The 121,896-nt window shown below is 39.7% G+C and overlaps 6 protein-coding genes and 1 long non-coding RNA gene across 14 annotated transcripts in view; 3 read left to right on the top strand and 4 right to left on the bottom strand.

Annotated features, from left to right (window-relative positions):
* Positions 1–3,109: 3,109 nt before the first annotated feature.
* Positions 3,110–6,949, bottom strand: LOC147318692 (uncharacterized). 2 transcript variants are annotated; one of them, XR_015131394.1, is made up of 5 exons: positions 6,761–6,949; positions 5,526–5,602; positions 4,828–4,922; positions 3,611–3,772; positions 3,110–3,343 (listed from the first exon to the last, which is right to left on the bottom strand). It is a non-coding gene; the product is annotated as an uncharacterized LOC147318692 (long non-coding RNA). The 2 variants fall into 2 exon arrangements; XR_015131393.1 differs by having other exon boundaries at positions 3,110–3,772; positions 6,761–6,946.
* A 2,249-nt stretch (positions 6,950–9,198) lies between these two features.
* azi2 (5-azacytidine induced 2) lies at positions 9,199–19,902 on the top strand. 2 transcript variants are annotated; one of them, XM_086310765.1, is made up of 8 exons: positions 9,199–9,356; positions 10,826–11,080; positions 11,801–11,917; positions 12,158–12,257; positions 13,571–13,704; positions 14,053–14,117; positions 15,235–15,359; positions 17,867–19,902. In XM_086310765.1, exons 2-8 carry the CDS (start codon positions 10,847–10,849, stop codon positions 18,307–18,309), a joined length of 1,218 nt encoding a protein of 405 aa, XP_086166891.1. In that variant the 5' UTR covers positions 9,199–9,356; positions 10,826–10,846; the 3' UTR covers positions 18,310–19,902. The 2 variants fall into 2 exon arrangements, with proteins under 2 accessions (XP_086166891.1, XP_086166890.1); XM_086310764.1 differs by having other exon boundaries at positions 12,158–12,263.
* Positions 19,903–20,697: 795 nt separating this feature from the next.
* Positions 20,698–27,974, bottom strand: cmc1 (C-x(9)-C motif containing 1). Its single transcript, XM_086310763.1, has 4 exons — positions 27,817–27,974; positions 27,306–27,398; positions 21,604–21,694; positions 20,698–21,410 (listed from the first exon to the last, which is right to left on the bottom strand). The coding sequence occupies exons 1-4, from the start codon at positions 27,833–27,835 to the stop codon at positions 21,290–21,292; spliced, it is 324 nt and encodes a 107-aa protein (XP_086166889.1). The 5' UTR covers positions 27,836–27,974; the 3' UTR covers positions 20,698–21,289.
* Positions 27,975–41,890: 13,916 nt separating this feature from the next.
* LOC147318689 (eomesodermin-like) lies at positions 41,891–47,625 on the top strand. The gene is made up of 7 exons (XM_086310762.1): positions 41,891–42,142; positions 43,395–44,056; positions 44,224–44,378; positions 44,766–44,887; positions 45,398–45,556; positions 45,909–45,970; positions 46,126–47,625. The coding sequence occupies exons 2-7, from the start codon at positions 43,527–43,529 to the stop codon at positions 46,907–46,909; spliced, it is 1,812 nt and encodes a 603-aa protein (XP_086166888.1). The 5' UTR covers positions 41,891–42,142; positions 43,395–43,526; the 3' UTR covers positions 46,910–47,625.
* Positions 47,626–48,060: 435 nt separating this feature from the next.
* Positions 48,061–80,466, top strand: ankib1b (ankyrin repeat and IBR domain containing 1b). 4 transcript variants are annotated; one of them, XM_086310757.1, is made up of 20 exons: positions 48,061–48,228; positions 50,183–50,468; positions 51,259–51,559; positions 52,832–53,014; positions 53,755–53,872; positions 57,674–57,882; positions 60,561–60,649; positions 60,785–60,929; positions 62,142–62,308; positions 62,819–62,907; positions 64,765–64,895; positions 67,443–67,577; positions 68,898–68,984; positions 69,275–69,341; positions 70,271–70,416; positions 70,824–71,002; positions 71,133–71,184; positions 74,268–74,379; positions 76,599–76,642; positions 77,199–80,466. In XM_086310757.1, the coding sequence occupies exons 2-20, from the start codon at positions 50,281–50,283 to the stop codon at positions 78,108–78,110; spliced, it is 3,354 nt and encodes a 1,117-aa protein (XP_086166883.1). In that variant the 5' UTR covers positions 48,061–48,228; positions 50,183–50,280; the 3' UTR covers positions 78,111–80,466. The 4 variants fall into 4 exon arrangements, with proteins under 4 accessions (XP_086166883.1, XP_086166885.1, XP_086166886.1 ...); XM_086310759.1 differs by lacking the exon at positions 48,061–48,228 and adding an exon at positions 48,266–48,485; XM_086310760.1 differs by lacking the exon at positions 48,061–48,228 and adding an exon at positions 48,494–50,043.
* Positions 80,467–80,510: 44 nt separating this feature from the next.
* On the bottom strand, positions 80,511–87,654 carry LOC147318687 (protein lifeguard 1). 2 transcript variants are annotated; one of them, XM_086309896.1, is made up of 11 exons: positions 87,575–87,654; positions 86,564–86,701; positions 86,052–86,220; positions 85,584–85,662; positions 85,043–85,096; positions 84,770–84,860; positions 84,563–84,600; positions 83,839–83,926; positions 82,227–82,316; positions 81,751–81,798; positions 80,511–81,191 (listed from the first exon to the last, which is right to left on the bottom strand). In XM_086309896.1, the coding sequence occupies exons 2-11, from the start codon at positions 86,663–86,665 to the stop codon at positions 81,039–81,041; spliced, it is 912 nt and encodes a 303-aa protein (XP_086166022.1). In that variant the 5' UTR covers positions 86,666–86,701; positions 87,575–87,654; the 3' UTR covers positions 80,511–81,038. The 2 variants fall into 2 exon arrangements, with proteins under 2 accessions (XP_086166022.1, XP_086166023.1); XM_086309897.1 differs by lacking the exon at positions 87,575–87,654 and adding an exon at positions 87,422–87,495.
* A 15,969-nt stretch (positions 87,655–103,623) lies between these two features.
* LOC147318685 (CUB and sushi domain-containing protein 3-like) overlaps positions 103,624–121,896 on the bottom strand; it is a 255,640-nt gene continuing 237,367 nt past the window's right edge. For both annotated transcript variants that reach the window (XM_086310755.1, XM_086310756.1), the window contains exons 61-70: positions 121,133–121,306; positions 120,648–120,721; positions 119,440–119,551; positions 111,470–111,649; positions 111,080–111,145; positions 109,079–109,237; positions 108,585–108,697; positions 107,753–107,840; positions 106,748–106,889; positions 103,624–106,058 (exon numbers count right to left, since the gene is read on the bottom strand). In XM_086310755.1, coding sequence (XP_086166881.1) covers positions 105,899–106,058; positions 106,748–106,889; positions 107,753–107,840; positions 108,585–108,697; positions 109,079–109,237; positions 111,080–111,145; positions 111,470–111,649; positions 119,440–119,551; positions 120,648–120,721; positions 121,133–121,306 — 1,268 coding nt within the window. In that variant the 3' untranslated portion in view covers positions 103,624–105,898. The remainder of the gene's footprint in view (positions 106,059–106,747; positions 106,890–107,752; positions 107,841–108,584; positions 108,698–109,078; positions 109,238–111,079; positions 111,146–111,469; positions 111,650–119,439; positions 119,552–120,647; positions 120,722–121,132; positions 121,307–121,896) is intronic.

Here is a 121,896-nt window from a genome sequence, read left to right as displayed (position 1 = left end):
AGCTAAACACGCACACATTCACACATCCTCAAATATCTCGCTTGTTAATCCGTACCTAGAATTGAAGAGCCATCAAACTGCATAACTCAAGATAGCAGCAGGTAGGGGTTAAGGACCTCTAGGCTCTTTGGATAGATGGGGGTGTTACGGCCGACTGTGAAATCATCACCGCACTTCCTGTCAAAAAGTTTTACAGAAATTCGAGCGAGGACACAAACTGACTGCGCGTGAGGCAGACTGTCACTCAGCAGCAGTGACTTTTTAATTACAAGCATTGTATGTGCCTCACTCATAAATGCAGGAAGTCTTCTCAATTTATATGTGCTTCTCTGGTGATTTGCTGTGTGTGTGTGTGTGTGTGTGTGTGTGTGTGTGTGTGTGTGTGTGTGTGTGTGTGTGTGTGTGTGTGTGTGTGTGTGTTAACTGAATCAAAGTAGATGAAGCCATATGCTGTCTGTCATACTTTGTAGGCAGTCACTTTCTTGTTTCCTCTCGTCTGCTGTATACAATACTCCTCTCTCATTACTATTCAGCACGCCACATGCTCATATAGTGTAGCTACACAAACACACACACGCACTAACTAGCCTACAGATACACCCACACAAACTTTATTCACACACATAAACTCAAACACAGTGAACAAGCCATTGTTCTCCTTTCACAGCAGATGCTATCTCTCTCTAATTGGCTCAGCAAAAACAAAGGAAGGGCCTTGGATGCCCCGCTGCAGCTATGCTCTTCCAGTCTACAGGGATGTCCTCTGCAGGACCAACACACATACAGGGTCCTTGGATATGGCTGACCTCTGCGCTGTGTAAAGAAGGCCAGTTTCTGATTACATGGCACAGTTTCAGGGTCTGTGATGAATCAGTAAGCAGGCAAGTACACTTCAGTTCAGTGCACTTTTGAAACACAATATGAAAACACCCTGTGGGTTGCCAAGAATGCTCCAAACAATCGAGGTCCCCTGAACGCTACATGCAAATGGCGATTTGGAGGCTGAGCATCACATCACAGAATACGCAATGTTTGGTCAAGCCATTTTCTCATCAAGTGTGTTTGTCAAAATCCAGAACTCCTGCTCAGATCTCGCCCCCAAAAAGTTTACACCAGTTCTGCCAGTGCAGCTTCACACATAGCTGATGGGCGATAAGCCTTCACTGCATGCAATCCACAGCTGTCAAACTTCCTCAGTGTTGTGAAACACAGAGAGAGAAAAGAATAAGCGGGGTAAGTGTTGGTGCAGTTTAGTTCAGCACTGTGAAATATGACTGTACTGCTGGTATCATAGATCTTAACTTTAACTGCAGTAGTGCAGTGGTACTTGATGGGGTGTTATATAGCAGAGAAAAAGATCAGAGAGAGTCTACTGTGACCTACCATCCACACGCGTTTCACTGGTGATTAATAATAGGTGAAATTGTTCTTTTTTGCCAAGGGACAAAGATGAATGTATTCTGCATACCTTACTCTCTACTATTTCTATATCAGGCATAAAGACTGTAAAAGACAACTGATTAAGGGCCCAGCCTTCAGGCGCATTACCTCCACAGATGCTGCCATTCGCTGTAATCACTCGAGTGCCTAACACACGGGGACAAATGACATAAAATCACAAGAAACGGCATCCCCTTCTGGCAGAAAGTGTGCATAGCAGGCAACTGCTGTTGGTTCAGACCTCGTGGTTTCATCAGTGCAGATTTATTGAGAGCAGATGTTTATATGAAAAACAGACATGAGGAGATCAGCCGACAACAAACCGCAACTGCAATCAAAAAGACACGGAGCAATAAAGCACCATGGCTCCTTTACAAGACGTTTTAAAGAGGGGGCTGCAGCAGCTGCAGCAACAGTTTGAAGAGGTTCAAAGTCCCGAGAGTTAGAAAAATTTATTAAGGACCACACAACTGATTAATACTTGTGTTCTCCTGGTCTGGTATTTTTTCCCCATTCTTTCTGTTGTTGTTGTTTGTTTTCCCACCAATTACGTGGGCTGAAACATAAATAATTCATGCAGCACTTAAGGATGAAAACACAAGACTGATAAACAACAAAGTAACTTCAGTCATCACTAATTCAGCATCTGCTAAATGCTTTTTCACCACTTCTTATGCCACTCAGTCTGATTACAGGATGCTTTCGTCAGCATGTCTGCGCATCGCATGTCCAAACAATCCACGATTAGCTTCAGTTGCTAATTTTAATTCAAGCTTTCTTCATGTTCCAGTGACTAATACAGCTTACAATCAAATGTAGAGCTAATTAGATTTTTCAAGTGACCATTATTTCTATAACATGTTGTCATAGAGCTGGTGCTTGCAAACATATCCCGAGTGCTCCAAAAGAGGACTTAATTTGGGCACTGAACTAGCACATGCATAATAATGACCTTATTTGCATATATTATGTCAGTCTGTTTAGTATGTTAATGCTTGGTAAACTTCTGGGCTTAATCGTTCATCTGACATTCTAATTGGGAGTTTGTGAATTGGTTACATTGATGCTCTGACACTTTTTATTCTTCTGCCAGGTCTTGTTGGTTCACGTCGCAGCCAAACAGCCTCTAGTCCTTCTCGACCACGAACAGAGCAATGGATTCACCAGCTTCAGAATATATTTGACAAACTGCAGATTTTCATGTTTAATTCAATGTCAGCATAGTGATGGTGCTTCTTTTGAAAGAAGTTACGAGGCCGGACTGCAATCCTAAAGCCCTCGACATTTTAGGGGATTTGACAAGATAATAAATGGCTGAAGCGTATTGTTCTGCAGGACACTGCGCTCTGGTTTGTCCGACGCAGTACAGTCAAACAATATATAATGACCTGAGCTGTAACCTCATTTGCTTCTGCAAGAATACTAAGGTAACTGTAAGGTAAAACATAGATAACACAAATATTTAAGAATAACCAAGTGAATAAACTAATTTTAACAATTATCTTTACAGCCCTTTCCCTTTTGAAATGAATACAATGATGTTAATATATATTTTAAATTACAGACAAAAAGTAGTAAAACAAGTTTATAAACTCATCATAAAGGTTTGTAAATACTAGTTTCACCATGGATTAAAAACACACAAAAATATGACTCTTAGATGTCCAAGAAAGGCAATGTAATATTTTATTTATAATACAGTACTTTGTTAAGCCAGCTGTACTAGTAAGCACAGTGAGCTATGAAACTTCACTATAATAAAAGCACTCACAAGCTACACTATAGTATAAACAGGAAAGACACTGAACAGCCTAAAAGCTCCGTGTAATCAGAGAGCAGACCATGTCCTCCCCTCAGCTCTCATTCACAGCGTGTTGTTGCATACCGGGGAAAATGTCCAGCACTATAATTAAATGCACCACAGTTGAATACAACAAGCAGACAAACTACTAATAAAAGATATTTTTCTAAAAACCAACAATAAATGGAAATTTATAGTCTTACAGAAAATATTTAGAAACACTTTTCCTTAAAATAGTAAGTATTCTTTATACTAGATCATATATATGGCTTCAGAGATATATATAAGAGTAAACATGTGTTATGTTGGTTTTTTTTCCTCTACCGCTGTCAGTCATGCGACCTTGATCAGCCTGCATAATGGACTCACAAAGTTGGAAGTCAGTCACGTGTCACCCTGGCATCCTCCTGCAGCAGCCTGTGAACTCAGCCTCTTCAGCTCCTGCCTGCTTGCTGCACTCTCAAACCTGAAGCCCTCTATGACCAAGGTCTCTCCGTCCTCCTCTATGCTGGCCCGACACTCCTGCTGATTCTGTCACAACAACAACAACATGCACACAAGGCTGTGCTGTGCACACTATGCCTCAGCACATAAAATAATAACAAGGTCATTTGTGCATCCTTTGTGCTTTGTTAACAGCTGCAAGAGACAGAAGCTGCGCATTCATTTATGTGTTTTCTAGTGTGTGTGTGCGTGCGTACACACACTATTATATCTGTCCTGTGAGAAAAATTATTTATAGGGAGTCCTCACTCCTGCTAATTAGGTTCTAGAGGTAGAAACCTGGAGCTCAAATTTTATTTTTGTGAGACTGAACAGTCTCTCATGGATCGCTGGTCGTCTTGTTTCCTGAAACGATTGGGCCAATCGTTACATTTGTAGGTGGGGCTGAGGCTGGCAACACGTGCGGATGAAATTGATGCAGCTGTCAAGGCTGCTGTAAATCTACTCACTGAAATAACAGCTCCTAAATCAGAACGACATGCATTAAAGATATTATGGTTTAGCAAATAGAATTCTTTTTCTGATTCTGCCCAGTGGTTCTGGCAAAAAGTTTTATTTATCCGTCACCCCCTGTGGCACTTTGGGAAAGAGGTCAGGAGGGTCCTAGTCTAGTGCTTAGAGTGCATGGAAGGAATGGAAGACAATGTAAGAGATGTCCAGAGGCTAAGCCTAAAGTGAAACTAAATGGACTGAAACGGTTAACGTCTGTGTCAAATATATTTTATATTAATGGCAATTCAGATTTACTTTGCATATCCTTTTCTTGCAGCTAAGAAGAGAAATTAACTGGGTTGCTATGCAACTATAGGGAACTCATAACCTGACCACTTGTGACCTTGTTATAACAGAAGTATAGTATCAGCTTCATTAAGTATGATAGAGACAGGATTAAATTAATTAAACAAATAAACCCATTTAAAAACAGAAAGACAGTGGGTTAGAAACAAAGAAGACAAACATTATGTAAACTCAGCCGGGTAAGTTTCCTCAAAGGAATATGGTTGAGATTTGACAAATAAAAATACTTGATTCTGGGCTGACTGTGGTCTGCAGCACAGTCACGTGGTTCACTGTAAACATACCATTCTTTGCTGTCTCTGGTTGGAGAGATCTAACGATGCACACCAATTCATCATCTCTTCAATGTCTCTCATAAGTAACTGAGCTTCTGACAACACTGTAATGACATTGATGCAAATACTCAATAATAGATACCACTACTAATACCCACAATGCTTTTACTAGTTGATTTTTAACAATTTCACTTCGGAAGTCTTTCTAGTCTTACTGACCACTCAGAGCACTTTAGACTACAAGCCACATTTAATCATACAATCATGCAATGCTCTCTGTTCTGTACACTTTAAGCATATTATCTGCCATTCATCTCTGTCTAATTTAGGCTCATCAATTAACCTTGAACTGTGGGAGCAAGTTGGAGTATGTGAGGAAACCCACTCAGGAATAGGGATAACATTCAAACGCCACAAAGAAAAAAATATGTAACTGTGTTAGCCTCAAATAAATCCTGATCTCATGGACAGCAAAGAAATCTTTATTTCAATCTAGTGGCCTGTAATAAAGAGAACTCTAATTGTGAGATGTATTTATGATACCACCTCCACTCACGCAGTTACAAACAACACTTGTGTTGCATTATGACAGTTAAATGAATCTTGAGAACATTTTCTTCTTCAAATCACAAAAAAACAAATCTAAACAAATGTTTTTCTGAAAGCGAGTAAAAAATACTGCTAATATATGCAATTGCTGGGCTTACGCTGACGTGTCTTTGCCATGGAGATCTCAGATTTCTCTTCACATGTCATGTCAGTGATCTTTGCAGCTTCTCTTACACTGCAAAAGACAACATAGCACTTTTAGGATATCTGTGATACAACTGAGCTGATACAGTGAACAGAGAAAAATATACACCTTAATAGTTAATAGGATAATGCACAGTGGAGTATGCCCAACTTCAGAAATCATGAAAACAATTCAGTTAGAAATAAATAAATAAATGGACTGGTACTTAAAAAGCACCTTTCTACTCAACACTTCAAGTACTACTGCAAGTCTCATCCACCTAATCACTCACACATTCGTACAGCAATTTTATATATGCCTAAGCACTTTATAACATTCACAAACACACTCTGATCATGAATCAGAGGTAACTTGGGGTTCAGTATCTTGCCCAAGGATACTTCAGCATGTGGGCTACAGAAATCAGGAATTGAGCAATCAGCTTTCCAACTGATAGATGGTGCGCTCTACCATCTGAGCCACAGCTGCCCATACAATATGTTGATCAAATTCTTATTTTAATCAAACACGCTTCCATATTGCAGCCTACACATATACTGCTACTAGCTTTAGATAAAACTCATGAGGGCTAAAACCAATGCTTCTCTCACTTTCCATAAAGCAATTTCAATGTTTACTATGGACCTATTTAAGGTTAAAACCTCTTGATCAGCTTGGCTTAGTCTTTCGGTATGCAGACTGACTAGATCTACTGCTTTAAAAGTATCATGTGAAGGGATTATGAATATCAACCTGTTAAGCCTTGTTATGTAAAACTTTTAATTAGCTGCACTAAACCTATAGAGAATGACTAATATTTAAGATACCTTCAGGACTACACCATCAACTTACCATCAAGTTACCATCAACTGCACTGACAAAATACAAACATCAGTAAGGACGGGCTGCTAGGCATTAGGGAATTGCTTTTTACTAGGTTAACTGCTTGTAAAGGCATCACTTTATAAAGAAGTAAATATCGCTATAATTAAAAGAAACACCCACATATAAAAAACATGATGTATGTCACAAACGAAAACTTAACAAAAGGTTATCAAGAACCTGAGCAATAAGCTAATGGTAAGTGCTACATTAGCGCTAGCAGCTAATCAGTTTTAGGTACTGTGACAAAAAATGAACCAAACCTGTGTTTTTGTTAACATTAAATATTTATTATTAGTATTATAACTATTTGATTTTCTTGCTTACCCGTTATATTTGGGAATTGTCACTGGAAGATAATCCTAATTTAGGCAAGTGGCAACTAAGGGATACCACAGTATAATGCGCAAAACTGATTTCTATACTGTCATTGGTTTGTCCCTTACTCGACCTTAAATGCCCCGGACCGTTACTGCAATGTCACTTTCTGACCAACAGATGGCACTCTTACAAATACCAAATCTGATTTGACCGCAATCGTACTTCGCGTTCCATATAGTGACGGCCTGTCCCGCATACAAGTGTGGAGTAATACGTGATTAGTGAAAAGAAGGGGTCGTTTGTTTGGTCTGCGTAGTAGAATAAGCTGGGTAAATGAAGACTGTATTTACAGTATTTGTTTCCTTTTTGCTTATTTTTCAAAGGAAATGCCCTTGTGACTTCTGTTATAATTTACTGTATTTGTCTTTATTGTTTTACATGAGGTATTGATTAAACTGAAAACCAACATTTTACAGTATTTTTGTTATAAGATTATGGATGGACATTGCATATTTACGCTATGCCCAGCTGACTGTGCATTGTGCTATTTGATAGTTAAAGATTCGGCAACCCTAGCTATAACACTCGTGCTACTCGTGAAATAATTGCCTGTTCACTATTACCTTTAAACATGGTTCAGGGCATTACTTGTTTTCTTGCCTGTTTCTTAAGTCATTCTTTAGCTTAACAAGTAGTCCCTGTACTCTTTTGTCCTTTTAACACAAAAACACACACACAATAGAGAGCTAATTTTTAATCAATATAAGGACCACAAGTAAAAATATGTGCCAAGTTTTAGCTTTATCTATTAATATAGTGCCATGAAAAATATACACACACTACCTGATTTCTTTCTTTCCTTTTTTGACATATCTGTGACACTTACCTGTTTCAGATTGTATATATTGCATATTACAACAAAAGGTACCTGGAGCAAATACAAACCACATTTTTTAAAGAGTGATTTTAGAAGAAGAAGAAGAAGAAGAAGTAGAAGAGCCACTGGGGGGGGAAAGTCGGCAGGTCTTTTTTTCTTCTTTTCCAGACTTCTGCGCGGGAAAAAAGTCAGAATTCTAAGAAAAAGGTTAAAATTCTGAGATTAAAGTCAGAGTTCCATCAGAATTCTGAGTTTTTTTTTCTCAGAATTCTGAGGTTTAAGTCAGAATTCTGAGAAAAACTAATTCTGGGGGAAAAGTCAGCATTCTGAGAAAGCTTCTGACTTTAATTTCAGCAAATTTTTTAGATTAAAATGTGTGTGTACATGCACAGACCACATGTGCATACTGTTGTACACATAAACTCACAGATGTATATGACAACTCAAGTTTGTGGCATTAAATTTGTATTCAACTTTTAAACACGTAATACATTTGTACTTGAGCATCAGCACATGAACTGATGGACAGACATTCTTCTTCGGGATTTTCTGGTAGAGAACAGAATTCATGCTTCCATTAATTACAGCAAGATGCCCAGGTCCTGAAGCGGCAAAGCACCTTCTAGACCAAGCCCTAAATCTCAGTTTTTCAGATACTTGCAGCAAATACTTCATCATTTGCTGCTGGAGATTTTAGGAGGGGAGAGGAAGTGCCTTCTGCCCTCGACTGTGACATGTGATATGTTTAGACTCAGCAGTCCATCTGCATCTTAAGGATAAAGGACACTCTTTCGAGGATGCCAATGTTCACATTTTGGACAGAGAGGACAGATGGTTTGAAAGAGGAGTGAAAGAATCCATCTATGTCCACTGTGAGCGACCATCTTTGAACAGAGGCGGCGGTTTACGACACCAACTCTCTGCCATCTATAATCCAGTTTTGAGATCCCTTCCCAGACGCCTTAACGCCCACTCACATCCTGGGCCATCTGACCTCAGGAATTCGCATGATAAGGTGGGGCCAGGTTTCACAATGAACACACCCGAAACTCTGGCTGATTGGGACCCACGCCTAGTTTCCCACCTTGGCTCAGGCGATTAGAGGATCATCAGGGGGTCCTTTTGTCCCTCTGTGGGGGGTCACTCCCACTAGGTTTATATCTGGGACTCTCCACCATTTGACCTTAGAACTGAAGAAGCTTCTCGGATGAGAGGTGAAACGTCTTCAAGCAACTTAAAGAAGTCCAGACGCTTTTCTTTGCAAGCTCCTTTGACTACGATGACCTGGATGACTGAGAACCTTCACAGGTTCATATGTTTAGAGTTGCAGCATTTGGGGGGGGGGGGGTGGGGGGAGTCATATGAGAAACATAAAAGGTTGGAAGTATAGAACATGGAGCAAATATTTATATTTTTATGGCAGAATTCATGAAGCGTGTGGTATGCATATACCGAGGAAAGGATAATGGGAGCTATGGTGATCGTAACAGTGTGTGAGAAAGTGCACACGCTCTTTAAGACTGTGCTTTTACTTTGAAAGGACTTGAGCAGCGGAGTGACTCCCGGAAGTTTTTGTTTTTCTCACCTGTCAGTTCGGTCGAGACACGGCACCAGTGCCGAGCCTTGTCTCTTTGTTTTCTCCTTGAACCAGCTCTTGTTTTTTCCAAATTAAATGACAGTCCTATGTGGTCAGTCGATACCTAACTGAGGACAGCGTTTAACACGGTAACTGAAAGTCGAGAATAAAAAATAATCGTATCCTTTTTCTGCACCTAGCCAGAAGACGTTAGCCAAGCATAGCTAGCCGTTATCATCATAATAGATCAATCATTTTGATGCGCGGAGCTGTCGATATGTATTTATGTTTCTCTAAAGACCGTTGCTTAATTGTTGTGTTATTCTTATTGTTGGCTGTTTCACAACCGGACGTCAGGGTTGTTTGGTGTTTGTCAGCACTGTTCGCGGAAGCTAACGGCGTAACGTTAGCTTTGTATACACGCGAAATTCATTGATTGTTTTCAGAACGATTATAGATGTTTTCTGCTGTCGCTTTGTGTGGAAGATTGTGTTTTTTCAGCTGAGATAAGATTTTTAGCTGTTAGCTTTCCTGTTTTAAGTGGAGAAGTCTTAACGGAATTACGTCGCTCTTCTTGCCTTGTTTTGGATTCACGTCCACTTTCGTTTTTAAGTACTTGTTGTGGGTCGCTTTCGCTTTCATGCCGACTGTCGTCAAAGTCAGCAGTTTTCCTTTTTCTCTCTATTTCTCCGTTTCTATTCATCTCCGCGGGTCTATCAACCTATTCGGTAACTCTGCTTAAACTTATTTTTCTAAAGGCTTAGGCCTTTAGTGATAAAAACTTGGCTCCTGTGTGTTTGCTGCATCATTGCATGCTGACATCATCAAGAAGCTGCACCGTCTCTGAAACCGAGCTACTCCGAGCAGAAATTATCCAGGAGGGTGTGGGGGAAATGTCAAGTAGCTTTACTGAAACACTCATATCGTTCCTGGAAGTCAGCTCTGCTGGCACTTCCTTTAACAAAGGCATTCAAGTCAGTGTGAGATATTTCTTTGTAAATGTGCAGAGTTAAAGTTTCTTTTTGATAAATTCTTTTTCAGCCTCTCATTCAAAGCCATAGGCCAGAAACTTAGTGTACACAATGTTATGTACATGTTATGGAAATCACACATTGCAAATTGCCTTTTTTGGGGGGTAGATCTTTTGTAGACTATTACAGATCTGACTCCTTTATTGTTCAGTGTTGGTAATTGAAGAGGACCTACCTTCCAAGTACATTCATCCCTGGTGTTAAATCAAAATCATGTAATTCCAGTGTTAAGTGCCCAAGGGTAATAGGAAGCACCAGCACAAAATTGCATGCAATATGTGAACAAACTGATTTTGCATGCTAAAAACCTCTCGTTGTCTTTAGGGCTTTTCTGATGTCAACCTCTGGCGGGGCTTTCTTCTTTTGTGAAACTGTGGTTTAAAAAGACCATTGACTGTTAGGAGAATTCTACTTACAGACATTAAATGCCTTATGAATGAATAGAACAAGTTGACAGTGTAGACTGTTTGTTGGATAATATAGAAAATATTTATTTCTTAATATGATAATAAATCTAATATAGTTTGACTTTGTTTTTCTTCACACAAATATAGGATATTTAAAGAAGTTCTTCATGTATCCCCCAGGTCTTCTATCTGCCTCAGAATATGGCCTGTGTAGGTATGGATTCCCCAGCAGTGGATGATGACATTTGCATCCTTAAACATGAGACAGCCTACACCACTGCTGCTGAGAGTCCTGTGTCGGTGTGTGCCGGTGACGAATCGGTCGCCTCCCACTTTGCCCTGGTCACGGCATACGAGGACATCAAAAAGAGGCTGAGAGAGACAGAGCGAGACAATGCCCTGCTGAAGAAGAGAGTGAAGCAGCTTGAAGACAAGGTATAGATGGAAGAATAGAGTAGGAAAGAGTAGGAGGATGGCACAACAAAGGGAAGATGGGGATAGAAAAGAGAGAGAGAGACAAAATTTAAGAACATAGAGCTTATCATGCTGTCTAAACAACCAGAGAGCAATGTTTACAAAGGGTGACCTATGAACAAAGATGAATGATTTTTCTATTGTGCACGACTTCAGAATGATGGACAAACACAAAATACTAATATCTCACTGCAAAAAAAAAAAAAATAATAACCTCTTGGAGTGTATGCATGTCAGCATCATTAATATTGTTTGTCTGTTGTCAAAACAGAAAAAACCCAACAATGAGAAATAAATGTGCTCTGTTTAAAAAAGAAAGGCGGTCTGGAGAAGTATGTCTTTGGCAAACACTGTGCTCATATTCAGCAGAGAAGAATGCTCTTGAAATTGGAATTAAGAACAAAGGATCCAGTAAACGGATATAGTGAGAGAGTGAGTTATTTGAACAGCAAAGGTCTTAATACCGATTGCACACCGAAGCGAAAGTTGGGCACAACATGTGGGCAGAGCACGAGCTTGTTTGTTTAAAATCTGTCAGTTTTAGTTTTATGTGCTGCAGCACTTGGTCCATCAAGATAGGATGTGGTGGGAGGAAAGTGACTTCCTACCGCAACATTTTAAATTGAACATTTTTTTTCTCCTCTACTTTCTTCTCTGTTATTTCTTCTTTCACCACTGTAGCTTTTCAGGCCAGATGCTCATTCATCAGAGGGGCCCCAGTACGTGAACAAGGCCTTCAGTGCTTACCGAGGTATCTATATAGAGAAGGAGGACCTGCAGATGGAGCTTAACAAACTGGTGCGTTTTACTGATTAATCTGAACATCTCATAAACTAACAGTGCAGCCAAGCTTAAAGGCTTAATGTCTTCCAAACCTGACAGTAGCTTATTTTCAAGTATAAGGATAATAAAGAGAGTTTGGTTTTTTTGCCCACCTGGGACTGCAAAAGTAAGAGTTTGAAACATTGTTTTAAATACACTGACTCTACCTTCATGCTCTTTGGCTCACTGTCTGTTTTGTTTTTTTTCCTCTGTCAGAAAAGGGAGACGAGTGAGAGAGAAAGGATTCTGATGGAGCAGCTTCACACCAAAGAGGTGGAGCTGCTTCAGCTGAGGACAGAAATGGACACCAGCCAAGGTACAGGTAGAGTACACAGGCCTGCTGTCTCTGAACTGTTCAGTGGAAATGGTTCTGTCCTCTGATGAAACAGATAGTGGACATTTAGAGCACATGAGATTTGGATGAAATACAAGGAAAAGAATCCTGTTCCTGAATTTTAATCATATTAAATTCAAGGACTGAAATTGTTTGATAATTAGCTATGTCGGACAATCGAAGTAATAATCTACTCTTTAAAATATCTCCATCCATCCATTTTCATGAGTTAAACCATGGTAGCAGTAGAGTATTTGAGCTAGTTCAGACGTCCCTCTCTCCCACATGTTTTCAGACCATAGAAGCTATATAATGTCTTCTATGAGCTCTTGGTCTACCTTGGGATCACCTACTAGTTGGGTGTGCCCATTATACCTCGAAGCGACAACCTGATGAGAAGTTTGAAAAATCTCAGCTGGCACCTGTTTGGAGTAGAGTTGCAGATACTCCAGTCTGTTCTCGATCTGGATGTCCCACCTGCTTAACCAGCCACCCTTCAGAGGAAAGTAACTTCTCTTATTCTGTAACGGAAGCTTGCGGCCATTAGAGCGCGTTAACAGTCATTCATATTCCAGCATCCCCTGCATTACATCTGACACAGCACCAGCCCTTCTGTCAATCCATTTTATGCTCAGTCATGAACATGGCACGGTTCTCAGATTCTTTACTCAAACACCAGTTGTTTTGGTAGCCTCTTATCCTACCCACTTCACACTGAAAACCATTGCAGGCAATGTCGAAGGTCTGACGAAACCAGCAAAATCGTATCATTTTCAAATAATGAGAACTAATTGTAATATCCCAAAGGGTACACTTACATCCTCCTAAAGCTGAGAGGAACCCTTGACATCCAGAATGTGATTAGTAACAGAGTAACAATTACATTTATTTCAACACTTTTATCTAATACAGTACTAGAAGAATAAATAGTGTCATATAGTCAGTAGGGGAAAAAATCCAGCAACCTGATTTATATGATATGATAACATTTTTATGTTGCAATACTCTTAAGTACATTTGGTTTTTTTGTGGTTATATATAACATATATGTTGATTCAAGTACAATTTAAATACAGGACAGGCTCGAGTATTTTGACTCATGTGCCATTCTCCTTTACTTCCATACTACCTATGATTTTCTATGAAAATGTAAATGTAAAATGTTGCTCTATGATTAAACTGATGTTAAAATATTTGGTTGCTAAAAGTGTAAAAGTCAGTGTCTTTAATTAATTATGCCTTTTGTACCATTTGTAACACAAATTCCATCTGTTTTTCTGCGTGCTTGTCCACAGTGATGAAGAGCCTGAACAGCTCTCAGGACTCCTGGCAGGTGGAAAGGATCAACACTGAGCTAAAGATCCACAAACTGCAGGAAGAGCTGGAGAGGGTGACACTGGAGAACAATCGGCTACTAGAGAGAAGTGCGGTGAGTGAAACAGGGAAGAAGGAGTTTCAGAGAACAGGATAGAGGGGGCGCTTGAGATGAGAGACGCTCTTGTCGCATAACAAAAGGAGGAGAAATCGGTAGAGGTGTTAGGGCAGAGAGAGACAGGGTGACACTGGGAAACACAGTAGTGAAGACAAAGCCAGGGTGGGTATGCTACATCTTTAACAGTTGGGAGATGAACTCTTAAAAGACAGACGGACATAAGTGTGAGTTGTTGTGGAGTGGAGGATGCAGATTTGTTTGGTTTTTTTGGGGGGGAGGGTTGTCCGAAACAACCAAGAGACTGCACCTCCACTCTCTGTTTTGCATAACTTAACTCTGTTTTAGGGGGAGCCGCATGGCCTTAACGGACCAGACTTGGACCAGACCTGTGATGCAAAGTATAATGCAAGGTATAGTGTTTTATGAATATCATTAAAAAGTGCCCAACCATAATTTCTGTAACCTGTAGTTACGAAGCAACTGTAAATAGATGGGAAGTCTTGCCTAAAGCACAGTCTTAAGCAAAAAAATCAGTTTTAAATGATCCGCCCTGATGAAACTACAGAGAATCAGGTAGGAACACTGTTTACACGAAACTACAGAATATACTGTTTTTATGTCTTTGCTTTGAAAGCTAAAGCTTGTGAATGCAGTGCTCTGTATGGCCACAGTTTCAATTGTACTTGTCCTGTTTGGCCACTAGAGGAGGGTGCAGCGTTATGAATCTGCTCATCATAGACTGCATGCATGTCTGCAGCATGATGTGGAGGTAACCTCAAAAGTATATGAAGAGCTAGACCCTAAACTTGGGTGCTCAACACAAGTCAAATTTAAGTCCAGAATTTTGACATGCATAACGTCTGTATGGAATTTATTTATTAACATTTATTAAGAAAGAAAATGTTATAATTTGTCTACCTTTTTAATTATTTTAAGCACCACAAAAACCTAGTTTTTCCACCATAGGCTTTCTGTTCATGTTTTTTGCTGTGTGAGGCAGGTGTTAGGACTCAAAACAAGTGCTGATACATTTTGCATCTTTATAAGAGTGTTTTGTAGGTGTTGCCATCCTTAAATACATCACTGTTTTTATTTATTTTGTCTTCTTGTTTGTAATACAGATAATGTTATTGGCTGATTAAGCATCAAATCAACCAGTACTTGTTGTTGTTTTTCCTCTTAAGTATTGTCTGACTGTAGTCACTGATATTAATTGTGTCAGCAAAGAAGCACATGATCACCTTGGTATGTCTATAATTTATTTAATAGATTAATCTTATATGTACATTTAATCCACTAATTTTTGACTAAAATTGACATAATGGGTGGCATTTTGGCATTGTGAAATTTCAGTGAACAGGTGAATTTGACTTCAGAATAAGATTGTTCTAAAATATTTCCTTTTCCTGAGCGTACTCTATAGCTGCTCATGATATTTACCACAAGATCCTGTCTGACAGTTGGGTGTTTCTAACACCAGCTTTGAGGAAACTTGCATTTAAGTGAAATGCTTTGTTTATTGTGTAGGGAGAAGAGCATGCAGCAGACATACAAAGCTCTGTGTTCTGAGGTCGGCCGTCTCCATTCAGAGCTGAAGCACCAAACAGGCCTGATTAGGAAACTCAGGCCACTGATCAGTGAGACGCGACAAGGTGAGGCACATCTGCAGAAATGTGAGTGAGCTCAGGATTGCGCCACAGTTGGTGTCTGAATACAAATCATCCCATGCTTAATGTTTGTTTTAGTGCGTGTGATAATCAACTGTGCTCCACTGTGTCCTTTTCACACCACCTCAGCTCCTGTACAGTGAGGAGTCTCCTTTATAGCATTAATGCATTGTTGTGTAGGTCGCCACCTAAATGAACCTCCTAAAAGCAACCATACAAAATGTATTCAGTCTCTTCATGTCTTTACCCTAAAAATAATTGACATTTATATCATTCCCTTTAGGAACCAGGTAATATTTTTGTTTGTTTTATTTGACATTTTCTTGAATGTTTATCCTGTTCTTATCATATTTCATTTTTTCCCAATATTTATATATTTTATTTAATCTTTTACATTTGATCTGCTTTACATCTGATTTAACCTCAGTGTGTTTTTCATTCTTTTCCCCATGCCATTATATTAGCAAAGCAGAGTCCACCTCCCATAGAGGGCTCTTAAAAAGAAAAACTCAAACCCTACGTTGTTGTTGTTGTTGTACGTCACATCTGCACACACATGCAGTTCTTACCCAAGCCCCTGAAAAAAGCTTGCAACTTATTAAAGAAGTGAGGACAAATGATGAAAGATTAAGAAAACAAATTGCAACAATTGTATGTAGATGTAACTACAGAGTTAATTAATAGAGAGACAAACACATTTAGCTGATCTAACACTGTTAATGAGTACTTGAAGTAATTACAACAGGGAAACTAATGAACTGCTTCTGTTCAGTAACGGGAGTGTTTTTTTTCCCCCTCCCAAGAAGTTTTCTCCTCCTGCTTCTTTTTGCAGTTTGTATAAGAGTGTGATAAGACTGTGGATATTATCAAAGTCCTCCAACACTTTGATAAAGGACATCATGAAATGGTCTATCCTTCCATTCCCCTCCCTCTGTGATGATGTATGCTACCCTAGGAGGGATTACCTCTGTTGTCGATTCCCTCGGAGTGTCAGAAGAGGAGACCAGGAGGTGAAAATTAGAACGAAATATGGCAAGAAAATAAATCTTGCCCTATTTATTCCACTGAATAAGAGGGTAATCCTGTAACTTAGATGAAGCAGATGGAGTGAAATGAGGAAAGCAGGAGCGGCAAAAGAAATGGAGCGGGGCAGAGGGAGGAGGGGGGTGTGCTATGTATTTATTCAGTCATACTGTGTATCTGTATTCTTCTAATGTTCCTCCTTTGGAATCACTTTTATTCAAATCCTAGACTCAGGAGACCATCTCATGGAAGCATAGCAGGGAGGGATGGATGGATAGATGTGTGGATGGAGAGAGGTATGGAAAAAAAAAAAGCAGGAGCAGATACTCTCATTTAAACTTTATTATTCGCTCAAGATGATGATTTGAAAGCAAAGCAATGATGTGTCTGTGTGAGATTAGGACATGTGATTTGTGTAAGGATATGCTTTGTATGAAATGAAAGAAAATGTGTTTGTGCGTTCAGGTCTGATTAGGTTTTGTTCTCGAGGACAAAATCTAATTATTGCTTTTGTTATTTACTGATTCCCAAGCGGTGACTTTTACATGGTGCAAAGGTTTCATTGTGGAACTCGCCGCCCGCTGCACAGGGTGCGATTTTTACTCCGGTTCTGTTTTTACACTGAGGTCTATTATACAGTTAGAGATCAGAGCTTAGATTTTTTTTTTTTTAACCGCTTTAGAAACCAAAGTTTAATCCACTTGTTAAAAAAAAGAAAAGAAATACAGAGTTGTTATCTCAGTGCTAAATAAAAAAAGAAAAGAAAAAAAGACGTGTTTAGCTGGGTGAGGAAAGAGCATTTCATTTGTGCTGCCGACATCATTTAGTTAAAATGACAGAAAACACGCTATTTTTATTTGCTAGAGAAATTCATTAAAACAAACACCTTTACTGTCTAGTAAAACACTGCTAATAAGTGCAATAAAATTATTATTCTTTTTAAAGTTTCCAGATTTACTAAAAAAAACCATCTTGGAGTCGTGCAGGGTTTTGCAAAGTTATAGCATTCAGCCAAAAATCACCACTTAAGATCTGTCAGATTGATCAATCTTTATTTAATATTTCCAACGTCATGAAAGGCTCACCATTCTAAATATTAAGAACCATTGGTCTAAGTGACATATCGCTTGTAAACATGTCTAACGTGAAGGCAGGCAGCATTTGTTTATTCGTTATGTAAGGCTTTCAGTACTTGGCAGTGATGACTGAAAGCTAGTAGTGTCACTAAATCAACAGTGAAATTTGTCACTGAAGTATCACCAAAATGATAGAAAAGGTAATTGAACAATTGCCTCTAATATTTGTGCTTGTTTTACGGACATTGCCACAGTCCATGCAGTGATTGTCTGTGCAGGTCTCACTAGAAAAATGCAGTTTTGTGCAACCACATCTAACATTTGATTATCTTTTACCCTCGTTTTTCCTCATCCTTTTTTTTTTCTTGCACTCACCCTCCTCTCTTCCTGCAGCTGCCTCAACAGTTCCCGTCCAGTGTCTGGACGACGTGGAAAAGAACAACCACCCCCCAGTTCCTCGGCCATCAGTGCCTCGTCCCCCCAGTGCCCCCCCACTGCCCTCATGCTCTGGCCGCCCCTGCCCCCCCACCGGCTGTCCGTCAGGCACCCTGCTGCCAGATAGTCTGAGGGAGGACTGCTGGTACAACGGCCCATGGCCCCCCCAGAGTTGTTCGGGAGAGGGTCTGGTTGGGAGCGACGCCTGCTCCGTTGTACTTCCCCCGCCTCCCCTGAACCAGGCCTCTCTGGATGACAGTTCACGATCCTTCCCCAGTCCCCCAAAACCCAGTGACGCCATGTTCTGGGAGGGACACTCCGCTGCGTCCAACTCCTCGTCCTCAATGGGTAACTGCAGCCCCAGGAGCCCTCCCCATACAGATTGGGCCAAGCCTTATTAAGTTACAGTGGGAGAACAGATGATTAATAATTTATTGGAAGATAAATAAATGTTAGAAATTTGATGGAACATAAACAAATGGAACAATGAATAAACTCTCCAACCCTGCCACATAGCTACCACCTTACCTGCCTTAATGTGATAAGACCACTTTTGTGGGGCGGATGAGACTGGACCTCCTGGTTGTGGGAACTAAACGAGGCCAGATGAGGCCTTTTTCTTTTTTTTCTGAGGTAAAGACTTTAAACTCATTAATCTGCCATCTCTGCTCACCGCATCGGTGAACATTTCTGACTTTGCAGAGAAAAAGTTGATGAGAAATCCTCAACAGAATAGTTTGTCCATGTTTGTGTCCTTGTATGCGCATGCATAACTGTGTGCAAGTATGCATACAAGCAGTTTAATTTGTGTGTGAGCACATGCACGTGCGTGCATGTGTGTGTGTATATTCACATCCAACAGTGTGCCTGTATCTGTATCTCATCATAGGGCCTCTTCCACCATAAACTGTGGCTGTTGATCACTGGAGCCACAGCATAGTGCTAGAATTTGTATAACTGTACTTCCTCCAATGCAAGTCTTTTTACATTTGATCACTGTAAATTACAGAGGGTATGTAGTTCCATGTTTGTCTAATGGTCATGTGAAGGAGATGTGTTGGTAGGAGGAGTTGATGTGTTTGTTTTTGTACGGTGAAGACAGACATACATACACTGACTGTAGGATAATTACAGGTTTTGGCTCCAAATTTGAAATGCTAATTAAGTTTTCTTTTTACTGAGGTGGATTAATATCAAAGTAAAGAGAGAGAAGGCAGAGAAGGTTCAATGATTTCTCATAACCTTCACAACTCAAGTCTGTCTGGTATCTGACAACACCATCTATTGTGTTGCTTTCTTTTTTCACCTCTGAAGTGACATGTAGATGTAAGGCTGTGAATTGCTGGTTTCTTAGCACGGCATTTATTTTGAAGGACTCGCAGAATGCACCGCATACACTTGGCACATCATTTTGAACATTAGAAAATGTGAACTATGCACTGTGCTGATTGTTAATCCTGCTGTTTAGGACTGAGGGTAGTCTCTCTCTGGTCTCCCAGTAGTGAAAAAGTATAAACTAAGGGCACTGAAGAATCTTAGACCAAATAAACAGAAGAAACTGAAAGAAATGTGCATATCTGTATAAATGTATATGGTGGGCTTCAGTACTCTGCCAAACATGGTTATACACTCCAAAACTTAGCTTTTGCTTTTTCTCCCCCAAGATGCCTGATATGTCTAAGAGCTACCTGTGCTGGGGGCAACACAATAATGTAATAACCTGATTAAATATGAGATGTGACTTAACAAATAGGTGCACAAAGCACAAGGCCCATGGGTAAGTTTCTTTGTTTTAGTTTTTTCTTATCTGTATCATGATTGTGGTCTTTTGTTCTTAATTTCTAAGAAATGTTATTTTACAGCAGTAGTTTCATACTTCTGTAAACAATTTGCAAACCAAAATGCAATGTACAGTAGATATGGATTATATTTTAGATTTACTGCACTTCCGGCTGTTTGTAAATATGATCGAATAAATGAATGAAAGGAATCAACACCGTGAGGTTGCGCTGTTTTCACTTCAAGCATGATGTTATGTGGTTTGTTAAAACTGAACACAAAGCCACGATGATTAAATCATTTTTTTAAAGCTAAATATCTGCAAAGGGGACAGCAAGCCCTTCTCTGTACCACAAAGCCTAAATGATGAATTGAAACATCCATGTTAAAAAAAAAAAGAAAAAAAAAAAGTTGTTTTTCCTAAATTATCTTAAATTTTAAATCCTGTTTCACAATTTCAAACAAAATTTTAGTTTCTAGAAACAAAATTGTAGAGGGGGAAAATTGTTTAAAAAAAAATTATAGAAAATTTTACACTATCAACCTTAATCCCAGGCTATTGTCATGTTAAACATGCTAATGTTTGTAATGATCTAATTTTATAATTTGTAATTTTGTAGCTTATTATTTAAAGCAGTAGTAATATAGGACCTCTATAGCAACTCTTTCCATCGGTGCCATTAGTACATAAGCAGTTGTAGATTATATACAATACATACTTATGCTGGTTGCTAATGGTAAATTGGTTCTTATTATAACCATAACAAAAAAAATTATTAATGCAAAAAAAGTATGCATTTAGCTCAATTTAGCCACTGGAGGTAAAAGTCCTGAACATGTAAAAGAACAAACTGAGTCAGCTGTAGCTTTTTTTCTTTTTACAATTTTTATAGTTCTGTTGATCCTGCTTTCGAATACACTAAACAGAAAGGAAATTTTCACCGTGCGACTCTTTAGTCCCACTGCTGAAAAATGCAAACCATCATAAAAAACACATCTTTTAAGTCTGATGGAGTTAAACAGATATTAAACCTTTATTCAGAAACATTTCATGTTGACTGCCCTTAAAATTTTCTAATATTTGCAACAATCACATGATCACACAGGGTTTTATTATTACCTCCAAGTTATAGTGTACAAATCTCCATCTCTGATTTCCATTACTTTTTTTTCTCTTCTTTTTTAAAATCAATTCCTTTGTAAGTTATTACACAACAACTTCTGCAGGTGAATTTCAAAGCTGTGGGTCCAGCCAAAGGCAACTGAGCAGATTCGTCACTCGTGCCGTCACTGCAGGAGCAATAGACACATGTTCAAGTGGTTCAACAGGTGCAAAGCATCCCTCAGTTTACAGCTGCGCACCATGTGCTGCCCTGCACTGAAACTCTTCCAGGTGGCTGCTATATCACAGTACAATCACATATTTGTGACATTCTGATCACTCTTTATGATCCAAATAATTTCACTCACCTTTCACGCATAAGCATGTAGCTTTACAAGAAATACAACCACTTGTCCATAGCACTGCCACGTAATCCTGCAGTTCTGGGCAGAGTGTAAGTCTGTGTACACTTTAAAAATAAAGCTTGTTGTGTTGTTATTTTACATGCTAGTCGGAAGTTTTTGTTTCATGTTCTTGGCTGGAATCCCCGTCCTCTCAAATTCCAGCTTCTCTCGAATGTACTCCTGCTTGCACTCTTCAAAAAACGCGGGGTCCTGGTAGCTGGTGGAACACAAAAGGTAGACCTTCATCACTCTGATAGGTTTTGAGATTACTAAGACTTTACAGGCGGCAATTCAGAGAGTCAACAGGAGTGGGAGAGAGTAGGCAAGCGTGTGTAAAAGCTACTGGCGTGATTCTGTTATAACACATGGGGAGCCACCTTTCTATATGAGTGTTGTCGCACAATACTCACTGTCGTGTCAGACATTCCTTCAGGGCTGCGTTCTCCCCTCGACACTTAAACACCATGAAGAAACCAGACTCTTTACAGCAGTGGCTGAAGGCTGGAGGGAGGGAGAGAGAGGAGTGTAGAAGTCAGAAAGGACAAATCAACAACAAAAGAAAAAGGGAAACTGGCTCAATGCGTACAGTAACCTCAAAGCAAAAATCACAATTAAGAGCCTACCTTTTTTTACCGCAAACAAGAAAACGAATAGCTACGAGCAAACCGAGACGGGCCCCATCTCCACGAGAAGGAACCCAGTCGGAAGTCACCCTGCCAAGCCTCTTATCAAACCGAAACCCATGTTTCCTTGTTCATATGAGGACTGAACTTAACCGTACTATCCACAGAGTGGTTATATCTGTGGTCGCACTGCTCCCACATTAGTCCTGTAACAGTCATCCCACCATCCTCAAATATACACACGTCTATGCCCCCAAGAATTAAATATAGGTAATGCTACACTGAACACGGTGCCCAGTGAGGCCTGGAGATAGAGGAGGTTATTTACAATAACTGAACAAGTAAGTGGAGCTTTTCCAGAAATCAGACTAGATATTATCAGAAATGTTAAACTTAAGAATTGCTGCTAATGGTTGCAGTTTTACTAGATATGTTCAACCTTTGCTGCCTTCCTTCTTCTCTGGCCAACATCAATTGCTGGTGCCTGTGCCCGGAAAATAAAACTGGAGCCCAAAACGAGAAGCCCTTCTTCTATAAAGATGCAACAGTGACTTCATGCCCCTGTTAGTGGTATTTTCCACATTAAAGGCACTGAACAAGGTGTCGACGAGTGAGTCTTCACCTTGTTAGCAAGCTCTTTCTCGAGGCTTTAATTAAAACCGCTGCCCCTGTGTCCCCTTCAAACAGCTGACATCGTAATTACCTTCATCTGCGGCATCAGTATGGTTATCACACACTCTTTCACGAGGATGCAGACTAACTGCAAAACCAATTTAGAGAAGCAGAACTGTGCGACTAATCTAATCAAAGAGCGCCTCATCCCTGTCCCACGGCACTAATAGAGGCTGCGTTTCTGATCGCACATGAATAGTTAGGATAAGGAGACGAATCTACGAGACTGGTTTCATGCGAAAAGAGGCCCTTCTGAAGAAAAGTGCGATGCCACCTTCGCTTTGAGGTCGTTCGGTTTGCCATTTTTACCGACGCAGAAGTGGCAGTTAGTGGAAAGCAGAAGCATGAGGCTTGAACATTTCGGGAGATTTGGTACTTTAGAGGAAGATGTGGTGTAAAAAGACCTTATACATAATTAGTTATGGTAGAAAATAAATGTTAGGATCTTGAGCAGGATTTATTCATTTCTAACCGACAAACTGAAAAATCCATTCATTCATTCATTCTTGTTTCCCCACCTTTTGTCCACATTTTTGATTTTGTGATCCGGACCTTAAATTTAAGGAATTCAATTAGCAGCCAATCACTTTTCTGCAAAAACACAACAGTAATCAAAATGAACGTGTGGGGGTTGTTCAAAAACTTAAGACTCTGAAAGGCATGTGAGTCCTGACATGAATCATCAGCGTAGTAGGAAAACTCATCAGGTGAAACTACAAAAGGAGTTCTGTACAGGTCAGTGCTACATATCTGCGTGAACAACAAAGCCTACAATACACAACTGTGGGGTGTGCAGAGGCATATATGCAGATACCAATAACACAGGAAAACATACTTGTAGATTGTGTTGGTTCTTTTTTTTTTGGCACTGTCTTTGTAAAACACAATCACAGACGCACACACACACACAGGAGCCCAGTAGTGCAGACACAAACAGACAGAATAGATGATTGAGGGCGGAGGATGAAGGTGTGAAAATGAGTGGGACGAGAAACTTGTAATGTGAGGGGGGTTTCCACTACCCACAGCCCAGCCATGTATGTCCCATCACCTCTGTCTGCCTCCTCGTGTGAGCAGTACACCCTAGCTCATAGAAGCTGTCATCAGATTTCTAAAAACCACATAAAACCGTGACTGTCGGGCTGATGTGTTGCTGCAGTAAACGGGGCACACTGGAGCAGAGGTGTAGCCAAGTGCGTGCGTGCGTCTGTGTAGATAAAGAGGCAACTGCTGTAATGCCAATTAGCCTGCTACTCAATACCGGAAAGAAGAAGAAGTAGAAGGGTCTGATTCAAGAAGGTCAAGAGTAAAGTAAATTCCTGAGGAAGGAAAGATGCAATGTTGCAATATGACACAAAAATGGGGGCAGCAACATGCAGCGCCACATGCAGTCCCCATTTTGAAGAACAACGTTTTAATAACGCTTTAAGTTTATGCTTCCATTCCTGAAGCCTCTCTTAGACTCTTCTATCAGTCTGATGGCGTCTAATTATTTTGCTGTCATGTTTCAATGAGCTCCCCAAGGCCTGAAATATAAAGCAACATACCCCTCTCATCTGGCTTTACTTAACATAAGCAACAAGGCTAAGTGGTCACGCAAAGGTGATTATTCTCCAAAAGTTGATTCTGTTCATTGGGACGGAGCGTTTTCAGTGCGAGAAACGTTTCGTCACTCATCCAAGTGACTTCTTCAGTCTCAGCTGACTGCAGGTTTCCCCAATCTTATAAACAGTACATTTGCATAATGACTGAAACCAGCCCACTGAAGGAACAATGCGCTAGGAAGTCAGCGAAACGTTTCTCCCACTGAAGCCAAGGCAAGTTTATTTATATAGCACAATTCAACAACAAGGTGATTCAAAGTGCTTTACAGAGACATTAAAGAACAAAAACAAATAAAAAGCATGACCAATAAAAATGGAGAGCCTGACTAGCAGGTGAATAGCTGACTTGTGGGTGTAGAAGAATTTTGACCCACTCTTCTTTGGAGAAATTTGAATTGAACTTAAGAGCCTTTAAGATTTGTTAGAGAGCACAATTCATGACTCCATCAATCGCAGTAACTCATCCAGGTGCTAAAACAGCAGCAGGCGCAGACCATGTTCGATGGCTGGTACTTTTTATGAAACGATGTGTTCATTTTTACACCAAATATAACAGGGCTCAAAAAATTAAAAGTTTAATTATGTTTCGCACAGGGCCAGGTAGGTTTGGATAGATTCCCTAACCATGTTACCACGGTGATGCACCCAAGTAAGGAATGATCGCCTTCATAAAACAGAAAACCCAATGTTAACCTTGAAGTTACTTGAACCAGCCCAAATCATGCTTCATACAGATCAATTCTGTGTAAACAATGAAACACCAATGCCCCGGCATGTCTCCTGTGCATACTGCTGAGTTGCTAAGCTAACCACTGTATAACATGAACAGCATTAACTACAACATTTTACCTCACCCTCAGTGTCTGCAATGACATCAAGTCATTTCTCTAAAAGATTGATAGATTGACACCCCTGCTTTAATGTGAACACAAACTCATTTTACACGAGGGCCACATATAGCTCACTTTGATCTTAAGTGGACCGGACAGGTGAAACTCCCTTTTCTATCAGTGCAAAGAAACTACATATTTAAATGTTTTTCTACATGATAAAGAAAAGGCTGCTGTGACATGCTGTCAGCATGAGTCTTTGGACTTAAATTGTAGGAGGAGTTGGGCTTTCTTGTCAGGGGTCATTTTTTTTGGGGGGGGGGGGGGGGGGCAAAACAATGGCCAACAGCGCTGTACGCAATGGCAGACTGGTGCCTTATTAGCAAGGAAATAAAGCAGAAAGTAGAGACTTCTGATGGGAAACTAGTCTTGAAGCACACAGGGAGATAGAGCTGTGCAGGAAGTGCGATTTTATCGTGGTGGAAGCAAGACGGCAAAAGTAAGTGAGGATTCATTAAAGTGTTTCTTTAAACATAAAGCAGGATTTTGGTCTGTTTTGCTGCCGTTCAGCTGAATTTTGTTTGGAGAGTGATGAGACCTGCGGGTTCTGGAATCTGGGAGATGTTGGCTTTCAGCACCTGACGGCATGTCCATGTACATGTCGTCGGGTGAACGGGGGGATTCACCCTTTGGTTTTACATCTTTTTTCCGAATCTATTTACCTGCTGTTTAATCGTTTAATATTTTAGCTGTTTGGTGATTGTTGAAATTGTTTTGTAAGCTTTTAGCTGAGATTTTAACATTTCTGTGGATACCACACGGGTCTATATTAAAATAACAGATCTGGTGGCAAATCCCATTAAAGCAGATGCTCTCCTTCTTGCCTCTGTTACTGGGAGCATTGCGGTTTAAGAGGTTAATTGTTTATTGCCTATTACTTTGTGTAGTATGAATGGCCATAAGGGAGGTTTTTATCAGTATGAAAAGCTGTAAAACTTTTGAAAATACAGTTAAAAGTCCAAAATTCCTGCTTGTGCTTGATTGTGGTGAGCAGCAGATCAAACAAGTTAAGAATTATAAATGGCTTCAAGCGCACATTCAGGCCTGTGAAACCCAAGATCGTTGAAATGCAGCCAGATGCTGCTCACTTCACGTTTTCACTCATTTCTTCACTTTTTCCTGACATGCTTGCATTTAAATCCAGCTTCCCTGTGTCTCTGTGTACCTGGCCTGAACCACTACACTTGCTGTCTTCAGAACTTGCCCTCCTCCTTTCTTTCATTTAACGCTATGATCCCAATCTGCCTTTGCGTGTGACTGGCTGCATGGTTTGTCCAACAAAATAAAGTCTCTCTTGACATATAAAATTGTGTTGTGGGCCACATTTTTGACAACCCTGCATTAAAAGACAAATTAAGAACAGCAATGTTACACCCTTCCCTCTTTCCAAGTATTGTAAATTTGCCATTGGTGTGAATGTATCTCTCTGTGCTAACCATCTAAAAGACTGGTGACCTACACATGGTATAACTGGGCTCTCACGCAGGGACAGCTGGGATAGGCTCCAGCCTTAAAAAAAAAGAAGAAAAAACAGAAAAAGTTTGTTGACGTGATGGATGTACAGGACACTAAGCTAATTAGCCTGTCAATGGCATATACTCAAGTCAGTGGTCAGTTATCATTGTGTTTTGTTTTTTTTTACTTTGGTTTTGATAGAACTTGAGATATTTTAGGTACCTATGATCACTGTGCAGCTGAATCACTGTAGTGTCACCATGAACCAGGATATACCCAGGGCCTGAAGATAAAGCAGCTACCAGTACATCCATTGGTTACAATACATTTCTATTTTTAACCTATACCTTTCCAACTGTGGCAAATCAAAAATAATTTAGAAAAAAAAACAAACAAAGTAGACAAGTTAGACTGAATTACTTCCATTTCCATCTTACTGCCAATTGTGAAATTAGGCAAATGTTGATGTTCGCCCTCGTTTTGTTGACTAGCATCACAGTGTTATAGTTAGCAACTTGAATTTTCAAACTTTTCTAGTCAATCCCAATCAAAGCTCTGGGTACTCTGGTTCTTACTGAAGACCAAAGAAAAGTCTCTTTGAGGCACAGATTTAACCAAGATCTCTGCTTTTTTAAAACTAAAAGCTGTTTGACATAAGGCAGTGCACAAACACACGTTTTAATGATGGCTGCTTTCTATTTGGGTTCAGTTGTATGCTGGTTGACTCTAATGGCTTACTGGAACAATTAGGTGAACTGGCATATGTTTCTTGACTGTGACAGTTCAAAACGGCCTCCTTAAAAAGTGACCCTGCTGTGTAAAGTCGATTCCTGAGCGACACTTTAGTGTGGACAGGAGAAAATCCCACCTTCAACCTTGTCAGCACAGAGCTCCTTGGCTTTCTCCCTCATCTTCTTGGGGATCAGCACATCCTTCTCCACATGCCTCAGATGGGCTTCCTCTGACACGGCAGAGCAAAGCAAAGCAAATGTGAGTATCACAAGTAAGCATCACAATAAGCATCAACCGCATCAAGCCTACTGAATATGATTTCCCTTAATTATCATAGGTGTACGTGGGAGACATGCGTGCTTGTGCTCAACTGTCGTTAAACGCGGGTTACCGCACACAGCTAAAGGCGAGGCATGTTTAGGACCATTAACTGAGACGCTGGGCACAGAAGTTCTCCTTTATGAGTAATTAACTCAGCATTTTCCTTTAGAGTGGCGACAGCCTCTTTAAGTGCATTTAGCTAACGTTATTATAGCGTCTCAGGTCCATTACAGTTCAATACAGCCAATAAAGAACGAGCTAACTCGGACAGCTTTGATTAAAAGTATGCCACGAAAAGCATTTGAGAGCATTACGGACTTTAATACCTGTATTTGTTGCCTCCATTGCGATGATGTTTCTTAAAACATTACCCCCACTGAATCAATGTGACCTAGCTCGCGAACGCTCAAAACACTTCCGCTGACGTAGTATGGTGGCCTGAAAAACTGCAATTCCCAGAGTCACTCTGGGCGGAGAAGCAGGAGGCTACAGGTGACCGAGTGATGCTTACTGGTTTAGCTCCACGCTCATTTCTGTGGAAGACTGAGGAAAAGGATTTCTTATGTTTTATCATATTAAAGAGACAGTCTCAGTTACAACCTTTATTATTAGAAATATCTCTTATTCACTAATGCGATTCAGGGAATACTAGTAATGCTAATAATATTAATTGTGATTAATTGTGATTGCACCAGCCACAGTAAGTTGCCGGTCTAGATGGGAGGTGGAATCAAAACCCTTAAACAAGAAGAAAACAGAACTATATACATTTAGAGCTTCAAAACACTTATTTTTCTGTTTTATTTTCTTTCTTTTCGTTATAAATGATGAAACGAAAGCTTTTACGTTCTCTGTTTTTTCACAAATTGAAGTTATTGGGAGTGTGAAGCTCCATGTAAGTGCTCTTTGTAAACAACGGTGTGCAAGTTATATCATGCAGAAAAAACATTTATTTATGTAATGTGCTGGTTTTTAGGAATTAATCATATGATGATATTAAATGTTTACATTTTACAACTAATTACGTAATTAACATTTTGCACTGTAAAAATAAATTTCACTTTCTTTTAGACCCTAATGCGACCACAGATCATAAACATTAAAACTCCATAAGCCTGTCAAAAAGCCATATACAGTTATGGTAAAAAATACAGTAAGTTTTTACATTTCTAAACATATTAAATATAATTCGGTCCTTAACAGGTCTTAAATGAGGTAAATGCAACCCCAAATGAACTACAACACGTAGCATATTACACTGTGTCATTATTTATTTAACAAAAATTGAAACAAAATTAAGATGCAGTCGCTTCTTTTTTCCTGTGAAACCCTTACTGCCTCCATGGAGGGTAATTAAATGCACTTCACTAACTGATCATAAACAAGTGCAAGCACCTCTTTTAACAGCAGTTTTGGCAGTTTTTTTCGCCAGGTGTGTTTTCACACATTAGAAAGGAGAAAAGATATCGGTAATGATTTTAGTAACAGTTACTGCTCATAAATCTGGGAAGGGTTATAAGGCTGTTTCTAATCATCTGTCCTTCACTCTGCAGTGAGAAAGATTACTCACAAGTGGAAAACACTATCTTCTCAGATACAGATGTCCCAGCAAATTCATCCCAAGATCACACAATGCAATGCTGAGAGAAACTGCAAAAAAACCCAAACCCCAAGAGCTATATCTCAGACTCTATAGTCCTCAGTCAGCATGCTAAATGTTAAAGTTCATGACAGCACAATTAAAAAAAGACTGAACAAGTGTGGTTTGTTTTGAAGGCTTGCCAGGAGAAAGCCTCTTCTCTCTAAAAATAACATGGCAGCGCAGTTTGGCTTTTCAAAATTGCATCTGAACAAACCACAACAATGGCCTTTGGACAGAAAAAGTGGAGTTGTTTGGCCGTAATGCACAGTACCATGTTTGGTGAAAACCAAATACAGCACAACAGCACTAACACCTCATACCAACTGTCAGCATGGTGGTGGAGGGTGATGATTTAAGCTTGTTTTGTAGTCACCCGGGCACCTTGCAGTCACTGAGTCAAGCAGGAACTCCTCTGCATACCAAAGTATACCAAAAACTCAAATCTGAGGTCATCTGCCTGACAGTGAAAACTTAGCCAAAATTAATTCATGCAACAGAAAAATGATTGCAAGCACATCAGCAAATCTATTACAGACTAGTTGAAAAAGAAAAGAATCAAGATGTTGCCAGATTGAAATGCTGTACATAAGCAAATGCTGGCAAACTTCAGTGAACTGCAGCAAAAAATGGACCAAAATTTCCCCGCAGTGAAGTGAGAGACAGAGAAAGTCATATAGAAAACATATTTCCAGTTATTCCTGCTGAAAGTGTTACTACGCGAATTTGAATCATGGAGTGTGTTTAGTTTTTTTTACACACTGATTCTACAGTTTTGCTTACTTTTTGTTGAAAAAGCAATGGCACTGTGCAATATGTATAAAAATGGCCTAGTTTCTTTTAACCTGCCTGTATAGTGGTGTCTTTTTTTCATGTGTCTAATCTCCTTTTTTGGATCACACAAACAAAAGACTTTTACAGGGATGTCATTGCAATGACTATTTTCAGAGTAACACCTGTACTTCCCCTTGTGTCAACTTTGAAAAGGGCGTATTCAGGTTTAAAAAATGATTATGAAATAACTGTAGAAACACCTTCGGATAAACGTCCCAGTTTGTCTGATGACTGTCTTCCAAATAAAGTAGGTTAAGAGGCTGAAGCTGTAAAAACCGTACTATTATGTAAGCTATGTTGCATCAAATACAATTACATTGTTAGTTTTGTGTGTTTTAACTGCCAGGGCTTTTTTCTGTACTCTCAAACTATGTACAGTGGCTACACATTTTTAATGCAAGCAGTAAGACTTGTTTTTAAAACAATATTTGTACCATGTGGCAATTGTGAAATAAAATCATAGCAAAATCATTGAAAAACGACTCCTGAAAGTCAGCATCCAACCACAGTGTATCTGTACCTGAACCACTTACTGCGCACAGTAAGCCTGACCACAGTCAGCTGTGCGGCGCTTCGGCTGTCTGGATCCCATGCAAAGAAGGCCCACCTGTTCAATCAAAGAAACAGGTACCCAGCTCACAGACATATACACACCTTTAAGAAAAAGACAGTCTTCACACATACAGACTACGATAAGAAACAGGTGTGAACTACCCACCTCCACATCCAAACCACACAGACACACACCCAGTGCACCTTTACAGCTCACACTCACCCACACACCACCACCGCCAGAGGCGATATAGTGAATCTCTAGCCCGTCTGCCTGTAGTTCTCACGACTCTCTGACCTTACACCGGTAAAGCTGTCGCTTTCCTCTGTGGAGAAAAACAGCCTTTTCATCTGAAAATCAAAGACCAGAAAGAGCAAATCTATGATTTCTACAAGCACCAAAAACCCACTCCTTTAACAAAAAGAGACCACAGGCCATCACCTGTATGCACACGTGTACATGCTTTTTATTTCATTTTCTTGAACCTTGAACTTAAACGAACAGATGGATATACACACCTCCAAGTCCAGACAGCACACTCTTCTGTTTCTACCCCTTCTCACACCAGGTGGGCATCTGCAGATTTTAATATCAGCAGAGCTCCTCCAATATGCAACATTCGCCAAATTTCCACAGCAGGGCCAAATGGGCCTCATACGAATGATTGCACAACCACTGAAGCAAATATGATAAAAATGATATTTTAATATCGCTTGAATTCTTGACAAATACAAGAGCTTTATGTGGTGCGTGTCATCCTGCAAAACTGTTTTGAAAAAAAAAGTAATGTAAGTCTACAATATACAAATATTTGATATTTATGAGCACTCAACAGCTTTCTGCCCAAAATCTTTTTTTTCCCGTGATAAATCAGATATCTCTATGAAAGCTTGATTTTCACTGTAGAAACAAATATAAAACAATGCTTGTTTTTCATCTCTATACAGTGTGTGGCTGTTTTACTATGATCCTAGTGCTGGCTGTACCTAAACGGGCCAAGACCACGTATGGTGCATACTTTGAATTTTTCAGGTTGAGTGGTTTCCTTCTGACTCCATGTTTTTTTTGTTTGTTTTTTAATGTTACCAATAGTGGTTTGGCTGCATTCACTATTTAATACAAGGAAGGGAAAAGACAGCTAATGCAGAGGTGCTTAACGATATTTCTTTTTCTTATAGGCTGTATTTAAAAAAAGAAAAGTGGTATTGTGCCAAAAGTACCTACATACTTTTACAAATCTACTTCCTAATTTACTTTGTGAAAGAGTCCCTGGTTCCCCTTTTCTATCAGTGGGTTTTATTTTTTTTCTTGTGAAAAAAGCGGTTGTGGTAAAACACAGTACATATAATGTACTGTTTGTGGACTGGTTACACACTGGAACATTAACTTTAAGAGAACTCCTAATTACATGAAAAATATTTGTTGTCCTGGCTTCTAATTAACTCACTGCTATGGGCCCACATGTTTTTGTTCTGTTATGTGAGAGAGTATTTGTTGTCGGAGATGTCAACAAATCTTTCTTGATGTGGCTTAAACGCATATGAAATTCTACGTTCGAGGAATTTCAAAAACATGAAATATAAAAAAAACATAGAAATTGAATCCTGAACAAGTCCAGTTGGCTCCATAGAGGAAAGCGCTACTACCCCAAGTAGCGTGCTGACTGATATGGCAGGGACATGGCCTCCCAACACTGATCCAATATTACCCAAACAGCAGGGCCCCATGAACCTGGCAGAAGGAGGTTAGCAAAGTTAAACCCTCTTACGACATGCCTCACTGCTCAGGGCCAACCACCAGCTCCTCCAACTGTCCACTGACGGCCACAAAACAAGGCCCCTGTCAGAGAATGTTAAAGGGTCATTGATCTGTAGAAAAGCAATTATTGTAGTGTTTGAACTTTTTTTATTTGTGAAATGGAGCCATTTAACACACGGATATTAATGGAGTGTAATGGCAACAAAGAATTTAATACTTTGACAGCAACAACAATCAGGAACGGTTCCAAATTCATTTAAGGGAGAATATAAATAATAACAATATAAACGTGAATACAATCACAAACCTATAACTAACTGTTATAGGAATTTTGATGTGCATATTTAAAAATCTGTACTGTACATATATAGCGTGTTTTCCTAAAGTCTGCTCTTCTCTGCGGTGCAGAGCCACAGCAAGGAGTAGGAGGCGTGTTCTCATTTCCTCCGTCTGCTCGCCTGCTCCCATCTCCACTCCTTCGACTTCCAAGACATCGCTCAGCCGGCAGATGGGGTGTGGAGATGAGATTTTAGAGAGTGTTTAAGCCCAAGCCGCGGGGAGCCTCTTCAGGGTCGATAGAGAGCACATAATCCAACGGCTCGGGTGAGGGGATTACAAACCTACAGGCAGACTTCTGCTGTTGAGTCCTGCTGTGGGGCACCTTCCACAGGTCACCCCTGTGACATTTGGCTCCAGCAATTATTGTCAATGTCAACTAAACATCATTATATTAGGATGACTCCCTCCAGGATAGCTTCACCTTTCCTGACTTCTAGTCATTGCTGCTAATATATTGGACTCAGTATTTTTGCAGAAATAAAGACTGAGAAACAAATTGATTAATTGAGTAATTTGTAAACTGTCCATGCCTGTTATCCAGACTATATGTATGTATGTATGCCTGGATAACAGGTTAATGCATATCAGGCCTACAGGTATGGAGAATTACTAGCATATTGTTTGTAAATGAACGTTCACATAACTTACACAATCCAATACAGTGTCCAATCAAATTGAAACAAAAAAGTAAAAGAAAAGATCCACGATTCTTTTCCTGCAGCATAACAATATTTAAGTAAAACAGAAAGCCTTTTTATTTTACCTTGGCTCTAGTTGTGTTGGCACCACCCGAGCAATGTCAGGATGCATTTCCTCTCAAGCAAGTGAAGGGGTCTGCCACTGTGCCACAATCTGCACCCGCTTCTCAGGCAGGCTAAACCCTTTGACACCACAGTTTTTAATTAAAATTACATTAGGAGTAATCAGCCAGAAGAGTTGGGGATGGAGGTTAGAGGGACTGAGGGAGGGGCAGGTGAGCGGAGGAAGGGCTACAGATGGATGGTGAAGGAGCAGAGTGTCATCCTAAACCAGCGATCTCTGCCGCCAGGTCAGCAAAGGCGTCGCTGTTGCCCTGTCTGCTTCATCTCTCTTATACTTCTAATAAACACTTTAAACAAAAGAGGTGACGATGGGAGAAAAAAAGACCCGTCGGCCCTTGTTTTGCATAACAGTGCTGTAGTGAAGCACATCACATGTGGTGAATACAACATTTGATAGCTGATACTTCAGTCCTGTCCATTTGTAAAGTGAAATTGTTGAAAGTTTTTTCCCCCCCTTTTCTTTTCCATTACAGGAGACACATCTGGCTTTTTCACTGCATCTGTAAAGGGGGAAGACCGAATGTTAATATGGCTTCCAGGAGAGGGCTGAAGAGAGAAGGGTACAAAGACCCCATTCGTTCTCGCTTGAGGACCTCTCACCAAGATAATTATAAGCTTTATAAAAGTACACAGCAAAAAATAGAAGAAACTCACCAAAAGAATGGATAGACGGGAAAAAGAAAATTACTTTTCCCCTCTGCCTTCGCATGCCCCTTTTAACAAGAGACGAGACGGCAATGGATGAAGGAGGCCTTCTTCAGGAGGCATCCTGTGGCTTTTTGCGGCGAGGCAAAGAGGAACGAGGGAAAGCTCTTCTCTTGTTTCTTCCATTCATTAAGCCAGCACACCTTTGACCATTCTACAATGACCAAAGTTTTCCCTCATCTCACGGTCCATCTTGATAAAAAAGACGGAGAGGACAGACATGAGGACGAGGAGGGGAGCAGAAAAGCAGACCACACTATTTGAATAGGAGTTTGGTATAGAATCCACTAGCACTAAACAACACCAAAGAGAACATCTTGTCTTTTGATGAAGTTTTTTTTTTTTTTTTTTCCTCTATCTCCCTTTCCTTTCTCTGTTCCTTTTTCCCCCTCAAATATGATCCTCTCTGGGCTTCTGCACCCACATTGCCTACACTGCGCTGAGTGTCTGAATGCAGTTAATTATCTAAAAGGAAAAGTTTGTACCTGTTGAAAAGCTATCCTTGGCTGCTCGGCTTGTTAATGCCAACAAAAAGCAGCCATAACGGATGGTCAGAGGACACCACATGCTGCGGAGAGCCTTTCAGACATGTCCCTAATAAGAATGCAGTGGTGAGAGCTCCTTTGAATGCACGCAGGGGAGAGAAAGATAGGCAAGAAGGAGAAAAGAAAAGAGAGGGGGGAGGAAAAAAACATCTTTTACCTCTCCATCTATAATTACTCCAAATGAAGAATAGGCTGAAGAAATGGCCAGGGAGACTTTCCATTATGATGGGGGAAAAAAAAACATCAAGCAGAGAAGCCAAAGCAAAAGATCGATAGTTTTTTAATGGAGAGAAGAAAGAGAAGTTTTTGTAACATCTCATAAGTAAGCATGTATGTGTGCTAGCGTGTGTGCGTGCGTGCAAGCAAGTGTGTTTGTGTGTACGCTCGAGGTAAAAAAGAAAAAGAAAAATCCCATTTGTGACTTCTAAATGCACAAAAGCACCGTCTGGACTCTTAAAAAGAGAAGCATTATGTCATCACGCTATCAGCCCCATAGTTAATATTCCTCAGTATCCTGCAGATCCAGTCTTAATCTTTGTATGCATGCACGGACTGGAAACTTACGGAAATGAATACTTGAGGGTGAGTCGTCAACATCAGAGAGAGACGTTGCCTGTCGGGGCTGACAGCTGCCTTTGATCTGCTGACCTGGGAGGAAGTATCATCTTGTGCTGTTAATGGCCTCTAAATGTTTTCACACTTTCACAGGGAGACTCGATTAGTGGTGAAAGTGGGGCCACAGTATTCGTCCCGTCATCGGGACCTCATCTTTGCACTTTATATTAATACACAAATATGCACAGTAGTGACACAATGAAGCGGACATGGTGTTGCATAAAGCAGAAGTATGTACGGAAAAAGGAGGGGTTAAAACATGGGCCAGGTTTTAGAAGTATTGGCGATTTTGGATCCGGGTCCAAATTACTGTGATTTTTAAAAGAAACCCTTTTTTTCTTCTTTTTTTTACTTTTAACTCTTTTGACTTGACTTGTTAGTCAGTGACAGTTAAAACTTGCTTAATCCTCAGAAGATCCAAATGCACTGCCTCTCTGGTAGCCTAATTTTCTCAGCTGCTTTGCCACCAGCAGAGTATGAGTGGGCTATTTTTGAGATTTTTGTTTGTCGATGATCTGCTGTAAGAGGGTGACTAGCACTGAAGGTTTGGGAGCAATTGACAGTGCTTTTATAGGATCAGAAGGTGTGTGTAAGTCTGTAATAAATTACACCAAAATTGGTGAAAAACACACTTCGCAAAGGATGATGCAAATTAGGAACCTATCTAAAAACAGTATGTTTATTCAATATAGGCTCGTTGTTTCCACGCCGTGCGTGCACGCATTAGAAGGGGACGAGAGTGGGGGTTTAGAAGCACACAGGCCTCATGCGGGGTAGGTGCTAAAATATACAGTGAGAAAAACTCAGAAATTGTGACAGCTGAACAGCAGAGAGGAAAGGGGAGGGCGGACAAAACCAATCTAGTTTTACTTTCAGTATTGATACGTAGAATATTATCATTGGGGAAACAAATATATGTACTGAGATAAAGAAAATGTGAAAAGTTCTTTGCTGATTTTTATTTCAGCCGGTGTTTTTCATCATTTTTCATCATCATCATTTTTACTTCTGAAATAATCAGAGCAAAAATATAAGGATGTGGCAAAATATGTACAGCAAGTGTTTGTCTTTTATGGTGCCGTGAAAAATTTTACTGACATCACCAACGGGAAGCTTTTTCCTCTAAAATACAGCTGAAGTAAGCACACACTCACACATACACACACACAGCACGGGGAGCAAGGAAGCAGCCTCTCAATTATCAACCTCTCCTTGACGCTCTCGACACCTCATGTTTCTCTGTTAATGACTGGATTAAAGCTCTGATTAAGATGCACTTAACCCATAAACAGCAGCTCCCATTCACAAATCATTAAAAAGCCAATTAAAGCAAGCCCAAACCTCAATTAAGACTGACGAAGGCCAGATAATATTAGAGGGGTAAGCCCCTTTCCACTGTATTGAACAGGGGCTAGGAATGTGTGTTACTTTAGGTCGTGGTAAAAATTTGGTTTAGAACATAACTCCATTATGTGATCCTTGGTTTATAATGCTCCTGTTCAGCTAAGAGGAGCAATGCTTGCTGCCCCCCCCCCCCCCCCCCCCCCCGTGGACAGAGAAGGCTGATTAAAGTGAAGAATATTGCTCTAGAAGTAAGAACATGCTGTACAAACGCCGCTTTCTGCATATATTTGAACATATTTTGTGAATTTCAGTGCTTTCAATTTTGAATTGTGTTTCAATTTCATGAATAATTTACACTGATTTGTCATTAAACTGTCTAGTGCTAGTGATTCTTTATTGTGTGCTAAAGTCCGTAACAAGTGGTTTTAATTAAAAATCTGGAGATTTCCAAGATATGGCAAATTTCCAACTTTGGATTTGTCAAGTTGAAAAAAAAAACGGATAAAGAGGGCTGAAGGTAAATGCAAAAGATCTACAAATCACCCCCAATCTAATTATTACCTTCTTAGTTTTGATCCTTTGTGGTGGTAAACAAGGAATTCTAAGTCACACATGCAGTTTTGTTCCTAGCTGTTACCAATTCCGAGGTTCATTTCTACTTCCAAACTTCTAAACAAAGCCGATTAATTAACTCTCAGGATTATACCTCTGAACCATAAAGAGCTCACAAATTACCTTGGGGGAAGTGATTACAACCATGGAAAACAATAAATCAATCAATGAATCTAATGAAGCCTGCGTGCCGTCGCTGGCATTTCGCCCTTACTCCCAGTCATCTGTGGAATAACAATGGGAAAGACGGGGATCATAGTTAAATTGTTAATCATAATGTGATACCACAGTCAGCAGATTCCCCATATGAGGAAAAAACACGCTCTGGGTCCTGTTTGTCTGTTATGAGAGGGGACTTAATGCAGAAAATATTCTTTCCACCTCGCTGGAGAGGGCCACTTTTCTAAAAAATACAGAGGTTTTTATTTATTTATTTATTTTAACTGTTATTATGTCGATAAATATGGAGATCTCGATGTGCACTCTGTGTACAGATTGAGTTTGATGAGAGAATTTGTACATAACAGCTGATCGTTAAACCCAATCTTTTCCTGCAGCGCTGCTACGCTCAGTTCGACCTATCGTTGTCTTAATGACACAGATGAGAGATCCGCTACCTTTAAGTGGTTAGTGTGCAATCTTTCGTTCAGCAGCACCCAAGCAGCAAGAACAGTTGTCGCTTTAATATGTGCGGTAAAGACTTAGTCATTCTAACCACTTTCCCTCAAAAACGAAACAAAGAGTGCACTCATCAGTAAAGGCTTCTTTGAGGCCATTTTAATTTCCCTTGTTACTTTTGCTTATGATCTTAAATGCATCAGCCTCTGAGGATTCAGCTCTCGATTGTGACCCAGGACCAAATGTGCTTATCTTTTGGGGCTGCTGACACTGGCAGATTGGTGGGCAGAAATTCTTAACAGTACAGATTGGGTGATAATAACGTTGCACTCTAAACAGGGCTTAATTGCTTTTGGCCTGCGACTTTAAGAACGTCCCATCAGATAGGTGATTTTGGAAGTCATGGGTCTTGGCTGAGGAAAGCTTCTGGGAAGATGAAGCACGCGTGGGAAGTTGTGAATGGGGCGGACTGGCAAGGGCAGAGACTCGGAGCCCTCTTATTCTCTGCTGTTGTAAATGCCAGCGATAAAAGTCAAGAAATAACAGGTGTTTAACTTTTGGTTTGGACACATTTCGCAGACTAGGATAGCTTAGCACTACATGTTCATGGAGACATAACCTTTGTTGACAGACAGCACAAAAGCATTAATAGTATCACCGTGAAGCTGTTACAACCGTTACTTCACTGACTCAAAGTGAAGGTGATAGATTACAACATGGTTCCTGAGAAACACCCGCTTTTAGAAACCAAAAGTAAAAGCACGTCCACTCACATATTAAGATGGTGTGATTTGTCAAATAATTTGTCTCCACTACTTTACCATGCCGGTGTTTTGCCCCCCAAAAAAGACTTCCCAATGGGACTAATTGGTAAATAAAGGTTAAATAAACAGGACTTCATCCACCTCCTGTATTTGTAAAGAGATATTCAGAGAGATAGCCTCCCAGTATAAAGTCATGCAAACGGGATCTCATTAGCAAATGCAAATGAGAACCCACCAAATCTTCACAGAGAGGCAGAAGTGCATCTCCGTGGGATAGCTGGAACATGACAGTTCCCCCAACTGCCCCCACGCTGAGCACCAAATGTGATGGTCCACTCCTGCTGCTGCTCTTAACAGGATGTAGGACCAAACCATAAATGTAAGCAAAGGGGAGGAAAGAGGAAACGTGTAGCTAGATGCCCAATTAAACCCTGCTATAACAATCCTTACTGGTGACTGTATTAGAGAGGACTATCCTCTAGGAAATAGCTACATCAGCCATCTATCTAGTCATCATTGTGCTCAGTATAGCTGTGTCTGCAATATCTACTGTTAAGATATATAAATATTTTTGTTACAGATGGATTTAGATATGTATGTAAAAGTTTACTTTGGATCTGGTGAAAAAAAACTTTTCATGCAGTACTAACTCCCCATCCAATATGCAAATTACATCCCATATGTGCGCGGAGAACATATTTCTGGTTTCCTGTATGATCTGGGAATGCAGCTGATCAGCTATAGAGGACAGAAAGCTGAGATTACATTCAATTAAAGTGATAATTAATTTGATTTCTATGTCTGTGAAGTGCCGAGAGGGCAGTTCCCAGAAAGTGAGAAATACAAACCCTCTCAGCCAATCAGAGCTTTTGTCTGAGACAGAATCTGTCGTGACATCACAAGCCATGGTGGGCAGGGTTCCTGGCATGGCCTCAGACCAGCAGACGTTCTGCTGCCAGCAGGGTGGCAGTGGCCTAGGGCAAGGCAGCAATGGCCAGGTCACCAGCTTTTTTCCTCCCGCATGCACGAGCGCTGCAGGGAGGGGGAACCAGCAGAATGGCAAGATGTCAGAAACAGCCCTTTAGACGTGTCAAACAGGAGGCACAGCTAGGGGAAGGTGTTCACTGAGCGTGACAGAGAGTGAGGCTATTCCACAGACGATCGGCCCAGTGACACATAACAATAAGGTAGCTGCATGGTGTAATAAAATCATTGAAGTATGTTTTTGCAATGAGATAAACTCATTTGATTAAAAATACACAAGTAATCTACTTTGAACAACATTTTTAGTCAGTATTTTAACAGTTCTTTAAAATATTCAGAATTTCACTTTATGCTCACTGGCTCGAAATTCATGATGCCACAAAACCGCATTTTTAATTATTAGATTTTTTTTAAAATGCATTATGTTGAACTGATGGTTAATCTGAATGCTGACATGCATTCCTCCTTCAGCGCATGAGTGTGAAAACACCCTCTGAGTATCAAACACTGCACATACACATCGCCCTCCATAAGGTTAAACATCCAACTATATAAAATACATAGAGGCACATTTTTCTTGCCAGAAGGAGAAGATTTTAAAGGCAGGTAATGCCTTTTTCTCTCTCTTCTTTTACTGTTCCTCACACGTCAATGTGCAAGTCCCTGCACTCCTGGGAAAAATAGAAGTATATTTAGAAACTTTTCGAGAATCTGCTTTCTCACTTGTGACTCATAGATTTTACCATCAAAACAGGTGATCACATGTGTTGCTGTGTCAGATTGATAGTATGCTAAATTGAGAAAGAGAAAGTAAATGGGAAGAAAGTTCAATTAAGTTTTCTTTTAATTTTAAATCACTACAAAGCGGCACTACAAAGAGAGTGGCCTTTTTAAAAAATACCTTAGAAAATGATCTATTTGGGGAGTAATATATACTAACAATTATAAAAAAATAAGTTCAATCAAGCCTGTTGTATGGCTGGTGAAGATGGAAACAGTTAGCCGGGTGGAAATACTTTAAGTTCAGAGGAAGTTTAGCGCCACAGAAACCCAAGACCAAAAAAACTGTGAATTCTACCTCCATATTCATCGGTTCCGTGAAACAATCAAAACAAATCAATCCGTTTATCAGCACAAACAACAGAAGCGTATTCCACTGTTTGCAGTTAAGATAGTTTTCATTTGTCCTGTTTGATGTGTGGTGAGTTCAGCCGCTTCACTAATCCTCTCACTTTGTCTTTGTCATGTTAACTTCCAACCAAGTGTTGTCTACTGAGGAGAAACGAGTGGGCATTTAAGATGTTGAAAAGGTGTGCCATTGAAAGGGTAACTCAGCATGAGTCAAGGTCTGGATTGGATTTTTTCCTTTGAACTTAAAAGTGGAAAGACAAAAAAAAAAAAGTCAAAGAGAGGAAACAATCTTACACGAGCCTCCTCTGAGTTTTATGGCCTTTTACTTTTACAAAGGAGACAGTCAAGAGGTAGATTTGTATGTGAATTCCACGGTAAACGTCTCCTTCTGCAGATATGTGGAATAAAATTACCTTTGGCTCCAGCGTCACTTAGGTTGAAAGACATGAATGTCTTTCTATCTCATATATTTATTTAGCTCAGTTATGACTAAATCTCAAAGCAGCAATATGACCCTCTTCACTTGGTTGCTCTTATAGGTGGGGCTCCTCACTCTCCATCCTCATTAGCACATTAGCGCTGAGCAAATAGAGTATCTGTAACCTCTGCAGAAGTGCTTTTCATACATGCTGTTATCCAGGAGAAAAAACCCCCAAACCAAAACAAAAAAATTTATCATGTTCATAGTGGTAAACAGCTTCTTTATACTCTGACATGTTTCATATACCACTGCTGGTTAAAACGTGGACTGCCCGGTTTCCTGAGTTTACTTTTACTCACTTTTCTTGGGTGTTGCTAATTTCATGTATCTCTCATCTAAAACTTCAGTGTGGTATGTTGACAAAGACTCCAAATCCCTCATCTCTTTTCTTCATAGACAACAACTTTCACAATCAGTCACCTTATTACCTATATGACTGTCTAACACACTCAGGTTGCCATAAGCCCAGCACAACTGACTTTGCCCTGTTATTTTATTCTGCTGATGTCTTTGTTTAAGATTAGAAGATGGGAGCAATTCACGGCTGGATTTGGAAGCAGCTTCGCTTTTACACACCTTGGCTGTGATGCTGAGGATCCCCTGCCCCTCCCCTGGTGATCGGAGGGAGATCTGATAAAAGAGGCTGCTGTCTGCGCGTCATGGCCACAAGGAGAGCAGCGGTGAAAGCGGGACTGCGTCTCTGCGCTCCGATCAGTCCGCCTCCGCATGGCTCCGGTTTTATTATAAACTCTGCTGCCTTATTATTATTTTTCCGGACACAAACGCAGCATGATGCCGTTTGCTGTTTACAGCTTCACCGGTTATCTGTGCTGATTTTGTCTTAAGTTTTTAATACTTTCTTGTCTTGAAGCTTTTTAATTAGAAACACCGGAGGACCCTGGAGGCTTGGTAAGTTTGCAAATACAATTATATATATTTTCAAATGCAACTAATACATTTGCAGAATTTATTATTATTTATTATGATGATAAAGCTTTATTTTACATTTAAATGTGCAATAAATGCAACAAACAACTTATTTATTCAGCCTGCAACGAATTAACCCACAGTAAATAAGTTTCTAGTGTCTGGTTTATTTGCATTTCTTCTCCCACCCACCTCTGTATTAATATCGTTTAATTCCGGTTCTTTTGGTTTCTCACATCCGACTGTCTGATCCAAGAAGCATCACAGGTTTCTTCAAACGGAAAAATAATTGGCTATTTTTCTTTTTCACGTCGGCCATCCCGTTGGGACACAACCTCATTCGAACTGAATGCATGCAAATCCATTACCTCTGAATACTGATAGTATTATTTATTTACACGTAAAATGAATCTTCACGATTTAACTGCTATTATTAGTGTTATTACTCCTCTGAGAAGTAGGCCTACATTAAAAACAATAAAATAAACATGCATACATTTTTGTTCAAATTATTTGTTTTTGTTGGACAGGATTAAATTGAATAAATATTCGTTTCCATCGGAATATATTTAGGTCGGACAAATCTGCAATTTTATTTAGTTTTGATACTGAAAACGCTACGACTTTCAAAACTCGCGGGCGAGTTTCACGTCTACCCCCGTAAATCTGTGCATTGCTTCACGTTTGTCATATGATTTACAAGAAATTGGCTCTTACCTCGAAGCGAGTCCCAGCGAGCTTGTTAATATCGCTCCAGTATTTCCAATAACTGTAAATCCTGAGCTACTCAGTTGCACTTATATCATTTTCTTTTAATTATTATAGGCGAACTATTGAACTTGTGAATACAGTATATCATCAAAGAGCAAATAAAATCTAATAAAACGTGTAGTATATGAGCCGCACTGGAACGCATTTAGGGCTAATTGATTAGCTAATCGTGTTTTTAAAACAGCGGAGGAAAAAGTAAGAGGGGGGAAATGGCAACAAAAAAGAGCCTTGTTTTCAGTAAAGTTACTATTTTTGGGGAGACCACGACAACTGAAATCCAGCACTTTAAGACTGACTTCACATACTTCACAACCACACCCTGGTACGCCCACAAATATCTCCGGTGATATGGAGGTCATTTCCTGCAACCGTCTCACTGTGTATGCGACTTGACAGCTTGAGATGTGTATTAGGGACAACTTCAGGTCTTTTTGTAACCACTGTTTGCTTCTGTCTGTCTCAGTCATTCAGAATCCAGTGGATGTTTGCAGGGGAGCCTGTTTTTAGGAGCAGACACCTGAAAGGAAAAGAAGGGAAGGTGACATCCCTGATAGAGAGCAACATCAGCTGAGCCCAAACCAAGAGAAAAGCAAAGATGCTCGGGAGTGAAGGGGAGAGCAGTTCATATTCTTCTTCCAAAGACACGGCAGATGAGAGGCGCAAGTCTCCGGCTGTGGAGGGGGATGATCCGGTTGTTAGCAACAGGTACACGGAGCACGGGATGAGTGCTGACCGGTACTATATCCCATCCGCTATTTCTAAGCAAAGTCCCGAAGCAGCCAGTCATTGCTCTTTTATCCCCTACACCCCCAGCGGGGCGGTTTACACCCCGTCCAGTGCTGGAAGGTATCCCTCATCACTGCACCTGGGCTCCGTGTTGCAACCGGCCGGATTCCCTTCCTCAGCCCCCGGGCGCAGTCACATTAGTCCCACTTACCAGCTCGGACAGAGTCCCGGCTGCATCTACCCTCCATACACCAGCTCGGGCTCCGCTCTCGGTAACATGGCTCTACCCCCCGCCACCACCGGCCCGGGGGTGAGGTCCCAGGTTTATCTCTGCAACCGACCTCTATGGCTCAAGTTCCACCGACACCAGACAGAGATGATCATCACCAAGCAGGGCAGGTGAGATGGCAGGAAAAGTGTGCAAAGTTAGAGCCGAAGCTTTTCCCTTTAATTTCCTTTAACTGTCTGTCACTTTCTCTTATGTTCTTTTTCTTCTTCTTCTTTATTAGCAAAATATTTATTTTAATGTTCTGTTTCTTTGAATCCTCCCTCTCTGTTTTTTGCAGACGGATGTTCCCTTTCCTCAGCTTTAACATAGCTGGTCTCAGTGTGACAGCGCATTATAACGTGTTTGTGGAAGTGGTGCTTGCGGATCCAAACCACTGGAGATTTCAGGGGGGAAAGTGGGTCACCTGTGGGAAAGCGGACAACAGCAGCCAAGGTACCGAAAAGGGTACATAGTGCCTATTTTCTTTCTTTCTTTTTTTCTTTTTTTTTTTTTTTAAAGAAATATATTTTAAACTGAGTTGAATTCAACATTTCCCCTGCGATTTAAAAGCAAAATTCACCCGGATTTAAGACAATTTCATCCCCCAAAAGACTTTTTTTTTCTGTTTAAAAACAAACAACAACAAAAAAAGACAAACAAAGAAAAAGAAATTCGCTTATTTTATAGCCTAAGCCTAACTTCTCAACTAGGCCATGGAGCAAAAAATGGGTTCCCCAGCTTTTCCTAATGGAAAGTCCCATGTTTTCAGTAGAATTTTGTGTAATTTGTTTTGGAAATCTTGAGTTTAAATATTGGAAAATGTATTTCTCTTTATTTAAGGGAACAAAATCTATATCCACCCGGAGTCCCCAAACACAGGGGCTCACTGGATGAGACAAGAAATCTCCTTCAGTAAACTGAAACTCACAAACAACAAAGGGACGAGCCACAATACTTCACAGGTACTAAACTCAAAGCTGAAAATAACTAAAGGCCTGTAACCCTCAAAATAGGTTGCAAATGGCAAAACATTTTCCATTACACCAAACCTTCATTCAGTTGTTGTTTTCAATATAGATTAGTCTGTTTAATATAAACTGTAGTGATGTACTTTTACTATATTTTGTTTATTGGCACCTTGATAATTAATGTGGCACAATGAAAGCGTTTTGTATTCGGACTAATTCAGACTTGAAGAGCTAACTATATTGTTTGTTTTATTTTTTTAATTTGTGCTAGGAAGGAAATTAGTTTAGATATTTTTGTGTCTATGCAAAGATGATGTGATGAAATTAAACTACAGTAGTGCAAAAATAATGCTTAAGTCATATAATTGCAGGACACAAAGTTATTCACTGAAGCTTTTATAGATTAGAATTTTTTTTGTGAATAGCGGTGACGTTGGAAATTATAGAGTGCTTTAATTTTTTTTTCAAAATTAGCATTATTATTTATTTTTTTTTACGCAATAGATGATTGTTCTGCAATCCCTGCATAAGTACCAGCCAAGGCTGCACATTGTGGAGGTGACAGAGGATGGAGTGGAAGACCTTAACAGTGACCTTAAGACCCAGTGCTTTACTTTTCCAGAGACTCAGTTTATAGCAGTGACTGCCTACCAGAACACGGATGTAAGTGTGGAAAAACTCCGGCCTCCCTTGGTGGTTGTTGTTTTTTGTTTTTGTTTTTTTTTTTTTTTTTTATTTTAGATATAAGCTCCCATTAATAGGTCCTCAGAGCCGTATGCATGCATTATATTTAATTATTTACATACTGCATATTATAGCTTTTTAATCAGTTTAGAATTCCCATTTATTAAAACTTGTTCAGTTGGCATGGGAAGCCATTTCTAACTTTAATCAGCCACAGTTTTCCAAAGCAAGCTAAACATGAGGTCTATAGCTACACAAGCATGATGCTCCTTTATTCTTTGCTTTTCCAAATCTAAAATGCAGCTTAACCTTCGGCTGTGCCTTGTTTTAGATCACGCAGCTGAAAATTGATCACAACCCTTTTGCCAAAGGATTCAGAGACAATTATGATTCGTGAGTATTTTCTATGCGCTTACATTGCTGTGCATCTCTTTCAAAGCAAACAAATACATCATACTGTGGCTACACCAACTAATTGTGAAAGAACTTTCACATTGAACTGTCTTGACCTCATGTCTTATAAGTACATTTATTTATTTAATTTTTAGGATGTACACAGCTCCAGAGAATGACCGCCTTACACCGTCTCCTACGGACTCTCCCCGTGCCCACCAGATTGTCCCTGGCACCCGCTACGCGATGCAGCCCCTCTTCCAGGATCAGTTTGTCAACAACCTTCCTCAGAATCGCTTCTACAACAGTGAGAGAGCTGTACCGCAGACTAACAGCCTCCTCTCGCCTCAGTCAGAAGACGCAGCTTCGCAGAGGTGGTTTGTCACCTCAGTGCAGCAAGGGGGAAGTAGCAGTGGCACCACCAACAAGCTAGATCTGACACCCTATGAGGGAGAATATTCAAGTTCCCTGCTTCCTTATGGTATCAAATCACTGCCCATGCCTACTTCTCACGCTCTTAGCTACTACCCAGACTCCCCATTTACTACAATGTCTGCAGGGTGGGGGTCTAGAGCAGCATACCAAAGAAAAGTCACATCCAGTCTGCCTTGGTCCCCCAGACCCAGCCCCACTGCCAGTTTCCCAGAAGACTCAGAAAAGGTTAAAGCACAGATGGAAGAGGAGGTGAATGGTAGCGGAGCCCTGATCAGCTCCTGGACAGACCCACAACCATCAGCTCTTTCCTTAGACAAGACCAATTCCTATTCTCTGGGCTGCAAAAGAAGGCGTGTGTCTCTCAATGGTCCAAGCACGGAGGACTCCTCCAGCAACACCAAGTGTGAGGACTTGGTCTCTGTTCCCACCAACAATGGCTACAGCAAGGAAGCCCCCCCATCCAAAAGCATGGCAGCTTACTATCCATTTTACACAAACCCTTAAACGTTTGTTTGGTCTTCATCTGCTACCATGAATGAGAAATATTGTTTTAGCATTTTTTTTGTTGTTGTTGTTTTTGTTATATGAAGACCCTTATTTTGTGTTGGCAGTGATAAATGTCTTTTTGTTTCTTTTGTGGCAAGACAGAAAATGATGAAGAAAAATTATGGCATTACAAGAAATGCACGTGGTACGATGAGCGTCTCCGTCTTAAGGCTTTTTGTTTGTTCCCAAACCATATATATATATTTTTAACTCCCCTTTTATTGAACTGAAATTTACAAAGTGCCAAAGCATTCGTTTAAGGTGCCCTGTTTTTTTTTTTTTTTTTTTTTTGTTTTTTAAAGTGTGTTACATTTCATTGTTGCATACATTTATGTATCTACCCTTACACTGAGATTAAGCTATGTGTTTACAGATTATATATTGAAGGCCTGTTCATATGAAATGTGTGCATTCTTAAATATATGAGAACAATATGCTGTATATACCTTAAATGCAAAGTTCAACTATTTGATAATAAAAGGCACACATGTTATGTTGAGTTTCGATGTGGTTATTTCAAGTGAGTGGAGACTGCTAAGCCTCTGCTTAAATACAGTGTACTGTGCATTTAGTATTTGTTTGGTGTAGGTTGTGAATGCAACTGAGAAATACTTTCTGCAATTACTCACGAGGCGTGTGTAGGAGATGAAAAATGAAGAACGGCGCCACTCAGCAGTGTGATTTTTCTGTGGACTTTGGCGCACTCTAGTGGTCTTTTTCTGTAATGGCGGCTATTACAAATGATTAGCCTGTTGAGTTGAACGTCTACTCCATCCCATGTTCACTCCAGAGAAGCCTAAAGCAGAAGTGTTTATAGATTTACCCGTTTTAGAAAGATTTCAGGTATTTTTCCGTTAGTGTAAGCGCGTACGCCGTACTTATCTTACCTATTTCCGCTTCAGATATGATGCCCGGCTTTATGAAGGTGTAAATAGCTGTAGTTTCTAAGGGTAAAAAAAACAAAAACAAACTAAACTAAAAAAAAAACATGCACTTGGTTGAAATTAATGTTAAAGCAAAGCTTAGGCTTTGAAAAATAAGCCGGCCACGTCTTTCTCGCCTGTTTTAGGGGGTTGTTTTGAAACCTGGCAACCCGACTAGTATCCAGCAGGAGCCACCAGAGTCAACGGAGAGTTGACTGGGGCAACAGCACAGCGCATAGCTCACATTGTTTATACAGGTTTGCCCCACATAACGAGAAAACTCTTTGCTTTACCCTTTGCGACTGACAATTCACTCACAAGGCCAGGTGTACAACAGCAAGATGTACAATCAGTGTAAGTCGAAATACTTGTTATTCATTGTTTACGGAGTTTTTCAACTGTACTTGCTACCGTCAAGTTGGCTAGCATCGAGATTAGCACGCTAGCTCAGCCAGCCTCTAGCGTGTACACTGACGTTGGTCAACGCAGATGCTAGCGTCATGAGGTTTTTTGTTTTTGAATATTATATAGCTAGCAAAGCAGCAGAGTGTTTTGTCAGTACCAGTGGCATTATCGACAAAAGGAATGGTTTGCAGCTAACGTTTTCTAAGGTTGGTTGTCGGCAGATTGGTTTTATTTTTAACCAGCAGTGGAACAAAGCGTTATCGGGGTCTGTTCATTAACACAACATGACACGCTGTCGTCGATTTTCTGCTAGCGAAAATGGTAAACACCGCACGACGTGGATACAGGCCTGCATGAAGTAGTTTAGTGACAAGTGGCGGCTACGTGGAATAACGTTTTTATTTTTCTCATGTTAACGCTAGCTGTTGCTGTGAGCTTTAGTTAGATGTGGTTGGTTGAAGCTGTAACGGGGGAGTGTCGTTGACTGTTGTAAGATAGGTTAATGCTGTAGTTATTCATTTAGAGAGCAAGCTCGTTGAGTAATATGTGTTACAAACTATGAGATTATATAACTGTTCAAAGATCAGGTGTTTTTCTTTCTTGCTTTTTTTGTATGCCAAGGTGGTATACTGTTTGTCTTGCTTTGTGATGGTGTCTGGCCACTGGGGTAATCACATGGCACACGCCTGATCTAAGGTGGTGTTCACTTCCACTGGCTGGTCTGTTTACATGATGGATAGCGTTATTTAAATGTACGACAATGATCGCAGGGGATGATTTCACATGTTAAAATGGTCGATATTAGCACACGTAAATGTAGACAGTATTTACCAACTGAATAAATGATAAATCATTCATATATGTAATACTTGTTTATTTTCCACCTGCCTCCATTCTACCAATCTTACTAAAGAGTGAAAACACGTCTGTGCCATATTGCTATTCTAATTGATGAATAGATAACCACGTCATAACTTTGGTATTCGTTTTGTTACAGTTAATAACACACTTTCCCAGAAGACTACCAAAGGTCTCACTCTTATCTTCCTTACTTAGTTTAAAGATTGACTGATTAGAACAGTGTGTCAGACCTGTCCACGGTCTTGACTCTGTTTATATAACAGCGCAAATAGTTAGCTGTCTTCAGTTACTTACTAACCTATGGAATGCTTGGTATTAATGGGAGATGGGGATTTTCGGTGAGTATTCATTCCTTCCATTGCACACATAACTTGTCTCCACCAGTGAGAATTTTGTTATTGGGAAATTGAATGCGTGTTATTATAAAAACAAATTATGCTGTGTCCTGTGTTCGGTCTGCTGCCGCTTACTAAAAATACATAAAGGTATCACATTGCCCTGACGGTCGTGACCATATGGTGCCCTGGTGGAAGCGGAAAGCGGACTTGCTGTGTGCTATTCTTCAGTTGAGGATATCTTGCTTCATAATGAGCCCTGGCCTCAGTGGGATGAGTAGCTTTGGCACAGTGAAGCGGAAACTCCTGGTGATGCCAGAGGAAGCCTTGTCCATCTCTGTGTGGGCTTTGTCCTCACTATGTTTAGGTATTCAAAAAAAATATATAAATAAATTCAAAAAAATAAAAAGAGAAACAGGGAGCTGGTTTACAGTGCAGTGGTGATGCTGACGCAGGAGCTTGTGGCAGAGCGGCCCGAGCACCCTTGAAGACTGAATTCTTGTTTTGTGACCAGAGGGAGTGGAAGTCAGCTGTACAAAACGAGGCAAAGTTGCTTTTCCTGAAACTGGTGAAAATATTTTTGATTTATTGGGATGATGTGGAAACTTGTATGACCGACAAACCTCTTGACCATTTTCTCGCTTGAAGAGCCTTGTTGGGCTCAGGCATAAAGACGTTTTACTCCCAATTTTTTGTCTTTTTATTAGGACATGCAGTATGCTGGCTTATTGGACTTGAACAGGTGGAAGACGACTTAAGAGGCTGCTGTCCCAGTCAGACCTTTGGACCCACGGTAGGGGACGAAATGGGGAACACAGCGACCAAGTTCCGTAAGGCTCTCATCAATGGAGATGAACTGCTGGCTTGCCAACTGTATGAGAGCAACCCACAGTTCAAGGAGGCTCTAGATCCCAACTCTACATATGGAGAGTCCTATCAGCACAACACTCCACTGCACTATGCTGCCCGGCACGCCATGACACGCCTACTCAGGTTAGGATATGGCCCAAATAAAAACAAATACGCAAGCAGACAGAATGTATACTTCATATTTTTGAGTGTTGTCAGTGAGGAAAAATTGTTATTCTGACAGGGCCTGATAATGATTGGGTCATAGATGGTTCTCAAGCTTTATGTCTAGTAACCCTTAACCTGACTTCTTCTCTTTTTTTATCACTCAATGGCAGCTTATTCCATCTTTTCACTTTTGCTGTATTTTAAAATTCAGTTTTTCTTTTTTCATGTTTTTTTTTTTCTCTATATGTCTCTGTCCCATCTGTGTCTCTACATAGCCATCTGTTAGCAGCTCTCAGGAATGCAACATGCTGAGCTGGAATAGAATGACGTTCCAAGAGCTTCCTATCTGACAAGCTAACAGTGCAGACTGTGCTTGTTTTTATCCCACTCTGGCCTTACTCTTAAAAAAACAAGAACAGTAGTTTAAGTCATATAACTGGTTGTATAGCTATAATTCTAGTTTATGGTTTTCACAAAAGCAATGAAATGTTGAAATCTAAACTATTTTGGGAAGGAATTGACCTGCGTTGCAGTATACAGCTCTCCTTTTTTAGAATATTGTGCAGTTAAAATGCTGTAAAATATTCAGTTACACAAAAAGCTACATGCACTATGCATAACTCGTGTTTTTTTATCTTAAAAAAAAATCATGTTTACGTTCTGAATCAGCACTGATGTCATAAGAATTTGCAGTCTGTTGACAGTATCCCACAAAAGACAACGCATTACAATTTAACCATCTTGTCATGTTGTTATTCTCTTTTAGGTCTTTTCTCCTAAGCAAAGATGGCAATCCTAACAAGCGCAACGTGCACAATGAGACATCTCTGCACCTTCTCTGCATGGGGCCTCAGATCCTGACTTCAGAGGGAGCTTTGCATCCCCGCATCTCAAGGCCATACGAAGACGAACAGCGACGAGGGGAATGCCTTCAGATCGTGCTAGCATGGACAGGAGCTAAGCTGGATCATGGAGAGTATGAAAGGGCTGATGTCAATGCCACTGACAACAAGAAAAACACTTGCCTACACTATGCTGCTGCCTCAGGCATGAAGACTTGTGTTGAGGTGAGATTATAATAAAAAGATATTGCAGATATTTTCTCTGGGCTAGTGTAAAATTTTCTTAAGTGTGAAATTTTTGGGGGGTTATGATCAAAGCCTCTGTAGCTGTAAACTGACCAGTTTCACTAAGACAAGGGCAGAGAGTATATGAGGGGAAGGATAATAAATGAGACCAGAGTAACTCTGATGCTCACACACATCATTCAGTGTCTGCTCTTTTGTGTAATGAATATTTGTAGAATAGATCCTCACGTGTGGCCTTGTCCTAGAGTCAATCTTGACCTTCGGTAGGGAACTGTAATTTGCATCTTCTCATTCGCCCTCGCTGGTGAGTTTTTGGAAGATGCTGTGGAACACGGTACAACTTAATTAATCTCCTGGACAGCTCACACCAGATATAACAGTCAAATAGATTACGCGTGACTTTATTGTTATTGCATGTAATAGAACAAAATTACAAATGCTGCTCTTAAAATGTGCTTCAGGAAAGGCAAGCAGCCAATAGTTGGGAAATCCCCAGAAAGAACTGCTGTACAGCTGGTACTAATTTTAAATGATCGCATTTCTGCACACTGTCATTTATTTAGATGACTCTTCATTATAGAAATATTATTGTTGCCTTCACTCTAATTTCCCCCCAGAATCCATGCAGTTTATTACAAAATGCAATTTGCACCATGTGCAGAACATAATGTCGAGGCTGGCGATGCAGACAGGTATGCTGTGACAGAAAAAGAGACACCCTACTTCCAGGGTGTCAAGAAATGCCATTCACAGACAGTTTAAAAAAGTAGACTCAAGCACAGAAATGACAGTTACCAACAGAAGCCACCACCCCCCAAAAGACACATTATTAACGTGTGTGTTTTTCTTGTACTGCTCTCAATATTACCTGAGCTCCTTTAATTGGCACTTGATCATCAAGACTTAGTGTGCCATACTCTACAAAGAACTTTGAAGTAAAGTGGATATAAGTGAACTCTTTTTCAGTTTTCTCGAGGTGGGTAAGTTGTTGCTATTTTTTTTTTTTTTTTTTTTTTTTTACTGAAGTCATAATTGCAGTCTATATCAAAATAACTGTAATTACTGTTTCATGCCTTAATTGTGGATACTTTCCTCTGATTACTGTTACAGGGTGAGTGGTACTCCACTGTGCAAGTAATCACAGGTGTTTGGAACTACATATATAGTCAGCGAGCTTTAGTATCTGTTCTTGAATGCACGATGTGTGCCATTGTTCAATGCCAGATATTCCTCTTGTTTCTTCGTGCTCAGATGCTGGTGCAGAGAGAAGCGGACTTGTTTGCGGAGAATGAAAACCGCGAGACTCCATGTGACTCTGCAGAGAAGCAGCACCACAAGGAGTTGGCCCTGCGCCTGGAGTCGCAGATGGTCTTCTCTCTTGCCCCTGAGGCAGAGGGTATTGAGGCAGAATATGCAGCCCTAGATCGAAGAGAGGTACAGTATAACACACCAACAAGGAGTGGGTGTATAGCTTTCAGTTTATCACCCTCAGCTGGTGTGACTTAAAATGTTATTAGAACCAAACTTTAGTCCACAGCATGCTGTTTAAAAAAATCCCCCCAAAAAGTAATTTCACTGTTGTTGCTGTATTAGGTCAAACTGTTTTAAATGAGCTACCCTGGTCATCCTAGCCTGGCTGATCCCACACAGCTTCTGTATTGTTACACTTGATTCGTCCTTATAACCCTTTAGCTACATAAGTAAGGAATAGAAGCAACATATGATGGTAACTTTGCTCTTGGAAAAATCCACTAGTTGACTGTATTTCAGTGTTTACATTTTTGCAGGAGTTAGTCACATTCTTTACTTGAACTTGTTTTGGTTGGACACAAACAGACTCACAAATTACTCACACAAAACAGTCTAGCTTAAAACATGTGATCATCATCATCAGTTTTAGTTCTCTGGGTCTGGCTAAGTCCTGTGTCAGCAATCATTTATGTTTCAGGTGGTTGTAGTACTTATTTTCTCTTTATTTTCTCTTCCCCTTTTTTCACAATCTTTCTTTCCTACCATTATTTCACCCATCACCCTTTTCCCCAATCTCACCCACTGTTGTCCTCTTGTCTCTTTCTTTACCTTTCTCTGACAACCTGTCTTTTTTTTCCTTTTACTTCTTATCTTTGTCCTTACATTTCCTCTCTTATTATGTTCTTGTCAACCCTTTACTCTAGTTGTACGAGGGCCTGCGGCCACAGGATCTTCGGAAGCTGAAGGACATGCTGATAGTGGAGACAGCTGACATGCTACAAGCCCCTCTTTTCACTGCAGAAGCACTGCTACGTGCCCATGGTACTATTAAACAAACACAGTACTGGTTGTCCTTTCAATTATTTGGACTAGTAATATCCTGACAGCTTAATGGGTAAACATAGTAACATAGTAGTTAAACAAATGACATACATAGTTAAAGTATATGGACAAGGAAGCATTTGATACACTGGTTAGATTTAATTTAACACCACATAAAACACTTTTCAACACTTTTCAATATATATACACACACATCCATACATACACTTTAGTGGACGATTTGCATAATTGTTCACCTGTCTCAGATATTGGCTTATTAAAGTCTTTGACCGCTCTTCCATACAAATCCTGTCAGTTACAGAATGTTTAATCTAAGGTTTCTCTTACACACTGCCTGTTTTAAATCCACACGACATTTCAGTGGGATTCAGACCAATAAGCAGGATCCTCTCAATAAGCAAGGCACGTCTGCATTGCAGTTCAGATTTTCCCTGCATCTTATTGTAAATGAACGCCTTTTGACACCAGTAGTAAGAAATGGCTGAAGACCCTTTGATGAAATGTTGTGGTATTTTTATTATACTTTTTATGTTGTTCTGTTTGGGTTTAATTTGCTGGAGCAAGGAGTCTGGTACAAATTGGCAGCTGTTTAATACAGTGGAATGACCGATCTTGAGAATAACTTCAAGACTTTTTTATGTCTTAGCAGACTTAGATATCTCCAGCCTTTTGCTGCAGACCTCAGACCTAAACATGACACCACACAATTTAATAGCTTGTAAGACCAAACCAAACAAGCTTAAAATAAGAAAAGCTTCTCCTGGTCACTCTCTAAGGAGGTTCTGTGTATCGGCACCTAATGTGAAACCCTGATTCTAATCTTGTGGCTGTGATGCTGTGAAAATGTGTAACGGTGCATTTTACATGGGGTTACCATGCTTTTTAAATGTAGAAATGACTACAAAATAGAAAATACAGAAAGTGTTTTTTGTATTTGGATAAGGGATTTATTTTCTATAAATATGCAGTACGCTGAAAGAATTGGACTTGTTCTGTTGTCACTGGAGAGAGCTTTTACATGATCTAAATGTAGTTTTAGTGAGCGTATTCATTTCAACAAACAATTTGAGAACAAACACTGCTTAATTAGGTTACTTAGGCTCGCGCCTGATTTACTGTAAATAAGATTAAATAATCCACAGCGTGAACCATGGATTTTTATGTAAAATCCTTGGCACGTCTAATTTATTTTTATTACATTCTGTTATGTTTTTCCTAGAAATAGTAGTGTGCTGCAGAGAAAATATGCTTTCCTGAATTTGTCTTAATTACTTCACTCTTAACTTAGGCCTGGCCAAGTACTGAGTAAATATATCAGATTTTATTAGACTTGCAGTCTTAACCCACCAGTTTTCAAACTTGCTTCATTTACAGCTGGACACAAGATAGTGTGTTCAAGTGTTTCTGAAAGTTTTACTGATTTGAGGCTTTTGTAAATCGTTACTTCAGACAACTTGGCAAAAATGTTTGTGTATGACTTCACCACCTCATTTTTTAATTAAATGGGCTTAAGGGCTGTCTGTTGAGCTGTGTGCTACATATGAGACACACTTTTAAGAGCTCAGAGGCGGGAGATTGACCCCAGAATGGTGCTATATTTATTCAGTTTTATCATGGGACTGCTGAAACATTTCAGCATTTTGCATGTCCTGGAGAAGGGTTTTTGTACTCGCATGTCATTTCATTTCGAAAAAGCCTCATTTCCACAATTTGTAACAATCTCTTATTGTCTCCTCATTGCTCGTCTGCTGAACTGCTTGCTTTTCCATCTTTCTTTGTTCCTGACTATTTGTATTTCCCAACTAATTTTTGATATTTAAGACTAAATGTGAAGACTTCACTTTCAGACTCTATATAATGGCTAAAGGCTTTAAGATAGGGCCATACACATTGATTAGTTTTAATTGAATGGAGCTAGATTGGGATGGGGGTTGTTACGACATTCATTATCTAAAGGAGGCCATTTAGAGCGTTAGTCATTTGATTGGTGGCAAACCTGTCTTGAGGCTGATAATGGCCTAATTGCACAATTGACCTGGTCGTGTTCCTTATTTTAGGAGGGTAGACTATTTGGACTCGGGCACAGTCCACAAGTCATCCAATATTTATACTGAGAGCCTCTCAAATCTGTCCGTGTCCTGATGCGAGATTAAACAGCTATTCTAAAACAGAAAACCAGATGGCAGCAGGTCTTTGTTGTTGGCAGTTTAAAAGGCTTAAATGCTGGTGGCTACTGGACTATTTCTATTGAGAATCCACACAAATGTAAAATGAGATTCACTGAAATGCATTTTTTGTCCATGAAATTCAAACTTAAGTCTTGTTTTGACAGGTTAAATGGGAATTCATATATTCAGTATGTTATGTCTGTTTTAGGCCTAATCATAAAGTATTGTAAAACAAATGTAATCTTCAAACAGTCAGAAAATGTTTTTAATTGGCCCTGCTACATTGCGTACTTCTTATTTGTGTCTTGACAATAACTTGCGTGTTTATAGTTGCTAGTGAAAGGAAAAAAGTCTTTTCTTTATCTTCCATTTTGTGCTTCACAGAAAGTAGGTTCTGTGAATTGATATTGGACTCTGCGCTGTAGCTGGCAGGCTTTGAGCTCTTCAGAGCAGATCACCACATTTTTGGCAAGAGGAAAGGTTGTAGAATCTGTTTTCACACTAACAACAGCCGGCGCGATGATTAAACATCACTGTTCCCCTGATCTGGAATCGTTCTTCCCATTCTGTAAACCCGTCTACTTCCACCGTGAGTTTGCCTCATATTTTCTTGGGTGGTTTTTTAAAATTGTCAGCATTCACATTTCACTGCCACCAGCAACTGTGCAGGAGACACAACAATGCTGTGTATGGAGTGGAAAAACCTGAATTCTGCTGATAATGTCCTTAGTAACTTAAATAAAGATAGTAAACTAACTGCCTTCCCAAAGGGCAGGACATTCTGGATCACTATCATACTATAGTGAGCAGTTCCTGTCCCATCACCACTTGTGCTTTCAGTTGTTACTCTGGTCATGACACACCTGATTCCTGCATAAAGAAATACTCTTTCTGAAGCTTCTTTTTTCCTTAGATCGTCATTTTGTCTCTTTTACATCAACTTTATTTTATTCAAGCATCCCATCAGCACTTACTAAATGAACCAATACTGTATGTGCTATACTGGAAATTAGACATTACATAAAGTGACGTATAATGCACTGGCAGTCAGTTATCGTAACTTTCTAAATTGTAGGTTATAAACTGTGAGCCTGTGGGACATCTCACCTTTCTGAAAAGAAACAATGTAATTTGCTCTTAGATCCTGAGCTATCCTGTGTCAGTGTCAGGAATAATTTATTACAAGTAATTAAGTTATCTCTGTTGTGTCACATGCATAAATGCACACAGCTTTTAGGAAGCTTGTGCATTGATTCTGCTGCTGTCTGATGCTTCAGTTATTTAAATAAACTCATGAAAAAAACTTTAAGAAATACGGCAGCAACCAATTAACTTCAGCACCTTGTTACAATTTTTTTTAAGCCACACACAAGGATCATCGTAAACTTTTTGTTAGACAACAGGTATCAAGTTATCTTATAAAAATGTGTGTCTGACTTCCAGTCCATCAGCACCTATTGCACTGCGTTGTTTCCCCTTTAAAAATTCTCTGCATACCGACATCTGCACCTCCAGTCACTGGTCTGATCGTTCGGATCAAAACATCATGCCACAAGCAGAGTTTCATTCTCTAGGTAGTATATACTAAAATAAGATGTCTTTTTTGTGTCAGATTGGGACCGAGAGAAGCTCTTAGAAGCCTGGATGGCCAATGCGGCGGAGTGCTGCCAACGCTCAGGTGTGCAAATGCCCAACCCACCCCCAAGTGGTTGCAATGCTTGGGACACCTTACCTTCTCCCCGGACGCCTAGGACCACCCGCTCCTCCATCACTTCACCAGACCAAATCAGCCTCATGCCTGCTGATGAGGAGTCTTCTCTGGTAAGACAAGATGGCTCTTGTTTACTGCTACATCCTGAACTGATAAAGCTAGACAAATTAATTTATAAGGTGGATGTAACTAAATACGCTTTTTAAATCACTACATTAGGGTTGAAATCCACTTGCCATTTTTTTTCTTTTTTTGCTGAAAACACTGTGACAGCTCTAGATTGATAAATGTAGGTCAGTAAATGGAGAAAAAAGTTTTAGCCATTGTTTAACTGTACTTATTGATAAAGAACGATCAAATGAAAAAGGATCACAGTCGGCCACAGCATGTTTTCCTGACTGATGCTCCTATAGCAGCAGGGGATAGCTTTAGGCACGGAGGTGCATAGATTAACTGGCAGCATTCCCATAAAATGTGTATAGCAGTGCATATTTGAATAAAATTCATGGAGTCCCAAGATTTTCTGAAGTGTTTCAGCTGAATTCTTTAAAATTTTATGATCACAGATGTCTTTCTGCATAATGATTCACTCTTTCCCAGTAAATATATGTTGCTAGAAGTCATTAGTATTCATGCCAGTGGTCTACCTTGCAAACATAAACAGAAGCAGGGCTTCCTTTTCTCATTTGTCATCCAGTGTTTTGTCAGTTATCATGTAGGCAAGTCCTGAACAGTGTTGAGTTTTGTTATGCTATATAAAATATGCTAATTTAAGATACGACATCCTTCATGTTGCGCTTTCCTTCTTTATCAAACATGATTGACGGCTGCACATGTCGTATGTTATATTATGTTATATTACTGCTGTATGTTTGGGCACGTCTCACTAAAGATGTCATGTTATTGTTTTCACAGTTTTAACATTGTTACACGTAAGGGAGAGTGTTGACTCTCGTGCGACTGTTTTGTGGGGGTGGGTAGTCCGCAGTGATGCCACCACCAGGGGTTAGTTTTAAACTAATTAAAAATACTGGAAAGTTTTTTAAGCACTTACAGAAGGTGAGTGAATTGTGATCAACTGTAGCTGCTAGACACTTACAGTCTGCACTGAGATATAATGGGGGTGCATACATTTCGTAAGTAAAATAGTTTTGGTTTTCCCTCCTTTGGCCTTTTGGGTGAAAGGTTGAGGGAGGTAGTGGTAGTTCAGTCACTGTAGATAATTATTTTTTCAGCTTTCAACAACTACACCTCCCACAGCATTAAAGTGTGCTCTCTAAGCTTCATGAAAGGTGTATTTTCCACCAGTGTTTTTACAAAGCCTGCAGTGAGGGAAAGGAACCTTATTGCCCTCTTGCTGTGAAAGGAGCTGTAAACTCCCTGTTTAATTGCCCACCTGTTATCCTGATCTAGTCTGGCATTTCCCGTAATTATAAAAAGTGTTTGGAAATTGACTTTTTTGTGAGCAAAAAGTAATATGTCCTGGACCAAAACAAAGTTTACTAGGCATCTAGCCTTTATCTCATTTATTGCTGACAGCAACTCATTTTGTTTACTGCTCGCTATTGGAGACTGACAATGCTTTATAAAAATCAGGGTTTGTGAGGTCAGCAAGGTCGATTAGCTTGGGTTTAGACTTTATTCTGGAATAGTTTGCAAAATTGGGAATTGAGATGGCAGTGCAGTGTGAGAAATGCATACTGCAGACTTTTTTTTAAATATATAACTTTATGAAGCTTCTTTGGAAGAAAATGCTGTTTTCTTGGTTGTTAAATTTATTTCAAATTTGTAGTAATGATTTTTAAACCAAAATGATGGTACCTGGAGGGAGAATCAGATAGTTTTTGACAGTTTCTGAAAAGTATAAAGACATATCTTTTTGGATGAATGAATATATCCATTGGCGATGTGTGTTGATGGATAATAGCTAAAGCTGACACACTTTATTAATCTATAAATCAAGGCTGTCAGCTTCAGTTGCTCTCTATCAGGGGTTTACTTAAAACACCAAAACACTCTGGATTGAAACATCAAAGATATGAACATGTCAGACAAATGTCTGAGGGTATCTTAAGTTGTGCATCTGAAAAGGCGTAATTGAACTGCCCTGTGTCAATCGACTGAGTGTACTCAAAGGCCCGTTTAAAGGTTAGAGTTGATTATCACATTCTGCTCTTTCACAGATCAATACCTGCTTTGTTGAAGTACACTGCCTTCTTTATGTCTTGTGAGGATCAGTCTTTCACTGTAACAAGGCCTGTGTATTTGACTGTGTGTCAAATACACTCTTTGTTTGTGATTCAACTTTCTGTGGGTATCTGAAAAATAAATCTAATAATAGAAATGGGAATGAGCCACATGCTTAGCAGAGGTCATAACATTGGCACAGTGGCTTTTCATAAACTACTTCGGGCTACTGTTGTGTATAATTGTACACATTGACATATCAACTCAATAACTTCTCCACCTCTGACATGTCGTCTCACATTAAAATCGCCCTCACATCACAATATTTGGAGAACATTCCCAAGCCAGGACATTCTCAAACTCTGGCATTTCAAGCAAAAAATAGAAAAACTCAGTGACTTTTTCAAAGACTGTAAACAGTGGCACGGTTATGTAACAGAACAAAACAGGACTATAACACAAGGACCTTTTGAAGTTATACCAGATTTACTTATTTTTTTATTGATTAAAACTGACTTAATTTGTTCAAAAAATTAAAAGAGTTTAAATAGAGTGTATCTTGTTGATGCTAATATTGTGGTTTGATATTTACGTCTCACAGTGTGGTATCTGCATCTCTTCCCTCTCCGTCTTTGAAGAACCTGTTGACATGCCCTGTGGCCACGACTTTTGTAGATCATGTTGGGAAGGGTAAGTCGTATTTTGGTATGGCCTGAGGATTCTGCAGATTGCTTGGGGTGTCTGTACTATGCATGCACAGATCTTATTCAGTGTTTTTGTTCTTTGCATATCTCATTTCTGACTATTATTTGAATGCTTTCAAAGTTTTCTGAATTTAAAAATCCAAGAAGGAGAAGCCCACAACATTTTCTGCCCAGCCTTTGATTGCTACCAGCTAGTACCAGTGGAAGTCATAGAGGGTGTGGTCTCCAGAGAGATGGACAAGCGCTACCTCCAGTTTGACATCAAGGTAGTGATGAAAACAAAAAAGGAAGGAATTGAAATGAACTGAGCTGTGAGCCTCCAGCACAAAATATTCAAATAATTTTGTCGGGAATAAAAGATGATTCTGGCGTTGCCGTATTGTGTTATGATAATACCATTACTCACTTAAATGGAAGGGTATAACTAATAAAGGTAGAGGAATTAAATCGGTTATGTGTGAAATAATCTTTACTTGAAACAATGACATTTTTTGTTGTCAAAGTGCCACAAGCAACAATGAATATTATTCATTTTTCTTTCAACATATTTTTATGTCTTCTTCATTCAGTTTAGAGTTGTAATTACACATTAGCAGTTTGTAAAATAAGTAATTTAGGGGCACTTAACAGAAAGAGTTCAACTTTGCAATGTTCTAGTGAGAAATGTCAACTTTTCTCTGTGACAAGTGGAGGACAGAGTGAGACTAGCAGCCACTAACCAAGTTATGATGCTTTGGTGCCGGGGATACATGGTTAATGCAGAGCAAGGAAAACAGAAAGGTGAGGGCACAAAGTATGGTAAGGTTTAACAAAAGGCATAACCATATATATATATATATATATATATATATATATATATATATATATATATATATATATATATATATATATATATATATACATATAGAGAGAGAGAGAGAGAGAGAGAGAGAGAGAGAGTTTATTACAGAGAAATGGCTCTTTCCAAAATAAAAGCTATACTATACGATTCTTCTGGGGTATATTCTCAGCAGCATATTAAACATATCAGGTCCCCATAAGGAGAATCATGTGCTAACGGCTATGTATGTATGTGTGTGTATGTGTATATATATATATATATATCTATATATATATATATATATATATATATATATATATATATATATATATATATATATATATATATATATAATTATTATTATTTATTCATTTTTTTAATTTAATTTAATTTTTTTTAAGAGCCTTTTTAGTTGAATTATGTTCAGGCTGTTATATTTATTTTGTGTTCAAGAATCTATTCCTTAAATATCGAGCTGTTGTAGATGGTCTCAGAACGCATACAGAGGGAACAATTTTATACTTAAACATCTTTAACAGATTTGAAAATGACTTTTAAATTAAATTATTTCAAGCTTTATTAGTGTCATCTACACTAAAAGGAATACAGCTTAATAAAAGATTGTTAAACTTCTGACTGACTTTTGCTTTTATTGAAGGCATTTGTAGAAAACAATCCGGCAATCCGATGGTGTCCAGAGGCAGGGTGCGAAAGAGCGGTACGCCTGAACACCCAGGGCCCTGGAGCCTCCACCTCAGATCACCTAAGCTTTCCCCTCCTTCGGGCCCCTGCTGTAGATTGTGGCAAAGGCCACCTCTTCTGCTGGTCAGTATTGTTTTTGCTTTTCAAAACTCCAGTTGTCCAAAAGAAACAGTAATGATGGAGTTAATGCGAAGAAATATTGTTAGGCAAATATTTGGGGTGGTTTTTCTGTTTATTTTTGTTCACCAATTGTTTTTTTGTTTGTTCACCATGCCTGACCTCATCATGTCCTTAATCAGGGCAGGGTAAGCTAGTTGAAGTAAAGAGATGAAATGGCAACTATAAGTTTTGGAGGTGCTTTGTATAGATAAAAGTGTACAAAATGTGATTACTGACAGTGTCTGCTTAAGAAATTTTTTATTTGTGAAAGGTCCCTCATACAAAGGAAAGTAACAAACAGAGAAAATTTAGGACTGCTGCTACTTTCCAAACCACAAAGATATAAGGTGCTATCCTAAAAGCGGTGAAATAGAACTAACAGTTAACAGTTAATTTATTTCACTAAAATGTTTTTCACTAGGTTCTAATTTTTAGTTTAGTATTAGTAACAACCTTGGTCTGTATGTGTTGCAGGGAGTGTCAAGGTGAAGCCCATGAGCCCTGTGACTGTGAAACGTGGAAGATGTGGCTACAGAAAGTCAGTGAGATGAAGCCTGAGGAATGTGAGTGTTTGTTGTTGTTTTTTAAATTGTGGATTTGTTATCTAAAACTATACAGGAATCGGTAACAAACTTACAGTATGTGGTTTTGTATTGAGACCTAATGTGAAATGGCATTTTTATCTGTTGAACCACAGTAGAGCTGGGCGATAGAACGATAACAATATGTATTGCGAAATAACTTTTTCTCGACAGAAAAATGAAACTATTGTGATAGACCTCATCTCTCTCTCTCTCTTCCTTTCTTATAAAAAAAATGAATAGCCAATACAAATTAAGTAGCGCAGAGCCGAACCAATCACAGCCGCAGTGTCACGTCACGTAACTTGTTACATACAGCTCAAGTGCCAAGCCGCACGTGTATTTGTTTGGGAAGCAGCCAGCCGCCGTGCCGGCCGGGTAATGGAGAAAATGAGTGTTCCAACTAGAGAAAAATCAACCGAGAGCTTGGGTGACCAGGTTACCGAAGAGAACACAGATGACGGTTCCAATGCTGGAGAGATTGTCGAAAGGAAAGGCCAGAGAAGTTCCGTAGTGTGAAGGTATTTCGGCTATTTGAAGTCTGACAAAAAAACAGAGTAACGCGCACTGAAATTGTGCCAAAAGCATGTTCCCACAAAGTCTAGAAATACAACAAACCTTTTTTATCACCTGAAGCAGTGCCACCCACTAGAGCACGCTCAATCTCTAAAAGCGCTAATTCGTCATTGAAAACAACAAGGGGAATCCCTGTGAAGCAGCAACAGTCAATTGAGTCGGCTTTCTCCAGCATCTTACCAAAAGCTAAGAGACATATCAACATAACGAATGCCTTAGCTTACTGTCTTGCTAAAGACATGCTACCAATAAAGAATTAAAGAATTAATATTTTGTTTCTAAGTGGAACTGACAATTTAGTAGTCTGTTTTGTTTGTTTTATTTTGAAACTTAAATGCTTTAGCGGCTACCTTTTGTGTAAGTTTGTAATATTTGCCTTTATTTTGCCTAAACTGAAGCCTCATTTTAAGTACATCTACCCTGTTGAACTTATTATGGGAAATAAATATTTAAATCAAAACAAGCTGCTGATTATTTCACATTTTACTTGTGAGCAACAGCACATTTAAATCTTACATATATAGTTATTTGGCTTATATCGTGATATATATCGTTATCGCCTGAAATGAAAAAAACATATCGTGATATGAAAAAATCTTATATCGCCCAGCTCTAAACCACAGAGTAGAATTGTGTTGTTACCTGGAGGTTACGGATCATAAAGAAGTTTATTAGCCAGTGTCTTTATTTGCCCAGATTTTTCAGGGTGCACAGAAGTGACTGATTTGGAGTTAAATTGCCTGGAACTCAACCACAGTAATTACAAACTATTTAGCATTAGGCCAATTAAAATCCACCACGTCGATGATAAATTATTAATTAAGACGAGCAACCCGCTCACTAAAAGTTTGTGGTGTTTAGAAACATTAATTGGACTCTGGGCAATCTAATAGATGATTTAAGATACCCCAGCTGCTCTTGAGTGCCACTTGGTTGATGTGACAGTCGGAAGATAAAGCAATTATTTGGTTTCGGAACTATCTTCCACTTCGATTTCCCCCAGATTCTGTTTTATCTTGGCATTTCAGCAGCACATCAAAGGTGCTTTGATAATAGCCAATTATTCTCTTTGTGTGTGTGTAGGTGGGTGCATGAGCATCTTGGGAGATGTTAGCAAAATATATTAGCAATAAACATTAATCAGGCAGGACGATTTCCCACTCAGTGCATTGGTCTGTTTTGATGCTCTGGTAATAGCCATTCTCATTCTGTCTCATTATGCCTTTATTTGTTCTGTTTACCTCCCCCTCCTCCATGTTGAAGTGGCTGGTGTGAGCGAAGCTTATGAGGATGCAGCCAACTGCTTATGGTTGCTCAGTAACTCCAAACCCTGCGCCAACTGTAAGTCTCCTATACAGAAAAACGAGGGCTGCAATCACATGCAGTGCGCCAAGGTAGGCAGTCAGGCCTCTCATATTTTTCTTACCTAGACAGTAATCAGGTGATCAGTTTATCTGGTTGTTCTAGAAAGATATATGAATCAGTCGTTTTCTGTTGGAGAAAACAAACCTAAGAAGTTTAAATGAGCAACATGTGTGCAATGAACACGGTATACTTCTGTTTATGTTTTAAATGGACTTCAGAATCATCTTCTTTGACATACTGCACATAAAAATTAAAAAAAAAATAGTGCAAAATGCAGATTTTGGCATCTCATAGAAATAATTAGAATTAATTATGTGTAACTACCTTATTTATCAAATTTCAGTAAAGTTATCTAGAGCAAGTGTGGGTTTTGGAGGTCCATAAAGTGGTACAGCAAAGCTCCATCATACAGTGCAATGATATAATAACTCAAGGCTTTTATGCAAAGTACTGTTCTCAGTGCAAACAAACTGTCAGGTGGGAGATAAAGTTTATTTGCACACAGTATGTGTATAAATGTCAAAATCTCATTTTTAGTTGTACAGATGGCTCTTTAAACACTAGAATGAGCCATTTTTACTCCTGATTCTCCACAAGCCTTTCTCTTTCTTACACCACGCTCAAGACAAGCTGTAGTATTTATACACAATGGTATTACATGATCTGTCTAGCAGATGACTACAACTTTCTGAGTTCTGTCAGATCAGACTATTAGAATAGCTCTGTTTTATACTGTTCTGTTCTCACTTAACACCTTTTTAAAGGAAATGCAGTGTGCATAGCAAAGGGGCAACTAAGGTACCTGTTGATGTTGTGAAATGTATGTGTAATTACAGTATGAATGCATGCTGTCATGTTTACATGTTAGCAGATAGCTTCTGTATTGGTCCACCAGTGTAAATAATACAGGGTTAAATTGGGTGAAATTACAAAAAAAGGTTTGCATAGCTGTAGGAAGTAAAAGAGAATTATATTATAGATTTAAGTGATGAAAATCAGCTTCCTCCAAGGGTCATCTGGGCTTTCTTTTAAAGATAATTTGAAGAGCTTGGTCAATCGGGAAAATATCAAAGTAGAGCTGCTACTTCTCCACATTAAAAGGAAGCCATTTGAGGTGGGCATCTAACTAGAATGCCTCCCGGACATCTCCTGAGGTGTTTCAGGCATGTGCAACTGGGAGGAAGCCCCAGGGTAAAACCAGGGTCTGAAAGAGAGATTATGTCTCTCGGCTCAGCTGGCTTGGGAATGTCTTGGTATCCTACCAGATGAGCTGGAGGTATCTGGGGAGATGGAGGTCTGGGCATCTCTGCTTAGACTGCTGTCCCTGTGACCTGGACCTGGATAAGTGGAAGAGGATGGATGGATGGTCAAGGGAGAGAGTGAGACCAGCAATCAGACATAGTCATGTTGCTTGACTTTGTCTCTGTTACTACCACTGTTGCTGTAGGGGAGGCAGTGCAGTCATACAGCAAAGATCTTTTTGTCTCTCTGACACCCCTGTCACTGTTTGCACTGGTTAAATAGACTGACTAGAGATGGACATTAGTTTTGGGTGAATGGAGTGGCTTTCACAAGCTGAGAGGCCACAGAGGGCTCAGCCTCTTGACCTGTTATTACCTGGTAAGAAACGTCTTTACCCCTGTTGCCTGGAAACACGGGACTCAGTGTTGCTAAGGAACCTTTTGTCTTTTTGCTGCCATTTCCTTCTCTCTGGTGTGGCTTCACACTTTTTTCTTGTCTCAGGATTCTCTTTCACATGTCTTTTTGTGTCTCTCCATCCACCCATTCATGTCCCCTCACTCTTCTTGATTTTGTATTGATTTTTCTGATGTGTCATATAAGCAGAGAGTTTCCAGGACAACTGATGCCTCAGCCTTAAGGTTTTGTGATACTCCAGCTAACCTGTCACCCACAGAAGTGCTTGTAGCATGGAGAAATCACTTATACCCAAATAGGCTCCAGATTGGAGAGGCTGTAGTGTTTTGCTGTGTTTTGTTGTTCTTTCTCCATCGGGACTTGCTGCTCTCAAATGCAGTCTGAGTGCCTTCTAGTGGCAGCAGGCTACAAGGATTCACGACTCTGTTCAAACACCTGCTACTTGTACACTGTAGAAAAAGAAATGGATGAGAAGACAAAAGAGATAAAATGGATACAGGTGATTACATTAGTTTAATGAGCCTTAGAAGTCCTTGACCCTTAATTATAATTCAGTTATGATTTTTACAAAGATGTGTTTTTGAAAAAAAAAGTGCCTTTCTGTCCTGGTAGATCTGTGCTTGATAACTCAAAGAGGTTACAGCACATCAACTGAGCTCTGATGTTGGGTCAGTCTGATATTCTCACCTTTGGATGGGTATATTAATGAAAACATGTCTGTAGATGGGGAAAGGTATCGTTTTGGCTGTCATTTCATATACCAGGATAATTGTTTTTCTCTGACAGCAATTATAAAAAAATGTGTCTTTTTCATTTTGTCATTAAATGTAAATTACCCCAGTAAAGCAGGAGTAGCATTAGTAATTGGCTTTCCATTTTTTGATGTGACAGCTGACCAGAGCTGTTCTCTCTCCCTGTAGTGTAAGTACGATTTCTGCTGGATCTGTCTGGAGGAATGGAAAAAGCATAGCTCATCTACAGGGGGCTACTATCGCTGCACTCGCTATGAGGTCATCCAGCAGGTGGAGGAGCAGTCAAAGGAGATGACTGAAGAGGTACATGCATACACTCTAGATGTTAACACGATATTATTACATTCTCTGTGTTTTCATATTTTAAACGCTTTCGGCCCAGTTAACCGAACACTTTGTAAAATATGACTCAACAGTGGTATAATGTAACAACAGGGGACCAGAGCTGAGTGATGGCAGTTGTTACTGGGGGAGCCCTCTGTTATGATGATGTAGAGTGAATGTCCTAAAGGAGCGGGGCTGGGGTTGTTTCATATTGTATTTTATTCCTAAACGTCATGACTCTTTTAGCAACTTGTCATCGTACTCCTACACCATTATCAGACTCACAACAAAAAAGCAGAAAGCTTGGTGCATTATAAACTCGTGTCTGTTTTAAGTTCACTAATTCTTCCTCTGATTCAAGCCATGCATACATTAACCAGAATGTGCTTCCACTTGTCCTAGTAGCCAGTAATATAGCCTTCAAGCTCCTCAGCTAAATTTAAAACGAGCAACCGTCTACAGAGCTGTAGTAAGCTTGCTTTCTGGTTCTGTTTTCTCAAACTCAGACATTGACCTAAGTGACATTACTTATAGCAATTTATCAGATTTTGTGCAAGTCCCTGTGGAACCAGAGAAGAAATGATATAACTGTTTACTCATCTGCAGTAGTACTCTCCAAGGCCTGGAGAATGGCAATACATAAAATTGGTGGAATTTTCCTTGAATCGCATGATGGAATAGTTAATTATTTACAGATTTTCTGTGCAGAGTTGATAAATATATTTTGCTGCACAACCCAGTCTTACTGTAATACACCAAGTCTCTGTCTGTCTGCAAACTCCTACACGATCAGGAGTTGAGCAGCTGAAGTATATAACACACAGGTATATAGTAATGTAGGCCTTGACACCAGTTGGAAACTACCTGGCAACTGCTGGTTGCTAGGGAAAAATATTTCCTGCTTGTTGCCAATGGTTGCTCGAGGTTAATAGCAGTTACTGTGAAATCATTTGCTAAAACCACAGTCATGTACGTCAAGAGTCACTGACCTCCTGGTAACCAGTCGTTACTATTGAAAGATGTATATTCTCTGACTGGCTGGGAACTCGTTGGAAGGGTTTGCTTGCTGGTACTAAGTGAAACTGCTTGCAAAGAGGTAAACAATGTTGCACTTGTTTGCATTTGGTTGCCAGAGGGTTACTGACCAGTCTCTCGTGTACTCTCTAGTCACACATAAATAGTATCATTTGGTGGACTTACTTTTGCTCCTTACAGTTAAAGTATTTCGGCTTTCTCTGTGAGAAGAAACACCATGCTCAGGAGATTGACTGTGGCTGGTGTCTCATCACTGTTTTGCAGGCTGAGAAAAAACACAAGAGCTTTCAGGAACTCGACCGCTTTATGCACTACTACACACGCTTCAAGAACCACGAGCACAGCTATCAGGTAAACAGACCAGACTTTGTCTTCCAGTGATGTTGCATTTGCAGCTGTTATGCAATGAATGCAGACAGTGAGCATTTGTGTAAAACTGGTGCATGACCCATAGTTTGGATACTCTCCAGTGCTCTAACTTTAACATAACTAACATACGGTATATTTGCATTCTGTTCATCACAAATAAATCTGTTGTTAATTTATTTGGTCTCACGTGGCATTCTCTCTATTGCTTGGTTTAGCAGGAACCTCAAGATCATTTTTGTTATTGAGTAAAATTTCTGTTTTTCTCCCATTAGCTAGAGCAGCGTCTATTAAAAACAGCCAAAGAGAAGATGGAGCAGCTTAGTCGAGCACTAAGTGGAAGTGAGTATGCAGTCTGCCGTAACGGCGTCAACCTTTATTATCCCAATCCTAATTCAGTTCTTTAATATTGAGCTTTTGGAAGTAGAGGAGAAGGGATAGAAAACTGAGGTGTTTTAATATTATTTTAACAACAGCATTCAGTTTAAGCATTCAGTAGTGTGAGGTTACAAGAAAGATAACATTTTAACTTGACTTTTTCAAAACCATGTCAGTAAAGGGAGTTTCTGCCTGACTAGTTAGCTGAGTGATGCTGATGTACATCAGGTAAAGCAGTAGATTCTGATTGCAGTGGAGTTAGCTCACATAGTGGCGGTGGCTGTCAGCTGGCAGAAATGGAAAAGGTTCCAAGTCGGTCTTCATGAGTTTGGCTTAACTGAAAGTTTGCACAGTTTATCCTACATAATACGACTGCCGACAGCTTTGAGTCTCCAATAATCCGTTTTGGCCATCACTATTGTGTTTTCTGACGCAGTTCAGAATCTGAGATGCAGATAAAAATTCTATTTCAGATATAAATTTGTCTTCTATTCAGCATGTCTGGATTGCTAATTTACACATTTAGTGAAAAGATTTATTCAAATGAGAAGAAAATGATTTTCCCTTAGGTTCCAATTTTTTTTTTTTTAAATCTCAGTAGCTGTTAAAAAGTGAATTATAAGTCACTATTCATCAAAGGCCAGCAGTGTTCTTGGCCCAGACTTCCCATCATACTAGACACCTCAGTTATAACTTAAAAGTGCAGTCTCTTCATGTGCTTTAGTACAGTCAAGGAGTTCTTTCATATGCTTTGTTTCAGGATTTCTTGTCATGTAATACTAATCGGCTCAAAAGCAAAGTGAAGTAATTGAGGCAGAGTAATGAGTGTCCTGTACAAAAGCATATCCCATATTCATGTTTGTTATCTGACTCTCCCGCCTTCTCTTTCCCAGGGGAAGGAGGCCCACCTGACACTACATTCATTGAAGATGCAGTCCTAGAACTACTAAAGACTCGCCGCATCCTCAAGTGCTCTTATCCTTATGGGTTCTTTCTGGAGCCCAAAAGCACAAAGAAAGAGATCTACGAGCTTATGCAGGTTTCAGGCTTACTTAGTGAGAGGAAAGACAAATGTTCACAGTGGTCTAGGCCATTAGATATGTGAGACTAAAGCTTTCTACTGCATGATTCTCACAATCTTCCCCAGTTATATCTGCACATCTCAGCTTTTAGTTAAACATCTAGTGCTGTATAATTTATGATCACCCATATAGATACAGGATGTACTTTCCTGCTAGTTTTTATAATGTGGCCTTTCAGATGCTGGAGAATGAATCGGCACGGCTCCCATAGGTCTTACAATTCCTTAAACACCTGTAAAAGTAATAGTTTTTTTTTTAAGTAGATACATAAACAGCTGCCCCACAAGTACATTTGTTAAATTGAAACTTCAAATCCTGCATTTGTACACTGTGATTGCTAAGTCACCTGTCTTTCTGCCCCCAGACGGACTTGGAGATGGTGACTGAGGACTTGGCACAAAAGGTTAACAGGCCTTATCTACGAACACCACGCCACAAGATCATCCGTGCGGCTTGTATGGTACAACAGAAGAGGCAAGAGTTTTTGGCCTCAGTAGCCAGGGGAGTGGCCCCTAATGACTCACCTGAAGCCCCAAGGCGAAGGTAGCATACAGACCAGTACCTAACTTTGTTAAAATAACACATTTTACTTCTTTTTTTATTTTATTTTGAGAGCCAATTCCTGTGTGATTTCAGCTATCACAAGTTTGCCATTAATTTCTGTCTTTGGCAGTTTTGCTGGTGGAACGTGGGACTGGGAGTATTTAGGCTTTGCATCACCTGAGGTAAAAGCTGATTGGTTGGACTGTAAACTTGAACAAAATGCATTTGTCTTTTTGTGAGTGGTTTAGCCAATGATGGGTTTTTCCTTGTCAGATGATTGGGTTATTTAAACAGATTAGAGGTACATAGTAAGAGTTGGTGATTCCCATTTGTTTTAGCGAAAATTAATTCACTTAAAGCTAACAAATGTAGCCAGATAATTGTATTGGTCCAGGTTTACTTGCAGCTGCCCTTTACACTCACACCCACATGTCATAATTGGTGCCACTGTTTCTAAACAAAACCGGCTTCTGGCTTGTTCAGGTTGTTGCTGTGTGCTCTGAAGTGCTTTGAAACCACATTTGGACTCATTATTAAACTTACTGGTACAAATTAGGAAGAAAAAGATATGTTAATCCTAAAATGTTAATTTTTCTCAAAGGCACAGACTTCCTCTCTTGGTCACAAATTATTTTTGGATAACAAAGGTTTGTTTGTTTTTTGTTTTCTCCCTGTCGTTACTGTTCTTGAATGTAATAGTGGAGCCACTCCCAGATTTCAGCATGCCATTGGAAGTTTAATTTTGTTAATGTGGAATTTTTAATATCATGAACTGTCAGTGTTATTGATGCCGTGATGTTTGCCCTATACAGTATAGTACAGTATTACATATTTGTAAAACATATATTATACATAATATTAATTTAATCAGTGCCCTTTCAGCAAGTGCCTGTTATTTGTAATGACACTTATTTCTGCTAATAGAGAGTACTTATTGTTTCAAGAAATTACTTTATTTATTGCAGAAATATAAATCATAATTAGATATAATTATGTTGTGTAATTAATTATACAGTGTCATATGACATCTTTTAATAAAGTCAGTATGTATATTTAAATCATTTTAACGTTTCTGGTGACCCAGAGATCGGATTGTGATTTAACACACTGGAGCAAGCCAGATGGTTCAGTGTTCCCTATGCAACCGTCAGGAATGATTAAAAGCACAGTATGCTGGCGAACACCTAAGTAGGTTGCGCCTGATCATTACACATTAGTAACAGGTGTTTGTAGTTAACACTTAGAGTCATAAAAGTGTCGACCACATAATGGTTTGATTACTGACCTGTCTTCTTTTTCTGCCCAGCGTGATGTATGCACTTGGTAATGGTGCATATGTCAGTACATTGCAGATACTACTACAGGTCTGTTATTGATTTTTCTAGACTGTGGCAGTTCTTAAACATACAGTTCTTTTTTCAGAAGAATTTGCTCAGCTTAAGAGCGCCATCACTCTTTTGGCTTAGGCTCGTGTAGCTTCTATCTGAAAATTCTAATCTCACACCAAAATAAGCCTCTGGGGTTTCTGTGCAAATCCTATAACATTTCAAAGCTGGCAATGGCCAATAGACATTTTAAGGGGGGATGTTTTGACTTGTATCAGTAAATAAAGCACAAAATGAATTAAAGATGACTCAGTTACATTAAATATACCAGTAAGCCCTGTAAGTCACTTAGCGGCATGCAGTACAGTAGGACCCTTCGTAAATGGAATGTAAACACATTTATACATTTGCACTTCATTTACAATGACTAGTCAAAATATGTGTGCTAAAAAAGATCTGTTGTCAGGAAAGCACCACAGAAAATATTATTATTATTCAAATCAGCCAAGAAACTAAGCCAACAGATCTAAAACAGTAACTTGTCTTCTGACATGATAACAAAACTACGTACAGCGGCTCTTGTTTTTCTATTTAGCATTTTGCTTCTTCTAAAATGTGCCATTATTTTGTAGGAAGTCAGGTGCCACATGCCGTGATACTTATCTTGTCTCTCATTGGTTGACATTCTTAACAAGCTGGAGATCCCTGCATGCATTGATTTTGCTAACTACTAATTATCTCTATCTTTAATATGCATCGATACTGTGCAATAACATTAATGATTATAATACATAGGCCAGCTGATGCAAGTATTTATGTTGCAAAAACGATTAAATTTAGCTTGGAACATACTAATATAGACATACAGTAGATACTGATGGCAGATGCTGAACACCAAGCTTTTATTTGTTATTGTTTTTTGCCTGCTGGTTAAAAGCTTCTTTCTCAGTCACTGTCAGTAGTTGGTAACCCCATAGTAACAAAGCCAGATGACACTGCCTCACACACTTCCATATGTCTCCTCCATGCTTCTTATAAAACCTGCATCACTTCATAGTGGGTTATATTTAGCACGGTGGAAGCATGAAAGAGCTTTTGCTTTTGATGATATTTGCATGTTACTCAGTGAGTTTGGCAGTTGAGATGATTGAATAAAGAGTGCAGAGGTACCGATATGTTGATTTGGTGTATGTAGCCTTTTTCATGAAGAGCGGTCATGCATTTATCAGTACTTTAAGAGGGATAACAGCACTGGAGTTTTCATTCGTTTGGCACTTGACTACGGATGAGTGCCATCTCATAGTTTTACATCTATGACTTTGACTTTACAGGAATTCCATTTCAAAAATGTTAGCTTGAGTTGATTTAGATAACAGACAAATTCACTGCTTTTCCCTTTGAAGAGCTACACACCAATGAGCCAAACTGTTAAGACCACCCATCTTTCTGTGCAGTCAAAGTAGCTGCCAACCAGAAAAGCATAAACTCCATATGACCTCAAAATAAGACCTGTGTGCTGGGATAAACAGGAACTATTTTCCTTTGCCACGTTTTTTTCCATGCTAATCTGACCAAAGTTTCAAGTAGTGAGGTCAGCTGATGTGCAAATAATCCCTGTTAACCAAAGGTTCAGGCATCAGACTGCTCTACACCCTGCTTATCAGATATTTTCTCATGAGTGTAGAGGCACACCCACATAATGTTCGTCTTGTGTTTGTAAGACATAGCTAATCAAGAAGGTCGGTTTAAAGGGAAGGTAAGTGGTTTCAGTTAGTGAATGAATCAAAGACCTGCATATAGTCCCCTCAACCCCCCCCCACACACACACACACACACACACACACACACAGAGTTATTAACTCAAACCTGCTAGAATCAGTTTCCTTGTAAAAATCTCCTTCATTGCATTTTTATAGTAATGATTGTTCTTATATTTTAAGGAGTACGCAGAGTTCCAGTACAGACGGCGGCATAGGCAGAGGCGGCGAGGCGACATGTCCAGTCTCCGTAGCAACACACCTGACCCTGACGACCTCAGCGACAGCACTTTAGGTACTTTACTTTATACAGGGTTTTATCCTGTGATGGCTATTTCACATCGTGATATTCAGTTTTTCTCCCTTGTCACAGCTTGTTATTTGCATAGCTTAAGTTACCACGTGAATTTATCGTGTGATCCATCTGAATGCAAAATCTCTGGGTTCTAGTTGGCCTGATTTTTAGATTGGGTCCAAACGCCTGAGACTATAACAACTACCTGGTGCACAGACAGTGCGCAGATTTAGACACCTCAAGGTTTGCAATGTTTACAAAAGATTTTGATTGTTTGTGTATAAAAGATAAAAGAAGTTTTCTTGTAAAGTTTAGAAAGTTCCCTTGAGTTGTATTTCTTTCATTAAAGCAGGGTTCGATGGCCCTCAGGTAGATTTGATCGACTGTTCAGCTAAATTAACTTAAATTGGTCATCTCTTATAATCACAGCTGCTTCAGGCTCTCAGCAAAAAAATTGCTTAGAGAATAATAGATCAGAATAATAGATCAAAACTGCATCTTAATTAAAAAAGAACGTCAAAATTCTATTCTATATTCTTGGGAAAAAATGAGACCTTCTCTGTTTCTAATCATGGATACATTTTTCTAATAGTGCAGTGTGACTGTGAAACACTTAGTGAAAAGAATATTTTTATATTCATTAAAAGTGTGATTAATTAAGATCAGGCCTACATTTGTTATCAGTCCAATTGGTATACATCCTGGAATGGCACACTGACTGCAGCATGGAAAAAACAAAAACCCAGCAGATGGATGGAATGGGTCAAAGTGCAATTTGTAATGGCTGATACAAAGCATTTAAGGTGGAATGATCTTTTGAGTAGAAAACTATTTAAAGATAGATATAGGGAAGTACTGTGTACATGTGATAGGAAGTTTTATAGAAGTCAGTTCTAGAAATGAGAGTTATAAGAATTATTCTAATCTGAAACTGTTCTGGTAGGACATTAATAAACTGAGAACTAGAGACTGCAGAAAAGACCTATTGAAGTTCATCTTAGTGATGGTGTGGTTTGAAAGTATAGAATGAGATTAAATGAGAGCTAGATTTTCTTGATTTGTTCTCAGGAAATCACATTGTGATGAACTTTGATTTTTGTTTCTTTTATTAGTGACGCATGTAATTCAAAGGATGAGTTGAATAGAAGCATGACTCATGATGTTTGTTTCCATGTTTGAATTGTGATGTTACAAAGAAGTGAAAAACGCTGTAGACAAGTTACAGTTAAATTACTTGGGTGTAGAAGAAATGCCAAAGAAAGTATTAAAGTCTCTGTTACTATTAAACACACATTTCTGTTGCTTTATAATTTGTTTTAAAGGCACAGTCTTATTAACTTTGAATGAATCCATCAGAATTGCATAAGTGCAGGTGCAGGTTTGCGAAGCCCCACCATCTTGAATACAGTGGCTGATGTTTTCGTTATCTCTTTCTCGTCCTTCACTACTGCTTTCTCTCCCCTGTCATTTGCACCTTATCATCATCCTCCTTACCTCAAGCCTCATTTTCTTGCACTCAAGTTAAGGCTCTAGCTCTGTGTGGATTAAGAATGTCTAACTTTAAAGAACTGTCTGTTTAAACAGACAATTAAATGGTAACGTTTCAAAGCTCTTCGGTGAATTCAGGCCTTACAATCTGTTCCAGATCAGTTTATTTTTTCATGTTGTTGGAGTCATGGTTAATGCGCCAAAAATATTAAGATCCAGTCAGATGCTTCCCTGGCAGTATTGTGTCAAGTGGAGAAGAGTCTTAGTATCCACCGGTACCTAAACAAGCACAGGTGCACTGCAATGATTCAGTTACATTATTTGTTTAGAAATATTGATTTTTACTAATTAGTTTTTCCAAAATAGAGCTTCTGGAAAAATGACACTTGCTTGAATTCAGTAAGCATTTCTAATCTTTTGTGTTTCTCCATCATCGTGGTACTTTTATCTAGGCTGTATGGACTGAAAACAATAGATAAAACTGGAGGGTAGCTAATAGGTTTTGTTTTGTGAGCAAAGAGGAATTGCTCACAGATACAGATACAGTTAGTGCAGTTCCTGGGGTTGTGACGGGTTGCTGGTCCTTCATCAGTGTGTTGACTAAACTCAAGATGATGTTACTAAATTGAATACTTAGCAGTAGATTAAACTGAGTAAATTGATTTATCCTGCATTGATTTAGTTCAATAACCAGGTTTGACTTTTTCTTTGTTCCTTTTTTTCCTATAAAGACACACAGGATGCTGGAAGTGGACGCAGACAAGGTCCTATGATGGTGAGTAAACATTTATCTCGAGCTCAAACGGTAATGTAGTTGAAATTATTCCTGAAGGCATTTTTGTCTTAGTACTGTGAATTATTAATGTCGTCTTGATTCTTAGCGGTTTCATATTCACTAGTTCACCAAATGTTCAGTTAATAAAAGAGTAATATTTGAAACTGAAACCTACAGGGTTTTCTTTTTCTTTTTTTTTTGGACTGGGGTTGGGGCATGAATGACTTGAAACATACTGAGTGATGCAGCGATGTTGTGTGCTGGGACTTTATATATAAACACAGAGTGAGTGGTAATGATAGTTTTGAAAATGTAAAACCTTAAAACCCACTGTGAGCTGACTGCAACAAAGCAGCTATAAAGAAAAACTGTCTTTGCTTTCAGGTTTGTGTGTCAAAGTGTCAAAACTGCAGCAGCTGCTATTTTCCTTGCCTTGTCACTATCTCCATCTGCTGCTACTGTTAACTTTTTTAACAATAGGTGCTGCAGGTTATACTTAAAGTTAAGTTTGAAAACTGCTGATGCTCTACGACACTGGATCCTTTTATTCTTGCAGGGTCTGGGTTCGCTGGATGACGATGACCCCAACATTCTTCTGGCTATTCAGCTGTCACTCCAGGACTCAGGGATGGTCGGGAGTGTGTCCAGTCATGAAGTACTTGCCAACGAAGCCTCACTCGGCGCTATTGGCACCTCCCTGCCTTCGAGGCTTGAGCAAAGTGCTCCAGGCATCGAGGTCCCCCCCAGAGCTTCTCTAAGCAGCTCAGAACTGCTGGAGTTGGGAGATAACTTGGTGAAACTTGGCAACATCAGCAGCCAGTACTCTGCTGCCACCGGTGTTGCTATCCCTGTACAGCACGGTGACAGTCATCATCGGGCATACGGTGCTTCTGTGCCCATACCAGTGGCTCCTGGTTGCAGCAGCTCTTCAACAGGCCTCTTCTCTTCCACCGACACAACAGACTCAACCACATGTGGCAGCCACGACCCATCCTCATCCTCTGCATTAGCAGCAAACGCTAACCTGCTGGGCAATATCATGGCTTGGTTTCATGACATGAATCCTCAAGGTATCACTCTGGTACCCCCAACCTCCTGTGACAGCGACTCAGTCCCGGGTTCACTCCATAGGGGCGAAGGAGAAGACGATGACAATGTCGGGGTGGTCGTCTTCCCTGAAAACAGGAAGCCTCAGGAGGTGATGGCAGATGTGGGGTTCTGCTCTCAGAGGCTGAGTGAGATGGAGGAGAAGGAGTGCACTGTCGCTGAGAGACCGACCCAGTTAGATCTAGTGGGGCTGGACACCATGCCGCTACCTTACATGGGAGCCCATGACGCAAGCGGAGGCCATGCCGAGCGCAGAGGCTCAAAGGTGTGCCACGTCGACACTCCGCGATGTGACTCTGTGTCTGATCAGCTGCCAAGCACCAGCTCATCTGAGTGGGAAGATCAAGTGCACTTGGTATGATCTCTCTAACTGAGATGGCAAAGAGCTTTTAAGGAAGGCCAAAAACCACTACAGATTGCAAAATGAATAAAGAGGAGGAACGTCTGTGCTAGCTATTCAGGTGGGATGTAAACAGAGTGGGGAATGTGTCATACTTGACCAGAAAGTGGGGAAGACACAGATTCAGATTTAAGTGCAACAAGATGTGTTTACTGTATTGTCAGCCTTCTGCAAAGAAAGTACTAAATAGAAGAGATCACAGTTAGTTACCAGTTTCAAGGGTGACTTATAAAACAAGTCTTGTACTAGTAAAAATACAAATAAGTAGCGTTTTTTGTTTTTGTTTTTTAAATATCAGATTTAGAGACTTAGGAGCTTTAGAAACTTTAACCTACATAGTTATTTTCCACTGGACTAAAAGCCTACTGTATCAGTCTGGATCAGGTCTGATGTAATTCAGCTGTACTTAGTGAGCAGATTAACAGTTTGCTCCAATATTCAATCGAAACAAAGCCGGCTGAGATGGTTCTCACTCCTGTCCAATTCTACCTACTTCATGGGTGCCAAACACTGACTAGCAAAATTACAGTTTGCAGTCACCAAGTGGATTCTCTAAAGCAAATTGTGCCTGCTTTTTACAATCTCAACCACTCAGCTAAACTTTAATGTGAAAGTGTTGAGCCATAATTTTCTTTGAGATTGCAGCTGATTGATACTCTGAAAATGTCACTGGCTAAAAGCTGCCGTGAGCCGTGTAGAACTGAGGCTTCAGGCCCTAATGGATTTGTACTTTATGTAAAATATTCACATTGGCAAAATTTTGATTAATTATTCAACTGAAAAGTAGTTGGCCTCCTCAAAAACATTTCAAAATGGACTTGACAGTGGTTATTACTCCCCAACACAGGCTGAATCAAAAAACAACGAATGCTGACGGGCCCAGAGGGAGTGCTCGTGATTCAGTTTGCACCTTTGTCACAGCATGTTCTGAATTCCATTGTAGCTTGTCTTAAATTAATGTTTTGAGTATTGCAGCCGAACGTGGAGCGCGACAGACTAAGTAGACAGTGAGAAGCCTGCTTCATACGCCGCAGGGAAGGCCATTGAAATCAGGCAGTCGTATTCAGACTCTGGTAAATTAATTACTCACGCCCAAGTCACTGTAATTTATCTCTGGGTCCTGTTTTAAAAGTAATAAGCAAAGCCTTTCAGATCTTTGCAGATTTTCCGGACTGCAGGGTAATGCATGGGGGGAAAAAAATTAAAAATCATGAATGTGTACAGCATCTCATCCTCATGGGAAGTCCATGTCTTTGAAACGGTTCTCTCTCTGGAGTTGAGACACACAGTGCCTTTGTGTAAATCACCATGATTCACTTTTTCCTTTTTTCACACTTTTTTTTTCTGAGTGCTAATTTTAAAAAAAATGACAGTGTAAACAAAAACAGAAACACCTGTTACCTTAAAGTCTCTCACATTGCCGTTGATAGTGTTCAGACGTGCTCATCAGAAATGTTTGTAGCAAGAGGCTTTTTTGTTGGCTCTTGTGGTGATATGTTAATAGATGACACTGACTCTTTTTTCTTTTTTTTTTAGCGATTTGGTGAAATACGTTGTAACGACGAAGTCACACTTTAAAGAAAAAATCTTATTCCCAGATATTTTGAAGAAAGGTTTTATTTCTCTGGGTTTGTGCAGTAAGGCTTCTTGCCCTACACTGAAGTGGTTCCCGGGGTTTAGCATCTAAAAATCACTGCGCTGATTTCAGAATAGGTTAACCTACTGTTCTGTATCGCTTGTGTGTGAGGAAAGTTATAAAGTAGGTATTTATTTGGAATAAAGATAATTCATTTAAATAATGGATTGTGAGTAACCCATGTGAACTAAAACACACTAGTCAGTGTCTTACCTTTAAGACGTGATTATGTTCTTGTACAGACTGATGTCTGGCTGAAGTAAATGACCTTTTTCTCTCTCTCTCTGTCCCCTTGCAGATGTATAGAGCAACATTAAGTCTAAAGATAGTGATTGCTTTGATAAGTGTCTGGGTGCCATATGGTTAATGGAACTAACTTTGTCGGACTTGGTTAATGGAAGTGCTTTTATCAGAGGAGATAACATGCGTTGCCCTTTTTCTTTAGTAGTATGCTGTGCATGTAACGGGCACACTTTATACTGTCACCTCATATGTTCAGGTGATTTATTAAAAAAAATTAAAAAAGGTATATAACATTTTGTAACTCATTGAGATTTTCTATTGTAAAGCAACTAATCCTTGAAATGCTATTTGCACTTTCATAGTTTATACTTGATACATTCCCTCTTTATATGAAAAGTGTTTGATGTGTGATGCCAATAAACTATGTGTTGAGTTTTACTTTGCGGTTGTCTCATTTGTAATAGTCATTTATGACAAAGAAATATTGCAGATGGTTTTATTTTCATAACACTGACCAATTCTTTTATTGGGTTTTCATTCAAAATTAAACACTTTTATATAATCTTTGATTTAACAAGTACCTAAGTGACTAGTTTGTGAGTTAAAGAGTAATTTTTAGAAACAAATATTCAGTATATGTAGTTCTATGTAAGAATTGCAACAGGGCAGTATGTAAATCTGAACTCCTAAAGGAAAAAAAAATAAACAAGTAAACATCCATAAAGCAGACTGCAGTGCGTAACACATGACAATCATAGGCAAACTTGAATATACTGACAGATGTCTGGAGACGTATTCAATATGAATCATGGGCTCAGTTTCCCAGACATGGCTTAAGCCTAGACTTGGACCAAAAAAAGTTTTTCTGTGGAGATCTTCAGTGTTTTTGCTTTGGGGGGCTTAAGCCATGTCTGGGAGACTGGCTGTCTGTGTTTACCAAACTCAACGAATTGATTGCATGTGTGCAAGAAGAGTATCTTAAGGGGAAATCCTGCCATGGAGTTTAAGTGTCAGCGGCAGAGGCCGATGAGCTGCAGCAAGAAGAGGAACAGGGTGACGACGTCCAAATAGAGGTTGAGCGCAGCAAAGATGTACTCCTCGGGAGAGACTTGATACTTCCTGTGTTTTCCACCCAGGATCATCTGAGTGTCAAACACCAAGTACTGCGGAGAGATGGACAGAAAATGAGATGCTTCAGCACTGATCTGTGAATCGAGAACGCGAACTGGTCTGCGAGCAAGCGCAGGCACTATTAACTATTTCTGAGAGATGGGACGGTGCAGATAAACAGGCCACACAAATAATCCGGGAGTCAGACTTGTGCAGCTGAAAATAAGTTGTGACTTGCTGCTGACAGCCTGTTCAGCTCTGTGTGCAGCTGCAGTTTGTTCCACCGGCTGACGAGATGGGTCACAACATTTGCTGCGAATGCCAAAGGCACACAGAGAGGTGGCTGTGAAAAGGAAGCCCACTACTGTTAAGTGGTGCATAATTGAAATTAAAGGGCACAGGGGCATCAAAGTCGCTCTCTTTTCACTAACAACTGGTATCAGGCTGCTTCGCCCTGGGATCGCGTGTTGCATCATATACACTCACTTGACAATAAGCCCTCTTTGATGGTGGTTTCGTTTTATTTCCATTGGGGATTTTAATTCTGTTTTTCATAGCAAAAAGAAAAAAAGTGCTGCGGAAAAGAACTTTCTGTTACCAAAGTGTACTTACTAAAGAAAACAGCAGTGTTCCCAGGCAGGCATATACGATGTAAACATACTGCAAAAGAATCACACACACTCAGGAGAGGCATTCAGTAACACAAATTTAAAACAAAACATTTTTATTCTAGTGTGCTGTGCTGCTTGTTTGCTGTAGGTAGTAATTAAGCCAGAAACTTTTTTTTTGGTCATTCTGGCTGTTTTGTTTGGTTTACAGGCAGTCAGAGTCCAACTACAACCTAAAATCTGCAGAATGCTTATTTATACCCGCTGGCAACACTAACAGCCGACACAGTGAACGCCAGTGTACATTTAAATCCTAAGAGGTTTGAGTTTACGCTCTCTGCTGTATAGTCTGCTCAGCACACGGGCCTGTGCTTTCTAGGGCCAAAGACTCTGAGGCTGTACATCCGGTCTGTCAGCAATTCATTCAAAACCTGTTCCCACTGCAAACACACTGGTTAACAAAGAAGCTCTTTAATTTACCTGTGATCGGAGGATTGCACAGAGGAGGGCGAATGAAAAGAGGGTCCAGATAAGCACCCACAGGCACCCACTTGCTGTGGTGAAGTCCCACTGATGCCGCAAAGGAGGGATAGGAAATGAGAAAGACAGTTAATGTGACAAGCCCCAACATCTCTCATTTGTACTCATCATTCTCGTAAAATCCAGGACACTGAAGGCTGTTCTCATTGCAGCTGTGCTCTGTGATAGCTACAGATTGCAGTCGAGACTCAAGAAAATCAAGACAGTTCTGGTTATAACAAGTGAGGATAAATAATCAACAAGCACTGAGCAGGGGGATTGAAGGTGGCCTTTTCGCCTGCATGCCCTTTATTTATTTTTTCCACACTGGCATAAAAAAAAAAGATGGCAGTTGCTACAGGAGAATCACTAGCACTGATCACCTGAGGAGCTATGGGCTGCAGACGCAGTGTCAATGCATCACAGTGACAGAGATTAAAAAGCTCTGTGAACATTGTGAACTGCAGAGCAAGAGGTGCTGGAAATGGCAAGATGAAAGCGAAGTCATAAAAAATAAACTACAAGTGTTTGCGGACGCTCACTCAGCCCATAAAACTATATTACGGGCTTAGGGGTACGCTTCCCTCTATATGTCAGCTATTTAAACCTGACCTGCGTACCTTCCTCCCGCTGATTAATAACGAGCAGAGAGAATTAAGCACCAGATATATTCTTAGTATGATTATCAGACAGCTGCTTGCTTGTTCCATCCACTGTGAGCGAAAATATAAATGTCTCCAGCTCCTTCAGATACAATAAGTGGCAAAGTGTGTGAAATGCCAACCACCATTTAGCAGCAATTAAAAGAGGCTCTAAATGCAATCTGAATGTGGTTGACATCTTCCCCACTGGCTGTGTGATTGCTTTTGTTCAGAACATGAGGCGTTTATTGAAGAAGCATGCCGAGCTATCAATGAAGTGATTCTCAAAAGGTCTCCTAACTTGCTCCAGCTAATAAAACGCTGCAAGTTGTAATGAAACTTTAAAATGCCATGTGCACAAGCATAAGCTATTATATATATTTTGAGAGCGGCATCTCAGAAGAAGATGAGCATGATCAAATAAAGAATAAAAAATCCTCAGCGAGCGAGACTTATTTGGGATTCGTTGGGATGCTTATTATAGAATTTTAGGTGAAGTTTTTGGTCATTTTTTTAGGGTTTCAATCACAAAGTTGAGAAGTTTTGCTTGATAAAAAGCTTATTTTTTTTCACAATTCATGAAAGGAGGCAGACTGAAAAGGACGAGGGCTGACTTATATAAAGAATTCTATATGGCGAGAGTTATCTCAGCCACACGGGGGCTTAACCCTCTGGATGCAGGGAATTAACCCAACTTACAAATACACTGATCTCAGCAGGAATCTTAGTTTTGCCAGGACAGCAAACTCATCTGACTTTGAAAACTCTGCAGGTGAAAACCTGTCCAGCAGCTGAGCTTTACATGTTCCCTCTGACTGCACAGGAAACACAGCTGAGTGTATGGACATTTACCATTGACTGTATAGTTAAGGCGCCGTGTTTCACTTTTGGCTGCAGTGCAAACTGAGCTCAGAGTGTGTGACAGATCTTACCTTTGACTGCATGGCGAACAGGCTCAGGGAAAGGGACACAAATGCTGTTGCCCCAACAGCCCACATGACTGCTTCAGCATTAAAATACCTGCAGACAGAAATATCAAACAGTGCAGTAAGAGCTGAATCATGTCTATCTTGGGGTGGATGAGCAGCGGGGTTTGGTCTATCCTAAAGGGAAGTATTATTTTCTTATAAGAATTTTTTTTTCTCGAAATATGCATTTAACTTTGAGCACTGGACCCCCCCCAACCCCACCCCACTGGACAAGTATTGAATAATCCATTGCCTGCATGCATTTCCTATCAGCTATAGCTTCAGTTATAGCAATATCCTATAAATATGGTAATTTTAATGCATTATTGATAGTCAGGTCTCATCTGATGCCTTTTTCTGACAGAGTGACGTGCTGCTAAAAAAGAACCGTCAGAAAGATGGAGGGGAAAAAAGGGTAACTCGTGTTTACACAGGCACCGAGAAATACAGAGAAATTGGTTTTGAACTATTTGTGATGTGCTCAGATTTATCTTCAGCTGAAAAAAAATCAGAGAATGTGATCCCATGTGCCTTTTAATTTGGTAAACCAGCGCTGATAACATCTTATCTGGCATGATGGCTTCATTGCTGGCATCGAACACGCTATCAGATATGGATCAAATAGGATTATTATTGTGCAAATGAGTCTGCATCAGGTGGGGACTCATCTTTGTAAACAAACACTCACGCCGCCACAGATGCAAGCATCAGGCCCTCTGCAACAGTCTGAGGAAGACAGGGAGAAAGGCACACAGGCAGGGAGAGGGAGGGAGAGAGGGGAAGGAAAGGGGGAGACAAATGGAAAGTAAATACATGACAAAAAAAAAAAACTGTGAAATAGAGCAGGTGTGGTGGTGGTTTAATTTGATGCCTGGCTGGTACTGCCTCTACTCACAAACAGGCCCAGGGCAATAAAATTGAGGGGGACTCGACGCCGGAGACTGTCACAGCATGACAGGGCCACAATGAGGACGAGTACCACCGCCCTGTTTCACACACGACACAGAGTTTACCGGCATTAGCATATAATAGGAGAAACATTATGGATTCACTGAGCGCATTATTTATATTAAGATGAGCTTGTGATTTACTTCCGTGGACTCACATGAAGCCCTTTCTCCAAACACGAAATCCAGAAAATCTAAGAGAACGTTTTTGAACAACTTACATCATGGTGTAGGTGAACCAGTAGTTGTTCCATGCCCATTTCCTAAGTGTGTCCCTGTTTTTTTGTTTGTTTGTTTTTTTTTTTTTTTTGGGGGGGGGGGGGGGGGGGGGGTGATAAGAAAAGGGAAGGGAGAAAGAGAGAAGTGTTTAATAGAGCTGCCATTTATCTGATAGAAGCAGTGGAATGATTTTATTAAATATTAACAGAGAGCAGTGCATTGTGCACATGGGAGCTGAATACAATTTATGAAAAGAAATGACTGTTGCAGTCTTCCACCACATCCATTATACCAAACACAGGGAGCTTTCAAACTACTGCAAGCACAAACATTAGGCGGACTATATACCACCTTGTTTCACCTCACTATGGTGATTTGAGAAGGGCCCCAGTGCATGTTTAAATTTGTGCAGGGACGACTTTATGCACTTGTTCTGCCTCGTGTTGGTGGGCGATGACACAATTAAAAGCCAGCAGATTACAATAAAGGACATTTCTTCTTTTCTCTTTGGAACAAGAATGGCCTCGTGTGATTGTGTCTCACCAGTAAAGAAAAGCGCAGATGATCCCCACAGTCACTAGCAGCTGAATCATCAAGGTCAAGTAGACTTTCCTTATAAAACCTGTTCAGAAAAAAAGAAAAACAGATGCAGAAACACAGAGAGGTGAGACAGACAGGAGAAAGACATGCGACAACAACAATCTGTCAGAGTGAAGCATTGAGGCAGGTAAGGCTGCACGCTGTTGCCAAAAATGACTGTTTTCACCAAACTTGCATTCCTGCCTCTCATTAAAAATGATTTGTGTTGTGTGGGAGGTGAAGAGCTGCGACAGGCTGCGAGCAGAGATCACAGAACAATTTTCAATTCCAAATCAATTTTCAAGAAAACACTGCAAAGCAAATGAGCAATTGCTGATCCTCGTTCGGCTCTGACCACGCAAACAGAAACGCTCATTTCTCTCGCCTCCTGTTTCTCCCTCTCTTTATTGATCTACTTCCTTCGACCCTCACCTCTCCGTATGGCAGCGTCACTGAAGGCGCTATCCTCTAAGCCGGGAGAGTAGACGGGTGGAGATTGGTCACATTGCTGGTTGTCTCCACCTGCTCCCGGGCCCACAGGATGGACCATGTTATCATAGGTTCCAGGAGGGGAGACCACTGCAACGCTGCCCTTCTCCACCTGGATCATTCACACAACACCCGAAGTTTAGATTCAAAACTTTTTTCTTGCAAATCATAAAAAAGGCAGAATGATGTGATTAGAGGCTTTAGTGTTCATTTTGAAGTAACTTCATGGAATTAAACCAATAATCCATGTGTAATTAAATGTGTAAGCACACATTTAATTACACATCCCAACGATAGCATGATCAAAGGCTAGTTGTGTGTTGGATTTGGGCTCATTCTTTACGATAGCGGCATATTAAACCCTAAAATCAATGTGCAAAATGGTTTCTCTCACTGCTTAATTTAATTTTTTTTCCCTTTGAGGCTAACAAAAATGATTGTGAATTGCTACTAACGTCATAGCTCATCCCAGTATACGAACTCTGTCCATGGTCCCCGGGGCTGTACGGAGGGGGCTGAGGATATCCACCGTTTCTGTTGTCATAAGTGTGGTCCATTTGCCCAAAAGTCAGCAAATTTTATCAGACACAAAACTGCCAAGGTAAAGAGAATTATTAGACAGACAAGGTAGTTAAGGTCACAAAGACATTCCTCTGGACAGTGTCAGTGCTTTCATCAGTGATGTTAAATTGGCACACGGGGCTATGTCAAATGGGTGATTATGAAACCATGCATCACACAAATACAAGGCCCTCCATGACTGGCATCCATAAAAATGGCCCTAAAACTTAATCTATTTTCAGTGTATGTATATTTAATGGCCAAATAGATTGCATTTAATTGATCTCAGAGGAAATTTAGTTGTCATCCACAGACAGACAATAAATGCAAGGATTTTTTTAAATGTATATATGTATAGTGAACACAAGGGAATAATAAATCCCCCCCCCAAGTTCCCTAGTTCTGCATTAATCATGGAAGAAATGAAGTCATAACCAGCTGCTCAAAGATCAATGCTGCATGATGTACAACTGCAGTAAAGCAGTGACTACACATAGCAGTTTGACAGAAACAGCCGCTCCCTGTACACATCCGTCTATTCATTATGGTTTAATGAATAACAGTTTCCACTTCCTGTAATATCTGTAATTAGTAATGGCTTTTGCACTCGTGGCAGCAATAAATCATTTGCTAGATAAAAATCACATTTTGACTTTTCGTCTTTTTCAGCTCATCTCTCCAAACTGGAACAAAACAAAGCCTAAAACTGTGTTTTCTAAGGTACGAAGTGGACTTTGTTTTTGTTGGCTTACGCGGGCTGAAAGTTTGGAACATTAAATCCAAGTTCTGACAAGATGACAACAGTTTTAAAGTCTATAAAAAAGTATCCAGCTGCTGTTTGACTCAGGTCTGTTCACAGAAATCAATCCGTACAACTCCAGCGAAGCTATTAAAATATGCCTTACCTCTGCTGTGACGACTGAGACCACGCTCGGCTGCTCTTCCTGTAGCTTCAGTTTCCTTCAGGGCAAAGTCTACTTGCTATCAGCTGGTTCCCACAGAAACAGGACTTTTGCTGCAGGGGGAAAGGATGTATTCCTCATTAGTCCTAATGGGATATTAAGATGAAGTTCTGAAAGTGACATTAAAGCAATAAGGCTGGCACTTTGACAGAGTAAATTGGGATTTTACCTTCTGTGTTCCACCTGCACTGATCCACACTGGAATGAGTTTATACTGCTTGATTTCACATGTTTAATAAAGGTTTTCCCTCATATTTCAGTATCCTGGAATGATAAGCTGCTGCATATGAAAAGCCTGTAACATTTCAACCTGTATCACACAAAAAAGGCAAATGCAGGACAATGACACAGTGTGAGATCCGGCGAGGCGTATGGTCTTTCTGGTTTACCTTGGTTACTCATTGATAGCACCCTGCACACACAAACCATCCAGTGACAAAGAGAGGACTGGACGATGTAGGACATCAATCCAGCCTATACAAAGGGATTATGGGTACTGAGTCACACTGAGAAAGAAGAGCTAAAGGCATACTGTGTGAAAATACAGAAAGCAATGTAGGTCAATACCATTTTTATGCTTTCCCATGAAGAACTGGCTCTCAAAGAGTTACATTTAACACCATCTATTAATCAGAAAGCAATCCAGGATGAGTCCATTTTTATATATACATGTATGTGCATGTGTATGTATGAAAAAAACAACAACAAAACAGTAAAATATAATTTCCACTACTTAGCCTCGATTGGATTTGATTACAGCAAATTACTGTATTGATGTGATGTTTAAAGCGATCACATACATGATGATCATAATTCAAATCTTAAAGAAAGCAAAAACTATTTTGCAGTCCTGTAGCTTTATTTGGATTTTAAACACAATTACCTAACATAACTGTATAATTAAAGGTGTGTCTCTGAGTGACTATAGTTGTGTATACATAAAAAACAAAGCAAGAGCAAAATACACAGAATTCGATGCGAGTTTTTTCTTTTTCTCTTTTTAAGCCAGATAGTCTCCCCCTGATGTACAGAAATTATTTATACATTAAGCAAACACTGGGGGGCACTAGTCTCCCGTGCTTCTGCTAATTGCAGTGATTTGGATGTGACTCTCCTCCTCTCCTCCCCCGCCCCGAAAACCCTTCTCACTCTGCCGCCTCACCCACCCAACCAGCAACATGAAATCCTCCAGAGAGCTTCCTTAAACCGGCTGCCTCGTCATTTTAACAACTCAGATCAAATCCTTCATTTCTTTCATCTACATGTGATCTTTCTGTTCCTTATTACTAAAAGAAAAGAAAACATTGTCCTTCCTGTGCAGCGACAAATAAAGAATAACATAAAAAAGGAACAAAATAAATCATGTCTGAAAGCAAAGTGACCCCCCCCCCAAGCAAACACAAACTCTCGCTCTGTTCTCCACTGATTGGTGTGTCAGTCAACACAGACTAGGTTTACACTGCCTGCTCAAATCTGATGAGCTTGTTCTCACCTATTCATCAGATCTCGGTCGGATTTGAATGGGCGACACAACAAACACAGTCACATTTGAGCAGGCAGTTGAAATCCAGCCTGTGTTGACGCACCAATCAGTGTGGAGCCCAGTGTGAGGCCACATTTAACACAGATCTGACTGCCTCAGCGCTGTCCAAACACAAGCAACACATGAGGCGGGAGCCACATGGATCAGAATGTGTGCAGAGCAGAGAGCTGTATCCAGATCGTGATATGCAGAATGGAAGAAGAAATCTATCAATCTAAACATCCATCCATCCATCCATCCTTTAAGACAGAAAAATAGAAAAAACTTAAAAAATATCGGAAAGAATAGAAAACAAAAGAAGAAAAGGCAGGCAGGAAGCGAGACATAACTTTGATGCAGACAGATTGTGACAGCTCTGTTTTGTAAGACTGCTACGATGCTCTTTGGGGCTTTAGGGGCCGAGGACCACAGAGAGGAGTGTTCTGGTGTCACTGGAGAAGGGGAGATGTAGCCATCATATGAGTCTCTCTTTCTTCCGTGTGCAGCGGTGAAATACTACTTCTCGCCCGCTCTGGCCACAGATGGATTTATTTGGAGAATTGAAATTGTGGTTTGTGTTGCCTCAGAGAGCCCCGGCACGGGTCGCAGGGTCTGAACCACTAGATGCCTCTTCATTTCTAATTTACAACCCTTCTGAAGCTGCTAATGTAGACTTTCAGCAGAATGTATGGCTGATGGGAGAGTTGTGCAGCGGCTCACGCTGCACAGTGGGAATGCATGTGTTACTCTAAATTATGAGACGCCCTGCACTGTGCTACACTTAATAATATGAGCTAGTCTGGCTGTGCCTAGTAAGAAATATTATTTCAATGAAATGCACAATTCTGACAGCGTTTTGACTTATTATCAGGGCCAAATCAGCATTGCATTGAGTTTTAGAATGACTTACATTATCTTGTTAAGCAAATGAGTGTAATACAAAAGGCACAGCTGCAGTCAAACTAACTCAATGGACATAATTAAGTGAATAAATGACTGTTATCCACAGTTGATTTAATATATTACAGTACTGTAGCAGAGAGCACAATTCCACATGAATTTATCCTTGTTAGAGTCAGAGTTTACATTAGCTGTGCCTACAATGAGCACTCCATTACTGAATTATAAATAATCTTCAGGAAGTCTATCAAAACATATTCAATGAGAAACTTCACTTTTTAGGTGTCGTCAGCGGTTGTGCCGACATACCCAACTTACATTAACTGCAATAGTCCGCGAGAAGTCACTTTCATCTGTCCTAATTTGTCGTGAACATAAACATATTAAAGGGCTGCTAGACTATCTAATGCAGGGTTTTTGCTAATGCCCTTTATTGTCTGCTACTTGCTGCCAAAAAGTTAACGCTAAATAAGTTGGCTAAAAGAGCTGAAGCTGGATGGCTGATTCAACTTTGTAACAAATGATCAGATGAAATAATTGGATAAGGTGAAAAGAACTCTCACTTAAACCTCTATTACTGCCTTTGGGATTTTACTTTAAAAACCCCATTTCTAAATGACTAAATTGGGTTAGACAGATTGAAATGTGTGTAAATCCATTTCAGACAGGAGCCTTCATCCATTTATCTGAGAACGAGACAGGTCCTGGCTTCCAAAATGCCTCAAGAGCAGTCAACCAATCAGAAATATAGCTATAAACAGTTTCAGAGCTAATCAGCCATTTAGAATGACCTGCGTGCCAAATCTGTTAGGACTCACCAAGTGACACTAATGGCAAAAACTCCACTAACTGAAATATTAATTAGATATTTCCAGTTATAACTAATGTGAACAAGATGAAAAAGAAAGTTTTAATAGAAACTAAACTAGAAAAACTAAGTGCACCCCAATGATTCAGTAGCATGTAGATCCGCCTTTAGCGGGAATAGCTCAACGTAATCTTGTGTGTATGACTTCATTAGTCTCCCACTAAAGAGCAAAGAGCAAACTGATAAACTTGTAAAGAGGTGGTTACACTCGCTGATGATAAATTAATCAAGTACATTTGATTATAGCAGCACCTGGCTGCTCCTTTCCCTCTTAATTCCTATTGAAGCAATAAGGGTGCACTTGGTTTTCCACAAGACTGCAAAGAGCGAAAACTTTCTTTTTCACATGACTGTGTTATTCCCAAAGTTTTGTATATGTTGTGCATCAGCGTGTATCAACACTGTGAAGTGCCAGTCAAGTCTGTGCATACAGCTCAAACTGCTAATTACTAATGTCTGTCAGCTGTATGAGTGGCCAGCTTGTTATGGAGAGGAGTGCTCTCCGTGAAAGACACAAAAATGACTGATTCTGCTCACTGCAGCCTCTCAGACAAATAAATATAAATGGAAGGTGATACCTCCAATCACTGTTTTTCGAACTTCGAGAGAATACACATCGGTGATTTGTTTTATGCAGTTCTGGTGTCAAAAATGTGGTCTTTGGAGAGGGCTCTCGTTTTCTTTTGTCTGAAAATACCAATCAATTTTTCAGTGGGACTGTGGAGCAGTTTAATGGTGCCCCTGTTACTCTAAGGCCTCTAAAGCAAACACCGCAAGTCAGTTGACCCTAAGAAAAGGAAAGTTTTCCTACACTTTGGTGAAAAAAATAATGCCACATTGCACTATTTAAATATTATTTTGGTTATAACAGTGCGTCTAAAACGCTGATCTTCTAGCTCTGACACAGCTGTAACTCTGGCTGTAGCCATGGCTGTGCTTTGCTTGTTACAATTCTTGGCGGGACGTGTTGCTCTTAATGGGTCCAACACCGATTCCACGCAGCCGTCGTGCGTGCACGTTTAGGACTACTCTGGTCTTTGGGGAAGACACGTATCACGGGACGTTCAAATGGTAGCAGTAGGACATTTTCCGCAGCAGCGCAGCAACGGCTGAAGTCTGAACACCAACCGCACCCAGGCACAACATTCCCACAGTGACAGCCAGATTCCGAGCAACATCCAACCACAACATCACAAACCAGCAGAGGAGCTGCAGCTGTGCTCACAACCAGCAGCTGTACTGTCAGAGACTGGCCTTTTACGCGTCATGTAAAGTGTCACATCACCTCTTCTTTCTGAAGCAGTTTCCCAGATCTGGCAGCGTACTATAAATGAGCTGGACTGATAAAGCAGCGTGCGAGTCCGCTCAGAAAGAAAAAATTCAATATCAGAATCATCACTTTGACCATTTCTGGGCTCTGATGCTAGTCATGTCTAATTGTATCCTCTAATCTTACAGGTTAAAGGTATGCAGGAGGAGGCAATAATGAAAAAAAAACCCACACAGTGTATGCAAACATCTCTCCCACACTAAACAAATTCTGTTGGATTTTTTGGCTTTGGCAATCTTTTCTCTCCAGCTCCTCTCTGACTCAGTCTCACTTTTTAAAGAATGCACCAAATTAACTTCTTCTTTTTTCTATGTTTTCTTTTTTTGTATTTAGCTCAGAGCTCAGTCACACATTGTGTTACTTTGCTGATAATGAAAGTCATTATTGCATTAATCAGTCACAAATAGCTCCCTGGTAATTTTCATGTGTTTCAACAATTCTCGCACAGCTGTGTCACCAAATTGAATTTCCAAATGGTTTCAGGTTAATAACCGCGCTGCTGACCGACAACCACATTTGCGAGAGTGCTAAAGATGTCACGGGCGTGTTTCGTCTACCTTCAAATGATTTACACTTATTTGCACGTGGACAGTTGTGGAAACGCTCCCATTTTTGCGCGCGAATCGTCCTCATTTTTAACCTCAGTCAGTTGTTCGAGACGTTAAAAGGCCTCTCATGCGACCAGCTGAGGGCATTCCGACTGCTTTCTAATGGCATTAAGACGCCACATGAGTTTGGGACGATTGGGACGATTGGGAGTAGAGTGGGGTGTCGTGATGGTGTGAAAACATTGAGGGAAAGTTCCTTCAAAGCCATGGCAGTGTCTGACAGGCTGGCTACAAGCTGCCAGGTCAAATACTGGTTGGAGCTCTGTGAAATCCCTCCGGGTTAAGAGCAGTCGTCATCATGGATAAGTCTCCTCGTCCTTACGTATTCCTGCAGCACACATATCTAATAATGCAGAGATTTTTGTTGTGGAAAGCGTGTGACAAAACAGGGATCAAATTACTGATGTTTATGATTGACAGCTATTGTTGCCGTATATGCAAAACAGCAACAGAAAAACATCAATCACAGTTTCTCTCTCACAGTCATACGAGGCAGGCGCAGCCCTGTTTATGACTATATGAGCAGAAATCTAATGGGACACAAATAGATTTCCTTTTATTGTTTAACCAGAGTTATTTTATAACGTGCAATATGCATAAAAAACATTCTTACTATATGAACGGATGACTCAACGGATGACTGTGAAAGTCTCCTTCAGCAGGGCAGATAATCAAGTCCAGAGGAGTAAAGTAAGTGCAAACCAGTATAAAGAAAATGAAGCCATTGTGAAAGACAGCAGGCAGTCCAGGACAGATGGATGTCGCTCGGCTGTGAAGAGGCCAGGCAGCCATTTGCTGTCAGATGCTCCCTGTCAAAAACTGGGCAGAGAAGATTTTAGTTTGGATCTTTTCTTCCCTGACAGAGTGTATTCAAACAGAGAAAATGGATTTCACATGAGCAATGACAACCATAGAGCAATAACTGACAGTGGCATCTCATTGCCGCTATGGCTCTGACAAGAGGAACAACTGCTGCCACCACCCAGTGGTCAAATGTCAGCTGGTTTAATGACACAGTTCGCTTGGTTAATAATCTTACATGGTATTTTGAGAGTTTCTTTAACTGGGGAGGGAAACGGGGTTTATCTGAGCAATCTTTCTGCATGAAATCCTGAGTGTATAGCTCCTTATTTGTTTACTAAATACCTTAGAAATGATCTGAAAGTTCCATAAAGGATTTTACATTAAGTTGTCTTATGGAAAGCTGATGTGAAAAACCTTGCTGCAAGTGAATTTATAGATCATGACGCTCTATTTTTCAGTCTCTTTCCCAAAAGTAACGGAGGCTATTATAAACAGAGTTTTAGAAATTTTACAAGAGGGAACATAGGCTACTTTTTTAATGTTGTTAGAACACTGTCAACATAAAACCATCCACTTTTTGATTATTGAGCTTCTAATAAATACCCACAAAAGATCTTGTTTCCCATCTGAAACAGTATTCTTCACAAGCACTTGATACTATAGAGAAACACTGAATAAAAAGAAAAGTGTTAGTGGCTTTAACCGTGTATTCAATAACTACTGAAAAGACTTTAAAGGGTTTTGAAGCTTTAATAATAATAATAATAATAATAACTTTATTTATAAAGCGCTTTCAAACAAAGTGCTGTACAACTATTTAAAACTAAAAAGATAAAAAAAATAATAAAAGCGATACATAGCAATACAGGTAAAAGACACAATGCAAGTTAAAAACAGTAAAAATGTAAAAACTAAAAGCCATAGAATTAAGACTTCTAAGATAAGGTGAACAAATGTGTCTTCAGCTTAGTTTTAAAAACCTCCACAGAGCATGCCTGCCTAACATCTTGAGGGAGGTTGTTCCACAGAAACGGGGCACGAAAAGAAAAAGCATGCTCTCCAATTGTCTTTTTTCTGGCTCTAGGGACCTTTAGAAGGCCAGAGTCCCGAGATCGGAGAGCACGGGATGGAACGTAAAGATGTAAAAGGTCGGAGAGGTATGAAGGTGCCAGTCCGTTTAAAGCCTTGTAGGTGAGCAGCAGGACCTTAAAATCTGCTCGAACCTGACAAGGTAGCCAATGCAGAGATCTCAGAACAGGGCTAATGTGCTCAAATTTCCCAGTTCTTGTTAAAATGCAAGCAGCTGCATTTTGCACCATCTGTAGACCTCTAAAACTTTTCTTTGGTAGCCCAGAAAGAAGAGCATTACAATAATCAATACGTGAGGACACAAATGCATGGACAAGAATCTCTGCAGTATCGCTTGACAAAACTTGTCTGATTCTGGCGATGTTCCTCAAATGATAAAAGGCGGTCTTTGTTATCTCTTTTACATGAGACTCGAAAGAGAGCACCATGTCAAACCACACGCCCAAGTTTTTTACCTTGTCCCTACAAGGCTTTGATTTGGATGAAAAAACTCTGTTTGACTTCATTTCTCTAAAACTGTAATTTTTTAACTTTTTAAATATTGGCTGATAAAAGTAATGCAGATACGTGATATTGCTGAAAATCCAAAGGTAAAAATGTTGTACTTACACAAAAAGTCTGTAAAAATTACATATCTCATTATCAGCATTAAAAAAAATTTTAGGACACATCAGAGCTGAGTGTTTTAATCGAGCCCTGATAGTGCCAGCTCAAGTCAAGAAGCCACAAAACATCAGATTTTTCTTTCTCCGAGGTCCTTAAATATTCACAGGGATTTTTGAATCAGTGTGTCAAAACCAAAATGGAAAAATGGAAAATGCTCAGCTCTTGGTGGCACTGGATAAAGGACGCTTTGGTCACCAAAATCCCTCTTTTCAGACTTGTGATAAACACTGAAACGCCATGGTAACCTGGCGAGCAGTCACACAGACATGTTGAATAGACCAGTCCTGCATGGACGGGCAGAATAAAGAAGAGGCGGACACACGAGGGACTGACAGCTAGCAGCACTGTCGTATACTCCTCCAGGCTGACCTGTCCTTGTTGCCACATTCATTCAGGACACACTCTGCTGTGTCACTTCCTTGGTGTCTGGACTACTTTTGTTATTCAAGCTTTTGTACATCAAGAAATAACATTATGTACCTTCGAATCATCTCTCCTTCCTGCACTCTCATTTGTGCCAACAGCTATAGTATGTCTACTACTTGCCACTAATGCCACTGGCATTAGTGGCAAGTAGTGTTGAACTCCAGGCCTCGAGGCCAGTGTCCTGCAGGTTTTAGATGTGTCCTTGATCCATCACAGCTGATTTAAATGGCTAAATGACCTCCTCAACGTGTCTTGAAGTTCTCCAGAAACCTGGTAATGAACTAATCATTTGATTCAGGTGTGTTGACCCAGGATGAGATCTAAAACCTGCAGGACAGCGGCCCTCGAGGGGTGGAGTTCGACACCCCTGCTCTAGGGTAAAGAGGGAAAGGACCACGGAGCTTTGATCGCTGTATGGGTCAAAAGGCAGAGCACAGGGATGGGGAACTTGCATATATGCAATAACACTGTTCTTGCCTAATGATGTATATACATGTTTTGGAGCAACAGCAAGCATCAGTGCTTTGCAGTAAAGGAGTCCTAGTGCTAAACTGGCCAGCATATAGTCCAGACCTGTCACCCACTGAAAACATCATAGGGTTATAAAATAAATACAGAGGAGCCCGAGTTTCTGAGCAGCTGAAATCCTTTACCATGTAAGGATGGGACTAAAGTATTTTCCTACAGGAGCTGGTCTCATTAGTCTGCTTAAAGAAGGCAGTTCCAAAAAGAAAGAAAAAAGAGCTAATGAAACAAAATAGGAAACATGCTCCTAACTTTCTGAAACATGCTACTGGCATCAAACAAATTGAGTGTGTTTATATTCATTTACATAGTGTCCCAACATTTTGGAAACGAGGTTGTAAAAACCAGCAGGGGAAAGCAAGTCATCTTGTTATTTGTCTCCAAATGGTGCAAAACCCAGAAAAATGGCATAAAGTTCAGAAATAATCTCACAGTTGAAAATTGTGGCCAGATGGCACATTCTTTGGAATCTGGAGAGGACAAAAACGGGACCAGCTAGAGTCATAGCCAAACAAATCTTTCCTATAAACAAGCTTTGAGCTTTGATAATTTTGTGATTTAATTACATGAAGCTCACGTTCTTGTTATACAGGCCTGCTATAAGTCAGATTTGAATAAGACTGGGAGGAGATGACGCACACACCTCCTTAACATGTTGCTCTGGTCCGAGAAGACGGTTTGGCGAAATTTAGTGACGAGCCAAACAGAAGCGGCAGCAGACTGTGGGGACAGTTCGGGTCATCCATCAAACTGTCTCTGAAGAGACTGTAACTGCTTTCACACTCTTCACTTTATGCATTATGCTGCCTACAAGCAGCAAAATACACAGCCATTATGTAGAGTAAACATCTAGAATGAATGTATTAAATGTGTGTTCAAACAAGCGAGCTATTTGGATTTATCTACTGATAAATCAGATCGGATGGATAAAGATGGTGAGCTGAGGCGGTTCCCTGAATCCCAAAATGCAGCTCTGCCTTTTTGTTTTTCTGCTTTTACTCTGAACAGAAGGGTGTACAAAAAACACACCTCATCCAGTGATCCTTGACATCAAAATTGCTCCTTAATAACTATTCACACACCACCTCTGGTGCCTTTCCTCCCACTGTGATATATTTAAGCTCACGGTTAGTAACCAAATGCTGAATAGTGCTTAAGAAAGGAAAGACAAACCCACTAAACACAAAAATAAATAAACCTGCGTTTAGATCTGCCACTTGGCTGACTCAAATCTTTGCAACAGGCAGCTTTGGCGCTTCTCCGTGTGACTTTAATGGACAACGCCAGCCGCTCCTTTTCAATAGTTGCTGCAGGCTGTGGCACATCAACATGAGACCATGTAATTATTCCTCACAGGGAGAAAAAAAGTACTCAATCATATGCTCAGATAGCATCACGTGACACACTTGACGTACACGACTTATACTTCCTGCAGAGCTTGCATGATAACATATCCAAAATTTCAGAGCCCTATGATTTGCACGACAGTTCTTTACTGAGAGGTTGTATATCATGCCCGAGCGCTTCATCGACAGGATGAAATGTCATGTATTAATTCATGGCTCATACATTAACTGCAGCATTTCCCCTTCATGTGTTTCTCAAAATGTTGCAGTATAAATATTCGAATCAGTGTCCCGAACCATCATGTTTTTTTTTAAGTGTGTCCTTGGGTGTCAGGTTGTTTTATGCTGGTGAAGTCTGTGGAGCGCATTATCTGATATTCTTTCCATTCATAAGACAGCCAAGCCACACAAAGGAAAAGTGAATCACTAGCTCTGTCGGGCAAGAATATGGAATAAATGCACTTGCTGTGATGTTCTGTGTCTTCCTAATGTACAGATTTGCCTCACAATAAAGTCTGTGTTTCTTGTTGTGTCATGCGTAGCTACTGTTCACTCAAAGAAAAGCACGAAAATCAGCGGGACGTGTTTGTTACAGTATTAGCAAAATCTAAGAGATAAATTTGAGAAAATAAAAAAAACAGAGAAGAAATGCAGCGCAGTTGTTCTGAAACTAAAATATTACATATGTTCTTTCAATTAAGACGTCCAACAACTCAATGACAAAACAGAGTGATCCAAACAGGCTCCTCTGTTTCTTTTCTCTGGATCTTCCTGCAGGGAATTTTGGAAAGCGTAGGAGGGTTTTGTTTTTTGGGTTTGGATGACTGCTATGATTGAGGCTTTGTGAGCTGATGAAATTACAATAATGCACCGTGTTTTTTTAAAAAAAAGCACGTCCTTTGTAAGGCTCATCCTCCAAACAGAGGAGTACATTACCAGCTTCGGTTTGATGTCTTGAGGATTTGCCTTGTGGGAGAAGTGATTTTGCTGCAACGAAGAATGCAGCATGTGGCAGATGTGATTGGCTGGTCAAAAGCATCTTTTTCAAAGAATGTGGAAAATATACAATATATGTGTGCAGGCGTATTTTCTTCTTCTTTTTTTCTACATCACACTGAGTCAGCTCCCTTCAGGAGCGCGTCACAAGGCATTAGGAGCTAAATTATAAAATTTACACAATTAATTGGTGGAAACGGGGGAGCTATTAAGTCGGGCACCCTGTGAGCAATTAGATCAAAGTTGTCATGTGCCACCAAAAGCTACAGCGTTCACAGCATGCGTATGCTATATCAAGGTCATATGTAAGGCTTTGTAATTCCCCTTCCAGGTATCCTCTGATCTGCATGTCGAGGTAAGTGCGGATAAAGAGCTACGAGCAGGTGGCAATGATACATTTTTTTAATATTATATCTCACAGCCTGTGTCTGAGACCGCTGTTTGAAGCACATTGTTAACAGTGTCATCATTTCATCAGGCATCTAGCTTAGAGTGTCAGGCTCTCAGAAGTTTGATGATTTAATGTGTATTATCAGTTTGAATCCAAAAATCACATGACTGGTCAGTATGCCTCTGTTGCAGAAGAAAACAACAGATGTTGAGATTCAGTGAACACAACCTGTTATTTGCCAGACTTTACTGTGTTGCCAGCATGACCTGACAAACACATGGTGTATTTTAGGGTTTAATGTCACTAAAATTTGTTAAATTAAACATTTTTTTCTCCCTTGTATTTTCAGTCAGTATTTTCAAACACTGATTAAAAAAAAGGCACAAAGATCTTCAAATGTTAATCTTCTAAAATGATTGGTTTGCTATTTGGGAAGCACGTTGTAGTGGAAAGCATAGACTTAAATTACGGAAATCAGAGCAGGAAATCATTCTTTATTTGGGGTGTAGAAGAAGAAGAGTCAAACAGCCAAACAAAGTCCAAAAATCCAAATGTAGGTGGGACACATCCAAGCAGGCAAGCACTCAGTATGACACAACAGAGAATGCAAGGAGGCAGAGGGTTTAAATATAAGGAGGAGATGAGGGCAGGGTGGAAACACCCGATGAGCTACACACAGCTGAACTAAATCTGATAACAACATAGAAAAGGTAACTTAGAACAAAATCAAACCAAATAACCTAAAGAACATGACTAACTGAAGACAAGAACAAAGCTAAGAACACCAGGCCAAAACCCACGACTGTGACAGCTGCCTAATTAGAAGACAGAAGTTGATGCCACTCTCATGTCCATCTGCTAAATAAGAGGAAGCCTATTTGCTTTGCTTTGCTTAGCTATAGACAAAGATGTTAAACACAGAAACTGTCATCCTGGCTTTGTCTACAAGTTAAAAGAAAACACTTAATGCTTGGAAAAATATTAAAAAATAAGTATTCTTTGTAGTGGTGGTTATGGCAATTTACAGTTAGTTTCTATGAGCCGTTTGGGATCCTCACAGCGACAACGATAAATCTGGGAAAGAAAACAAAAAACTATATTTCCCAGTCAGTTAGACCATTGCATTTTCTTTCTTTTCTTTAAGTAGAGTACCTAAAGTACTGGGAAGTCCAGTACGACATATTTATCTTCACGTGAGCAGTATTCTATAAAATTTACATAGGCCATGATATACCTGTAACCTAAAGCACTGAGGAAGGAAATAATGTTACAGTAAATGTCTTTGTCGTGATTTAAGAGGAGAGCTGCCAGATAACTAATCATTTTGTAAGAATCTTCAAAATCCCCAAAGTGCTCTGGATCTACAATAATCCTGCACCACTAACTACCCTCGACACACACACACACCCTCCCCCAGTTGCACTTTTTTATTGCTATGATCATGCTTGTTGGCCCCAGTTATATCAACCGTCATATACTACCTCAGTCTGCCGTAAGCTATTTCCCTGCAGCCCTGTGATTTAACTGTGGGTTAAACATTTATTTAGCCGAAAAGGTTATAGAGGAATTTACATTATTCATCCACTTTAAGATTAAGAGTACATTAAACTATATAACTCTTCCAGCCCCTGCTCTCGGAAACGGTTCAGAATATTAAATCCCAGTCCATTTTCCAAGACATAACCTTTACATGAATTTTATTGTTATGACTGGCGAAAATACTTCTACTAAAGCCATGATTCATTAGGAATTTGTGTCCCTTAAATATCTTCCAAATAAAGAAGTGTTTCAGGTTTGATTCTTGGTGGAAGACATGGTGGGGAAAAATAGAAAAACCTTACAAATGACAGAAAAAAAGCCTATAGAAGCTAAGAAATAAAATTTTCATTAGCTTTATCTGCGTTTGAGTGCATCTCTCACTAATATTTTACTGTCAGCAGCTTCCCATTTGTATCACGAGCAGTCCACACACCTGAGGACATTATCTAACTTGGTTTAAAATGGTTCATTTACTTCTTTAAAAAAAAGAAATGTATACCAAGAAAGGGGATGGTTAGTCACCTCACGGTTCAGGCCATTAAAGCCAAAAGTTTCACATATCAGTAAACCAGCAACTTTCCTGGCTTCTGCTTCACTCTGTAAATGTAATCTGTTATCCGATACAGGCAAAGAAGCGATTCCCTCAACAGTGGGCACTCATATCAGACGAGTTCCTGTTGGGAAATCTGGAGCGATGTATAAAAATTTCCATCTATGACGTAAAGTGTCAATATAGCTGGCTGGGAATGTTGGTGAGCCCTTGATGAAAGTGGAGGAGCACCGCAGGGTATCTGAACATCAAAGGGAGGCAGGAACATCCCATCATTGTACCCGGGCATGCACCTCTGCAAACTGATTTTCTTTACCAGTCACAGGCCCACGCCCCAAGACTACCAATGCCTCATATCATAATCAGGACAGAGAAATCAGCTTGCTGCACTAACTTGCAAAGTCTTCAGATCTTAATTGTGCATTTATAAGCATGGCGTGGTACAAACTGCAGCAGAAAGCTGACACTGCGAATGCTGTTCTAAGAACAAACAGAAGAGTCACGTCAGTGTTTAAAAGGTCTTCACACGCACACCTAGCAAACACCATGAGTCTTTCTGACATCCTCGACTATGCACGGCTTACTTTACATCATCACCCCTATGGCAAAGCCTGCTTGATGATGCTTCAGTGGAACTTCAATGTAAAATCCTTCTGGCAAATATTTCTAATCCATACACAAATCCCAGGCTTAAATATTAAAGTGCATGCTTAACCTCGGGATGAAATCAAACCAATTCATGTCACTCATGAATTTCTAGAAAGGTAGTCTTGTTGACAAATGCACACACTTTTTCATGCATGGTAAATTGAGTTCTTTGTAGGGGAACAGGGTTTGTTTCTCTCAAATGCCTCAATTTTCACATGCATTTTGTAGAACTTGCGCTCTCTCTATTGTGCATAAATGGTCAATCATCCAAATTGCTGAAATCCAAAGAATTGTGAAAAAAAATTAAAAATAAATAAAGAACAAAGAACACCTGTTATACATTTTGTATGCAAAGCCAAGTACACTGAAATGCATTTTCATTTTTGTGCCCATTCCAGAGGAAATTTGTAAGAAGCAACACACAAAAAAGATTTGGATCAGTAGAGACAAAGAGACCTTTAAAATCCAGCAGGTTTTTTTCATTTTTTTATTTTAAGCACTGTTTGAAAGTGTAAGACTGCATTTATTGATCACACTGACACATGGCAGACTTCAAAGCTCTAGAGCACAGGTGTCAAACTCCAGGCCTCGAGGCCGGTGTCCTGCGGGTTTTAGATGTGTCCTTGATACATCACAGCTGACCTCCTCAACATATCTTGAAGTTCTCCAGAGGCCTGGTAATGAACTAATCATGTGATTCATGTGTGTTGACCCAGGGTGAGATCTAAAACCTGCAGGACAGCGGCCATCAAGGCCTGGAGTTCGACACCCCTGATCTATCTACTCTATGCAGTCCTCAAACTAAGTACACCCAATGATTCAACAGCACGTAGAACCACGTAACTGTTTTCTGTATGACTTTATCAGTCGCTCACATCACTGTGAAGGAATTTTGTCCGAAGTTTCTTTATAATGCTGCCTCCGTTCTCAGTTTCTCTCATAGTATTTCGACTGGGCTGAGGTCTGAACTTTGACTGAGGCACTGAAACACCTTCATTCTTTTCTTTTTCTCTTGGAGATTTGTTGTTGTGCTTGAGATCATTGTTCTGTTGTATGACCTCGTTTCACCAAGCTTCACATTTGACTGTACAATACTTTGATATACAGAGGAGTTCATGGCTGACTCAATGACTGCAAGCTGCTCAGGTCCTGTGGCTGCAAAACAAGCCCAAGACAACGTCTTGATGATATGGTGTTTGCTTTTCATCAATGGTGCTTAGCATTATCGCCAAACATCTCTGCTGTGGTCTCATCAGTCAAAGAAACATTATTCTAGGAGTCCTGTTCGTTCAGAGGCAACCTCACAAATCTAAGCTCTCATGCCATGTTAAGAGAGAAGAGGCTGTCTCCTAAACAAACTTCAACACAAGCCATACTTCAGTTTATTTCCAATTCTACTGTCATGAACTTTGAAATTTAACACAGTAACTGAAGCAGGTGGGGTTTGAGATCTAGCTCTTGGGTGTTTTGCAGTTTTTCTGAGCATTGCATGGTCTGATGAAAGATGAAATCCACTCCTGGCATTGTTTTAATACACAAACCTGAATGCTCCAGTCCAACAAATTACCAAAGTTTGCGCTTTTATAGAGGTGCTCACACTTCCAGGTAACCAATTCATCAAGTGTATTTGACTAGCAACACCTGGCTGTTACTTACCTCCTTACTTCCTATTGAATCAGGAAGTGTGCTTATTAAAACTTTCTTTACAAAGCAAATAAACTGCAGTTTAACAGAACCAAGCAAATCAGAAATAAGAATCATCAACACATGTTCATTATTTTATATTTTATATATAAATTAACGATTTATACATTGCTGATAAAGAAAAAATACAAATTTTTTTGATCTTACATGACATTTACATGTGAAATTTTACACAACATATTCAATAACTTACAAATGCTTTAATTGCATAAAAAATATATCTCTTTACAAAAGTTTTGTTATATGTACATGTTCTTATTCACAGGTTTTTGAACGGGATAACAACTGTGTGGTACATTTAAAAGCATTCTACTCTACTCCGGAGTCTCTGGGTGTAAGACTGACCGTATACTGTTTTGACCAGATGCATTTATTATTTTTTTTCATCCATAAGAAATGTGAAACTTGCAAAATATAGTACATATCGATAACACAAGACATCTTGCCAAAGAATGCCATCAAGTATCAAAACTGTATAAATGTACAAAATGGAATAGCAATGACAGGAGTCAACGTAGTGGTACAAAGTACTATAGCAGCAATTGCTATACTGGATCACTTTTTGCCAACATGCACAGTTATGAAACTATGAGCTGCTTTTTGATGCCTCGTCACAGATAAACCCTCTGACATCACTCTGCTAAATCATTGCAAACTGTGCAGATAAATTACACCAGTGTGCAGTTTTACTAATACAATATATGTAATGTCTTTCTTAAAAAACACATGCCCATACAGTATTCAAGGCACTGCAATGATGTAGAAATGTGATGACAGTGTCAAATTCTATACTTTTTTTTAAAATATTTAAAACATAACTGGTCTTGGATGGGAGTTTAAAATGAATGGTGGTTCATGTTTAAGTGTGCAAATTCTTGTGTATACTGTACATTTGTTGGCAGAAGCTGATGGTTTCAAAAAAAATTGTTTCAGTGTTAATAAAACAGGCCAAGGCCGTGTATTCATCAAGTGTCTTAGAGTAGGAGTATGAATAAAGAATATACTGACTAAGGCACGGTTTCCCAAAAGAATTGTAGAACACACACCGCTCTGAAAATTAGAGATGATGGGGTAGTTGCGCTTATTTTGTTTTTAAGAGTTACTCTAACATAAGGCTGTCAAAATATTGATTAACATAATAAAAGGCTCAGGCTGCCCACTCACATATCAATTTACTGACTTCCAGGCTTAAATGAACTTCTGGGAAACCTGGCCAGTTGTATGTTCTGTGCAGTGTAGTTATTCTTGACCTTGTTTTTTAAGAAAACCTGAACTAATTAGGCAAGCAACTCCTACTTTGAAATTCTTGATATATACAGGCTCAAGGCCGGGGGTTACTTCACTCCAGATTTGGCTCATTTGGGGCACAAAGTTTTTCTGAGAGGCAAAAACCATCAGTGGAAAACCTAGCTAACAGTTTAATAAGTCCCAAAATCACCGATTCACTGACAAGTACAGAACGGTTGGCCTTGTCAAACTGTGCGAACATTTCAGTCAAAAACAAATTCATTGCAAACATCAATAAATACTAATGCTAAATATATCTCTGGTGAAGAAAATGCACTCTGTTGTCGTCAGAAGCCTAAGCCTTGCCAGTGGCACTCGGAAAAGTGTGCTGCACCTCAGTAATTAAATCCCTGGCCATACATTTCCTCAGTAGGAGGTACCACCCAATTAAGAGGTATAATTGACCATATAACTTTGAACAGACTTCAGCATCGACGCTATTCAAAGAGAGCCTGTTTCTCTTCTACCACTTCATCTGCGCTTACACACCCCGCTGCTTGGAAAACAGAAAACAGATTAGATTGATCAACTCACAGTTGAGAGGCTCCTCACCTCCATGACAGAAAAAAAATTCTCATCAGGATGATGTAAGACTAAGACGAAAGCAAACAAAACAGCGTAGATCGGGGCTGTTTTGTTTTTTTGTTTAGTTTTTTCTTTTTCTTTTTTGTTGTAACAGAAAACATTAAATTTTTCATTTGGTATTACGAAATAACCCCTCTATATTTATACTACAGAGTATAAAATACTCTATTTTATCTATATGCCGCAGGCTCTTTTATTTATAAAGCCAACACTCACAGAGTGCAAAAAAACACTTCTCTTCACCAGACTAGGGGAAAATCTGAATAGGTGCGGTACCTACTCGTCCTCACTCTTTCATCTTTTACTCTGTGTATACGATCGATCGCAACCACCTTAAAGTGTTGCTGAAAGTGTGCTTTATGTTTCTGAGCAATTCGGTGACTTTAGAAACTGGGAAATATATAAATATGTCTATATATAGTCACGTGAAACAAACCCGGAGAGGTCGTTTTCTCCGGTCCTTTTTCTGATACTCAATAGACATCAAACCATGGTGCAGATGGTGTTGAGATTGGGGTCAAAGCGGACAACTTTCCCCTCAGCAGCTTTCGTGTTCGTGTTATACATGGGATTCTCAAAAGTGGCCTGTCCATTGTTGTTCTCGTGGACAGAGCATCCTGTGTACTGCGCTTTATCTGTTTTCCTGGGGAGAAAAAAAAAAAAGGATGGAAGGGTGCATATTAGTTAGACATAGTAAGCCAATTATCTACCATCCTTCCAATCATATAAACACTTTTCCATTATCTTGGTCCGGACTGCTGTAGCTGGTAAATGAGACTGAATTGTAATTACTGTTGAAAAGAGCAGTCAGAGGTGCCCTGTGCCATTTCTCTGGTAGGTAACATAATGAGTGCAAAATTTGCATGAGTGCAAAATGTGCATGCTATGCTCTGAGAGCTATTCCGTTTAAATTAAGGGGAAATCCTTCCATCTGCACACAATACACACCCTGTGCATTACTTACACGTGTGAACATATAGCAAATTACGCTTTGTATGAAAGCCATTCTCATTAAAAAACCTAAAGCATGCTGCTGTGTAATACACTTTAGATGGTAATACGTTGACTAATATTGCATCAGGCTGTATTGAGTGAGGAACTTTACTGCGATAAAGCAGACTCTGGAAGTGGGCCGCTCTGTACCATCCACTACTGGCTGCAAATGTGAAGACATCTAGAAATATCTGGGAGTCTATAACTTTGACATCAAGTGTGTAGTAAATTACTAAAGCTCAACCTGGGAACACAGACTCTACATTCTTTCACATGTGGGAACCAAAGAGATGTCCACTACGGCAGCTAGTGTGGCAGAAACCAGGGTCCACTACGTACCGCTGCTTGTAGAGATAGAAACCGAGGCCTGCAAAGATGAGAGCAAAGAAAGGCACGAGGATGGCGACAGCGACAGAACTGCTGTTGGTGGAGCCGTTGGTTTCAGGGTCGGTGAGCGTAACGTTCTCTCTCACGCTCAAACCTGCGACATGGCAAACGCAACATTTAACCAGAGGAAATGAAAAATAGAGACTGTATGCAGGATATGCATTGGAAAAAAAATGCAAAGAACAAAATAGAGAGACAAAAAACCAGAATGATACATATCTGTTGGTGGTAATGACGACGATGATGAAAATCATAAAGCTGGAGTTGGAGACACAGCAGCCAGATGATATCCATAATGATCATACTGATGATGATCACTGTGACTGCTATAATCTCCTGGAGACCATCATATGATGATGGCAGCGTTAATGTAGAGCACACACAAGTGAAGGGCAATGATGGTGGAGTGGATAATCTGCTGCTCGCTGTATGGTTGAGGTAAGAGGTGGCTGAAAGCAGGTACGAGGAGTAAGGCACTTTAAGTGTATGAATGCTGCCAGTATAATAGTATAACAGCCATATTATTCATATAGTATCTCAGGTAGTAGTTGAGTTTTTTTTAAATAATACTTTACATGAATGCCTTTAAAAGTGTCTTTGGTGCATGTGTGCTGGAGTTAAGTGTCCTTCTCCAACCTCTTCAGCTCAGATATCGAGACAAATTTAGCCTGTCACGAAGGAAAGTGACAAGCAACAACCCCCCGCTAAGGTTTAAATACCTGGGACTGAATTAGACTCTTGATTTTGAGGTGAAACATTTTCAAAAAACTTAAACAAGCTCTTAAGACTACCATGACCTGGATGACTGAGAACCTACACAGATATTCCACAGTAAAGTTTGAAAATTCATGCAAATTAATCATACACAACATGTTATTAAAAATGGAAAATGATTAGATGGATGTGTGACAGATGGCAATGAGGATTACTGTATTGGAAGGGGAAAAAAATGCATACCAAGTCGCTGTAGCCCAAACTGTCCGTAGTCTTTACTCTGTATGAAGCCTTGGAACACATAGCTACCGCCCTCAGGCTCAGCTGAAACCTGGCAGAAATGCATAACGGAGGTCTTGAAAAACAGTGCTTTGTTTCATCTGCATAAATAAAATCTGTGACACATCTGTTCTACGCATCATCAAAAACCTCTGCTATACCGTATTTAGCACGACAGCCGACAGATTCTGTCGTGCTACATTCAAAAATAACACCCTTGTTTCTCCGAAACTCTTCTGCAGAAGCTGTGAGCTATGCTATCAATAGCTCGGCGGTGTGCAGTTGCCTGTCAGTGGCTGTTATTAAGTGGACCTTGAAGTTTATTTTAGAAAAAGAACTTCAAATTTAACAACCAAAATGATTCTGCAGTTGTTCCGGGTCCCTTAGATCTCAGATGTACGTCTGAGCTTATTCAGCAAATTGTCAGTGTAGGTGCAGCGAAATGGTTTGTACACCGCGCCTGATGCATCTGAGGTTGAGCCAGTGTAAACATGCACCAGCGGGAACACACAGTAAGCCGAGAAATTACTATTCTGCTTGTGAGGACATTCTTTTTTCATATGTTATGATTTTTTTCTCTTGGCGCTCTTAAGTAGGATCACAGCAAACAATAAGGACACAGCGGTTTCATTAAGTCCAGGGGAGGCTTATTTTTGGCTTCCAACTAGTTATAGCCCATTTCTCTCGTCATTCTATCTGTCTGACAGACTTAATAAAATAAATTACAGCTGCAGCGCCTGCTTTTTGTTCTCCAAAGATTACTTCCCGTGTGATTCAAATTCCTGTTTACACTCACAAATCCGTCCATTGCCCAGGTCTCATCAGTAATCCTGCTCAAGGAGCTGTGGGCCACTGCTCTCATCTGGTACAGCAGGAGCATTAGCCGTGCCTCCTGGCGTTTGTAGACTCCTACAAGGTAAGGACAAGAAGAGAAATGATGCGAGTAAAGAGATGAGGCAATGAGTGTGGCAGAATGATAAAAGCAGAGAGAAGCGAGCGGGGAAAATGAAGCAAAGCCGGAGAAGAAAAGAAGAGGTGAGAAAAGAAGAAACAGCTGGGGGAGGAGGGGAGGAGACGAGTGACTCTTGAGTGGGCAGTTAGTCAGTCACTCGCTGCAGACTGATACATCCGTCTTTAGTGCCAATAGTTAATTTCCACTCTCATGCATGCATTTGGTGATTGACTGATTGACATGAGGCATCCTCAAAATAAATGGAAGTGACACACAGATTTGTTGAGGGGCGGTTAGGGGGGAGGATGTAGAAGACAGATGATTTATTGATGACTCACCAGAGAGCAGAAACTCCATGCTACTGTCTCTTAAAGTTACATTGACTTTTCCCGTTGTGGCATTAAAGCTGGCGACTGTTAAAGTCATTGGCTGCTTTTGGCCCTTGTAATCATATGAACCCTTCCAGATGAAATCAGGTGCAAAGACGTCATCGGGAACTGTGGGAAAATGAAACCTCGCTAAGTAATGTCAAAACATTTTGTCATTAAAAAAAATTACATCAAATTAACTCCTGGGGAACTACTGGTTCAAACACGTATATTTTAAACATCAAGTCAACATCATGGTTGTAATTCAAGCCGACTCCAACGCTGCAAAAGGGTAATTAGAAACGGCGTGGAATCAACATAACAGACAGCTGATAACAATCTCGTCATTCAATTTGAATATCAAGTTCCTTATATGCTTTGACAATCTCAGCCAGTGATAATTAAATACAATTTTAAAGCGATAACTGTAGGCTTGCTCTGTGAAATCGGCAGAAACTTTTAATATTATGCAGTGGAAAAACTTCTTCTAGCCTGCAAGAACGCAGAAAGGTGACGCTTTGTAGTTAATAGCAGGAAAAAACATTAATCTTGGTCTGAATAATAACCTAGTAATTACTGAAGAAGTGGGACTTGGTAGCTTGGGTCAATGGTGGTCACTTAATTTGTGTAAAGATGAGAATTGAAAATGCTAAAAAAAATAAAACAGAAACCTCTTTTTTGTGTTTTGCACAGACCCCTGGACAGATTTTCTTCTGTGTTTAAATGTCTTAATGCACTCTACTTTACTTATTTTTTAAAATTTCAATTTAGGCTTCCTGAGTAAATATGAACAGCTTACCTAGCCAAAGTATTTAGTATTGATAACACAAGCCTTGATGATACAGCCTTGATATGTGCAGGCTTTACTGACAACATTTGAAGCAGCCTCTTTAGTTTTACAGTGATATGTTGGTATATGCTACGTGCTTATATCTAACATGGACACAGTGATGGTGCCTACAATACAGATACCATGTTAACAATCTTACATTATGTTAGCATATCAGAATCTGCTGAATAACAGTTCAAGTACAGTTGAAGCTGACAGAAAAACATAATAGTAAAGAGCTTTAGTGCTCAGTAAGAATAGAAAAGTACTAAATAAGTACCAGTCCATTTGGCAAGGATGAAGGCTGTCCTAAAGGTCTGGAAAGAACCTGGCAGTAAAAATACAGATTTCATTCCGGGAGGAAGCTTCATGTTGGAAAGCTTCATGTTTGAACCACATATGCATCACCAATTAATTACAATTTCTATTAGCATATTCTAAACGAACACATTTAAAATTTTTTCTTTAATGCGTTACAGTGCTCTTCGATGCTCAAGGCAAATTCAGAGACTTTAGTATATTTTCATCATAATTACAGCATAAATTTACATGCATGTATTGTGGTACAGTTTTACAAGTAATTACCATGCTGCACCATTTTCTATTACAGATGAAACGCGTCGTACGTATATTATGCGAATATCGCTCCCTATTATGACCTGTTAATTTTGCCTGGAACAAATTGGATTTAAATCTTGTTTTGCAGTAATTATTTGCTCTAAATGACTCTGAAAGAGGCATATATTGAAATGGAAAAAGGAAACCTGCTGTATTTGTAATATAGCCACGGACAAATATGCACCACGCTCTACACCAATAATTTTCATCATTTTAATAATTCTCCTCTACGGCGGAACCTATAACCTGCAATACTACGCTACAACACTAGGTTTTGTGCAAGAGGCAATACATAATTATTATTTATGTGATCTGATGAAGATAAACATTGCTCACACTATGCAGAGTGCATACAATGAAAAAGGGCGAGCGTTGGTTGTACGGAGATGATTTTTTCCTGCTGTTTAAGAAACAAAATGTTTCTGTGCAGCAGTTAATGCCGAGCCTATCAAACGGCAGATGCAGTACAGGATTGTCGACTTCTGCATGTATTAAATGGAAAGCTCGTACAGTTCAATACTCACCGTTTATTTTAGGGCTTGGTGTTCCCAGTATATGTTTGACAGTTTTCTCATGCGATTTGGAACCGGCTGAAAAGAACATAAATATATCTGTCACAAAGATATTGTGATACGCAGCAGGGTCTAACAGCTGGAGGATGTTTCCAAAACAAATAGCACTCAGCTGTAACATACTGCCTGCATTGTACTTTTCCCTCTTTTGCTAAAACCTGTGGTGGCTATGCTCTAACGCTAACATTGATGAAACTTTGAGAAACTTGCTGGCAGTTATACGATAGGCTCACAGAACGCACCTCGTTATCGTTTTGGATGATTTATCTTTAACTCCAACTCTTTCCCTTCTTACCACTTTTTCAATCATTTGCCCCCCGCAGACCTTTGCCAGCCACGTACCTCTGCACACGGGCACCTTGCCAGTCCAGCTGCCGTCGGAGCGGCAGACACGGTGCTCTGAACCTCCGGAGAGGAAATAACCTGGCTGACAGGTGTACACCAGGGTGTAGCCGTACGAAGGCAGGTCTAGACCCATGACGTCAGCGTTGGCTGGGCTCCGCGGCTGCTTGCAGGAGTGAGCTGGATATCAAGCAGAGGAGCAATGTGTTAGTACACACACATTCACATCACAATCCCAGACATGCATACAAATAGAGTCGTGCACCACACACACACACACACACACACACACACACACACACACACACACACACACCTCAGAAAGATGTACAGATAGAGAAAAGATAATTAAGCTCTCACTAGGGGGAGGAAGAAGAAGATACAGGGGGTGGGTGGGGGTAAAAAGGGAAGTACGCATATCTTACAATTTAATTGAGTGCAGGCAGCTATTAGGAAGCATGCTGATACTTTAATATGTTTATGTTTCTGTTCTAATATGAATACAATCTTGTGGGTTAGGATATGCACTGCTTAACTTTACACTGAATTTTCCTCCAACGTGAGCAGGAGCCAAATTATATCCAAACCTTAACTGTGTCAGCTACCGGTCACAGATTGCAAGCAATAAGGAATGCCTGCGTTTAAATGCTATAGCAGTGCAACACAAGGTCTAGGTGAACTCATTGTAATTCAGCTAGCAGCTGAAAACCCCCCAAAACATTTGGAGGTGTTTGTGTATATCTTGAAATAATCGAAAATGTTCAAGGGCAGGACCGAGCTGGTCTAAGCTCACTGGTGTCCTTGTGGGAAAGAAAATTGCTGAAGCAAACGTTGTTTTAAACCTTGTGAGAGCATACAGCATGAGAGCGTGCATGTACGGTGCAGCCTGGGCTGACTACACTGAGGAAAAAAGTGTGAGAGCTCCATGACAACGAATGACCAACCACTAAATAGTTTGTCATGTTTTATTTGGAAAGAATAAAATTCAGAAAGTGAAATCTCCCATCCACAAAAGTGTTGAAATGTGTTTTGTCTCCTGTCTTCTGTTTCCAAAAAGTAAAACAAAGCAGGGAGAAATTTAGGATAGCATTTAGACGAATAACAAACTGGGGGCAAACACTGTTATTGTCGTGTTGCCAAAACACCAGTGTCTTATTTAGTCTGAATTAAATATCTGAATACACTGATTACACTTAGCTTAAATTTTCACTTCAACAGTCTCTCCCTACAAAACAAAAGTTTATGCAAATCACCCTACAAACAAAAAAAAAAACTGAGCATTCAGCCTCTGAGGCATCGACCATAATGTGAAAACAGCGAAATAATTTTGCAGTTTGTGAGTGAAAGAATATGTTGCCAGCTGTCAAATGGGAGACAGCTGCAAGTGAGTCACAGTACCAAATCAGTTCTTCATGGCGTCTTAATGACATTAGTGGCAATAGGGTGTGGAAGGGATGCCAGGATGAAACCCAGTTTGGGCTTTATGAAAGACGAGCAGACTGCTGGAAATTCCTCTTTCTGGATATTACTGCTGCTGGTGTTTGAGAAATGTTCAAGTAGTATTATATATGTGGGTGAGTGTGCATGTCTGCAAGCACAGTGTCCATTTTCTAGGAAGTTAAAGAGGCCCGTGAAGGTAAAGGTTGTGTTGAAATTTAGCAGAAAGCTCATCTAATGCATCATATACTTATAACTGGATGTAACAATTTAGCATGCATTAGAAAAAACTGTTTAAATCAACCGCGTGTGCCACACAGAACTTTTTTAATGAGGTGGTTTTTATTTACACAGTGCAAAAAAAAAGAGAAAGAAAAACCAAAACTACCTCTTTCCACGGGTTGTAGATATTAAAGCTAGAAACATAAAGCTATATTCCCTCCCTACTGCCTGAGGACAAGTCTAAGTAACTCCTTTAAAATGACTGTCAGCATATGTCCAGTGTGGTGCACAGTTTGTAGACCATGAATACTAAAGGCACTTACAAGGCCTGTGAATTGTACCAAACACATATCATGTTCCTCATCAGATTCAGCTGACAGTTTATTTACACTTCAAACGGCACAGTGGGCTTTACTTCTGAGATTACAAGGAGCCTCAAAGAACAGTTTTTGTGTCACACGACAACATGCAATGTTCTTCATTCAACGCTGCTATCTCTTAGCTATGGGGCTAGGGATACAGACTGAGAGGCAGAGGTAAATAGAGGCAGACACAGAGAGACAGCCATGCTGATGGATTTCTGTAAGGGACAAGAAGGTCAGCCAGCTTTAGTAACAGCAGGCCACGGTCGATAGCATAAAGTTAACTTTTAATCTGTTACAATGTTTTCTTTTCTTGTAACACACAACTTTATTTATTACAAGCAATCTCATTAATCTGTAGACATACATACAGGTCTTTCAGTTTTTCGATTTATTCAAGTTTTTTATATATTAGAGAATGAATAATAATATTGTTATATAACAATATAATCTGATAGAGATAACAAGAGTAAGAGCCAGGAATATTAAATTCTGACTTGCGTCCATTGCATCACTTGCATTAAATGTGTTGATAATCCCTCCAAGTTTTTGCTTTTGCCAACTGTATAAGATTGGTTGGCTTCACTTTTAAATCCATTAAGTGGCTTCACAGTAACAGAGGACCATTTAATCATAGAGAAAGGTATTTTAGAGGATTTATGACTGTGTTTTGACCGAAGGTCACAACAGAGTGTTGGATCCACACAAAAGCACTCACACTGAAATACATATACATAACCACTAGGGGTGGGGGAAAAAATCGATACTGTGTAGTATCGTGATATTTTGTTTGCTAATAATGTATCGATACAGGGACAGCAGAAATCGATATTTTGTTACAAAAAAAGTTTTTGTGCTCTGACTTCAGAGCACGTTGATCAGCTCCTTTTTCTGAGCAAGAACCCTGACATTCCTTCACTGTCCAAATGTGTTTAACTTTTTTTTGGCAGCAATAAACATGACAGTTTACTTATTTTAATTTAAGACATGTTTTATTTTAATTAAGTTTAAAACTTTTTTATTTAATGTAAAATTATATTTTGTTTTAATTTACTTTCAAATTCTTCAGTTGCTGAAGGGGCTGCATGGTTTTCATAAATTGCATAGTTCAGAATAGCTATAATTGTACCAGATGGTTGCATTCAGTTAAGTTGGACTAGACTGTAATACAAACCATTCAGTTTGTCAACAATAAAACTGACTGAAATGAGAGAAAGACTGAGTGCGAGACTTTGATATTAGATAAAATGAATACTGATAAAGTTTACCTTTATGTACAGAATCTGAATATCGCAGATATTTTAAAAAAAATCGCAATAATATCGCATCGTGCATTAAGTATTGTGATAATATCGTATCGTGGGATGTATGGTGATTCCCACCTCTAATAACCACTGTTTATCCACAATGTTTTTTTGGGCCAGACACCCCACTGGGCCTGTGTAACCATCTCCAGGCATGAACGCATAAAAAATTACTTGGCTGTCATTAATTTACTGGACAATGATTCGCAGTTTTATTAAACCAAAATCTTTTTTTTGGTATCTCCCATTCATAGCAACCACATGCACTATTTAATGACACATGCTATTGCAAAAAACATTCAGGCTGCTCAGTCCTAATGCTAGGAGTTACAATTATGAACCAACACAAGCACGTTTAACTAACAGCACAGCACACAAGTTATTGTTCAGGTCCCTCCTGAATACATCATTTACCTCTGGGCTAATGACAACAGCAGAAGCTAATTGGAATCTAGTTAACAAACCTGAGGTTCAATCAATGAAGCTTGATTGGAGGTGTGGGTTAGAGCTACTGTGACTTATAAAAAACACATCTCGAGTTTTCTATTCACAAGAAGCCTGCGCCAGTGTGAACTGTGCCATAGTGAAAAGAGATTCTACTTGCACAAAAAAATTTATATGCATGACCTTCAGATTTAGAGAAGTCTTTCAATAAAAAATATTAGGAAAACAGTGTGGCATGAATGCATGATATCTGATGGATGTGATGCTGCCTGCCAGTTAATAAGCTAATGTGCCACAAAGTTTTATGGCAAGCTAACCTACTGACGATTAGAGTATTTAAATGACCAATGTTAATGTAGCATTAGGCTAAGAATGTTTCTCAGTCATTTATTTTGAGGGTCTTTCCTTAAACTGTAGGGTAAAAGATAGCGGTGACTGCCAAACATAAATTCTGTATTCTAAGACTGTGTTTTCAATTCCAGCTAACAATGACAAGAGGAGGTCAGGGGTAAAATCAATACATTTTTCAAGCCACTACAGGTGATGGAACAAGGCCAGAGAGCAGCTCCTGAAAAGTTGCAACCACAGTAGGCACACCCTGCAATGAAACTGCACCTGCTGAACAGCCCAAGTCAAGAAAATAAAGCAAAAACCTTAAAACATTGTTTTTTTTAATATATTATTTTATGCCCATTCAAGTAATTGTGGCTGGTGGGATGTTCTGTTGGTACACAATATTCAAAAAGGTTGCTCGCAGCTTCTTGAGGACTAATCAGTGCAGTAATGTGCACGGCGGGAATATTCAGGAAGCAAATCAAATCAATATCCAGTAGGCATAAACATGGCTTATATTTTATTTTTCACTCTTTCAGTATAAAAATATAAACTGTCTTTAGAGAAATGTAGAGATTTACTAAAGTTTAAGACTAGGTTGAGGCATTAACATTTCTTGTTTTGTCAGGTATGGTGGAAGTCATTAATCCATTATTAATCAATTAAGGCTGAAACCTTAATTACCATATTTAAAAACAAAGCAGGTAAACACGAATTTTAATGAGTTATGTAGCATAAATTTGCCTAACAATTGACTGAATCGTGTCCTCGGCTTCTGCTGTCCGTCTCGTGGCAGATAAAAGATGACGAAGAGCTTTAAATTAAGCACGGATATAAATTAAGAATATATTGTTACGCATTAGGCTTCCTCAGAAAATAATGAAGAGAACTAGTGTTTAACAAAGTGAAAGGGACTTCAAATTAATCTTCTCGTCTAGTGATTTGTTTTCTATTTTATTTTCGTGTTATAATATTTTCCTTTAGATTAGATTAGATTAGATTAGATAGAACTTTATTAATCCCTCGGGTGGGTTCCTCTGGGAAATTCGATTTCCAAAAAAGCACAGCACCGACAGAAGTTACAGAGTTACAGAATATTATATATATATATATATATATATAATACACACACACACACACACATATATATATATATATATATATATATATATATATATATATATATATATATATATATATATATATATAACACACACACACACACATATATATATATATAAATACAGAGACAATATAAATAAAATATACGAAGGGGATAAATAGAATAAATAGGAATAAAAATAAAAATACAAGTGAATTGCACATTTCAAGTATTGAGTCTATTGCACCGTTGACTATTTACAAAAGTATTGCACAAAAGGTATTGCACAGTGAGGTGAAGAGGCACTACAGCTTAGTTGTTCCCCCCTCCTTTGTCCTCCTGTTTCCCCTCCCTCTCCCCTCCAGGGAGGAGTTAAACAGTCTGATGGCGTGTGGGACAAAGGAGTTTTTAAGTCTGTTAGTTCTTGTCTTTGGGAGAAGCAACCTGTCACTGAACAGACTCTTCTGGTTGTTAGCAGCAGAGTCATCTCGACTTTTTTGAAGACTCACAAAGCGGTGCAATACAGACTATATGTGTTTCACTCTGTAGCAATCATTTAACTGCATAAAGATATTAATCCTCACCAAACACAGCTGCTCCCACACCTCCGGCAATACGATGTCAGTCTTTTAGTTAAAAATCACATTTTTACATATGAGTTTTATAATTTATAATAATATTGATTTAAATCTGCTCTGACTGCTGCTCTATTTTTGGGTATCCATCACAATGCTCGCAATAAATGCCATTAAGGAGTCAGGGGAGGTGCAACATCCTGAATTATTCTATAGCGAGCAGGATGACAGGGTCAGCAGTTTGAAGATAGAGGTGGAGCAGGAAGGGCTGAGGAGCTGTCAAGTGTAGACAGGTATGTTTTTTGTAGTCTTTTCTGCTTTCAGCTGAAGTTTTGAGAACAATCTTAATTTGAAAAAGAATCTCTGCACAACAACTGACTTTATATACAGTACTGCGTAAATGTCTCTTCTTTATATTTTGACAGGTTCATAATGGGAAATACGTGCAGGTATTTATTGAATATGCATATGCAAACATGTGCAAACATACATGAAAATACAGTATATAAAGCAACACCAGAGTTTGTACAGTTCTAACGAGCCTGAAAGTCAATATTTGGTACCACATTTATTCTTCAACACAGCCTGAACTCTTACGCAGCATTGGTGTCATTTCTTCAAGCAGTCTTCAGGAATATTTCTTCCTGAAGGACATTCAAAGCTCTCCTTTTGATGTTGGCTGCCTTTTGTTCTGTCAAAATGATCCCACACTGCTTCAATATTGTTGAGGTCCGGGCTCTGGGGAGGCCAATTCATGACTGGTAGTTTTCCAGTGTGTGTTTTTCTATCTAGGGAAGCTTTTGCTGCATTGACAGTATGTTTGGGGTCTTGCTAAAAAATGAAGCTGTTATCAATCGGACTCTTTCCAGACGATATTACACGATGAAAATCTGACCGTACTTTTCCACGTTCATATTTCCAGCAATTTTGACAAGATTCTGAACACAACTGGCTGAAATTCATCTCCAAACCACGACAGAACCTCCACTGTGTTTTATGTGCACTTTTGCACCTCTCTCCTGACCTGTCCCGTGCATATTGATGACAATTTGAATCAATTCGAATCAAAACTTTATAATATGAATCGATCACTCCATGAGACCTGATTTTCAGTCCGGTGTGCCTTTAGGAATTAGGTGCCTTTTTCCATACTTGAATTATTCACCAGTCAGTGTAAAGTAGCATTATAAAATCCTCTAAAACTGGTCAGGTACAAGTACTGGACTGATAATGAGTTGACCTGAACCTAGAAAGACCTCTAAAGTGTGAGATTTTATTTTTAATAAAACATATAAAACATCAAATTTCAATTAAATCATCATGCTCTGAATATAATGAACCTTTAACATGAAATTTTAATTTAGTACAGTGGCATCAAGTTTCTATTGAAACAGCTTCTGTCAGGTTTACCTGATTTGTTTTTAGCTGAGTGTATGAACAACAAAAACACAGCAGGCACATATTCAAGGTTTCACTATTCGTCTTAAACTCCTTCTTCTCCCACTACAGCAGATGCACAGACACACAGGGCTGCAAGGAAGGCAGAGGACGCGGGGCAGGTATTACAATGCCTCAGCTTGCTTCCTCAGCGTAAATGTCTCTGGGATTTGAACGGATGCCGTATATTTTTGTAGTTATGAAATCAAGATTACGAAATATCATCTGAAGCACATTATCATCACACAGCTGAAGTGTTTACATTGTGGGTGCTTAATAAAATGGAGTTTATTATAAGAAATGTTCCAGTAAAAAAACCCACTGTAGCTGAAAGGGTTTTACTAGGATACTGGACTACATCACATTTTAGAAAACCACTTATCTTGGCAAAGTGAATGGGCTAAACTACACGGCCATAGTTTGGTGTCGGTCGACTTTTCGGGGAGTTTAAACAGAAGGACAGTGATCACAGTGTTCAGTACAGTCTCAGGATGATGGCAGGTTGATTGAGGGGCAAGCTGCAATCTACTGGGAGGCCAGAGGTTATGGCAGGATTGAGCGAATGTGAAAAGTTGCTGAGGGGAGGTATCGACAGTGCGAGGATGGGTGCTACGGGTGTTGAGGAAAAGCAAAAACAGAGCGTCTGGAGCAGTCGGCAATGCGGATAAGCAGCGACAAGATGCCAGAAGGAGTAGTGAAAAACAACAACGAGTGATGTTAAGATATAGTTAGAGCATAAGGAACAAGCACTTACAGATGCAGGCTGGCTGGGTGCCAGTCCAGGTGAGATCTGGCAAACAGAGCCTTGTGGTGGAGCCCTGCAGTATGTGTCCCTGCTGGCACTGGAAGTCGACTCTGCTGCCCACCTGGCCACCAACAGACCGCACACAAAGTGAAAAAAGGCAATACAATGATGCAAATGCCAATAGGCTCCTAGCATCAAACTAAAGAGCCTGGAAAAAACACAGTGCACACCAAAGTTTTTTTTCACTTTTTTAATGATTATCTGTAGCGTGTAGAGGCAGATGGAGGCTATTCCCAGAGGCGATGGCCCATGTTTGTGTTTGCAACTGATGCACAGACATTAAAGAGTGAGGAAGATGACTTTCTGGTTAAAATATTCAACTGCTTTCTGTTCTGCTAATAAATGACTTTTATTTCCTGCTACCATCCCAGTCGACTGTTTAAAGACATCATCAACAGTGAATTTTCTCATTCGGTAGTCTCAGGATATTGGTAAAAATGTTCAGTAATGCAGAAAAATGCAAGACTACAGCCATTACAAGCACTTATCTAAATAAGCTCCCAATGCTTTCATATGGGATAAATTACATATCACACATTCAGCTGAATGTCGTGGAGAAATTGCACTTGTAAGTGACACTCTAAAAGCAATAGGGAGGGCAAAAATAAAGCGAAACACACAGACTGAAAGCATCTCATCTCACTGAGCACAGATCAATGGTCATACCACCAGTTACTTATTTATTTATTTTTTTAAGATGCATTTTTTTCCTCCCTCACATCTCCCCACGGACATTCCAGGGGGTTGAAAAATCCAGTCGGTTTAAGGGGAATTATATGCACGCACTTCTCTGCTACATCCTTGCACCCACATAACATCATCCAAAGGAATACATGATAACTGTACCTACAAAAATCCACTGGATATTGCACATTTAGAAGAAAACGAAGGGTGATTAACACATCAGAGTTACAGTGAGTGCTACTTTGATTGGGTGCTTTGTGTTCACAGCTGTATACCTGTTAGATATAGTGGAAAATGTGGAAATTCTAATATTTCAAACACCTTTATACCATAAATTCTTAAACAAAACACACACACACACACACACACACACACACACACACACACACACACACACACACAATCACCCCAGAATTAAAGTGCCTACAGCCATTTTTATGAAATGCATTCATTGCAATCTTTGCTCGGTTCACCTTAAAGCCTGTTGAGTAATTCATGAAGCCATGCTCAGGTGTCCCCGGGTTTTCACACGTGGTTCTCGTGGGCTCTGGAAAAATTAGAATGTGACAGTGAAAAAAAAAGATTTCTCTCTGGAGTTTCATTACTGATGTGGCGCAGTAACATGACTGGAAATAAAATGCATTTCTTGGTTTTCAATTTTCTTTAAATTACAAAAAAGCACTTTATTTTATGCATTTTCAAATATTTCCTTAGCAGCTAACATCAGATGAAAATAAAGAGGCACATAAATGATTTTTATACTTTGATTTAGTTTTACACCAGATGGCAACCTGATTCTCATTCACCTTCAGCCCTTTTGTTCTTTATGTTTTTGTGCATTTGTTTGCTGTAATATAATTAGGAATGAAAAATGTAATTACAGTGGAAAACTCCAAAACTGTTTTCAAACACTGAGATTTTCTGTGTTTAGGTGAATCAGCGAGTTTTGTTTCCTCACCTATACATCGGGGCTGAGATCCGCTCCAGGTCCCGTCTTCCTGGCACATGCGATTTGTTGACCCGACCAGCACGTAGGGGGCACTGCAGCTAAACGTGACCTCTGACTTGAAGATGAAACTGCGTCCTTCTCGCCTTCCTTTGGGAGGCGTCCCAGGATCACCGCAGAACTTGGCTGCAGAGGAGGAAACGTGTAATATTGCTGATACCGCTCCTGATCAACAACAGCAGCACAGATGTTTCTGTAACCATACAGGACGTATCCAGGTGCAGTGTGAAGGATATATTCTGTTCGTGTGATTACAAATGCAGAAAATGATCTAGCTCCTTTTTAAAATTCAAACATCTGTCTCTTTTCTGCTGCATAACACAAAAGGAAGACTGCATGCAGAGAGTCAACTGAAAGCATTGTTCAGCTGAGTCTTCAGTATTATATTCACAACTAATAAGCTATGGGGGCTTCTTCTGTACCCACACATGATCAGACCACAGGAGCCAACACTGGTTTTGATTGCTGCTTTGCTGTTTTTGATAGGCTTTTTATTACATCCTCTTTATTCACGTTCCCGCCTGTAAAAATGAATGTCTCTCTATATGATCCGCAAATTCTTCAAGGACTGAATTAATCAAATTGCATTGACATTATGCTTGTTGCACAAAGTCTTTTGCCCATTTTTTATTGCGTGTGGGCAGATGCATTGACGTCCTTGTCTCTGGATGAATTACTCTGTCTCTTTTTTTTATTATTTTTTGTTTCCAACACTC

Source organism: Aulonocara sp. 'chitande type north' Nkhata Bay, linkage group LG11, assembly GCF_057382095.1.
Source record: "Aulonocara sp. 'chitande type north' Nkhata Bay isolate Kocher_YH1m ecotype deep benthic linkage group LG11, A_spYH_male_GT1.1, whole genome shotgun sequence".
Lineage (NCBI taxonomy): Eukaryota > Metazoa > Chordata > Actinopteri > Cichliformes > Cichlidae > Aulonocara > Aulonocara sp. 'chitande type north' Nkhata Bay.
Note: the sequence above shows the minus strand (reverse complement) of the source record. Positions and strands in the feature narration are given on the sequence as shown.

Bases quoted from the DNA above. Each gene is read 5' to 3' on its own strand.
- LOC147318689 (XM_086310762.1), top strand. From the start codon at position 43,527: ATGCTCGGGAGTGAAGGGGAGAGCAGTTCATATTCTTCTTCCAAAGAC. The intron at 44,057-44,223 runs GTGAGATGGCAG...TGTTTTTTGCAG, and splicing joins ATCATCACCAAGCAGGGCAG to ACGGATGTTCCCTTTCCTCA. The intron at 45,971-46,125 runs GTGAGTATTTTC...TTTAATTTTTAG, and splicing joins TTCAGAGACAATTATGATTC to GATGTACACAGCTCCAGAGA.
- ankib1b (XM_086310757.1), top strand. From the start codon at position 50,281: ATGGGGAACACAGCGACCAAGTTCCGTAAGGCTCTCATCAATGGAGAT. The intron at 57,883-60,560 runs GTAAGACAAGAT...TACGTCTCACAG, and splicing joins CTGATGAGGAGTCTTCTCTG to TGTGGTATCTGCATCTCTTC. The intron at 71,003-71,132 runs GTAGCATACAGA...TGTCTTTGGCAG, and splicing joins CCTGAAGCCCCAAGGCGAAG to TTTTGCTGGTGGAACGTGGG.
- cmc1 (XM_086310763.1), bottom strand. The intron at 21,695-27,305 runs GTGGGATTTTCT...CCCTCCCTCCAG, and splicing joins CTGTGCTGACAAGGTTGAAG to CCTTCAGCCACTGCTGTAAA. The intron at 21,411-21,603 runs GTGAGTATTGTG...GTGTTCCACCAG, and splicing joins AAGGAATGTCTGACACGACA to CTACCAGGACCCCGCGTTTT.
- azi2 (XM_086310764.1), top strand. From the start codon at position 10,847: ATGGCCTGTGTAGGTATGGATTCCCCAGCAGTGGATGATGACATTTGC. The intron at 12,264-13,570 runs GTAGAGTACACA...GCTTGTCCACAG, and splicing joins GGACACCAGCCAAGGTACAG to TGATGAAGAGCCTGAACAGC. The intron at 15,360-17,866 runs GTGAGGCACATC...CTCTTCCTGCAG, and splicing joins GATCAGTGAGACGCGACAAG to CTGCCTCAACAGTTCCCGTC.
- LOC147318687 (XM_086309896.1), bottom strand. From the start codon at position 86,665: ATGGACCACACTTATGACAACAGAAACGGTGGATATCCTCAGCCCCCT. The intron at 84,601-84,769 runs GTGAGTAGAGGC...TGTCTTCCTCAG, and splicing joins TTATTGCCCTGGGCCTGTTT to ACTGTTGCAGAGGGCCTGAT. The intron at 82,317-83,838 runs GTAAGATCTGTC...TTGCGGCATCAG, and splicing joins TGTTCGCCATGCAGTCAAAG to TGGGACTTCACCACAGCAAG.